The 144,179-nt window shown below is 39.4% G+C and overlaps 4 protein-coding genes across 19 annotated transcripts in view; 1 reads left to right on the top strand and 3 right to left on the bottom strand.

Annotated features, from left to right (window-relative positions):
* CAMKMT (calmodulin-lysine N-methyltransferase) overlaps positions 1-30,643 on the bottom strand; it is a 216,509-nt gene extending 185,866 nt beyond the window's left edge. Inside the window, exons 1-3 of the mRNA XM_082047746.1 lie at positions 30,511-30,643; positions 24,420-24,583; positions 12,639-12,703 (exon numbers count right to left, since the gene is read on the bottom strand). Of these exons, the coding sequence (XP_081903872.1) occupies positions 12,639-12,703; positions 24,420-24,583; positions 30,511-30,609 (328 nt within the window). The 5' untranslated portion in view covers positions 30,610-30,643. The remainder of the gene's footprint in view (positions 1-12,638; positions 12,704-24,419; positions 24,584-30,510) is intronic.
* On the top strand, positions 30,629-50,154 carry PREPL (prolyl endopeptidase like). Of its 7 annotated transcripts, none has more exons than XM_082047740.1 (15): positions 30,629-30,894; positions 31,666-31,908; positions 34,610-34,810; positions 35,337-35,403; positions 36,080-36,286; positions 38,313-38,436; positions 40,819-41,035; positions 41,593-41,778; positions 43,229-43,432; positions 44,175-44,350; positions 45,761-45,977; positions 46,160-46,309; positions 47,719-47,845; positions 48,900-48,982; positions 50,046-50,154. In XM_082047740.1, the coding sequence occupies exons 2-15, from the start codon at positions 31,690-31,692 to the stop codon at positions 50,124-50,126; spliced, it is 2,259 nt and encodes a 752-aa protein (XP_081903866.1). In that variant the 5' UTR covers positions 30,629-30,894; positions 31,666-31,689; the 3' UTR covers positions 50,127-50,154. The 7 variants fall into 7 exon arrangements, with proteins under 7 accessions (XP_081903866.1, XP_081903864.1, XP_081903869.1 ...); XM_082047738.1 differs by having other exon boundaries at positions 31,636-31,908; XM_082047743.1 differs by having other exon boundaries at positions 30,684-30,894; positions 31,800-31,908; positions 34,613-34,810.
* Positions 50,155-50,344: 190 nt separating this feature from the next.
* On the bottom strand, positions 50,345-66,760 carry SLC3A1 (solute carrier family 3 member 1). Of its 2 annotated transcripts, XM_082047744.1 has the most exons (10): positions 66,330-66,760; positions 64,866-65,045; positions 63,656-63,810; positions 62,380-62,505; positions 59,146-59,265; positions 58,025-58,149; positions 56,473-56,671; positions 55,493-55,639; positions 53,041-53,157; positions 50,345-52,234 (listed from the first exon to the last, which is right to left on the bottom strand). In XM_082047744.1, exons 1-10 carry the CDS (start codon positions 66,754-66,756, stop codon positions 51,794-51,796), a joined length of 2,037 nt encoding a protein of 678 aa, XP_081903870.1. In that variant the 5' UTR covers positions 66,757-66,760; the 3' UTR covers positions 50,345-51,793. The 2 variants fall into 2 exon arrangements, with proteins under 2 accessions (XP_081903870.1, XP_081903871.1); XM_082047745.1 differs by lacking the exon at positions 62,380-62,505.
* Positions 66,761-79,867: 13,107 nt separating this feature from the next.
* Positions 79,868-140,015, bottom strand: PPM1B (protein phosphatase, Mg2+/Mn2+ dependent 1B). 9 transcript variants are annotated; one of them, XM_082049617.1, is made up of 9 exons: positions 139,714-140,015; positions 112,741-112,885; positions 106,852-106,975; positions 106,426-106,504; positions 103,445-104,308; positions 101,720-101,837; positions 93,559-93,670; positions 89,990-90,047; positions 81,703-83,588 (listed from the first exon to the last, which is right to left on the bottom strand). In XM_082049617.1, exons 5-9 carry the CDS (start codon positions 104,288-104,290, stop codon positions 83,292-83,294), a joined length of 1,431 nt encoding a protein of 476 aa, XP_081905743.1. In that variant the 5' UTR covers positions 104,291-104,308; positions 106,426-106,504; positions 106,852-106,975; positions 112,741-112,885; positions 139,714-140,015; the 3' UTR covers positions 81,703-83,291. The 9 variants fall into 9 exon arrangements, with proteins under 9 accessions (XP_081905746.1, XP_081905743.1, XP_081905744.1 ...); XM_082049613.1 differs by lacking the exons at positions 106,426-106,504; positions 106,852-106,975 and adding exons at positions 120,383-120,732; positions 122,667-122,782 and having other exon boundaries at positions 81,704-83,588; positions 139,714-140,012; XM_082049614.1 differs by lacking the exons at positions 106,426-106,504; positions 106,852-106,975 and adding exons at positions 120,383-120,495; positions 122,667-122,782 and having other exon boundaries at positions 81,704-83,588; positions 139,714-140,012.
* Positions 140,016-144,179: the final 4,164 nt, after the last annotated feature.

Genomic DNA, 144,179 nt, shown 5'->3' with positions numbered 1-144,179 from the left:
TATTTTATTGTCCCTTTAGAAACTAGTGTAGAGATCTTTACTTTTAAATGCCAAACCTGTATGACTATTCTATCCCTGTTTATCTTTAGGCACTTTGTTGGTTCTACTGGTTTTGTGTAGCTATGCAACTTCAAAAGGCAGCTTCAAACCATTGGAGAATATTGCCTTTTGCTACCACTACCATTTAAACATAATTACTTTTAAGTCAAGACTTACAAACCTGTTTTCATTTTAATGCCCAACTTTTAGACTAAGTAAAAATTCTGCTTCTTCATGAAAGAGGTCTCAAAATTCCTAAAGTATGCCTACATACAACAAAAGAAAATTAAATTGCTGCGTGCATTTGTTCCTAAACATGCATAAGTCCTCTAACGTGGCAGCTATACCTCAGAGTTTCTTTATAAAAAACAATATAAACTGTGTTTTACCAAATCTAAATACAGATCGAGAAAGTGACAAATGTCCTACCACAAAAAAAAACAAACCAAAACACCAAGCAACCAACCAAAAACCACATTCATCACAAGCTTCAGCTCATACCTTAGACTCATGGATTTTCAACCTTTTCCAAAGATCATAATTAAACTAAAGGCTCATGCAACAGAATCAGTCCTTGTTATTAAACTCTCCCCTTTCCCCAATATTTGATATAAATAGTTGATTTTTTTATTTTGGCACTTTCTCATAGCTCTATGTTTGAAAGCAACGCTTACTAATGTCAGCTGTGAAAGAGAGAAACGTTACAGTTCATAAATACCAACAGTTCACTGCACTAGTCCAATCAAAACCAAACAACCAAAAACTACCCACATAAAAATACTTTCTGAGACAATCTGTGACTAAAGCATCTTCCTCTCTTACTTTAACCTAGGAAATAATGTTAGAAGTGACTCAGATCCACCTGTCAGTAACTAAGCCTCTCCCCACGAGAGATATTCAGCTGAACACCCCTTCCTCATAAGGAATTTATATTGGTTAGTTTTGAACAGAAAATATAATGCATGATTTTAAAGCAGATTATGGTTGTGGACAAAATTATCAAATTAATTCTTAGTAGTAATAAAAAACCTCTGTTTGGCTCGCTAAGCTCATTTTTAGCAGAGTCTTTAACCACACAAACAAAAGGAAATAATATTTTCTACTTTGGGGTTGTCCAATTAAACAATAAATACAACTACAAATTGCCTCAAATTGCCACAATTTCGAAATGAGTACCAAAATACAGCCAGCATAAGGACCCTGTATATGAGCTGCTTGGCTATATTATGTTTTATTATGAAGACATGTTATAACCTCTAGACTTGTGTCTGAAAATAAATAAATGCTACATAAAATCTGCAGCTGCCACATGAGGGGTTTTTTTAATTAAAAAAAAAAAAAAAAAGTGATTCCTTCCATGCTTTTCTGACAGACATGGTTGAAACATCTTAATAAAGGAAAGGATTTAAGACTGTGAATGCATCAGGTTAGGAACAGAATCACTGCGTCACGAATCAGAGAGTGGCTGGGGTTGGAAGGGATCTCTGGAGATCATCTTGTCCAACCCATCTGCTAAAGCAGGTTCACACGGATCAGGTTGCACAGGAATGTGTCCAGGCGGGTCTTGAATGTCTCCAGAGAAGGAGACTCCACAACTTCTCTGGGCAGATTGTTCCAGGGCTCTGGCACCCTCAAGGTAAAGAAGTTTCTCCTCATATTCAGATGGAACCTCCTGTGCTTCAGTCTGTGCCCATTGCCCCTCATCCTATCACTGGACACCACTGAATGGAGTCTGGTCCCATCCTCTTGACATCCACCCTTGAGATATTTATAAGCATTGATGAGATCCCTTCTCAGCTTTCTCTTCTCCAGGCTGAACAGACCCAGCTCTCTCAGTCTCTCCTCATAAGAAAGGTGCTGTAGGCCCTGCATCATCTTTGTAGTCCAACACTGGACTCCTTCCAGTAATTCCTTGTCCTTCTTAAACTGGGGAGCCCAGAACTGGGCACAGTACTGCAGATGTGGCCTCACCGGGGCAGAGCAGAAGGGGAGGAGAACCTCCAAAGAGAGGGAGAGTTAACAACACACAAATGTTGGAGTACCGCCTGTGGCGAATTCCAGCCCATACCACTATGTGTGTAGAAATGCCTCCTTACCTGAAGGAAAATTAAATTTTATTGTCAGGGCACCTAAAGTTCAGTTCATCGATGCCCAAGTCCTTCGCTTTAGATAACCCAAATGGGCAGCATTAAAAATGAGCAAGTACTCCTGAAAATGTAGTATGGCAGAATTTAACAAAGAGCCTACGAGGAACCTACATGTGGGAGAGGTGAGAAGTCAGGTCTGCACGTGGCCTTCAGCATGCCATCACCACTGGAAGTCGTCTTGGGTCTCCCTCCCATTTCTACCCCGTTAACAGCTCCGCAACAAATCTAGAGGCTTGTGACACTTCCTACCCATAAAATGGATCTAATATTTATTTCAGAGATGTGATATTTTAGATTAGTTAATATAAAAAAACTGCTTTGGCGAGTATAGTGCAATATGTACCTTTTTCTGAGCTGATATAAAGCACATATTCAAAACACTGACTTAAAATATTGGAATTGGCCCAAATTTAAAGGGAAACCTAAAAATTAAATTGGAAAAAAATCTAGATAGTGAAACGCACATTCAGCCAGCACTAGTGTATAAGAGGCTTAAATTTAGTTTTAACATGCTCAAATTTAAATTCTGCATATGACCTGCAGATTTCCCTTTCTCTGGTGCAAGAAGCACAAACACACTCGAGTACTTCCAAAGTACCAAAAAAGCCCCCTCCCAGTCTTCCCCCCTAAAAAAAACAAACACCCAAGCAACAAACCAAATAAGTAAACAAACCACAACAGCAAAAAAAAAATCATCTTGCATTACTTTACATTCCATCACGTTTACAGAATGTTGGGACATGGGCGGTAGAGGGTATTAGAGTGCTATTACAATCCTATTTTAATTTTTGCTAGACTACCAAACATGTTGCAAAAACAGTACACATCTCAGCCTAGCTGGAGCTCTCCTTCAGACAAAACTGTGCATAGAACCTTAGATACGATACATCTGCAGTACAAATGATTAAAACAATGGCTTTCAGGAAGTGAATGAAACTATAAGACAGAAAATCATCAGGCAACTTTCAGTGCAGAAGACAGAAAGTATTCTATAATCAAGGGTAACATTTCATTCGATTCATCCTCTCCCTCATCTTCACATAATTAAAAACTCAAGAAAGATTCGCATTTTTCATTCCTTTGTTGCATATTCCATGATAAAGTATAACAACAAAAAATAAATTACATGTCTTAATTAAAAAAAACTATTAACCAGAGCAACAATATAAGAGGCTTGTGTAGAGGGCAGAAGCAGTAGATGTCTTATATCAAAACTTTAGAAAGTCTTTTGATAATTTATTGAGAAACACAGTCTAAAAATTTGGTGAAGACAGGTACAGAGCTGACAAAGAAAACAGACTCTGGAGAACAATTCTCAATTGTTTACTGTAAAAGCAGGTGATTTTATCAGGTGGATTTTCCATAAATGCCTACAGCAGACTGTTTTCTGTTCAGTGTTTTTACTGATCATCTAGATGGAAGGAATTTGCTTATAAAATTAGCAAGATATCAATTTAGGAAGTCCAGTATGTTGAAAGTTAGACTTCAAAGGACAAAAGCAATGAACTGGGAGAAGTCTGGAAACAGAGGAAAAAGTTCAACAGGGACAAGTAGTAGGTATTGCACTTAGGTAAGAATAATCTGCTACTTAAATACACAATCAGCAATAACATCCCTTCTGAAGAGGACCAGGATCTTACGGCAAGTCAAAAGCTTAACATGAATCAGAGTCCTGCTGCTGTAAGAAAGGAAAATACAATATTTGCATTACAGGCAGTAAAATACAAAATCACCTGGTTTATTTAGCGTTATGAAGGTCTCAACTGGACTATTGTCCCCAGTTTTGACAAACACTCTTCAAGAAAGATAGAAACCAAACGTATAGAGTCTAAAGAAAAGTCAGAATCTAGCAAAAGGTATAGCTTAAGAAGAAATTATAGATTTGGCTTGCTCAACATGTGGAAAATAATATATAGGCAAGGACATGTGATGACTTCAAATACCTAAAAAGTTATTATGAAAGAAAATTTCATTTTTGCCAATGAGCAAGACAATAAAAGTTTAAGCTTTAGTAAAAAAGACTACCATTAGATATCAGGAGATATTTTCTATTTCTATATCTAAGTATGTCACTTAAGTCTTTTGCAGGTGGGCTGCGGTCTCAATTTAAAACCACAGGACTGCGCCTCCAGTAATTAGTACAAACATGCAGTTGCACACATGTTCCTCATGCATTTTCCATTTACTGAACCACTTGTATAGGAGGCTCTCTTAATCCATCAGGTTTACCAAAAATTATCTCTTTAAATTTCTGGAGTAATGCCTTGACTATTTTTTTCCATGTTATTGAAAATATTTTGAAAAATTATTAAAACACACAGGATTTTATTCAACTGTACTGAGACTCAATAAGAGTATTTAATTTGTCAAGTGAAGTACATTAATAATAGCTCTACATTGGATTTTCATCTGGTCACTGATACGTAGATTAATTTTCATCATATTTTTCAGTCAGAACTATCATCAGATAAAAAAATTTCAAATGGATATATTATTCAGCAAAGGTTTCAAATTATCACTTCCAGAAATATTTTACTCAAAATACTTTTGTTCGATGCAATTCTGTGAATTAAGTTGAAACCTTTCACCCCAACATTTTAAAAAGACAACGAGTTCACCCATTTGAACATGGTTTTTAAAATTAAATACCGTGCAACTTTTAAAAAGATCTCTAAAAAGACTTGAAACAGAACTAAAATAACTTGCAAGTTATGCCTAACATTTGTATGGAGAAAACGAAGAACAGGGACTGCCCCAGCTACCTCCACAGTACAGCCACTCATGGACCATATTACAATACAGATAAATGCCTTATCTGACATGTAAATTCGATCCCATCAGCAACTTGGCACGGTAGCAAACAGAAGTTAGTTAGCTACTCAAGGATATACTCCAAGCATGGCATTTCTTGAGCATTCTTTGCACCTCATGTCTGGGCTTTTGTGGAGAGCAATGTTGAAAGCACAGCTAGAACATGGCGAGTAAAGGGAATGGTGAAAACGAGATGAACAATTACAAAGAAACATGCAAGTTCCACCCAAACTGCAACAACCTAGTTCACATGAAGCTAAATACAACTAATTTGAAACTATTTATTCCAATTATGCTCAAATTTGAAATCTTTTAAGAGAGAACTCCACAATGCATTAAAAGACTAAGCTTAATCAATAGCATAGCACATCTTAAAGGGATGCTTACCACTGTTATCTTACTCTATCTCTATTAAAAAGGTGATTCAGAGAAGTTATCTAATGTGAAACCCATTAATTAATTAAAATAATTCAGTCTTTTCCTTCCACCAATCTAATTTAAGGTGTTACAACCTACCTTCAAAGTCTTTCAATTATTTTAAACAAAAGGTCCAACTTCTCATGATAATCCATTTAGAATACACAGAATACTTCCAAAAATGCTTCAGATTATGGAAGGTCAACACCAGTGCATAAAGTCATACTAGCACAAGTAGTCCACTTAGAAACACGCTTATACCAGCAATTTCTATAAAGGTTAAGACAGCAGATCTGATGCAAAAACCCAGCTCATCAGAGTGCCAAGGTACAAAACACTGCTCAACAACACAGAAAAGTAACTGCAGTTGCTCTAATAGATTCATATATTTTTACCAAAAGGTTTTCATTGGAATATCCTGAACAGGCAAAGCAATTATTACAAAAACTTCAAACTGACTAAGGAAGAAAAAGGGTCCAGAGAAGAGCTCAGCTGGGCTTCTTCACCTCCCACTTCCCTGAGCTGGTGCCATGTTTGAAAGTATAGGCACAGGGTCAGGTTATGTTGGAATATGTAGCAGGAAAAAAATACTTTAGAGGACACAGATCCCTGATCACAGTTATGATTATTTTTTCACATATAGGCTCTTGATGAATAGAAGATTTTAGTGAGTGGGGAAAAGCAGGAGGTTGCAGGACAGTACTTAAAACAAAGCAAACACTGACATTCCATCAGAGAAGAGTTTCATAAAAACAACTCTGGTAGCAAGAGTAATTTAAAAGGTACCTGCTTCTCCCCATATACTTATTTTCTGCTCCATTCTGTAAGCTTTATGCCAGTTATGTCAATGTGACTGCTTGGGATGATGCTGTAAACTGAATCAGTGAAGTGAATTGAATGGGGGAGGGGAGGGAGGAAACAGCTGTTTTTTCTTAACCCTCATCACGAAATGTTTCATTTAAAAGGAAGCTGCATAGTGAATAGTAAATTGTAGGTATCATAAATATGATATTTCATTCAAAACGACATGTATCGTTGCTATCCAAATGCTCTTCCAGTCAATTTATTTTTTGTTGAGGACTTTTTCAAGAGGGTGTGGGGTTCTGACACGGTAAACAATTTCAAGCTGCCACACCGGTGGAATGAGAGAAGGCTCAGAAGACGACGAGTGGCAGTTTCTTCAGGTGAGAACACCCACTGATGCACAGAGAGGCAGGATGCATATTGAAGCTGGTACACTTCTCACCGCAGAAAACAAGACATTCCCTCTAAAAAATGGGAGGAAACTTCCACAGCAGCAACCAAAAAACACAGTCTGCTCCCTTGTTGACTCCAGGTAATGTCACACGAAATACAGGAGCACCTCTGCTGCCATAAAGGATGCCATCCCATGCTTTTCCCCAGGCAGCTTGAAGGCATCTGTCCTTCCAGGCACCACTAATCAGTAGCTGCCAATAACCCTCCATAGAGGAGCTCAGGTACCTTTGAGTCATGCAGAGTGAGCTCTGAAGAAACAAGCGGCTCTCTGAACACATACGTAATCATGTACCCCTCACCTTCCAGTTATTTGAGAGGAAGAGAGAAGGAAGAAAAGGTTCTTTGGTTTAAAGCAGAATTTTTTAAAAATAAACTTTAAAAAGGAGTTACAAAGCACAATTTTCAAATTAATGCAATCTGGAAAAAAAAAAAAAGTGAAAACTAAAAGGAGAAATTTTTTTTTTTTTTTTCTTTTAGGTGGACTTGAAATTTAAGAAACATCCTTCCCTTGTTTTCATTAAAAATCTTATATGAAGGGGCAAAAATATTTTCCAGTTTAGCTTGCTCGTTTTGGGGGGGAGAATACATTAAAAAAAGAAAAGCACAAAAACCTCCTATATAAATCCTGTTGCAGAGACTTCAATTTCTAAAAGTAAAATCAGCACAAACAAAAACTGTTCTAAAGATGGTGAGTAGGTGTTTCGTAACAGTAGCTATATCAAGACACTGTTTTCAGGAAACTGTGCAACATTTTCCAGCAATAAAACATTAAAAAAAAAAAAAATCAAGAAAACTACTGAATATGTAATGCTACTTATTCTGGATTTCACATAGATTATGTGTTTTCCTCTATAAACAGAGGCAACAGAATGTAAAGCTATCATATTTACAGCTGCTCCAAACTGAAAGCTTAGATCTTTGCAGGATCTACTTGCCTACAGGAGCAAAAACTTTGGAATATGTGCCTGGGTAGGCCTGTAACTGTAGCACCCTCTGCTGCTTTTTTAGTTCCAAAACATGTAATTGTACACTCAGCCAAGTAGGAAATAAAATGAGTATGTATTGAACATCTTGTTTCTTGAAAAAGTTATATTATTAACTAATGCTACGTGCACTTTACAAGAAAATGTTTTGCTATTGCTTATAGTATATTTGCAACTTTATACTACTTGAGCACTTTAGAATATCTAGTTTCTGTGTTAACGCGAGGTAGATACTAGGTGAAAACCCCCAAACATGCTGTATTTCACTCCTTAAAACTCTCCTTTACAAACACTGTAGCTTACTTAGACCAGTGGCCATTAGCAAAGAGGCTTATATTTTGGCCCTTTATTATTTCCCTTAATTTAAATGTATATATCATTTTAAATGATTACTGCAGGGATATAATTATACAAGCATTTCGGTCATAGCTGCATTCTCCCACTAGGAAGGCAGGGGAAGGTGACACTCTGAAAAGCTCATTCTTGCAGAATTTTCCTTGCTTTTTGGACAGTCTATTGCAGAAAAGATTTTTCTTCAGCAAGGATGAGCATGGCATGTGGCTCCTGGAGCCAGGTGATGCTGTCCCACAATGGCACCACTGAACCTTCTGCCTGGGATCCGTTGGTTCTTTTAAAAGACTATCTCAGGATCAGAGATGGTCTCAGGATGCACCATCTTTTTAACAGATGGCATACTGTTGTCTAAAATGAACAGACTGATGCTTTTCTTCACTCTAGCCCTCTTTTCCCTGTCTTTTGTTTATCCACAGAATTAAAGCTGAATGAAGTGCATTGACATTGCATCCTGTCTGTGTGAAGAATTCATTCAGTGTTTCCATATGGAAACTGTTCTCTCACACAGGGTGAACAGGAGAGAGGGAAAAAAAAAAAGAAAAGACATTTTTCTGGGAAGGGGAAAACCAATTGTAACTTGCAGTGTGAATTTTCATTCACAGTAGCAATCCTACAATAAAAATGCATCTTCGGAAATCTTTCTTAAAAAGACAGAATACAAGTGTAGATATCAAGTTTGAACACGACATTGTGCAGAGGCAATTTCCAGAGTTAACTCTTGGGACTCTGCAATGCACCATTTACAGCTACTGCAGCCGGCTCCACTTTTGTCCTGAAGTCTTACTGGTATAAGGCAGCACTTTTGGAAGCAGTCACAAGTATTCCTCAAAAAGCTGCTTATTGATATTTTATATAATGCTGCCAGCTAGTGGCACATCTTGTACTGAGTTGATATCTACCGGAAGTGTAAAAACACTGCTATTAGCTAAAGTCTGCTCTACCACTCTTCTTTTGATGGCGGATGGTGATGTGGCTGTTAAACACCATAAGTGGAAAGATCAAAAAGTTAAACAAAAAGACCAGAGAAATGCCCCCTGAAAGAGCTTGTTTTAAACAAAGGTATTAAGGAACTCTGCCAGAAGAAACAAAAAACTACCCCCAAAACCACACAAACCATGTTATTTGAAGCAAATCAGTATGTTTAACAAGGATGTCATTTGCAACATATTGTAGTTTTTACAAAATCTACTCTGTTTAATGCACAACTATTGCATAATCTAATGATCTCTAGCAAAACATTAAACTTCTTGATAAATACTCAGTATGGCAGCCAAAGTGAATACACAGAACACTAAAATATTTAACTTTTTTCTGATAACTCTGCCCAAATCATTTAAGTAATGTTCAGTGCCCAGTAAATAAAATCTGACTATGCAGCGTGTCCTAAAAAGAATATTGAAGTCTATAACTACTCAATGTCTCCCTTCACTCCTTCAGAGCATGCTAGTGTAGATGCATATATTCAATATTGGCTAGTTCTATTAGTATTAGGTATTAGAAGAAATAATCTCATACTGTTAAAGACCATTTTTTAAACGTTTGAGGTTTTTTCAGGGTAGACAATCATTTGATAATATGAAGTTCTTAAAGAACACCACAGGAATTGTAAAAAATAGTCAACCTAACTGTAGTTAACTTTGGGGGCAGAAGAAGGCAGGATTACTGCAGACCACTTCCACTGTGGGTTAACACAAAGAGAGCCAAGAAATCCACAGAAAAAGGTCAAAGAGCCAATTCAAATCAAGGGATAACAGTAGTGCACAAAATCAGTCAGGTGTGACCCAAATAGCACAGCTCAATAAACACATGGTTTGGGGAACTTTGCTATGATGGTGTGACAGACGCAGCTACTCTGGCTTGGACATTGGGGACATTTACAACATAAAGGTGGTGGCAAAAATGTGTGATCATTACGCTCCAAGCCCGTACTGCATGCTGCCAGAAGACAACTATTTTACAGTTACCCTAACAGAGTGTAATCTAAAGTGCTTAGTAAAATGGGTATAAATCAGTAATATGTACATCAGTACAGACAGACACAGACATTTACAAATGCAGAAGCAGTGAATGTGGAAATGACTTATCAAACACTGTGTCTAATAGAACGGCATGAACCCTCAAAGCAATCCTAAATGCAGAAGGACAAATGTGAATCTTGGTATAAACAGAGAAACAGTAAGAAGAACTACAAATGTCTCATTACTTCTGCGTTAGCACTGGTGTTGTGCCTATTAAAGTCTTGTTCTACCATCTTCAATCAATAAGAAAGTATCTGAAATACTGAAAAAAGGTTAACAGAAGAGCTGACAGCACATCTATCAATACGAAAGCATATGAAAACTTCAGCAGAGTAAATTATTTGCGTTAACAAGGAAATTTCTGTGGATTGATCACAATCTAAGTACTCAGACAAAGAATGAAGACTAAGAAATCATGTTACCATGTTTCACAGAGTAAGGTACACTGTCTTGATCCACTATAGGAAGCACTTTTAGACCAAAAAAAAAAAAAAAAAAAAAAAAAAAAAAATCTTTGTTTTTCAAGTTGTTATCTAATGAACTAATATAACAACACTTTTTCTGGATCCAAACCCCAGTTTGGATTTTTTTTCCTTTTTTTATTCCTATTTTTTTTCCTATTCTGAGAATACACAACACCAAATCTCTCTAAATTCCTCCCATAATTTAAGCAAAGCATTTTCTGCAGATAGTAAATATCTTAAATCTAAGTGTTTTTATCATCCAGCTCATGATACCTACATCTGTAGCTGATGTCAACCATAATTACAAATGTGGATTTTCTTTCTCAGCCTTAATATTATTAATTTGGATATTCATATATCCCTTAGATATAACTTTCATTCAGAAATCAGAGAACAAATTTCCCTTTGTCAACAGCTGGAGAACATATCCTGAAGTATTTTGTGGCTGGACCATACAACTATCTTTAATGTTCAGAACCAAATGAAAGCTAGCAAATTTTGAAAAGGAGAACACACAGTTTATGATTATTTTTTCCTTTCGAAGGCAAAAGTCTATTAAATAAATTGACCTTTTTGTTAATTAAAAAACAATGTTTATTGAAACATAGCTTTATAATACTAAGACTGGAGTTTTGAGATGAAATGTATATTTCAGAACAATTTCTATATAATTGTTTTGATAAGGAGGAAGAGATATGTGCATATTTCTTGAATATCTGGCAATCTTAGAATAAAGTTGGGGGTGTCTCTAACAGTTTGCTTGCTTGAAAACAAACAAACAAACCTCAAAAAAAAGGCAGAATAATCAAACAAGAATTATATGTCTATCTCTAAAAAATATATAACAGTAATTACTCATTACATCAAAAGTATTTAAACATTTTTGCTCAGCTTCTTTTCCATGATCTACCACAATTTTATAATTCAAGTCCATTAATAGCATAGATAATTTTATTAATAAGTATACTGAAGCAGAGCCATACTGGGTCAGACATTGAAGGTCCACTCACAGCTCATTTTGTCTCTCATTAATGCAGCCAGTAACTGATGCTCAGCAAGAGTGAAAGATCAGGACAAACATATCATCCTACCGGCCCATTAATTCTCCTGACACCCAGCACTTCCTAAACTGTAAGCAATGCCACCGTGATTTTTTCTTGCACCATTTTTTCCCCATTGCTTTTTGAATTCATGTCATGTCCTAGGAATTCAAAATATTCTGTGAGGAGGAATTTCACAACTTGACTGTGCTTTCTTTGTTTTTTCTATGGTATGAGTTTGCCCTGTCCAAGCCAGAAGTATCATAGTTTGCTTCTTATGTTCTTGCACTCTTGTTCCTCAGAGAGCCTGATAGAGTTAATTTTCTTCCTGGTAGCAGGTATAGTGCTGTGTTTAGATTTAGAATGAGAATAATGTTGATGACATAATGATGTTCTAGTCATTGCTAAGCAGTCAAGGACTTTTCATCTTCTCATAGTGTCCTGCCAGTGAGAAGGCAGAGAGTGCACAAGAAGTTGGGAGTGGACACAGCCGGGGCACCTGACCCCAACTGACCAAAGGGCTATTCCATACCATATGACGTAATGCTCAGTATATAAACATGGGGGAAGCTGGCTGGGGGATCCCTGCTCTGGGATGGGAATCAGTCAGCATGTGGTGAGCAATTGCATTGTGCATCATTTGTTTTGTATATTCTATTATTATTATTATACTATTATCTCTTCCTTTTCTATCCTATTAAACTGTCTTTATCTCAACTCACTCGTGGGTGAGAATGAGCGAGCAGCTGCGTGGTGCTTGGTTGCCGGCTGGAGTTAAACCATGACAATGGGCTAACCTAATTTTTTGTTCAACCCTGTTCAGCTGCTCTAATGTTTCCACCACAGTCACAGAACCAAAAATAATTTGCACCAGGATGACTTAAGAGTGCATGCACACAAACGACTGTGCCACATAGAAGAGTGTAACACATAAAACACTGTGGTGGGTAGATCAACACTATGGTGGGTAGATCTGTATCTCTGACCACAGTAATGGTGTTTCTCAGCTAAATGAAATGGTTATTGAGGGCTCATACAGAAATATTTTATATTGATACAATCAGATTTCTATCAACATAGCACTGTATTTAAATGAGCAATGACTTACAGACATTCCCTGTGTTGTCAAAACTTGTAAGAACATCTTTAACATCTAATGGTCCATTGTTAAATCTGGAAGAAAACATACATAGTGACTTTACCAACACATAGACAATAAAATAAATCCTCAAAACATCTTCCCTCTTCAGAAAAGAGAGTCATTGCACATTTTAACTTTTCACAAATCCCTTTCACAGACAAGTAGCAAACAGGTACCACTGTAGCCACCAGTGGGAAAACAAGGTGACAATCACTAGTTTTCAAAGGTCCATCACTGAAATCTATGAACCAGGAACATGTTTCTTTGAAACTAATACTTCATCAAAATGAAAACATTTCCAAAGAGCAATCATTTTTGTTTAGTTGTAAAGGTCACATATAGAAAGGAAGAATTTTGGTAAAGTGACTTCTTTGAAGAGGAAAAACAAAAGACTATTTTTGAACAGCAGCTGTACACACATTCCTATTTTCTCCCACAAAATCAAGAACACTTCATTTAATTAATGTGAACAATGAAACTGATTACTATGTTCAGTGAACTGCATTTTCTTTGGTTTTACATTTGCATAACCCAAGTGAAATAAACATTCAAAACTGGGGATAATTAATTAATTGACTTCCACATATCAACTGCAAATTTTAGAAAATGGTGAGCAAAACAGCAACAAAAAGAATATGCACCGAAGTTGAATAAAAATTTGCCTAAGAAGCTTTCTCTAAATGTTATAGATGTCAGGCTAGCTGGATTCACACAGGCAGAAAAGTCAACTAATTTTTTAAACTATTTTTAACTATTCCCAGCTAATCCAGGCTCCAAATGAACAAGACAAAAAAACATCTTACATTTTACAACAATCAGATCACATAGCTGTTTCACAAATGTAGTTTAAAAAAAAAAAAATATCTATAAAGAATTCAGCAAGGCAGTAAAATAAAAAATACAGTCTTTTAACAACATTTCAACTGTAGCTCTTAGGGTTGTTTGGGAACATGCTAATTTGAAACACTGAAAAAATTCAAGAAATACGACAAATGTAGCACATGCAAAATTAGTTCTCATTCTCTCAACTTTGCTTTCCAGAAGGACGAGTGTTGTAAGAATGGAAAAAACAAACAAACAAAAACAAACAAACAAACAAAAACAAAAAAATCCACAACCTATTTCCAAATATGCTATTTAGAACTTCTGATAAGCATAAGCATTAAAGAAACATTTACATGTTAAAATTTAAGAAGTGCCAAACAGCAACTAGACTAATGCTTAAAAAAAACCCCAAAAAATTAAAATCAAATGGAAATCAAATTCACAAACTGAAATGAAGTCATAAAGAGGGTCAATGAAAGATGTTACAAAAGATTCAAGTGGACATTACAGCTCTTCCCCGAGCTACATAAAAACAAACCAAAAATACATTCCCTAGCTGCAGTGGAAGCCTACAAGAATTCTGATGGATCATGTGGACTTAAAATGCACTTTCTTCTTTTTTTTCAGCGAGTTTGTTCTCAATCAGATTTGACAAATGATGCAACAGAATTAGTTCACGGGAAGTGACCAGAAAGTGGGCAGGACCAGTAGTTCTGCCAACAACAGAGCTGCCCTTTAAACTGTCCCCTGCTGACTCCTTAGCATCCTACAAACTCCACAACCGTGCATATGTGTGGCACTGTTAGGGTCTCTTAGACAGCTGGGAACATCTCATCTTCTAAATGAATGTAAGATAGGAGGGGAGATGCTGAGACAGTGAAGAAATATTTTAATCTTTGTTGGCATGTAGATTAGTCCAAGGATAACATGTTTTGGTTTGTTTTTTTAATCCGTTCAATTTCTTTATGTAGATAGTCCATATATAAAGGAGATTTATCATGCGAATTTCCAAGCGAAGCAAACAAAAGGCGAGGATGAACAATTTAGCAACCTAGTATCTGTAGTTCAACAGAATGCTATGAAGAAAGCAAAACAGAATTAAGTGGAGTGTCCTGCTCTAGAGAAGAATACAATTTATGTACTTCAGGGTCAAAAGGTAGACAAGGAAAAAAAAAAAAAGAGAGAGAGAAAAACGATACTATCATAGCACTGGCCTTAACATTATCACTAAACCAAATTTCAAGCTGTTTCCAAAATATTGGTTTATACCTGGAGATGAGAGGTAGACAGCTCCAAGTACACCAGCCTGAAGAATAAGCTAAGATTCTGCAGCAGATGCATGCCACACACTTATCGGTTTTGAGGCTGTCCTGAAATTTTGGTGATGTTTTATTTAACTCAGTGAATGTTCTTCATCTACACTATTGGTTTTGGTACACTTGGTTTTCATTATGGATCAGATTATAAAAGGATCTGATTATAAAACATTCTTTCCACAATTAAAATAAACACATGCAAATTTCAAACATATTCTTACATTTATTATTCAGCAGCCAAAGGCATGTGGTGTCCGTGTACAAACAGAACACACCCCAACACTTGCCCTCGTGGCCAGCAGAGGCATTTCGCACCCTTTTCTGGTTGCCTGCAGCATTCAAAGTATCTTCCTCTGTCTCAGCAATCTCCATCTTGCTTTCACAAATATTGTTCATGGCAAGCACATAAGTGAGCCATAATTCAATTATGAGAAGCATCCAGTCTTTCTGTGAGCGACTTCCCCCTTCTCCTCAAGTCTTCCAGATGCCCACTCCATACTCATCATGAAACAGGACAACGTTTAACAGCTGCTTCCTTTAGTCTGATCAGCTTGTGAAACCTCCACTGAACATAGGCAGGGACCAAGCTCAGTGTCCTGGAATGAGAGGAGTAGCCAGTATCTCAACAGCAATCCGGACAGTGAAGCCGCTCTCATTTACCCCAAAAATCACATCTTGGGTCTTAGCTATATTACTATTATGGACTATTATAAGACTACTCCACATTAGCAACAGTGGATCTTCTAAGGTCAATTAACATGACAGAAAAATACCTGTTGTTGCTGATAAAGGCTAAAGAAGAGATACTTAAATTCCACTGGTAACCACTTAAGAGTTAGGGAAACCAAACAGAGAAGAATTGAGCAAGTTTTAAGACTGAGGAATACAACATTCCAACAGCTGATCTACTTGTCAGAGCCAGAGCTCAGGGAGAAACACTTCCAAACATCAATAGCCACGTTTCTCCATTTGGAGGACTGCATTTGTAGAGTCCGCAGACAAACTCTGCATCAGCTACTCCACAACCCTTTTCCCTCACAGGTCTGACTTGCAGACTAGAAATTACATCCAGCTGTAAATACAAGTATTCTCTAGCCCCAAATTCTGACATAAATTTAATGCTACTCAGTCCTGCACCCAAAACCCACAGCTTCTAGTTTGGGATCCACTGCTCTGCATATACCCTTAGCAGTTCTGCAACATCTGCTGCTTCACAGTCCCATCAGTTGCTCCTCCGTGACCTTGCCCAGAGAAAACTGCCAATACACATCACATCTTCCTTCTGTGAATGCCTGTCACAATCACAGCTTTGCACAGGACACCTAACAAACTGCCCATAAAGAGTCTGTACGCGTTGTGCACTTGAATTATGAAAGTCACGGGAAAGAATCATAGAAGCTTGTGGTTAAATCCCAACCACAAAATCCCCATTAATTTCCACGGGCATATCAAAATACAGAAGGACATTAATATTTGGTGCTTTATAATATGTCATAAATGTTGTACAGCTCAAAGAACTTCAAAGAAGATCAAAAGTGTGATTGCTGAGATCAACAAAGTACTTCAAACAAGCATAGGTAAGCATCATGGAGAAAGTGAATTTCAGACTACATGGTTAGTCTGATCTACAGCATTCTTAAAATAAATCTTCAAGGTAAAACATGCAAAAATTTCTATGGCTGAGGTAGTGAGCTGAGTTAAAGAAGACAAATCTACAAATGTTCCACTATTTTAACTCATGTTTTTCCTGATATGAAGCAAAGCAATATTCCTTACTCTGGACTACGAATAAATCAAATTTTGATGTATAAATAAAGTCAGAGAAAGAGAGAGATATATTTAAAATATCTTAATGTTCCTTCCTCTCCAATTCACTGAATCACAGAATGTTTCGGGTTGGAAGGAACCTCTGGAGATCATCTTGTCCAACCCATCTGCTAAAGTAGGTTCACCCAGATCAGGTTGCACAGGAATGTGTCCAGGCAGGTCTTGAATGTCTCCAGAGAAGGAGACTCCACAACCTCTCTGGGCAGCCTGTTCCGGGGCTCTGGCACCCTCAAGGTAAACAAGTTTCTCCTTATATTCAGATGGAACTGCCTGTGGTTCAGTCTGTGCCCGTTGCCTCTTATCCTGTCATTGGGCACCACTGAAAGGAATCTGGTCCCATCCTCTTGACATCCACCCTTGAGATATTTATAAGCATTGATGAGATCCCCTCTCAGCCTTCTCTTCCCCAGGCTGAACAGACCCAGATCTCTCAGTCTCTCCTCATAAGAAAGGTGCTCTAGGTCCCTAATAATCTTCATAGCCCACCGCTGGACTCCCTCCAGTAATTCCTTGTACTTCTTAAACTGGGGAGCCCAGAACTGGATGCAATAGTCCAGATTAGGTCTCACCAGGGCAGAGCAGAGTGGGGAGGAATACTCTTCTTAATGCACTCCAGGATACCATTGGCCTTCTTGGCCCCAAGAGCACATTGTTGTGGTCATGGTCAACCTGTTGTTGATCAGAACTCCAAAGTCCTTCTCTGCAGTGCTGCTTTCCAGCAGGTCTACCCCCAACCTGTACTGGTGCCTGGGGTTGTTCCTCCCCAGGTGCAGGACCCTACACTTGACCTTGTTAAACTGCATCAGGTTCTTCTCTGCCCAGTCCTCCAGCCTGTTCAGGTCTCACTGTATGGCAGCACAGCCTTCTGGTGTGTTAGCCCTTCCACCCAGTTTGGTATCATCAGCAAACTTGCTGGGGGTGCACTCAGTCTCTTCATCCAGGTCTGGACCTACCACTGACCCCTGGGAAACTCCACTAACTACAGGCCTCTAACCAGACTCTGCACCATTGATCACAACCCTCTAAGCTCTGCCATCCAGCCAGTTCATGATCCATCTCACAGTGCATTCATTCAGCCCACACTTTCTGAGCTTGCCTATGAGGAGGTTGTGAGGGATTGAGTCAAAAGCCTTGCTGAAATCAAGGTAGACAATGTTCACTGCTCTTCCCTTATCTATCCAGCCAGTCATACCATCATAGGCAGCTATCAGGTTGGTCAAATGTGATTTCCTTTTGGTGAACCCATGCTGACTACTCCTAATAACCTTCTTTTCCACCACATGCTTAGAGATGACAGCCAGAATGAGATGTTCCATCACCTTTCCAGGGTTGGACATGAGGTTGACTGGCCTGCAGTTACCTGGGTCATCCTTCTTGCCCTTTTTGAAGACTGGAGTGACACTGGCTTTCTTCAAGTACTCAGAGACCCTTTGTGTTCTCCAAGACCTTTCAAAGACGATGAAAAGTGGCTTAGCAATAACATCTGCCAACTGTCTCAGCACTCATGGGTGCATCCCATCAGGGCCCATGGATTTGTGGATGTCCAGTTTGTGTAAATGATCCCTAACCTGATCTTCCTTAACCAAGGGAGAGTCTTCCTTTTGGCAGAATTTCTCTCCTATCTCTAGGGCCTGAGACACCTGAGGGCCAGTTTTAGCAGTAAAGACGGAAGCGAAGAAGGCATTCAGTAACTCTGCCTTCTCTGTATCATCACTCACCAGGGCATCCTCCTCATTCAGCAGCAGACCTACATGTTCCCTGACCTTCCTTTTGCTGCTGATGTATATCAAGAAGCCCTTCTTGTTGTCCTTGACATCTCTGGCCAGATTTGCTTCCAAGTGGAGCTTGGCCTTCCTCACCGCATCCCTGCATACTCTAACAGCCTCCTTGTATTCCTCCCAGGTGGTCTGTCCCTTTTTCCACATTACGTAAACATCCCTCTTCCACCTGAGTTTTGACTGGAGTTCCTTACTCATCCATGCTAGCCTCTTACTCCCTTTACTTGATTTCTTCCTCATAGGGACACATCGGTCTTGAGCTTGAAGGATGTGATGTTTGAATATTAGCCATCTCTCTTGGACACCCCTACCTTCTAGAGCCCTATTTCACAGGATTCTTCCAAGCAGGACCTTGAAAAGGCCAAACTTCACCCTGCTGAAGTCCATGGTTTTAGTCCTACTTATTGTCCTGCTTCCTTCACACAAGATCCTGAACTCTACCATCTCATGGTCGCTGCAGCTCAGGCTTCCCCCAAACACGACATCTTCAACCAGTTCTTCTTGGTTGGTTAGGACAAGGTCCAGCAGCATGCCTCTCCTTGTTCACTCCTCCACCATCTGTGTCAACAAGTTGTCATCAACAATCTGTAGGAACTCCCTGGACTGTGCATGCTTAGCTGTTCAGGTAATACAAGTGGCAGACTTTTACATGTATTTATAAACAGCTGTAGACAGTAGAATAAAAATAATCTTTCAGTAGCTCCCTATTAAGGTATGCTCTTCACCAACAATAATGAAACAAAACTAAGTTCCTCCTCTTATACTATTCTTCAACTGAATGAGAAAAAAATAATACAAATAACTAAATGCATATACTAAACTTCAAAAAACTATAAAAACTAAGACAGACTATATTTCAACAGAATACTCTAAAGAAAAAAAGATAACAAAAGAAAAAGTCAACAACAAATACACATATTGGGCAATATGATGGAACAGTCTTAGTTTGATCAGTGAATAAAAGAAATATGTTGCCAAAATTCTTTTTATCTCTTTGTTCACTTCTCCTGTGGCCAAGCCTTCAGGCTGCTAAATCCACTGATTGTCTCTTAGCATGCAATAAATGGAAGAAAGCATGCTTATAATATCCACATAAATTGTCCATAAAGAGTAGTTAAATATTCCTTGAAATCTGCTTCCTTTTTTTTTTCTTATGTCTATCCCTAAAATAAAAATCAATTAAAACTTCAAAATGTTATTAACAGAAATATCCTACAGGAATAGCCAATTAAATTCACTCCTAAACCATCTTCTAACATGCTACTTGTCACAGGCAAATAACATGCCTCTCATTTCTATACCAAAGGTCTAGACTCATCTAATAAGTCCTTTCATATTTTTATCTAAAGGTTCATTCATATTCTGCATAAAGGCATGACATCTTGCAAAGAACACTTAACGCTCTTCACAAAGATTTAACCCGTCCTGTAAGCTGCTGACATTTTCTTTTAAGTTCTGCATTTTAGTATTTGAAGCATCAAATGACTGATCAATGGAAAATATTTTACCACAGAAATAACTTATTTCTTCTCTAATTGCTTAAAATGAGCCTACAATTCTAAAGTAAATCCATATCCTGAAATAGAAAATTTGAAGATATTGATTGTTCCTTTTTAAACTCTAATAAAAGAATAATTTTCCTGTCTAAAAGACAGACACCATCTTCACAGTGAGACACTGCGTCTTTATGATCTATAATAACTTCATTGCTAAAACTATTCATAACAAATTTAAATTTAAAAGCACTTTCCTGACTAAGAATAGGAGGATTTAGAAATGCAATATTAAATAAACATTTTTAAATGGCTCTACTATATATCTTCCTATCACCAAGAAAACATGTATGTAGAACATGCATAATTTTTTAACAGCTAAGTAAAATACCCCCAAAGTTAAAAATAACTTGAACAAAACTAAAAAATAAATATTAAGGTTTTATGAATAAAAACATATTTTTAATGGAGAAAATATACAGAAAGCCAGGTAATATCTGTAATGAAAGACACCTTTTTTCCACTTCAAGCTTACAAGAAATTTCACTAAAAATGAGGTTTATATTTTTCACCTACAGACTAGATAACTTCAGTTTACTGTATCCAAATTTGAATGTGAAAACTGCAGCAAGACTCCATCTTGGACTGAACATGTCCTCATCCTCCATGTTAGACTGCCATAAACATTCAACCTGATTCCCAGGTTGACTTCCTGTCACATCAGGGATTTATTTTTTGACAAACGTTAATTGCAAACAACACTAGAGAGCAATTTCGTCTACATAGCCACTCATTTCATACCATCACAGCAAGGATGTAGTGTGTAGGAGCATGAAATATGGTAAAAATCCAAATGAGATTAATCAAATGAGATTCTGAATTATAACACAAGAAATTTCATGTTGACACACCTTTCACTGCTAACAAAAATCACACTCAGACACTCACCCCAGAAATACTGTGAAGCAACTCAGTGCCTACACAAACACCAAGAGACCACTTTCCACCATGGATTGTGAATCTACATTTCATTAAACACACTAGAGATTACTATTTAACCAGAAGAGTTATGGAGATCTTTTAATATGAGTCAATGGTGTTGTCACTTCATGGATCTAGTCAAAATGACAGATAAATTCAGCTTAATTTTTTTAGGCAAAATTGCCTTACATTGGTGCTTCTGGCTTCCTACTTCAGAAGATTTGTTATTAAGAATGATTCTAAAAATAAACTAGTGACAGAAAAACATTTCCAAATGTCAATGCAACCTGAATTTGGCCAGAAAAAACAGCAGCTTATTAAAACAAGAAGTAGTTCAGAAAAGCATGCACATGACTGGTAGTTCCTACCAAAGCTTCTATTTGCCTAACAAACTGTCCCCCACATCCCTCTGGAGCAGTAATTCCAGCTAGGTCATAGCATATCTGAATATACAATTTGATCAGTTTTGATAGCCCTTGAACTGATACAGCTTGACCTTTATACTCTTTGCCAAAAGCCAGTAACAACCTTATGAACTTTCTTAAGCATTTAGTCTTGTCAAGATATTAGCTGACAATCCTTTTAACATCCAACATATGCAATGAGCTTTCTCAAGAAGATGTTAATGCATAAGGAAAATATATGTAGATGAAAATTCAAATGCACTTTTGTCAAGATTTTAGAGGGGCCATAGCAACAATATTTTCCTGACAAAAAGATATATAAAAAGGCTCTCCTACTCAAGCACACTGTTCTGGGTTTACTTGATTGATGTTATTGTTAATAATATGGTAATAATATGCTCTTGTTATCTTGTTAAAATTGCTTCTATTGATGAAAATTATTATAATTAATATTTTGGCAATGGGAGGAGAAAAATGAAGGGAAGACTGTCAGACATACAGAGTATCTTCAAGTTTCTAACACATGATCAATTCTCAAAGATCCAGGAATGCTTACTCCACGATCTCTTATAGATACACAAGTTTCAGCGAGAAGAACTGTTGCTCTGTTATGTATGTTAAACTGTTATGTTTACCCTCTTACATTACTGCTTCTGCAAAAACGGGGAAGAAACTTTATTTAATACAGACTTAAGGTAAAGCGGATTTTGTTGCAGGTATTTATACTCTGCCCCTGGCAGAATACACAGGTAGTTTTTTCTCCTTGCATTCTTCACCATCCTGTAATATTCTGAAATAATAAGCATATGCCATCTATTGCCACCGCTTCAATACAGAGAGAAAACATTTCAATATAGACATGTAAGTAAATTCTGATCATTATTCCTAAAACAATCACAGTATCACACAGTATCACAGTATGTTTGGGATTGGAAGGGACCTCAAAAGATCATCTAGTCCAATCCCCCTGCTGGAGCAGGAACGCTTAGGTGAGGTTGCACAGGAACATGTCCAGGCGGGTTTTGAATGTCTCCAGAGAAGGAGTGCTTACCATTTTTATAGATCACTTAATATCTTCTAGAAAGGAACAAAATACAAGAGGAAATCTTCCTACTCTCCTCAAACACAGTTTTTGAAACTCAATGTGAGCCTGCTCTAATACAGAAACTGTAATTTCTATTGGGTAAATTCAGAGAAACATAAAAGGTATAAACAAAATCTCCATACTTAGAATACTATATAACAATCGCCAATAACAAAATAATGCATGAACAAACATACTGGTTCACGGTTTACAGTTTGAGCTGTGTCCTATTACTAATGAAGATACTATTAGCTAAAAAAAAAAAAAAAAAAAAAAAAATTATGACATGGGAAGTGATGGAAACAGAAGTGTGCAAATACCAAATGTCAGAGCAAGATCAGGCTGACATTCCCTTGGCTTTTGTGATGCTGGCACAGGTGAACCCCAGCTCACCTCCTTCTTTAAAATTCCCACAACTAGTAAATCCAGTAAGTGACACCGTGTGTTGCAGACCATGGTAGTGAACTGAGGAGACTGAATGAAGAAGTTCAGGAGTGCAGTGTGAAGGACTGCAGACTTGCTCCGCCTAAATTCTACCTAAACAACCCACATTTCCCATTACCAGTGTGCTTCTGAAGAAATAAAACCAGGGAACAGAGACACTGCACAGGAGATGAGGTAAACTCTGAGGATCTGGATCAATCTGTAGCATTCTCTAGGAGTTCACAGGAAAAGTCCATAAAGAGAAGAAAAACTGTGCCTACTGCTATTACAAATTGGAAAAGTTTTCTTTTGAAGTCTTCCAGCATCACTAAGTATAAACTTGGAAAATGGAAAATGAAGGCTTTATAAAGCTCTAAACAATTTTGTATTTTACTTTTCACCCATCTGCAAATTTAAGGCAATCTGCATGAAGTGTTGTAGGGTTGGGTTTTTTGTTTGGTTGGTTTTGTTTTGTTGGTTTTCGCTGCTGTTTTCTTGTTGTTTTGTTTTATAACCTTTCAAAAATGTCACTTAATGATGGTCACTTCTTTGTGTTAGATCTCAGTTTCCAAGACTGACTTTAATTTAAAGGTCCTAGTTAAATAAAAATGAACTTTACAGTTTCAATGACTCAGGTTCTCCAGCATAGAGTCTACTGTGCACAGAATACAAAATCCTACACCCTCAGCAGGGCTAATTAGGGGCTGCAAAACAAGTATTGATTCAGAAATGCTTAAGTTACTGTTGCAATGATACCCGTTGAGGAAAAATCAAGTTATAGACATGTACAAAACTGAACAAGGAAAAGATAACCAAAGCAGGAAAAAAGGGGAGAAAGAGAAAAAAGAACAGTCAACCAACCAACTCAGAACAACACATAGCAATGAATGGGAGCTATAAACTTTTCTGTTTTGCTAAGGCTACTGAGAATTCATTAACACTCTTTCAAAGGGTTTGTGGGGGTTAGTTTTTGGCAGGTTTTGGTGTTGGTTTGAGTGTGGTTTTTTTGAGGTGGGGTGTTCTTCGGTTTTTGTTCTTTTTTTTTTCCTAATGCAGATATCTTCATGTGTTTTCACCTGTTCTAATACAAAACAGATTTCTTAATCAGACATAAACCATTTCTATAGGAAGTGGAATTTTCTTACTCTTTTGTTTTGGAAATTGGCTTCCAAATTATCATTTTTACAAGAACTATTAAGAAAAATGACTAATGATCACTACCAAAAAGCTTTTAAAACTTTATGAATAAAATAATGTCATTAATTTTTTTTAAGATTACCAGTGTTCACTTTTTTTTTTTTACATCCTATTTATGTCAGAAGAATGTCAAAACAGAAAGTTATTAAAAATATAAAATAAATGCTCCTATTTGCATGGTATTTTGATTCAAGCTCTGCCCCTTCAGTGAAATGCATTTAAAAAAAAACCAAAACCAAAACACAACACAAACACAACAGACAAGCTGCTTACTGTAACAAACAACTAAAAATAACACCTAACGGTTTATTTGTAAACTATGCCCTAGTTATACAAAACACTAGAAGAATTACTAATGAGTTTTATATTTGAGGCCTGTACAAGATCTTAGGAAGTACTTAAAACTTAAATGATAGTTACCTTAAGGACACACTATACTCAGGATAAAAGAGGCTTCTATACTGAACCCAGGTCCCAGTTTCTTCTGTATTATGGTCTTCTGTTGAAAAGAGATTGAACGATGTGAACCTTCTTACAGACACTTGTTGGAGATGCACATCTTTCAAGTGCTTTTTCTTCAGGACCTTTGAAATGAAGAACAAATTAAACATTACGACTTAAACAAACACAGGCTTATTTAACTGAAGAGGCAAGTCTGAAATCAACCACAATAGCTATGCTGTTAGCTAATACCTATGAATAACTAGACCAAGTATGTCAAGCCTGAGAAAAATAACAGTAATGTTGATGGTAGGGGTCAAGAGAGTGGGTTATGAAGTTATTATGTCTCATATATATTATACCTCAAGAACTGTAAAGCAAATGTACTGTGCTTATAAGTACACAAAGTTGCTTTAACTCCAGCTCCAGTGAACTCACACATGAATTAGAGAGGCAGACTGGGTTCTTCCCTATCTCCCATCAAAACATTCTGTGCTACTCACTGTCCCTATAGATTACAAAAATCTGAGTGATACGTGTTTGCCAGGTAGATGACATCCTAGCTCGTCAGCTGCTGCACACTTGCAGAACTGCTGCCAAACTTGCTGCCTGTTCCAGGCCCCAGACTTTCAGATGCCACAACTACATGGTCCCTCGCCAGGGTGCCCTGGAGGGACTGGTGCATTAGCCACCCTCTGCACCATCCCCAAAATACACTCGCAGCACCAAGCTCAACACTGAGAGACCGAAGGATTCATGGCAATGGCCATTTGCACATTGTGCAATAGCTACGTGATTAAAACATTTGTTTGGGAAAGCGAAAACATGGGCTCTCTGTCCTGCACAGTCCCCTGCACCCAACCGTGTCTTTGGGGAGTGAGGTACCAACTCCTCCGTGCAGGAGAACCTGGCACCTGGCCCATTTGAGCGGTATCGATGCACAGAGGACAAGCAGCATCTCCCTGCCAGACAAAAAGGTTTATTCTTTAGGTCAGTGATGTGGAAGGAGAGACGTCCTGGGTTTAGCTTCTTTCTGCGAACATTGAACAGAATACATAAATAATTGCCATTACACTTTTAAAATGAAGGTGTATAAGCAGTCCACAGTGATAAAAAAGGAGCAGAAAAACTCAGCCCTATAAACAGGCAGAGCTACAAGGTATAGTTCTACTTGAGTATGAGAGCAGCACAATTTAGATTTTTGCCAACCAGAGCTAAATGAGAAGCAGCTCTCCAGAATTATGAAACTTGGAATGGAAGCTTTGCATATGGGATGGGTACAACAAAATAAAGGGTCAGTCATTTTTTTGCTACACTCAACCTCTGTCAACTGCACTTTAACTAGAAATGCATCCAACAGCCTCACAATTTGGTGACATGACCTGTTATTTTGCAGAATAGTTAGAAATGCTACATATGTGAGCAGAATAATTGTATTTGCTAGGCTGTTAGATTGTAACAGCAGGTCTGATGCATCAGGCTTACTGCTTTTGGATCTGTTTTCATTGCCAGGTCTCAGCATACGAAAGGCACAAGTATTTTCATCAAAGTATTAAAAACAGCTGTGTCATGTCCACACTATTTCTTCTTCTTCGGTAACACATGGGAAAAATACATATATGAAGCAAATGACAAAAATAGTAAAACAGGAGAACCAAATACAAAACTAGCAGAATTAAAACCTTCATATAATAGTGGCATGCCTGGAAACAAAAGAGACCAGCTTGACAACTAAAGAAAACAATCCAGATGTAATTTTCAGAAAAACATGTTGTTTGGGGGCTTTTTTTTAAAGCAAAGGCAAGCCATTACTAAGAGGAAAAAAAAATCCAGCAGTGACAACACTTTTCTGTTTTCAGGTTTTTGTTCTACAGAGACACTTTCTAACCACTCTGTAAAATGCATTCTCTGGGTTAGCAGAAAATCTCATGAGCATTTCAGTATTCAATAAAACATTTCTCCCAAAGACTCCAACTAAAATAAAGCGGTCTAAAATGCAAAAATTACAACAGCAGGTCAAATATTTTAAAAACCTAAATATAACAGAGAAAACAGAGCACAAAGGAAGAATGTTACATTATTTATATCTAACTCTGTATTTTACCTAAGGATCAAAATATTTCTTCCCTTAAGTCAACTCCTAAAAGCATCACAATCGTGTTACAAGCTACAAAGACATGCTGCTGCTGCTGCCGCTATAGGATAACCCACTGACAAAAAACAGAAGGTGACAGACTTATTTAAACTCATAATAATGTTTTGAATATGTTGAAAGACAGTCTTCTCTATTTTCATGATGCCTTTCCAATGAAGGTGAAGCTCCCCAACTTCCTGCACACTGCCGTAATAAATGAACAAGTCCCAGGGACATATAAAACCAGTAGCTAATATCAAAGCAAGCTAAAGGCTTCTCAGCAGAATAGACAATTCTTGGTTTTAGTGATGGTAAAGGGAAAGAATGCTGGTGGGGAACAAATCACCAGACACCACTGTCCTTTGGCTGGGGCTGGTGGCCACTTTATTACTTCCTTCAGTAACTTTAAGCTAACTTTTTCTGCATATTTTTATTTTATACATTTCCAGAAGCTTTGTTTCACTCTCTTCCAGATCCTCTTTCGGTACTGAAAGGTCTTCTGCACAAGATCTTTACAGGTGTACGCAAGTGTTGGGCTTGTACAGTGATCATGCATACAAATATTACCTAAATAAATAATATATTAGGGTCTGTAATGAAAGATTCTATTCCAAAAATTACGTTCCTTAAAAGAAAAAAATTCTAAGAATGACAAAAAAACCCAAAACAAACACAAAAAACAATGCAAGTTCACACATTTACCTTGCAGTTTTCCCTCTCTCAAACTTGCATTTTCTTTTCTCTCTAACTTCACCTAGAAATATAGAATTCTAAGGCAATTCTTTCTTCATTAACACACAAGACTTTTAAATAAATAAATACATAAATAAATAAAAGCATAACCAAACTGTCTCCTGTTTTAGAAAGATTCTAGTAAAATATTACCACAGATCTGAATTGCAGGCCATTAGTATTTAATGACAATATTAGGACCACATTTAGGACTTCCCATAAAATCTAAAAGTGTTTGATCTCTCTTAAAACAAACAAACAAACACTCCCACAAACAAAAAAACCACCACCAACAACAAAAAACACACACACACACGGAGAAAGGGAGTAACCTGAAATTCCCTGTATTTCTTTGTTATATCTCATTGTGCATGGCTTAGTTGTCCTAAAAGCCAAATTCTGTAACAGATGATGGTCTACAAACCTCCACTAAGTTCTATGGCACTGATGGGAACACGATTATTTTGTACATGCAAGAAAGTTTCTACATGATCAGCTGCAGCATAATTTACAATTTCACCATCTCTAAATATCATCACTAGGGCTGTGCATTGTTTATTTTTACAAGTAGTTTATTTACTAAACTCTCTTTAATTCAACTGTAAACAATTTACAAACTCAAGGCTAAGAAAAACATGGAAAAAGATCTTCACCCTTCACACAGAGAAGCAAGAACAGAAGAAAAACTGGTTTTGAAGTTTTATGCTCAGAAAAATAAATAAATGGGTAAGTGTGTAGATGGATAAATAAATAAAAAGAAGCCACTGCCCGTTCCTCACTTCGGCTTTTATTTTTTCAGTTTTGGAAGCTGAAGCACATTTGCAGGTGAAAAGAAGAAACAGAGGATGGCAACAAGCAGGATAAATATATAAAGCTTACAGATGTCAGTAAAGCGTTCATTAAACTTTGTATAGGGAGCAAGTGTAGGTACAGGTAGTGACTTCGTTTATGCCTATTCCTTTAACTTCCCTGCTATAAGAATTACAGACTGGATAATGTCATCAATTGCATAGACTGGTAGAGCTCAAAACAGAGCTTTATAGTTAGCCTTAGCCTAACTTCAGTCAGGTATAAATGCACATGATGTATGACTTACCTGAGCATTTTGTTTTAAGCAAAAAAATATTTTCCTTGAATCTGACAAGCTAAGTTTAGAAATATTGCCAAACTTTAAACTCAGTACATACATAAAACACTCTATTGATAAAGAACACATAGCTAATTAAACAAACCCCTGGCTTTTTATGCTAGCTTCATAGGATACCTGATAAAAGGGCTTTTTTCTTAATTAAATCAGCAAGCACGCTCTCAAGCATCCTTTCCATAGCAAATCAATTTGTGTATGCATTGAATGAAAGCAAATTCAATATATAAACACACCAGAGAACTGATTTCCAGTAAGGCGTTATTATAAGCAGTATGAAAAACGTTTTTAAAAGCACTGTAAGAAACACTTGGACGTTGCTTCTTTAAAGATGGATATAAAGGAAGGTTGACACCTCTTCCCAATCCATAGATAGATCTGAGCATGACTGTAGTAAAAAGTGCAGAACTGATTTTTACGTCAGATGTACCAGTAAGATTAAATCGATCCTTGCTCATCGCACCATATAAAAATCAACAGAAGAGCTAAAAACATGGAAAAACCCAGGGAATCTGCAGAGGAAAAGGTCACAGGCACGTGTAGTTTTAGGAAGAAATGGAAGCCCTCTTCCCAAATACCTACATGCACTCCCACAAACCCCAATTTGATTGTTATGAAAAGTTATTTGTTATTTTAAGGGACAGGGATATGCCAGAGACAGTAAGTTGAAAACAAATAAAAGCTTGTATAGCCATAGAGCACAGCCTACATAGTCTGCTGGAATGGAAAACTACAGACAAACCTGCTATTCTTACCAATAACTTTGACATTTCCTGCTTTAGAATACAATGAAACAGAAGTTTGTCCTGTTGAACAGGACTGGGTAATTTACAAATCAAAAAACACACACAAAGAAAAGGTCAACATTAATCTCCCCACACCTCCTACTCTGTTACCCAAGCACAGCCCAGTGCCCCTGCCAGCCCCGCTGCCTTCTCACGGAGCATTCGCCATACCATCCATCTGCACAAAACTAAACATTTAAATTAAATATCACCTCCAACAACAACTAACGAAACTGATTCATGTTTTTAAGCCTTTACGCCTATGCTCATTTGCAGAGGAATCATTTCCACCCTTGCACCGCTCCTAAAGGGTCCAAAAAAGCATGGAAGGCGGGAGCTGGCAGGTGCTGCTCACCTGGAGCGCAGGTGTAGCCGCTCACTGCTGCTTCCTCCTCCTCATCCTCCCTCAGGCACAGCCCCCCCCCCCCCCATTCACCAGACCACCCCCCGTTGCGGGTGAAGCTCAGTTTCTGCTGCCCAGTAGGGGGTCTCCCCCCAGCTCCCCATGAAAGCCAGTTGGGGAGGGTATTGGGTAGCAGCTACGACAATCAACTCCAGCAGCACCGAGGAAAGGTGTCAAAGCACAGCCTGGCAATACCGAGCTGGTGCCCCCAGGCTGCGGGGTGCCGGGGGATGCCGGCCCTCCTCCTGTTAGCGCTACTTATCATAGAATGTTAGGGATTGGAAGGGACCTCGAAAGATTATCTAGCCCAATCCCCCTGCCAAAGCAGGAACACCCAGGTGAGGTTACACAGGAGTGTGCCCAGGCGGGTTTTGAATGTCTCCAGAGAAGGAGACTCCACAACCCCCCTGGGCAGCCTGTTCCAGGCTGTGAGACCACAGGCTGCTCTTGGCATCTACTGAAGGCGCACTTTTTTAAAGAGCCGTGTGTGTATATATGTGTATCTGTGTATTTATTATTACTATGTTTATGGAAGAGGACTGCAAAATCCCTTTACGAACCCCAGCGTACTGCTCCTCGCAGTGCCAGGGGTGCGGCCAGCTCTCTGCAGTTCGCCTTCCCTCAACGCCACGATTCCCCGGCACCTCCACCCAGGGCAGAGCCCGGCCCCGCAGGCGCTGCAGGTCACCGGCCACACGGACCTGCGACCGCCCGGGGCTGCGGGAGCCCAGCGTTGAGGGACAGGAAGAGGCATCAACGACCCCCTCCCCCCCGCAAAATGCGCCGCCGCGTCAGGAGCCGGGAGCGCCGTTCCGCAAAGACGCGCAGCCGGCCCGCCCCGGCAGCCCCTCCCGCCCGCGGGCTCCCCCTACCTGTCCGAGCAGCCGCCAGCGGGCTCTCGCCGCTCCCTCACCGCTCGCCTCGCACCTGCCCGCGGCGGGGCGGCGCGGAGAGCCGGCAGCCTCGGCCATGCGGCGGCGGGCAGCGCCTGGAGCTGCAGCGGCAGGAGCGTTGCCCTGGGCGGCCGGGACTCGCCGCCGAGCCTCCAGCGGCTGCTGAGCCGGCCGGCTAGGGCGTGAGGGGGAGGAAGTGGGTGGCCATCTTTGTTAAGGGCAGCAGCGTGTTCCACAGCTGCCCAAGGCAGCGCTGAGGGGACAAGCTGCCGGCGGGTACTCCCGGCTGTTCAGGCACACCGCAGGGGCGGGAGCGTGCCTCAAAACGGGCCGCCTGTGACTTCCGCGTCCCGGGACGAAACTGTACGTGAAACGGGAGCGACTTAAGGAAGCCGCGCCGGGACCGTGCCCCCGCGCTGACATCAGCCGTGCTCGCCCGCCGCGGCTGGCTAGAGCGCCCTGCCGCCATCTTGGCTACGGGCAGTCCCGCTGGGGAGCCGGAGCCGCTGCTGCCCGCCTGACATCTTCTCCCGGGCAGTCCCGCCGGAGGGAGCGCGACTCCGTGCCCTCCTGCCGCGGAGAGTCCTCGGGCAGGCGGCGGTGAGGGGCAGGGCTGGTGGGAGCGGGGCCGGGCCGGCTGCTCTGGCCCTCGCCCGGGCGGGACGGGGGAGCGAGACCGCGGGCGGTGAAACACGCGGGGCTTTCCACCCCTGCGCGGCTGCAAACCTGTCCGTTCTCCTGCGAGGGGGGTTCAGCTCTTGCTGTCGCGTTACCCTCCCGAGATCGACTGATTTTATTGTTATATGATACTTGCAAAGAGGGGAAAAACTTCCCAGAACTTTCCCGGTTTTTGGTTCTTCAACATTTAAACACGGACAGTTGCACCTTCCTTTCTCTTCACTGACAGTTTCAATAGAGTTAAGCTGTAAACTGCCAGGAGCCACGTTTTGTGGTAACAGAGCAGGTTAATATGCACGCTAAGCTGTGTGTAACAGTTACTCAGTTTTGCTGTTCCTTCCCATCTGGTTTTCCTAATGAATCAGTCTCATTTCTTTGAAAGGAAGTTTTACCTTCAGTTTATGCTCTCATCTATTTTGCACACAGTGTAAATGATCAGCAGTTTGGGATTTTCAGAAATACCAGGTCGACTGTTGAGAAATGAAGGTTAGGATGTCACGTGCTGGACTGCGAAATCTTATCCAAGGGCTGAGCTTCAGTGACAAATACTGCTCGAAGCATAACCGTCTTCAAACAATATGTCTTTATAGTAAAATAAACCCCCCGAAATGCCACATCCTGGACTGTTCATGGAGTACATGCGCACACAGGACTGTGTCACCTGGAAGCATCCTGCCATGGAGATTCTTTACCTGCAAGGTATGCTGTTTAAGTACAGACTTAATGTCAACACCCACCTTGGCACATCTGTTGGGGAAGCTGGCCGTATTTTTCCAAATGTCAAGGAAACACGTTTTTCCTAGAGGGTTTATAGGAGGGAGATAAATACTAGGATTTCAGTTACGTTCAAAGGTGTACACCATTGTTCAACTTTTCTGTACTGTGTTGATGTAAAGCTGCATTTTGGTTGATTTTCCTGCTGTAGCAATTTCTTTAAAAAATCTGTATCTTCCAGAGAGATTTGGGTAAAGTGTCAGGAGACAACTGCAGGGAGAGATCAGCTAGTGTAGAGGCAAAGTGTCCAAGCTGATGACTCCAGACTTGGCCACTATGTGCTGGCTTTTCCTGTGCTGACCAGTAAGGCGTGGTTTGCACCATATTAAATATTAAAATATTCTGTTGACTTCTCATAATTTTATTGACATGATGAACTATACTTCAGAAGGTACTTGGATTTATTACTGTAAATAAATATTGTGTAAATGGGTGGCGATGTATCATGCACAGAGTCAGAAAATAGCTTGAAATAATTTCAGGTCTTCTGTTCCTGTGTTTCTGATAGAGAGTTTCCTAAAACTATTATAAAAGCTTACTTCAGTATGACAGCCAGTAAACCGATGTATATGCGTAATGCATAAGTACTGTTTTAAAAGGTTGGTGTTTTGGTTTATTTTATATTAAACATGTTTTCAGATGGACGTATGTTTGTTCTAAAAATGTTTTAAGTTTACAGTGTTTCTTCAAACATGACCCAAAGATCATCTTTTTGTAATGCACTTATTTCTAACCATAATGTAAACAGTTCCTTAGTCTATGTGTGAAATATAAACAAATGTTTCAAGGAGAACATACGAAGTCTAGATGGATGAGAACGTGTGGTTCTCTTTATTCATTGGCAGTTCACTAACACAGGTGCAAATGCTTGTCCATGACACTGGTCCCAGGATACCAACAGGTGGTTTTCACCTGAAAGGAAACTGTGCCTGTTTGCTTTGGAGCAAATGTTTGCAAATTGGTTGTCATGAGGTCCTTTGCTAGTCTCAGAATCTTTCTAGATGCTCTTTTAGGTGACTGGTTTTTCCCCAATCAGGGAGGTATACAGTAACTGTAATATATACCTCCACTCTGGCCACCAGCTCTATATAATATTTCTGAATACACACGATGGGAACTGTTGGAAAAAAAAAGGAGGGGAATCATCTTATAGTGTGGAACTCACCAAAATGAGTCATGGATGCTAAAATTTCACGTAGGTACAAGGAGAGATGATACATGTACATAAAGAGACTTTTTAAATATTCAGAAACCACATTCGGCTAGGGAAATTCCTGAGCTAAACTCATTGAAGGCAAGTGGAACACTTGTTGGGGAGGATCATCTGTGCTTGTCCCATTCTTGTGCTTCCCTAAGTATGCATTTGTGGCCACTGCAGGATTTTTGTTTGCTTCTAATTTGGGAAATCATGTTTTCTTAGAGCAGTTTTTCCAGTGACTGGGGAGAGAGTGGTACAACTAACACATCCTGCAATTTCTCTACATTGACCATTGACAGAGTTGCTCCAGAGCTTCTGTAAGGGCTTTCGTGTTTGTTTGGTTAGGGTTTTTTTTTGACTTGTGCTTCTGATTTGATACTAGGCTAGAGGGACCATTGGTCTGAACCAGTAATGAGCACTCATATGCTCTCATGAATTATGTGGTTTACAGTCATAGGGAATTCGGTAACTGGAGCAGATGTCTACTCAGAACATTCACATTTTAGATCTCTTCCATTTCTGAAGACAAACCAGGAACAAACCAACAGTTCTTGATGCAAAGTGAAGATGGGGTAAAAAGTGTATGCTGGTTTTTAAGTTTAGACACATCCGCATAATACACTGAATGTGATAAAATGCTACTTTCTGTGATCTGTGTAGTGTTATGCACTGTAATATATGTTGTTAAGCTTATTATTCAATCAAATGAGATTTTATAGCAGGCAAAAAGAAGTAGCATTGTGCTAGCAATTTTAGCACATTTTCAACATTTTTGCAAGAACAGACAATTTGTTGGCAAGCAGGTAGCAGTAGTTTGCTCATGGATCATGGAAAACCAGATCCTTAAGCTTATTCCTGATAAAATTGCTGCAGAACCCATATCAGTTCACCACTTCATTCTGCACCTTGTGAACATTTATACCTACACTTTCGAGGAGCTGGAGCAAGAACCGGAGCAGACTGCTAGGACTCCTCAGTACGGGGACAGAGGTGTGAGCGGCAGTGTTGTTTGGGAAAGGAAATGGGAAATTATACTCTTCAGACAGGAAAATTACGAGAAAACGCCTCTGAAGAAGGAAAGATAACAGAACTCCATAAAAAAATAACTGAAAGCTACTTCTAGAACAAGAACAAACGTATTTACAAATAATCGATTAAGAACATATATTAATAGTACCATAAATTTTCAAGAGAAGACCTCAATAAATGCGTCAAGTAAAGCACATTTGACAATAACTCCCTAAAAGATCAGGAAGAATTGAAAGAAAAACTTATTCCAATGGTGGGTTTTCTTTTTAGTGGCACTAACTATTGTAATAATGCGAAGATGGTTTGGGATCTGTAGCTTGGGAAATACTATTGCCTCAATATATTCGTACTGGAATATAGAATGTGGGCTAGAAGCCTTTGCTGTCTTTCCTTGCTTAGCAGAAAGGAACAAAAATCCCATCCAAAAGGAAGCAAAACACATCCATAACAACATCAGAGCTGCTGTACAAGAATCTTCTGAAATCAGAGCAGGAAAACTGGAATGACACTTCAGCAAGATACAACGCTATGACAAAAAGAATCAAGGAAAAAATAGAAGAATTGCACAACAAGTATACATTCAGTTTGGAAAGCCCAAGGGTAAGTGGCAAAGAATACAGACATTTCTCATCACTGAGTACAAACAAAAGGCAGTGAAGCTATTCTTGTCATAAACTGCTGTGTTACTGGCTATTTTATGGTTGTAGTTTTGAGTTTTGAATATTTTAATAATTGTGGATAGTAACAGCACGTATTTAGGACAGCTTGTACCTGTTACAATAGTGTATTTACCTTAATTTCACCATAAGCAAAAGCAAGTAAAGACACAATAATCATCTGACTTGTGGAAAAAGAATACAAGACGCTGTAAGTTCTAGGAGTAAGTGCAGGTGATCTGAGCCTTTTGTTAAATTTAGAGCAGATGTAGGTAGCTGAAGTACCCTAACTTTGAAAGAACCTTTCTGGTGCATGCGATTCCTTCTTTAGCCTCAAATATATGTGCTGTATTCTGTTATTTGTGTATGTTACAATTGTGTTCTGCAGAACAATGATTGAATATAGGGATTCTAAGGCAACTGTCTAACTATATGTTGAACGTGAAACATGTTTGTTTTGTATTGAACAGATCAGGTTTGGAGAGAATGTGTACTTTGAAGAGAACGGCTGCATATTTCTTTCAAAAGCAGATGATGGTAAGGGATTTCTTTTCATAACGTGGTACAATTGTTAAAAATATTGTACATGTATCACTTAATGTACCTTTCTTATATTAAAAGCTTAACTGCTCTGTTTCTTAAAATAGCTGAACCAAAGATACTGTTACAAAATTCTTTAATGATTGTTTAGTTCTAGAATCCTGAATCTGAAAAGTTGAGCTGAATAGAGTTAGGGAATAGTATATACTGATACTAAGGCAAGTTTCTGGAGAGGAAAGAGAGAAGTCACTTTTTTCAGAGCCCTAACTTAACATTTTGAAAAAGGAAAAGCACATTCATGCCTCTTGATTTCTGAGGGGATAGAAGAAAAAAATTAACTAGTTGTATTCAGTAAGAACAACTGTGCTTTAGGTATATGAGCTTTAAAATTTAATACATGTACTGGAAGCCAATTCTTTTAACATATTTTTAATAATAAGTACATTACTTTTTTTTTTTTTTCCTGGAACTATCATTTTTTTTGTTTATTTATACAAAGTGCATTTGCAAATATCTTGCAAGACAAATATTTGGTGTTAATAAATTCTTCTATAATATTATGCTTGTGAATATTGCAGTCAGACTTGTAAAATACAGGCATTGACAACCACTGTTCATTTTGACAGTGCCTTAATTACAGGATTTTTTTGTTATCTCTTTTTTTTTTATGCAGCAGATGAAGAAAATGTTGACATTTTATTCAGTACTGAAGATCTGGGCTTGTCTGATGCCTTTATTCGACAGATCAGAATTTCACCAGATCAGAGATACATGGCAATCAGCTTAAAAAGTGAAAATTCTGAAGAGACAACCTGCGTTATTATGAAACTGGGTCAGTTTCCTGTCGTGGAAAAAGTAATTCCTAACGTATTTAGTTTTGGTAAGTTATTTACAAATATCCTGTGGATCACACCAGCTTTCAATACAATGTTTTTATTAGTTTACAAATAATATTAAAATACTAAAAAAAATAATAAAAATTAAAAAACAACATTTTTAGATTTAATCCTTATAGCTGTTGAGTTGTTTCGTATTTAAGATTTCTTCCACACTGCATGGTTACAAGTTATCTGATGTGGGTGAAAGCATCTGCTTTCATCATAGGAGTTTTTCTTCATTGTACAAGCAAGCATTTATGCGTGTTTGAACAGTCATGGATATCATCATTTTCATTTAGTTCAATATGCTGCTTTAAAAATTTACTGTAATAACTGCAATATAAAGATTTTACTGAGAAATGTTCTATTTATGAAACCCCTTCAGCCACACCTGAAATCACTGGTAGCTGTAGGCATTTCACCTTGCTGAATAGTGCGCAAGTGCTACCTGCTATTAAGTATTGGCTGGAATTTCAACTGGACTCAGTGTGGGTGACAATCCAAAGCCCAAAACAGTCAGCCAGGCCTTCAGTCAGTTCTTTCGGAATAGATCACAGAGCTTTACATTGCTGTTAAAATAAGCAGAGGTAAGCTGAAGTGAACAGGATATATTTTTTTTTTTTTATAGTATGTTAAAGAATATAGCAACAAGAGTGTAGTAGTGTGTATGCAATGTTCCGCATCTTGTATTTTGGATTATGTTGTTACATGTCATCAAGTATTTGTAGCGCAGTAAGCAGTTTGCGTGGGCAGGCCAAAAATACCATAGGTAAAACATCCTAGTTACACAAATGAAGAGTAGCAAGTATTTAATGTTGTAAGCATTGGCACAACTGAAGTTTATAATGCCCATTGAAAACTAGGCCTGCAGATTTGCCGGTAACACTATACTTGATTTGAGCATCTACCTAGGTTTGTCTAGAAGAACCAGTACATTTAAGAAACGAGCTCCCTGTTGCCTACATAGGTGTGACAGATTATGGCAGATAGTAACAGTATAAAAAATGACTATCAGAATGGTAGAGATTACATCCATTTTGTAAACTTACTCAGGTGTGAGATACAGAGGTGAACAAGAGAATCGGGTCTTATGGCAACTTGCAAAGCGTATGTTTGTGTTGCATGATATGCAGTAGCAGGCAGACTAATAGAAGTTCTTGAAAATTTCCATCTGTGCTTTTTTAAACACCAGGCTATGGTAGAACTTAGGTTTCCCTTCAGAAGGCTTGTCTTCAGAGTGAACCCCCAGCTACCTGCGCACCATGAAGCCACGTTGCTATTCAGATAGCAAATTGTTGGCATTACTTCAGTGTGGTAATTCCTCAGGTTTTGTACTGAAAATCAGTATTTATGCGTAAGACAGCACACAATGGCTTTTTAAAGCATATGTATTAAACATAATTCTGGTGGCTGTAGGAGCAGCAGAGATAGCAGTAATTTGACTGGATCAGTCAGATTACGAAACTTCAGAATAGGGAGGTTCCTGTATACCTTTCTACTGTTGGTGAACACATACACAAGCATAGAAAATGGAGAATTTTTATCCCGGTGGTACCCATGGAGCACATGCATCATCTTTTTTCTCTAAATGGTTTGCAGGCAGTCACATGCAGCGGTGCAGAGCTCATACGTTCTTTATTATCTCACTGACTCCATGTAAACCTCTGTTTCTCTGCTCAGTTTTAAATAGTCACAGATCTATTTTCCTGTTACCTCCAAAACTCCCACAGGGTCAAGAGCTTCCTCTTGCTGGACCCTGGAACACTGTCCTCTGCCTTTTATTTTTTTTTTTTTTTCTTTTTTTAGTATATTACGATGTTCTTGTTCTGTGGGATTCAGAGAAAACATGGAAAAACATCTTTTTGTGGCTTACCCCAGCCTCTAGGATGTAGAAGTGCCGTCCTCGGTTCCATATCAACTGCAAACCCACCTTTTTCAGCATTGAGTCCATTGTTCTTGGAGCTCCATTTTCTCTCTGTAATAGTATATACCATTCTAAATTTGATGTGCATTTGTCTTTTTTTCCAGAATGGGCTACAAATGATGTTCTGTATTACACAAGTCAGAAGAACCTTAAATGTCAGGATGTGTTAATGACCACTTTCACTAATCAGAAACATACCAAGTTAGTTTATACAGAACAAGATGCAAGGTAATACTTATCTAAAATATAACAAGTCCTTTATATATTCTAGAGTATTTTATATGAAAATATGACCAGTTTGAAAAACAAATTAATCTGTATTGTATTCCAAATGGTAAAAGCCATTTTTAAGTTGTGTTTGCTGTCAGGAGTGCCTTATGCAGTCTGGGAATGTGCTCTCTTCTCCTCTTGATATGTGATCAACAGAGATTTAACTTTCTTACCTCACGAGTTCAGCTGAGTTTATAAATGTCAAGGTCAGTTGCAGGTCAGGGTGTCCTTTAATGAATGTGTGACAGTTCCATACAGGGTAAATCAGACTGTGGATTTCATTTTGTTTTCTCTGCTATTGATGTCTGATACATCTTTTAAAAAACATAGAAGTTCAGGCTAATCTTTGCTCTGGGTAATGGATGAGCAAAATCATTACAGCATTCCCAGAGACAGAACTATTGTTGACTGAATACCCTCTCAATAACCTTTCTTCAAGCAGTGGTTTAGGAAGACAAGAAAGCTCTTGCTAAATTGACTGCAGAACTAGTTTTTTTAGCCATGTAGCATGTAGTAGATTTATACAGCATTCCATAAATGTTTGCAGTTATTCTTAAATCAAGTTACATATACAGTAAAGAAATTTCAATTATACTTTCATTAAAAAAAATCTGCAGTTGAGATGCAGTAAATAAGATCCTTTTGTTCCAGCTGCATTTGATGCAGACTTTTGGAAAATCAAGTTGCACTGACCTGACACTTCCCCACAGGGAAACTGTTGGCATAATTCTGAAGGTCATAGTCATTACAGTAAATATACTAGAAACTTACTCTAAAGGTTCATGTGCTATGGTAGCTCATAACTGAACTTACTTGTTCATCAGAGACAGCAAGACATTCTTTTGTATTGCTATTGAGCAGTTCCATTCTACATCTCACCAGCTCTTTTAGGTGGAATCAGATTTTTTTTTTTCTAGAAGCTGAAAATTTCTTTACTTCCTTCAAAAAATAAATAATTTTAAAACCTACAAAGGCAAAAAAAAAAATCTAATATCAAGGTATCAAGGTCAAAGTCCTTGGGGAGAAGTGTAACCTGCATTTCAGCTTGACTCTCAGAGGTAAGGTCAGCAGAGCTGAACTGTTGGAATCTCTACTGAATGCGGTGCCACAGTGTTGCCAAATTTGTGTGTGTTAGAGGGGCAGGAGACCGATTTGTTGCAGACTTTGGATCCCCCGCTGTGCCTGTGGAGAGAGTGCAATTAGAAAAAACAATAGTACCCCAAAAATTGGAGTTCCTCCACCTGAAAATGATTAAAGACACTGCAATGCTATCTAAAGCATCCTTTCTTTCACCAATCAAATATTTTGAAGTCTAGAGGGGTCATTATTTCAGTTGTGCATCTGATCTGTATAGTCTGTATCCATATAATCTGATCTGTATAATGCCGATTACGGTACTCAACCCTCGATCAAATCTTCTGGATCTTTGTGTTGGACAGTTTTCCTGGTTTACATTCTTAAAGATTCAAAATGCGAAAGAAACTGCTATGTCCCAAGCTGTGACATCCCCATTAATTCGGATGACTCATAGAAATTTGAATCTGAATTTCAGCCTGAACTTGTCTAATATTAGTACCAGCCATTGGTTGTTGTTCTGTTTTCTGTTTCTATAGTTTAGAAGCATTTAAAACTGATAGATAGTTCCAAAACCAGTTCCTAGTTTCCAGCTTTATCACTGCAACACTGTCCATCTTGTCCCATATAGGCTTCTGTACTTTTTTTTTCTTTTTTGCTTCAAAGTTAGGTCAGTAACACTTAGGCTTTTTATTAATTTATCTTTATAATAACTCCTACTTTTCTTTTGTTATTGCTCTTCCCACACAATGTCCTTTATTAATTTTAACTTAATTATCTTGGTTTTTTTGGTGGAGGTTTTTATTTGTTTGGGGTTTTTTTGGTGTGGGTTTTGGTTTGGTTGTTTGCATTCTTTTTTGTGGGGTTTATTTGTTTGGTTAGGGTTTTTTTGTTTTGGTTTTGTTTTTAAATAGGGTTAAGAACTCCATAAAAAGTTCTACGTTTTGCTTGAATTTTAGACTGGAAGCTCATTGATGTATATAGGCTCTATCTCAGTGATGCAAAAACCTAGATTCAGTTGGGTAACAACTGACCTGCTTTCCTGCAGGTTTCAGGTTCTACACATAAGATTGTGGGTTTGTGAATCCCAGAGAAAATGCAGCAGCAGTGGGTTTGGGAACCAAGTAATCTGGAATTTTTCCAGCCTCCTTACAGGCATACTGTTTCTTAACTTGCCGATGGAAGCCCAGGATTCTGAAACAACCAAGGTATTTTAAAAATAGTCCTCAACTTAAAGTTTGTGTGTTTGTTAAATATTCCTTACAGATTCTTTGTGGACATACATTGCACAAAAGATAGGCGTTTTCTCACTATCAACAGCAACAGCAAGACAACATCGGAAGTTTGGCTGGTTGACTGTAGAAATCCTTTAAAGTTACCTGCTCTTGTACAAGCACGAACAAAAGGGGTCATTTACCACATTGAGCACAGAAATGATGAGTTATATATTCTTACTACATACGGAGAACCTGCAGAATATAAGGTAATTTTAACTGATAATAAGATTCATAGGATTCATATTCATTCAGATACCTGTTGCAGATCACAGAGAAATAGTGAGGCTGACTTTTAATTCTGTGCTTCACAGCTTACTGAAATAATTTAAGAGAATTACACAAAGAGCTCCATGGATTGAAAGACTGATAGCAGTGCATGGCGTCTCACCTGTAGCATGCCAATGTGATTCTAACTCCTTTGCCAACATCAGGGAATGAGGATGCTTTAACAGTCATTTCCTCCATATTAAAATTTAAGTTGGCGATCTCAAGTCCATATAACCAAACCACCTAACAGTTCTGCTGGGCACACTGGAAGCTCTTACTGCATGAAAATCTTCCACAGATTAATCTATAAGAATTGAAGTTAATTTACCAAATGTTACTGAATTGTTCTTCTATTTTGCCAAAGTAAAGGGAGCTTAAAAAGCTTAAGTTTTATTCAGGCAAAACCCCTCAGTACAAACTAATGAACAAGTCTCTAAATTTCATTTGTGACTCTTACTATGTCTTACTAATGCAAAGTTATTTTTTGTATTTATAGTTGATGAAGGCACCAGTAGCTTCCAGTGGCATGGAGAACTGGCAGTTAGTTTATGCACTGGAAGACAAAACCAAGCTGGTAGACTTGGAGATGTTCAGTGACCACTGCATTATGTTCCTGAAGAATGCTGGTCAGCTTTACTTAAATGTGATTTCTTTTGTCTCACATTCAGTCCAGTCAATAAAGGTATGTTTTACCTCAGCTTAAGCAGCATAATATTTTTCCAGCACTGTTTAATTTTTAGCATAACATTATAATGAAAGCAAAGATAAATTCCAAGAAAAGAAGTGGTTTGCAGACTATAATGCTGCCAAGTTTGTCATTCCGACTAATTGTATTACCTATGGCTGTTTTTCAGGATTTCATGGGGTGGTTTATTGCAGCACTTAGAAAGTTAGAGAGCAGTTATCTGATGAGCCTATTCCTTATTCAACTTATTATAGTCAGGCTCTTTACAATACAGCTGATTTCTAATGTAAAATAGGACTTGATTCCCTAAACACTCAGTTTTACTGGGCCTGGTTTTGGTTACACTCATCAGTGGAAGCAAGGAAGTAAGCCTGGCTCTCCCACAGAAGAAGTATTAGAAGATGGACAAACATGGACACTGCCCCATATTAAATGGGAACAATTGATACTGCAGTACAATTTGTATGAAGTATTTAGTGCCTTGCCTAGTTGTTGCTAAATACTTGTGGATTAAAAACAAAATGATTCAATTGAAGCCATCATTTCTGGAGACCATTCAGACAGAAAAATTAATTGATCTGTTTGCCTCAAAAATAGAATCTGAACTACTGACAAGTTTATTGCAACAAGCTACCAATGCTGCATTCTGTAAAACTGCTACAGAGTAAGGTTTTCAACAAAGTACACTGTGTGGTCTCTGAAACCTTCATTTTTGAAAATGGTTGTAGTTTATTTATTCAGAAAGGATCTGCAGTTACTCTGGAGAACTTGGACTTTTGCTGCCATTTCAGAAGGCTCTAGTAACCTAACTCAACTAAGTAGTGGCCTGGCAGAGGGTTTGACTATGTCCCTGCTGCTCTCAAAGAATGAATCGTGATTTCTTTTATTCTTAGCAGAGTTAAAAATCTTAAATATAATAGCAGTAAGTGTCTGAGGGTGAATGTGCCAGGAAAAGGTTTTGTTCTTCACAATGGCTGGCACCAGGAACAAAGTTGAGAGGCAGGGGTTTTTAGTGGCTTAGCATTACTGAGCTAACTCACAGCAAATGCCTAACAACTGACATGGACTTGGCTGTGTAACATGTTGAAGCAGGACTGGAAATCAGAGGGGAAATAGGATCTAAAAAATAAAAAGTAATGCAGAAGCATTTCAAAGAATGTTTTAATTAAAAAAGACCCTGCAACTAATGCCCATTTTAAACTGAATTTGGATTTTTCTTTTTTATTACATTGTTGAACTTTGTTCCAGTGGCCTTAGGGGAGAAGTTCGCCAAAGTCTTCTACTTTTTGACTGTTTCATTACTGAATTTGAAAGAAATACATATTGTGGTGCATACAAACTGGAGATAATTAGCTTGAACTTCAAAATCTTCTCCTCTGAACAACACATTAGGCAAAATTTACAGAAGCAGTGGAAGGGTCTCACTTGAAATGCCGTGTTTTCCCAGCTACCTACATGGGCCTGTGAATTTGAATTGGAATCTCATCCTGAACATACGACCAGCACTTGCTATTTTCAGCTCACCTCTCCAGTACACCCCCCTAAGCGTTTTGCATATTCATTTAAACAAAATAATCTCATTGAACAAGCTGTGCAAGAGGTACCAATTATTACGAATTGTCACACTACACGTTTACTAGCTAAAAGCAAGGTAAGGTTTTTTTCAGTCCTTTTCCCATTCTCTTTATTCTTCCCTTCCTCCCACCCGTTTTAAAAATGCATTTGGCAGGGAATAGAGATCAAAAAATGTAAAGAGCAGTTGGTGCAGTAGTTACTAAACAGTGGGTGTTTTCTTCAGTGCTATAGAGAAGAACAAGAAAGAGTCGTGATAAGACTTTTTTTCCATTAACTTCGGGGGTGCTAGAGGAGATAACGGTACATGGTGAGTCAAGAATCTTAGTATAGTATAACTTAGAATTGTCAGTTGATGTATGGTATCATATTCCATCATAAATGAAAAAGATGCCAGCTGTTGAAAAGAACACCCTGCAACCAGCTGCACAGTATAGATCAGGAAAGGAAAGTTTTAACAGCCCGACTTTAAAAAATTGGAGATGTTAATAAAGAGTTTGTGCTGCAGCAAGTGGTAAACTATTTTGTTAATAATAGGTATTCTTGGTGTTAAAGGGGGAAGGAAGACTTGGGTGCTTTGGTAGCTTAAAAACTCCTCAGGTGTTGCACTTAAATGAATTTTATACTCTGCATCTGTAAGCCTACACAGCAGAGGTTCAGTATCTCGCTTTATTTTTCAAGAGTGCTTTGTACATTCTAAGTGAAAAAAATTACTGTAATCAAAAAAACACATTTTAAAATAAATAATTGACGTTTTCATTGCCATGTGTCATTGAGATTTCTGAAATGTTCTTTATTGTAAAATACTCCTTCATTTCCAGGATGAAACTTTAGTGCCAATTACAGTTTTTCATAATATGAATTCTAAAGAGCTACACAGGAAACCACTTCTAGTTCACGTATATGGAGCTTATGGCATAGATTTGAACATGAGCTTTAAAGAAGAGAAGCTGATGTTAATTGAAGAGGGCTGGATATTAGCATATTGCCATGTTAGGTAAGTAAAATAAAAAACGGAATTAAGGTTTTGATCTGTGGGATATACAGATGTTTATTGATATGCAACTGAAAAGGTATAGAAATAATTTTTTCATGTAGCTATACCTAATTCTTCATGCTTTTCACTTCCATCTCTTTATAGATTTTTTTTGAAAGTAGTTTTTAACAAAAAAAAATTTACCTCAGGAAAAAAAAACTATGCTTTCAATACCACATACTGCATTTAGGTTTTTTAAACCAACAAGATGGTTGTGTGTAACATGTAATCCTTTGGAGTCTCATTACTTCTTGTCTCATCTTTGCTCAAGAAAAATGACGATAACACGTCCTAATTGCAATGGCACGCTACCTCCCTCTCTTTCTGAGGATATTGTGTACAAATGTTCAGTCTGTGTCTTCTGAAAGCCATTTGCCTTCTACAGCAACAACTAAGCATTTAACCTGCACCCCATGTTCTTTCATTGGCTAAATCATCTTGTCTCCAGTTTAGCTACAAATCTACTAGTTTTATAAAACCACTACATACAATGGGCTTCACATTTTCATTGAGATAATAATTCCGGAGGTAAAGAAGATAACAAAAGAACCACTTTGAGGAGGGGAAGGGGGAGAATGAGCAATTGTTTGAAATACCAGTTCCAAAACAAATTCAGCATACAAATGTATTCAGTCTGCTGTATTCAGTGGCAAGTATTGTGCTCTTCTTCCTCCCACCCCTCTAAGGATGTTAAGATGCAAGTCAGTCCTAGATGAAGATGGATTCTTTATCCAAAGATGAAGCATTTTGGCAGACCTCTCAGCTAATTAATTTTAAACTTGAAACCTGAATAAGGAAACTTGAGGCGGCTTAGAACCAAAACTGTGGTTGTGTAGAAAGCAATATAAATAATTTCTTAAATTCTGTATTAAAAATAGTATTTGAAATTCACAAACTAGAAAAATTTAAAAAACCCAAAACATTCTCAGAATTTAAGCAATGCAGGGGACAAATCTCAGTTTGGAGCAGAAAAAGACTATTTTACTGTTTTTAATAAATGCTCAGTGTTAGTGATGTAAGTATTGACAATGGTTTAGATATTTTAATAGTTTCCTGTATAAAAAGATAACATTAGTGTCTGATTTTGTATTGCCTCCAATATTGCCTCGGTTTCCTAAGGTGGTGCTTATCCTGTGAGTTCCAGGACAGGAGCACACAAGGGCACAGAGTTGGGATTTTCACCAGTCATCATGCATGGATTTTTTTTGTTTGCATGTTGTCTATTTTAGCCGTAAAGAATAGAGAAGAGTTAATTGGGAAGGCAAACTATGTTTTTCCAGCTCTGTGGCTGCTGCTCTCCTTTTATTTTCTGAAGCTTCACTGTGTAAAGTTTTCCAAAGAGACTCCAGCTTGAATTGCTTTAAATTTCAGGGGTGGAGGAGAGCTTGGCCTTCGCTGGCACAGAGATGGATGTCAGCATAATAAACTCAACAGTCTCCATGACCTGAGGGCTTGCATCAGGCTGCTGCACCAACGAGGACTTTCTCAGCCAAAATACACAGCACTAGCAGCTGCCAGTGCTGGAGGAGTTCTTGCAGGAGCCCTGTGCAACACTGATCCAGAACTTATCAGAGCTATGGTTTTACAGGTGAGGTGCTGTAGACCTTTTATGGAATATGTTAAACTGTATTTTCTGTTTCATTCTACCAGTTTCAGAACTGGAAACATTCAATTTCAGAATTCACTTTCCTCATTTGTTTGAGAAAACTTTGACCAAGGCATTTGAGGTCCTGTGTCCTATTTGCTAACTTTTTTTTAATAACTTCTAAGGCTCCTTTTGTGGATGTTCTAAATACAATGAGGAAAACTCATCTCCCACTGACAATTGAAGAACAAGAAGAATGGGGAAATCCATTAGCAGATGAAAAATGTATGAAGTTTATCAAAAGCTATTGTCCATACCAGAATATTAAACCACAGGTAAAACTATGCTTTCTGTGTGGAAAACTACAGTAATAAAGTATAGCAATTTATAAGAAAACAGCAGATAACCTGAATTTAAAAGAAAAAAGTATATTTTATCTTTTCAGTCCTTTAAACCCCAGTATTTTAGAATTGTCATAGCTGCTGCTTTGTGTTAAAATGAATAATCAATACAAATAGAAACAATTTCCTAAGTAATCTTAGCAATATTTGGAGTTGTGAGTACTGAAATTAACCAAAAACACCTTCTACTAAATAATGAATAGATTTCAAAATCTCTTTTTGTTATGGGACTGCCAGGAAGTAATAGATTATTCTATCATATAACAAACATCAACATGTAAAATGCTTTCTCATTTTGCAGGGGTTTCTGTTGTTCTACTGGGTTTTGCAGAGTTTGTTGCAGGAGGAAGGAGGTGTTTCCACTGATGAAACATCTTTTCAGAGGCAAACAATGAAATGGAAAAGGATCTATAGCTTTGACAGTGTCATCTAGGAGGAAAACTTTATTTGAAATAATATGCGTTAGCTGTGTTGCATACTATGTAAAAATAAATACTTCTTATGCATAGAAAGATTGGAAAACTCAACTACTGTTCTAGGGTGAACCATTCTGTGATTATTACTCCTTTTTTTTTGTAACCATCAGCAAGCAGACATCACAGAATCACAGAATGTTAGGAACTGGAAGGGACCTCGAAAGATCATCTAGTCCAATCCCCCTGCCAGAGCAGGAACACCCAGATGAGGTTACACAGGAGTATGACCATCCCCCTTCTAATACACCCCAGGTACCATTGGCCTTCCTGGCCACAAGGGCACAGTGCTGGCTCAGGGTCATCCTGCTGTCCACCAGGACCCCCAGGTCCCTTTCCCCTACACTGCTCCGTAACAGGTCATTCCCCAACTTATACTGAAACCTGGGGTTGTGCCTACCCAGATGCAAGGCTCCACACTTGCCCTTGTTATATTTCATTACATTTTTCCCTGCCCAACTCTCCAGCCTGTCCATGTCTCTGGGTGGCAGCACAGCCTTCTGGCGTGTCAGTCACTCCTCCCAGCTTGGTGTCATCAGCAAACTTGCTGACACTGCATTCTAGTCCCTCATCCAAGTCGCTGATGTGTATATTGAATAGTACTGGTAGAGCTCTACTAGTGGGGAGAGGATGTATTTTATTACTTTTTGCAAGTATATGATACCTAATATGAAGTAATGTTCCAGACCAAAATACTTTTGCAGTTAGAGTGATAAAATTACTTTTTTTAAGAGCAGATAATTATGTAATAGATGTGTTTTTTGATAAACCATAACAAGTAGTACAGTAAGGTAAACAGAGAAGAATTTGTTACTTTATGATAAAAATCAGATGTCAAGTATTTTAACTGGTTTTGGTTTTTAATCTCAGCCTTATCCTTCAGTTTTTATCACGGCTTATGAAAATGATCAGCGGATACCGCTAACAGGAGTTTTGCGATATGTTCAGAAACTGAGGAAGGCTGCACTAGATTATGCCAGCAGAACAAGTCGGAAAGGTAAGAGTAAGAATATTATAGTCATGTAACTAAAAATCACAGAGGTTGACTCCTCCCTAAATGTATTCATTTGTACAATATGATCCAGCATCTAAAGCTCTGAAGTAATTTCCATTATCTGCAAAGATGAGACGAGCGGTCATACTGGCAGACAGATAAACCTCAGCTTCTCAGATGTACTCTCCAGAGCCTTAGGAAGGACCAGATGTCTCTGTGTTGTATACCTGCCTGAAAACAGTTAAACCCACATGTGTTGAATATTAATAGTGACAAACCACAATAGGCTCAGGAAGCCCTCTGAGATTAAAAACAATGAAGACTGGGGTAACACAAGTTGGGTGCAGCCTTTCCTAGGCCTCAACATACAGCAACAGTTGGACAGGGTCAGGTGAACCCACACTGTCTAGTCCAGCTACTGACACAGTCAGACTGCAGCTTTCAAAAACCCATGGATAAAAATCTTATTTTTGCTGCTCTATAGATACCTACTCTTCCCAGTTTGCTAAAACTGCAAGTGTTAGTCCAAATCACAATGACAACAGTGCCCAGGCACAGAAACTTTTATACCTGAAACTTAACACTAACTTTGGGACTGCTTCCAGCAAAAGGTACATTCAAGCCTTATTATTTTCTAGTACCATCTAATCTGGGGAGAAGCATTTACTGTCAATACCAAAATAGATTTTGAATTAGCTTTTCTAAATTTCATTATGCCCCTTCTCTGCTAGCAGCATAAGTGCAATGGTTGAGAAAGGATAGCAGATGCAGCAATTGCTGCTGCAGTCTTTGCTCAGGAAGAAGAAAGCATGTCTTTTGAAAAAGCCTTAGAGAGAGAACAAACATGCTAAATATATAAACATTTTTCAAATACGTAGTTAATAGAATTACAAATAGTTCATCCAGCAAGCCCCTATATTATTCTTTTCATTTTTATTAAGGAACAACAGAAATTATGTCAGGACAGAAGGCAGAATTATCTATCCCTTAATAACTCACATCCCCACTTTTTCCTCATTCATTCAACATCAAGTGATCGCTAGCTTCATTTTTCCAGGAAATCGGATCCCTAATATCATCTTAGACATCCAGGCAAGCGGCAGTCACTGTGATTTGTCTTGGGAGGATTCACTGAATGAGGTATGTTCCCTTTATTGCACACATCCATAACAGCTTGGAGTCTGAAGTATTAAAACAAAAAAAGAACCAACCAACCAAAGAAAAAAAACCACCACCAAAAAAAACAATCAAACAAAATCCAAACAAAACAAAAAAGAATAATAACTGATGGAATCAAGGTTGCTCTTGCAACCTTTTACACACATTGCAAGAGCATCTGATGGTTTTAGATATATATATATATATATAAAACCAGCCATTTTCTATCATAGAACAGTTTAGGTCGGAAGGCACCTTCAAAGGTCGTCTAGTCCAACTCCCCTGCCATGAGCAGGGACATCTTCAACTAGATCAGGTTGCTCCAGCCTGGCCTTCAGTGTCTTCAGGGATAGGGCACCTACCATGGCTCCGGGCAACCAGTGTTTTACAACCCTCTTTGTAAAAAATTTCTTCCTCATGCCTACCCTGAATCTCCGCTACTTTAGATTAAAACTGTTACCCCTTGTCCTATCACCTACCTTTATATATTTACACAGGTAAGAATGCCAGTGACAGAGCCAGATCATTGAACCTTGTTGTACCATGAGCCTCAAAATAGTATTAAACTCCCACTGTAATGTGCCAAGAGCCTTGAATGAAAGGTTCTAAGTTGTGCAAAACATTGTTGCAGCAAGAAGAGTCCTGTACTGGAGAGTATTAAGTGCTCGAAATTGTCATACTTGCTATTTACTTCCATCTTCCTCATGAGTAAAACATACATGATGGGTTTGATCTTTACATTTAGAAATGTATTAGCTGTTCTATCAAAGGATGCTACTAGAATTCAGTTTCAACATTTTGCGCTGTGTACAAGTATGCATGCTAAAAGCAACATACTGCCAAGACCTGCCATCTTGTTATTGATGTCTCAGACTGTCACAAATACTAATTTTATTCCTGGTAATTTGAACAAATTCTAGCAACATGTGGCAGTTATTCCCAAAGTGAATTATTTCAGGAAGAAGATTAGAATAGCTGTGCAAGAACCCAAAGGCTTATAGTGCAAAGAATTTTATTTTGTAATAAAAAATTTTCATGATTTCAGGTTGCAAGACACCTTGCTTTTCTGAACAAAGAACTTGAGGAAGTATGCCATCTCCAACATCATGGGAAATCCTGCAAGTAGCTAATAAACACATTGACCACCTGAAGAACTTTGGGTCAGATTTTTATTTATATGAAAAGCGAACACCTTCACCAGAGGATCTCTCCTCTTGGATCCCTGCTTTATGGGCACAAGGAGACAAGAAATTCAAAGTTTTATGTTTATAAGGTAATGCCACATGCAACTTAAGAGCCGGATTTCTGCCCTGCCAGACAGTATAGAAGTAGCTGCCTGCATTAGTCAATTTGTTCAGTATAGTTCTGCTCACATAATCAAGCAGTGCAGCACTGTGCGAGTGAAGCTGAAGCACAGTGGTTGGTGCTTAAAGCCTAAAAACACATGAAGTTCAAAGATATTGTACAAACAGCCTTTCCAGTCTAGGCCCTCTCTTCTAAGACCAAATTTTACACAAAGCAGTAAAACTTAAAAGAGTTTAAATTGAATTGAATTTAAAGGTGATGATGGCTGTTGCCCTTCCTATACAGCAGCCATAGTATACTGATCATATGGTGGGATCGAACAAACTGCCAAGAAGAAATGGAGTCTCAAGAACAGGAATTTTAGCAGAACTCTTTCATTTGTGTAGATTCAAAATCTTGCAGTTACCTTAACTAGCATGGTAATCTTAAAAAGGAGGCACCGGAGTCCCTGTGGAAGACAAGACGAATGCTCCAGAAGGAGATGCCAGAGTCTCTTCAGAGGATAAAACAAAAAAAAATGCCCCCACTAAAGCAACCTGATTCATGGCTTAGCTGACCTCTGAGCAAGGCATGAAACAGCCACACATTGCCTGTTAAGGTAGATGCATGGCACACACCTAGGAACTGGTACAAGCAGTTGGTGGAAAATACCCTGTGTGGCTATAAGGTCCTCAAACCAAAACAGAGACACCCCAGATCACCCCTGTGTCCAAAACAGGCTGCACCAAGTCAAATGCTTGTCTCCTCCTTTTCTGTCACATAAGCCACTGTAGGTGCACCAAATGGAAATCAAAGCATGTGAACAAGTGTGACATTGAGTAGAATTGTTCCAGTTGCTTACTCTGAACTAACACATGCACACTTCACCTCAGTCTAGGGTAGAAAAAGAAATGAGAGAATGCAAATGTGTTCTAACTCATTGCGGGGAGGGAGAATCAATTGGAAATACAGTCCTGAGTGCAGAATTTGATACACTAGCTATACTTTGTTCTCTTTCTTACTGACTTTGAGGATAATCAGAGCTATTAAAGTTGAGACCAGAGATAAGCCATCACGACTTTATGTATTAGTCTTGTTTGCTTTTACCTGTTTTAACAAATATAGGGCCACCCCTTTAGAATAAGCTTTACCAATCTACAGGCTTCTAAGAGTTACTATGAAATGCCACAGGCTTTGGATCCCGCAGCAGCTCTTAATGACTAGCAACTGTAAGGGAAAGCAACTGTTTTGTTTCCTCACAAAAATACACACATGTAAACAGGACAGGTTTTTAGAACAGGTTTAATTTTCTTCTCCACAGACCCTAAGGGAGGGTTTACTCCATACTTTCCAGCACTAATACAGATGCAAGACAGTTAGGTATCTATTTTTCAGGATGTTTATTTTGTATAGGTTTAAAAGCCAAAGAAAACTTAAGATTTTTAGCATTTCCCTAAACCAAACATTTTCTGAATTAACATGAAAGCCTTGGTTATTCTACTCCTGCACTTAGCAGTTCATGTAGAGTAAATTGAAGGCACTGGAATAACAAGCTTTTTCTGCCACAAAACACTTTCCTTGAAAACCTTGCATGGTATGAACAGGCTTCATTGTTTTATATTCAAGGACCAGGCCTTCTCCCACTTCAGTTTTAATTAGTTTGGTATTGACAGCTTTACCAGCATTGCTAAAATTAGTACTTAGTCTTATTATAGCTTCAGATGGAAGGCTAGGAACTATAGCTTGCAGGTCTATTGTCGATTCCTGCCCAAAATTGAGAACCATCATAAAGACTCTGTCTAAGCCGTCCAGTTCCCGCACATACACAAAGATGTCATTGTCGTTCCAGATGTAGCACATCCACCCCCGATGGATGGGCAGCTCATTGTTGCGAAGGGAAGTCAGCTCTCTGTACAAATTCAGGGTCGAGTTGGACCAGGCCATCTGGATCTGCAAGAGTTACCATTAACAGGGTCATTGCTTTGCACTGAATGTAGGAAATAGCACTTGCCTCTCACACTCACACAGTCTGCTGAGAACACACCTGACAGAATTCTGTTTTGACATTTATCTCTGTTCAAATTTGTTTGCAAATTGCACTGAAAAACTGCTTTTTCTCATGTGTCTCCTTGGCACTTGTGGAGTGGCAGAGACAGAGGTATTAGGAAGGACAGAATTTCCCCAGCACTGACGCTATTTCTTCCTCCCACAGCATCCTTACAGTACCATTTATTCAGGAGGAAGCCACAGCCATTCAAAGCTTGATACGGAACTTTTTTCATTGGGTCTAATCTACTGAAGTCACAGGGCTTGTTCTGTGTTTTATTTTTCCTGTCTTCAATTATTTTTTTTTTCTTCAATTCTGGTCAGCATTGTAGATTTACTTATGTTAGAGATGGTCTATGTTAGGTTCTTGTTACAAGGCCAGTGCTTTCTATATTATAATAATAGAAGTGAAAGACCAGATTTCAATTTAGTATTGACATCCTTTTAATAATTTTAAAGAGCTAAAGTGCCACATCTCCATTATAATTGCAGTTTCCCTGCTTGAGTGAATACAGTGGACTCCTTGCTCTTGCAAGGATTTCCTTTTCTAATAAAATTTGTTAAGATTCAATGCCTTTTTATTTTCTTCCCTTGAGTTTGTTCTTACTAGCTACACTGCCAATTCCCACTAAGTAAAAGAAGTCAGAGCAAAATAGACACATTAAAATATTCTTAAATGAGTAGAGTTAGTCCCACGTATAGATACCTACTTCAACATTTACACTTTGATAGTCAGAGTTAACAGGTAACCAGCTACTGTTGCCTTCAGTAAAACCAGCGTTAACTTTGCCATCCCACTGCATGGGGGATTTCTCTGGAAAGGTCACCTAGAAAAACAAAGTGGTGTCAGAGCCATCACCAACAAGTTACCTGTTTTATTAGTATATTAAAAAGTTATCCCTTGAACAGCGTGTTCTCACATCTTGCAAATGATCATGTCGGTATTGCTTTCTTTGGTTTAAGTTGAAGTTTAATAAGGAGGACGTAATTTCGCTCCAAATTGAATTAGGAAATAAGAATCAAGACAGTTCCTGAACTGGAGGAGAATGGATGGTCTTGTGCGTACAGCATTCTCAAATGGCTCTAGGACAGTTGTCTCTCCTTGAAGCAGATGGCTGGATAAAAGTTTACCAATGACAGCCAAGATATTCTTATAAATATCTAGACATGCAGTGAGTGAATGTATGAGGTAACAATTAGTCTTAAGAAAAGATGCTGTTAAAATGAGAGTAAACAACTAGTGAACGCTAATCAGTGTCTGTTCTTTTGTAACCATCCTGCTTTTCACCTTAGGACTCTTCAAGCTTGCATTTGCAAGGGCTACAATTTGGACAGGATTGTTTGTGTTAGAAAGATAAATTATTTCCAAGTGCAAAAACTTTATTGAAAACCAGCTTTTAGCTGATTAAATAAAGTGTCAATGTAAAAAGTCTGAAGTTCTCATTTCAGAATTTTTCTGAATTCTAAAAAAGCTTCCTCATTGTTATTGAAGAGCTTGCCAAGAGATCTGACACTTGAATTTAATGACATAAGAGGGCATAAAATATTTTGCACATACTTTGAGTGTTTGTTTTCCATGAAAACTGTTTTTCATATAAAGGGCACTTTTCAATACAATCTGTCAGAACAGCAGCTCAACAAAAGAAATTGTCACTTTGCTTTGTGACATTATAAATAACGGGTTTCTCCTTTTAGCATATTCTGAAAAGCAGGGGAAAAGAAAAAAAATCCTAAGTTTTCAACACTGGTAACACTCCCTTTCATCTTTACTTCTTTCAGCTTCTCCTGAAGTGTTTCAAATACTGGGGCTATAAACTGTACCCCCAGCAAATACTCTCCATCTGTCCAAGACACCCATTAATCAAGGATTCTTCCTCTCCAGACTGAAAGAAGAGTGGTTTTACATGGTTACAAAGCCACGAGCCACAGGGTGGCCACTAAAAGAGAGTGAACCCCGAGGAGCCAAGGGCAAGCCACTTCTCTGAAGAGTATCATTCTGTCAGCGGTAATCAGCAGCAGGAAGAAAATGCAGGAGGTATTTTGACCTTGGTGTTTCTCAGAAGAAATGAGATTTCCTTTTAAATCAGAGAATCATTTCCTCACATCTGAAGCAGACAAACCTGGCGATGACCCTGTGCATCTTCAAGTATCTCTCTTCCTTTGGGACAAAGATAGCCAGCCCCGCTGGTAGCAGTATCAGAGCCTGTCTCCTCTCCCTAAGAGGCTTTCCACAGTGAAAACAGCATCCGCTATAGGACCACAGTACTCAAAACTGTTCGTAAGAGGCAGAGCTGAGCTGTTCCCTCCTGACCATTACCTTTTCCAGTCATGCCCATACATCTTGGGCAATGAGACACAACAGAAGTCAGGTATGATCATAGAAGAGACAAGGCATTACAGGGGCTGAATGTGAAAACTTTTAAGTGACATAGGTCAGCACAGCATGAAAGGAACAGATGCTTTGTTTTAATCCCTTGACCTTGAATAAACTTCTGGAAATTTCAGTAGTCTAAAAAACCACAAACTTCCTGTCACGTGTTACTTGTAGGTATGACCAAGTGAGCTGGGCACTCAGTTCCCAGCCTCAGGTGCCTAAATCCTTAATGGAAAAGGATCTAAAAGACAAGTCAAAAACCCTGCATGACAAGCAAAAGCTGCTTTTGCTGGCCACCAGGCAATGCTAAGCACAAACTCTGATTTCCTTTACATGGTAGCCAGGAAATAATGGACTCTGACATAGCAATTAGGGTACTTGTGCGGGAGGAAGGAGATGGCGACTCGGTTCCTCTTGCCTTGGATGACGGCAGCACGCTCTCCTAACCACCAGCCCAGGCCCAGTGTTGGCACTTGCTGCCCCTTCTGCTGAAGCGAAGCACAGCGACACTGCTGCAAACTACGCCAGACCAATCTGGCAGAGGACAGAAACCAGGGACCAAAATCACAGCCTAGCAGTTCAGACACGTGTCAAGGACCTTGGTTCTGGTCTCTGGCCTCGCCATTTCCACATGCTGTCCAATGGTTTTGCTCTGGGGAACACTGAAAGCCATCTGAACAGTGAGAAAGACTGGGTTTGGTTAACTAACAAAAGTTCTTGTATTTTTCAAGTTCTGTTACTCGGAACTGAACAAGAACAGGATCAGAGTTTATGTGCTCTTCACTTACATTTTCTGATGCAATGTTCTCCATGCCTATTTCTTCACCATAGTAAGTCACAGGAGTACCAGGGAGGGTTAAAAGCAGCATGTTTATAACATTGATGTACTCCTTCCCAATCCGAGACGAAATCCGAGCAGCATTAGGGCTTCCAACCTGAAGAAAACATAATTCTGTTAAACACAAATTATAAAATTCCATGCATATGTGAAACTGATTAACTAATTTAACAAAGTAGTAGGTTTGGGGTTTGTTTTGTTTTGTTTGTTTGTTATTTTTATTTTCCTTTTTTTCTTTCCCCCTCCAGGCCTGGAAAGGCAATTATATTTTTTATCTTGGTGCCAGTACAAACTTCTGACCCAGATCATTTAGCACACAGCAGCCCTGCCAGCAGCACATGAGGCAGAAGTGAGAAGAGATGACAAAGAACATCTCCCAACGATTACAGGTCCCTCAGATTTCTGGCATTTTCTCTGCTGTGTGAAGGTGATGCCTCTTGCACATACTAAACATGCTTCCTAGCAAAGACCAGCGAGGTTCCAAGGTAACTGCCCTCAGCTGCCTGCTCTGTTCTTCTCTGGCCCTGGGAGGTTTCCAGAACACATTGCACTGGGTCAGTTAACGGCCAATGATAACTGTCCCAGTCCCATCCTCATTGGTGGCTGAAGCCAATGCCACACACTGCACTGGAGACACCAAGGGAGAGGCATGATCATAAATTCCTTTCTCTCACCCTTGCACGGGCAGTGTAACTTATCAAAGGGCAGGACAGCTGGCTGGTTGGCCAATGCCAATGGCTACTGCAGCTGAGAGTTCCATCTGGGTATCTACTACAGCTCAGCCACGGGCTCAGGCTGCTGCTGGTTCCACTGAAATCAGTGTGTATGTGCAGAGGAGGTTTCTATCTCCGTAAGAGGAACTGTCACCTATAGGTTTCTATCACCTACAGAAACAAGCCCTTCTTATTAGAGTTGGTCTAGAACTCTTACCGCCCAGTTAGGCCATTTTCCTGTAGGCATGTTTTTCATCCATGAGTCGACAGCTTCAAAAACACTGTTGCCTGATAGATTTTTCATGTTAATTAGGTTGAAATTGAAGGGAAAATCTGCTTCTTGGATAAAACTTGTTCCATAATACATCATTGTTGCTTCAATGTCTTCGTTCTCATCACCATCAGAACCCATAAACCTACAAAGATGTACACAAGTACCTTTCTTGGCTCATTCTTGGTTCGCACAGAGTGGAAGGAAGCTAGGAATGGTGTTGGACATACTCAGAAAATAACACATCAAGAATTCTGTTTGCTTCTCCCCATCAAAAAAAGATTAATACAGAGAAAATGTTTTTGTAAAACAGACAAGTAGAAATATTTCGTGGAAATTTCCGGGCAAAAAGATCTACAAGAGTCAACAAAAGGCTGTAAGTATCTGACTGAACTCCTATTTTTCTGAATCCACATCCACAGTCTCCATTCCAGCAATTTCCCTTCACAGAAAAGGACTCGGCGGTCCCCCAGGTTGAACATGAGCCAGCAACGTGCCCTTGCAGCAAAGGTGGCTAAAAGTGTCCTGGGCTACATGAGGAGGAGTGTTGTCTGCAGGTCAAGGGAGGTGATCCTTCTTGACTCTGCACTGGTGAGGCCACACCTGGAGTGTGGTGTCCAGTTCTGAGCTCCTCAGTAGGAGAGAGACATGGACTTTCTTGGAGAGAGTCCAGCCAGAAGCCACTAAGGCCATTAAGGAACTCTCCTATGAGGAGAGGCTGAGAGAGCTGGGACTGGAGAAGTCTCGGGGAGGGAATCTTATCAATATGTACAAATATCTGAAGAGAGGGTGCAAAGATGACTGAGCCAAGTTCTTTTCAGTGGTGCCCAGTGCCAGGAGCAGAGTCAACAGGCTCAAACTGAAACACAGGAGATTCCCTCTAAACATTAGGAAACACTTTTTCACACTGGCACAGGTTGCCCAAGGGAGGTTGTGGAGTCTCCATCCTTGGAGATGTTCCAAACCCATCAACACAATCCTGAGCAACCAGCTCTAGGTGACCCTCATGAGCAGGCAAGTTGGGCCAGGTAACAACCTCCAGAGGTCCCTTCCAAACTCAACCATTCTGTGATTTTAACAATCTCTAACCATGTGTCTGACATGAACTGTACTATTAATATTATACAACAAATCAGCCACAGGGCTGATTAATTACAGTGCCTCTATGGTCCAAAAGGTCACCCATTCTGCTTACTTTTGTACAGTCCATAGATATAGCACAACTACCAGGGCAAATTCATTCCCTTTCCCTCACACACTGGAGAAGAGGCAAAACAGCCTATGAACCACTATTTGCATTTGAAGAATAAAATATTTTTAGTAACATAATATGCCATTAAAACAATTCAACAAATAATAACAAAAAAGAAAAAATACAAAAACAATTAAAAAAACCCAACACCAACACACAAAAAGCCAAAACCAAACCAAACCATTTTATTGCTAGCAAGAGGGTGACAAGTATTACAGAAAATTCACTAGCTGTAATAATGATTACCTGTACCGTCCAGGTTCCCTGCTGAACTGATCCATAGTTTGACGGAAGCTACGGATGATATCATGCATACCAACTTGCGTGGTTGTGTAGTCATGGTAGAGCTGGGAATAGGCTGTGATAGTGTCCTTGAAGAAGAATGCAACATTTCCCATTAGCTCACCAACACTTTAGATTGTGGAACTCTCCAAATTCTGCCCATCCTTTCCTGAGACAATGCACCAGTCCAGATAAATGTTAACTGAAATGAGTTTAGCATACCAATACTAACAGTGCAGATCTGAGCTGTACTTGGGGAACTCTGGAGATAGGACAGCAGAGGAATGGTTATTTTGGATCCCATCTTGCAAGACGGAGAGTCCACCTGCAAGACCACCCAACCGAGCCCATCTGGAGCAGTAAGCACAGCAAGTGCTGGGGCCACACCAGGCTGGAAAGACAGTCAGTGTTTCTGTCATAACTTACTAAGGCAACAATACTTGCTTCATGCAATCCCCAGCTCTTTGGTTGATCAATGTGTTAGCACTTGCACTACCTGATAATGTCCCTGAGTTCAGTGTCTCAGCAAAAGCAAACAGCATAAACAACAGGGCATGTGCTTCTGAATGTGTCCAGCCACCTCTCACTGTGGCGTGCTTGCCTGTATAGGGGGGTTTGGTTTTACTCCAATTTGTACCAGCAGTGCAGAAAAAATACATGCTAGTGACCACCAGGGGATCCCAAGCAAGCAAGCCCCCTGTAGTGGGCTCCCCAAAGATAACCAATCCACTCTTAAAATCACTAGACTGGTCTTTTTAGAATATAAACAGAAAATCAAATTATTTTAAACCAAAGATTCAAAGCTACTGTGTCAGAACAGAAATATAAAGGGTCTGTGGATCATTCTCCTCCCACCCACAGAGCTCCGGCTTGCAGGTGTCTCACACTGACCTACACACTCAGCCCAGGGGCTTCTTCAATGTTGTTCTTCTGCAGAGAGCACAGGAGCCACCTCCCTTCCAAAGGACATGACTAACTCAGTCCTCCTAAAGCCACAATTAAGACCCAAAAAAGTAGAAACATACACTCTCTTGCCCCAGTGGGAAATCCAGGAAAGAAAGCAAAAACAGAGACATAGACCTTACCGAATTCTGGGACTTGTTCACCTGAGGCTCATCCCGTAGATGCGTTGCTTCTAAAAGAAATTTAACAGCGCTGAAACTAAATCCATCAACTCCTTTGTTGAGCCAAAATTTCATAATATCCTAGACAAAGGTAAAAGTTGAGGATTCCAAGTGAGCTCATCCTATTCAAAGCAGTGCATACTTAGAAAACTAAACCTGTTAGTAGATATTAATATGTAACAATTTCTTTTTTAATTTGTACTTCAGATTTTACTAGAAGTTAAACTGAATCACGTTGATCCAAGGTCAAACCAATGTCTAAATAAAGCATGTCTTATTATTTCTTCCAGTATAAATAAGAAAAAGACTGCTTTGTAACTTCTCCCATAATTGATGTGACCAAAGCCAGGGCTTGCCTCACTAAAAGCTGTTTTAAATCTCATCCATCAAAACGACTGGGCTCATGCTAAGCACTGTTGTTGGTGAACACCCGTCACGGCTGCACACAATTAGAACACATTGATTCAAATATGCAAGAATGTTGTTCTGCACAGACCTTGTGGCACCAATTTTCTTTTTACACAATAGAGCTCTGAAAATGGTTTTTCTCATGTATTTGACTGATGTGAATTTTTTTAGTTTTATTTTCAGTCTTATTTGCAAGAACATGAAAAGTTATTATCCAGGTTAGCTTCTATCGATTTGTAATTTCACTATCAAATTCAGAGTTTAGTCACTATTAGTAACATTATATCCTACTTCAGTAGCTATTATATTACTGTAGTTTTAATTGCTCTAGTTTTAACAAACAACTCTAAAGTTCAGTCCCTCTTGAGTGGTTTCTGCAACTGTTCTTTTAGACCAGATACTTCTCTTTCTCTGAGAACAAAACTTTTTCTTTTAAAGACAGCTATTGAAGTGCCTATTTAAAAACAAACAAACAAACAAGCATGAAGTACACTTGCCTGAATAGGCTGGAGTAGAACCAGTCCACACTCAAGTTTTACAGAATTTTGTCCAGTAAATAAAGACTCCACCTTATTGAGCTGTACTTACTCATAGAGCCATTGTGAAAGCATGTGTCTGGTGCCTGTCCAGTACTGATTCCACCAAAAATTAATCCATGCTTATGCACGTACTCATCACAAAAGCAACACCAGGTATCAGCAGTGAAAATATAAAGCACTGACTTGGTACTCACTGAGGCCAATCTACTTTTATTTATGCTACTCAGTTTCATTTCTCCCATGTACCCTTTGGCTAAACCAAAGATGTGAGCTTCTCTGCAAGGGTAAGTTTGCTTCCTGCTCAGTCCCTAACCTCCTGAAACAGGATTTTGAATTAAAATACCAGACAAAGATTATTCCTTAACATGTGGGAGCAATTCATGTTCATAAGAATTTGACCAAAGGTTGGTGTTATCGGGTCCAGCTTACTCGCTTTCATTTCATTTCTTTGCATAGGAAATAGCACTTTGCAACATCTATGTGCTACTGGAGCTTGAGTAATGTATCAGGTGCCATAAAAAAAATAGCCAGAACTATTGAAAAGTATGTGCAAGCTAGGAAAAAAAACAGTGGAAAGACGTGGAGTCAAGGCACATATCAAGACACAGAGAGGTCACTAGTGGAGTTCTTCAAGAATCAGTCTGGAGATCAAGTCTTATTTCATGCTTTAGGTAACAAGTATGGCCAGGAGCATTTTGTTTCTTCACGCACATACAGTACCCGCAGTGGGGAGGAGAGAGGCCCCAGAGACAGCAAGAATATCACACTCCAACTGGGCAGCTGTGGAGACTATTGCCAAAGAAAAGCAGCAAAATTCAACACTACAAAGTTGAAGCAAACACTGAAGGATCAAAACACTTGAGGTAGCTGTACTACCTGACAGGGTATAACTTAAAGAAAAAAAAAAACAAAAAACAAAAAGCAGCAGTTGTCAGGTTCTCCACATTCAGGGCCAGTTCCCCTTGTTTTACTGAGTTCTGCATTGTCTGCTGGGGGACACGATGCAGACAGGCATGATGTTTGAGCAGAGCACCACCTCGCCCTGGTGAAGGCACTCTGGCCTTGATGGCTGTGCATGTGTCTCTCTGCCCATAAAGTCAGCAGGGATGTAGACAGATCGAAACTCACTATCTCCCCCTTATCCACAAGCCCAGGCATTCCGTGAAATTCCGATCAGCATTGCCTCACTTCCCTGACAATGCAAACATCTCTCTGCTAAAACAAGGTGTCATCCCCACCTTTGCCTGGCTAATTAACAGCTCCTTGTACCAACAGAGATAAAAACTTCTCTCCACTTGGGTGATTCAGCTCTGTTTCAGCACAGGCTTCAGTGCAAGGGATTATTTGCCTACTAGCACCAACTTCAAGGCAAGTAACAGCAATCTCGGGACACAGAGGGAGAATTACAATACCTATGTCACTCTACAATATTCTGCCCAGGCATATTTTCTATTAAATTCATCTTATTCTGACCATCCACATTTGAGAAAAAACTTCAGTCTGGAAGCACTGCGAGGAATGAACAGCAGCATCTCACTTCTTGGGAAGGCTGCACAAGCCCACCCCATTTAATCTAGTTTAATGGGAAGCTGAAGGGGGATGTTGTCAGAGCTGAAAAACAGATAAGCGTAAACAAGGGCGGGAAAAGCTATTTCAGCTGAAGGACAGGTTTGGTTCATAGAGAACAAAGTACGAACAGTTTGTGGATAATGTTAGGCTGAAGAGTAGATGGTCCTGAAGCATCAAAGAAATTTTAAGATAGCCATTCGTGGGAAGAGAAAGTGAAAGGGAGGTTCTTTAAAACTGCAATAACCTATTCCAAAAACTCATCACTACCTTCCCAGGCCCCTGTGTGAGCAGTGGACTTAAGCCAATGAAAAAAGCAATAGTTGTACTTTTTTAAAATCCAGAGGATTGCAACACCACCTCCTGCCAGTGCTCCCACTAAAGGGCAATTTTATTTGGATTTGTTTGTTTGTTTGTTTTTGTTTGGTTGCTTGTTTGCTTTTAAATTAAAAAGACTTGAACAAAGTAGTTCTGATACTGGAAGCATCACAAGCTAAAGCTTGAATTTTGCTTATTAACATGTTTGTCTAGACACCTTTTTGTTTCAACAGTTTACATAAGATGCAGTCCTTGAGTTCCTTCCAACTAGATTGGAAATTATGTAGCACAAATAATAAGAGAAATTAAGTGTAGAAATAGCTGCTTTGCTGCTGGTGCAGCAGCAAGCGGGATATATACTTACAGAGATTTCTTGTTGGACAGCAAGGTTGCGAAAATTTAAGTCTGGCTGTTCCTTCCCAAACTGATGAAAGTAACACTGCTTTCTCACGTCATCAAACTGCCAGCTGGAATTCCCAAAGACACTCACCTGTTCATAAAAGCGGGGATAATCAGAACTCTTAATTTAGCAAACATTTACTCCTGTGCATACTTGTGCATTACAAGCATAAGATAAAGCAAAAAAAAGCCCAATCAAATGATTAATTTTTTTAGTATATTTTGGTACTCAGGTTTTACATTTCCTTCTCCCATTAATTGTTCTCCCTTTAGTCGTGCTTCACTATGTGCATTTCTTGTTCAATGTTCTGTTTCATTGTTTTATGTTTCTTTTGCCTTTCAAGTAGACTTTCACTGGGAATTATTCAGAATAGGGTGGAAAACATGGGTAGGAAAATTTTGTTTGGAATTGTTTTCCCTAAAGATTATTAAAACTAAGTTTCCTTAACTCAGTGCCTTCTGCAATCTGGTATTATCCCTTTGAAGTGCCAACAATAGTCAGCATGTTAAAACATTAACTTTATCATCTCTGTAACAAGAGATTCCAAAAGCTAAGATAGCTCTTAAGACTCTAAAGTGGTTTTTTTATGTGTTTGTTGGTTGGTTGGGTTTTTTTGTTGTTGTTTATGTGGTGGGTTTGTTTTGTTTTTAATTACACTGTAGCTGGTACAAAACATTAATTCTTGAGTTTTTAGAGTATACAAGCTGCTAATCATGCACCTCTCAGTTCAAATTTCAAATAAATATATTTGAAATAGGTCACTCACTTTCTGGCCTGATCACCTTCAAGAAAAAGGGAAAAACAACCAACCAACCACCCACAGCTGCCAAGAACACACTGTTTTGTTTCCCTCCCCACCAACTATGATTTCAGAGAAGCTGAGATGAAGTTTCTAGAGTTGAGTATCCAGACACAGAAGGGGGCACATGTAAACAACTTGTGTACAATTTGTGCACAACTATCCCTTTTTGTTTGTTTGTTTGTCTAATGAGTTAACGCTGAGGGAAAGAAATAAAAGCCATTTCAAAAGTTCTTTTGAAAGTAGGAACCCCTCCACCCTCTAGCTGGTTTAAATCTTAATCTACACTAACTCATTTAATAACAGCAATAACACCAGTCCGTACCACTCAACAGTCACTTACAACCCAGTGTACACTGGGACAGCTCTGTCACAGCTGCTTTTGCTCGGTGGCAACCTGCACCGTGCCTGCGATTTGCAGGGGTCCCTGCCCGCGCTTACCCAGTTGTTTGGAGGAGTGATGGAACCAGCAGCCTCCCCGCAGTCCTGCCAGATGTAGTAGTCCGTGTACTTCCCCGTCCGATTGCGACTCAGCTGAAACCACTGGTGTTTGTCACTTGTGTGGTTTGGTATTAAATCCATTATCACCTTTAAGCCTTAAATCATTAAACAAACAAACAAAACAAAACAAACAACAAAAAACCCACATTAATTTCAGCCTTTTATGATGAAGGTCACTTTTTTTCTTCATGCGGCATCAGAAGCAGTTGGGCTTCTTCCTTCCCAAAGGTCTGGCAAAGAGAAAGGCTCCCGCTGGAAGGGCTTAAGGCTCGAGGGACTGGTGGGCACATTACATTTTGAGCCGGCACAGCCCCCTTGTCTGCTGATATGGGAATGCACAAGCACAAACAAAAAGCATAAGGCTGCTGATGCAGTTAGTCCAAGGAGAAGCTGCAAGGAGCTGCAACACATCTTGCTGGCATTGTTTCCCCCTGCCCATTGCTGGGGAGGGAAAGGAGGAGGAAGGAAAAAAATCAGAAGAGATTTCTGCTGTTATGAACCACTCACACTGACTGAGTTCCACATCTGTCTCCCACCTCCCAGGTGGGAAAGGCACTTCACCAGTCTAGCATCAGTGAACACTTATTCTTCCTCATCCTTCTTAGATGCTTTTTGAAATTCCGAATGTTTTTAGGACTGGCAAACCATTTTCCATCCAGCCTAACAGCTATAAGGTGAAACACCTGAGCAAACATTTGGTCTAAGGCATAAACACACCAGTTCAGGACACAATCATAGGAAGAAAGCCCATATTCCCTCCCAGCCTCATAGTTTTCTTCAGAAAGCAGCCATCAGTTATAAAATTCAACCAGAAATAACTGCATGTCAGCCTTGATCCCATATCCATATGTAACAGAGAGCATGGACAGTATGTCAGATCCCCCCATCCATGAACACCCTGCGAGGGGACCGTTCCTCACAGAGCCCGACACTGCTGCTGGAGCTCCCTACACCCCCAGTGCAGTGCTGGGGGGTTCACCCACACTCTTCACCGTCACCTCCATCTACTCCTGCTCAGCACCACCACGGGGGAACTGCCAGACGCACCAACTGAAACCTCAACTCACAACCCAGTGCTGCAAGGTACACCTGTATAATGTGAGTTCACATCTTTTTAATAAGAGTTATTTTGCTCGGAATTGTGGCTTACCTCTGTCATGTGCGGCTGCAAGCAGATTCTCAAAATCGCTCATTGATCCAAACATGGGATCAATATCATAGAAGTCTTCAGCTCCATATCCAAGGTCTTTTAAGGGAGACTTATAGAAAGAGGTGATCCAGATAGTTTTTATATTCAAATACGTGATGTGGTCCAGTTTTTCTTGGACACCTGTTTAAAAGAAAAGGGCATCATCTGTTTAAAAAATACAAAATATTTCCCTTGAAATATGTTTGCCATGGGCTCTCAGTCAAACACGGTACACAGGTCCCTTTGACACATAACCATCCTCTGTTTTCACTGACCTCAGCTGGCAGGGCAATCTTGATGTTTGTTCACGGATAACATGAGATCACAGAAACTATTCAAAGCCATTTTTGTATGGAAGATAAAACAGGAATTAAAAAAAAAATCAAAGCAAATTTCTATTCTGTACTATAAAAACATTTACAATTTCATTTAATAAATTTAACACATGCTTCTGAATACAAACTCCCATATTTTCTTAAAATGCAGCAACAGCATTGCTTCCACATTTCAAAGTACATCTATTAATCCTCAGACCACCCAGAGGGAATTGCAATTTTGATGCAAAGATCCCATGTTTTCCTTGCCATTAGGAAAAGTCTCTTAGATTTTCTTTTCTTTTTATTTTGTTTTAGGACACCTTAGATGTTTTGGTTTGCTGTGGGGGTCTTGTTTGTTGTTTGGTCGGTTGTTATGGGGTTTTGTTTGTTTGTTTACTTTTTTGTTGTTGTTTTTGGTTTGGTTGGTTTGGTTTTGGTTTTACCTCTTCTACCTTCCCAACATGTTACTACTGGCATACAATGATAGAAACAGTTTCTTCTCTTGCTGTTGTATTACACCAAGTGTTTCCTGTCCATTATGGTGTTGAACCTTCCTGTTCTGGAACTCAGTCTCAGCTAAGCTACTGGAAAGTGGCATTGCCTCTTAGTACCAGGTACCCCTTCTCAGCACGCTCACAAGAGCCCAAAACCACCCAAACCATGAACAAAAAGTAACACATTGTTCTCTGCTCTTTCTCCATTTTATTTTTCTCATTTTTCCTTATTGAGAGGCAGGTGACCAAATATGACAGAGTGCTCAGCACCACTTTTCCTCCAGGTTGAGTTCAGACATTCCATTCTAATGGCAGTTGTGCTCTAATTCTAATGGCTCACTCTGAGCCCCACCTCTGAACATCTGTTTAACTCCAGGCTTTGATTTAACAACTTGAGCAAGAAGCTCCTAGATCTATTAATGACAACGCAAATTGCCATTAACGATCAGTCAGACAACTTTTATTCCTCTCTCCAGTAGGGTGGCTTTCTCTACCGGGAGATTTCTCCATCTATATTTTTTTAAGTATATATACAAGTGTATATACACATTTACATACACACAGAGGCTACTTCCACACAGCTTTGCACATAGCAAGAATGGAAATGTGCTCACCTTTCAGATCCCCATTCCCATCCATGTCACTGTCCTTGAAGGATCGAGGATAGATCTGGTAAATAGGACTGGCCTGCCACCAATCAAGACACTTTGGCGAGAGCGCAATAATTGTGATCGTAGCACACACCAGCACGACGGCAGCAACAATTATGAGCCAGAAGAGAATCTCCCTGGTGACTCTGTACCGGGCTTGGCTGGAGAACTTGAGCAAGACTTCCTTTGGCATGCCCGCGTAGGGCTTCAACGCCAGCTCCTCCGCAGTCGCTGTGTCTACATCAACACTGCACGTTTTTGGCGTTTCTTCTTGGCTACCGGTTTCGGTCTCCTTGTCATCAAAAGCCTCGTTTTGAACAAATCCGTTGTTCTCCACGCCTCGTTTCTCGCTCAGCTCCATAGGTAAGCTCTTCGCTCCCTCCTCCACCATTTTACTTTGTGGATCTTGTCCTGGAGACTCTGGCCACAGCAAAGCAGCGTGCCAACAGAGCTTTGTTCAGTGAAATGAGAAGCAGTGTAATTAGCACCTGGGTTTATAATCAATCCTGACCAAGTGGTCAAAGTTCAAAAAGAGACAGAAAGGGCAAAGTGCTCCCACTTTTCAGCATAATAGGCATCTTCAGCAAGATAACAAAACACTACAAGGAAGCACAGTCTTCCAGGGAGACAAGCCTATTGCTCCTGCCAGCCGAGCATGGTTATGTTTACTGCTGCTCCCTCCGCTACACCAAACTTCTCTCCATTTGACAGCAGGGAAAAATTGAGGTTTCTTTTTGTTTTTACCAGAAAAAGGTTTAGTAAATATGCAGCTTTCCAGATTGGTCATTGTCCCCCCTGTCTAAAGCAGTCTGAGCGTTAATGAGTAATTTAAACATGGACAGCAGGAACCAAGGAGGTGTTGACAAAAGCAACAATGCAAACTAAGAAGTGAAGATACAACATCCCATTGCTCTTTGTTTCCCACAGCTTAGAAAAAACCAAAACCCCCCAAACTAACCCGACCCAGCCCAGCCATAACTCCGAAGCAGTAACCACCAAAGGGCACATACCAATCCTGTGATTCACTGCATGTGACAGGTTGCTACACCCAGAGCTGTCTCCAGGTCAGGACAGGACAGCTCTGCACAGGCACAAGCAAGACTCAGGAGAGATAAACCCACTGCCCGCTATTAAAATATATATATAGATTTTTAAAAGAAGAAATAAATAGTTTAAAGGAAAGCGACCTTTCCCTTTTCTCTCTGCCCCCTTTCTACTACTCTAGCCAGGTAAAAGCATTGCCCAAAGTCTGCACAAGTGTGCAGAGATCTGCACATCTATGTGCTCAAAGCCCCACCTGCCCTGCAGCCAGCAAGCCCGCATCCCTAAGAGCCCCTCCAGCCCCTGCCCTCCACCCAGGCATCCCAAAGCAAACACAAAGCAATTTGCATTTGCCAAGGAGCTGCCTTATCACACAGAAAACCTTATCACACATATATCACACCTGCCCACAACCACTGGGTGTGGGTTCCATGGAAACTCCCACAGACAACTGCCATGAAGAAAAGGTTGGTTTTGGCCTCAAAGAAGTATTTATGATGTTTGCCTCAAGCCATGAAAGAAGTTTATAAACTAATGACTAAAAAAATGCAGCATGCAATATTCAAATTATTAAAAAAATGTGCTGTTACTTCAGCAGCTGAGCAAAGAGGCAGCCGTTTTCCTGACGGATTTAAGCCTTTTCTTCCCCTTCCCCAAAGCAGTGCCAGGCACCAGCCTCAGCCCGTGCAAAGTCAGGTAGTTGCCAGAGCATTTTATATAGTGGCAGCAGTTTCAGTGCCTGTAATTCAGCATTGCCAGGAAGCTATTTGAAAGTCTCCCTTCTAATGACTTTGCAATCTTAATATCGTGGTATCTGTAAAAGTTTCCAGGCAGGCACAGTAACAGTATGGGAATATGCTTTGTATTTGGTACCTGGTTTGAATCTGTCGGTCTGTTCCCTGCATACGTCATTCATCTTTTCCATAACACCAACCACTCCACTTCGCCCACGTTAAATCACTTCATTTCAATGACTTCATTCCCGATTAACATAGCAAAGGTGTAAATACAGAAAATTTTTAGACTGCATCATGTACTCCTCAAGTCCTTAGTACTACCCACCCTGCTTTTCATCCAAACTCAGTTTTAAACATGCTCATGGCTTCCTTCCCAAAAGCTCCTTCAAGCCCCCAAGCACAGCAGGAAGCAAAGCAAGTCAGAAGCAAGAGCAAAGGACAACCAAAATGTAGCTGCCCACTACAGACGTGTGGGTTGGCCGAGCCAAGGGGCTTGGGATGGTTGTGTGCACAGAGAGGATCAGGGAAGGCCAGGAACAGACTTATAGCACCCTCAGTTGTAGGTTGCAGGATTTTGTTTGTTTGTTTGTTTTTTTCTTGTTTGTTTTGCTTTGGATTTTCTTTCTCCCTCCAGACCATAACCATGTTTCTAAATTGTGTGGCTGCCACAGTACACAGTGGGAGTTGAGAATATGGATCTATATATGAACAGATATTAAAAACATAGGTACAGAATATCTATGTACATGCATGCCCAGCGACGCCTGTGACCCTCCAAAATCCTGTCACTCACCACAAGAACAAAGCCAAGTCTTGCAAATCACCACACTGTGCAAAACCAATGCCTATAAGATGAGGCTTGGCTCCTGCTGCAAAGTTTAGCAAGAGTGAAGTATGTTTAAAAAAAAAAAAAAAAAGTTCTAAGTCTTTCCTACCACGCTAATGGAGACAACCTCCCTGCATTTGTAGATGATACAAAGGATGTATTCATGCTAGAAGAGAACTGCACAAGAAAACAGCAAAGCATTAACAGTGACGTTTAATCAGATATTGACACTTTTTTTTCCCTTTCTCTATTTATCTCTAACACCACACCTGACACACGAGCCCACAGAGCCAAGACCAGCTGTGCTGTCAGCCTTTTCTCTAAGCCAGTAAACTTAATGGTGACCATTGCCTGCATGGACATGTGTGCCTGATCTAAACATACAGGGAGGTTACCCTTCACAGAATCACAGAAGGGTTGGGGTTAGAAGGGACCTCTGAAGATCATCTCGTTCAACCCACCTGCTAAAGCAGGTTCACCCAGATCAGGTTGCACAGGAATGTGTCCAGGCAAGTCCTGAATGTTTCCAGAGAAGGAGACTCCACAACCTCTCTGGGCAGCCTGTTCCAGGGCTCTGGCACCCTCAGGGTGAAGAAGTTTTTCCTCATATTCAGATGGAACCTCCTGTGCTTCAGTCTGTGCCCACTGCCCCTCATCCTATCACTGGGCACCACTGAAAGGAGTCTGGTCCCATCCTCTTGACACCCACCCTTGAGATATTTATAAACATTGATGAGAACACCTCTCAGCTTCTCTTCTCCAGGCTGAACAGGCCCAGCTCTCTGTCTCTCTTAATAAGAAAGGTGATCCAGACCCCTAATCATCTTCATAGCCCAACACTGGAATCCCTCCAGTAATTCCTTGTCCTTCTTAAACTGAGGAGCCCAGTACACACACTTCCAACAACTGATAAGGCCCATGGAATATTTCAGTAGTCAGCAGCTGCCGCTGCTGCTCTCTGTGCACGTGACTGGGAAGCCACAACTTTCCCCTTATTCAAACATCTCGCTGGGGTGCAAGGCCCAAGGCCTGCTCTTCAAACCTGCCTTCCAAAGAGCCCCTTATGTCCTAACATAATCCCTAAGTAACATTAACAGCTTATTTATACCTTAAGTAAGACAGATTGTGTCCTAATTGCTAAGGGTCTGGCTGAAAAGCAGGGGGTTACGCTGCTGGGCAGATAAACGCAGTGTGTGGGAAATGGGGGCCAGGTTTGGATGAATCTGCACATGCCACCTCAACCTTCCTCCGATGGCTACAAGGAATACAAAGATACAGGAACACACTCAATTATTTTAAGGTTAAAACAGAACATAAACCATCCTGGAAACAACCAGTTCACTGTCTGGGTGAACATATGGCTTTTACATCCAGACTGGCTGTGCTTACAGTCAGATTTCGGTCATATTTCAGATCAACTCTGTGTTGCTGTGTCAGAAGAGCTGCAGGACACGCAGGTACCAGTGGAGCACAGCTACGCTTTGGCTGGGCATCTGGACCTTGAATACTAAACGTTCTTCTGGAGGAAAATGTACAGCCAAGGAGCTTAAAATAGGTCTGGACAATCAACTACCACAGACCGTGAAGAACAAGGCCAGGAGTCTAGTACCCCTTCCTATATGTTTTTCCTCATAGACTAAAAATGAAATCACATAGGAATTTCCGTTTTATTTTTTGTTCTCCTCATCTTGAGGAGTTGCTCACCTTAAAATTAATTGATAAAGGGAAACCGTAAACTTCCTCTTAAGAGAGGCAGATCACCAACGATTCCCACTGAGCTTTAACTTTTCCCTTTTCAAATACATTTTATGCATGCAGGCATTACGCTTCTCGTTTGCTCTCAAGCAGTTCTGAAACGGTTTCCTCCTGAGCAATTTCATAGTTTAGCAGGAGCAACTAGCCAATGCAACTGTTAGCAGAATCCACTGAAAAGCACTAAATAGTAAAGAAAACACTTCATATTCTGTGCCAGTTGCTCTGTTTACCTCAGGGTTAGATAGGGAAACAAAGCCAGTCGGTATGTGGGCAGTAATAGCTGCTATCTCCACGCAGATTGCCATGGTTATTTCTGTAAGATGGAGGGGTTAATTTCCACAAGTATTTCTTATATATAATTATTTAGATGCACAGGCTGACTAAGTAGTCTGCTGTTTGATGCTATACAAATGCCAAGCAGCTTGCCAGTTATTCGATACCATACATATTACACCAAAAACCACACACAGGGGTGATTAAGCACCCTAATGCGCCAAGTGTAGGAAGATGTTTACAGTTTAAAAGTTCTCTTGCTTAATGCTTTTTCATTAAATGGTTTGTTACCACTGGAACTGGTCTGACATAATGCACTTTACCTCTAAATATAACCTCATTATTTACAGAATCAGGGCCAGCTTCACACCCATGTAAACAGGCAAACACCGCGGCTGTCAGTTTTCCCTCAGTGGCTCTTCCCACAAGACTGATGGATAATCTGACCTTTAAAGCTACATTTCCTTCAGCACTAAGGAGGTCCTCCCTGATGTGGAGGGCAGCTGTCAAGAGAGAGATGCCCTGGAGGAACAAGTTTTTGACATGATACCTTTTTACCCGGAGCATCCCTGAGCGTGAGGTTTCTGCCATCAGCCTCAAGTCCTGGGGGAGGGTGGCAAAATGTAATTGCGTGGGACACCGTGACAGGGCTTGGTGTGGTTTTTTGGTTGTTTTTTTAATGCTTAGTCTGCTAATGGACTATGCGATTAAAGGTTAATGGCATTATAAACACTGTAATTAGCTACTGCTTGGCTCACGTGATGTTTCAGGGGTAGCTTTTGGGGGAAGGAGACACCTAGCCCCTGCTCACCATAAGTGATCAGCATGGCTGGCTTCTCCCACTATTTTTAATGAAAAGAATGGTCCTCTAATTCTTGCTGTTAGCACAGCTGCAAGGACAGCAGCATGCAGGGTTGGCTCCTTCTGGATGTCCTCCCCTACAGATGGTCAAACACTACACTGCCAAATGTCCACAGAAAAACTTCTAAATTACTTTACTTTAAAAACTCCAGGTTTGTTGCCTCTGCAGGAGGAAGCTCACTCACACAACCGCACCCTTCTTCATCTACACTGTTACCACTCTTCCCTTTACAGCATTTGTCCATCACATTTCTGTTCTGGAGAATAAAAGAATTTTCTTTTCCAGCCTAGTCCTTAAAACCTTTGCTGGTGAGAGACCCAGACCTGAATTTACCCTTGTATGAGCTGGGGATGTTCAGCACAGTATTAAAGTATCAAAGAAAGACTATTGCTGAAGTTTTGATGGCTATAAATTCAAGAGTGACTTGGTGTTGCTGAAGTATCTCCAAAATGGGGAATGGATAATACAGACAGCACAGCTAGGCAGCACAACAGGAGGCCAAACAGAAGCTCAAAGATAAATATGACATTGCACTGCATCACTACCACATCCATCCTTTGCGTAACTAAGGCACAGCAACCACAGCAAGCAACATCTATCCATACCACAACTTACCTCTCACAGCAATTTGCTTTCACTCAACAGTAACTGAAAAGCAAGTTTTGGTCTGTTGAGCACTAAGCGCTTCCTCATGTGGAAGCATTTCAGGGAGGAGCTGTCAAACAAGCAATACTGTGTTCTGCCCTGACACTGCGTGACCACCACTCTTGTCATACTTCACAAGCTGTGCTGCTTTTCACAGTGCCTCAGTTTCCCCACCTGCAGGAATTGCACACATAGTATCACACAGTTATACACAGCACTCCACTGAGCCTCATCAGAGCTTAGAATAACGAGTTTACTCCTTCCTTGTCTCTATCAGTGCATCTAGACAGGTCTACTTGCAACTAATTTCTTTTTTTTCCACACAGATCACATTGATGATACCTACCCAGGCTGTGTTCCCCTGAAATGATTTCCTGCTGAGAGAGCTCAGTTTAGATCAAAAACCTCCAGTCTCTGTACAGTTTCACTCTGTACTACTGAACTGTGTCCCAAGGCTGTGACCAACAGGTAACTGGTTCCACATCAGGCTGTAACAATCCAGCAACAGGAACATGTGTAAAAACATTTTGGTAAAACAAACACCACCTCATTTCTCCAGCGGAGCTGGACTGACCCAGCATGCTACATGGCAAGGTTCTGTATTCCAGGAAGGAGCTCTCTGGCCAGCACAAACTAGACACCAAAGAAACATTTCACAATTATAAGAAGCCATTTCGAGACATAGTAAGAACTTAATCTTAAATTTCATATTAGCTTGAAATTGCAAAGAGTAAAATCAAACACAAATCATGCTTTCCAGAAGTTAGCAGAGCCGCTAACCTCTAACCACTGCCCTACAAATCTCCCTCAGAGGCATTACTCCAGGTTCTGTGCTACCCCACAGCTGCTCTCCCCGGCCTTCCACACGTGTATGGAACACCTCCCAATCGCACACCTGTGGCTGCAAAGCCCAAGAGCCAAGGGAATACTAGAAGCACGTTGCCACCACTAGGGACATGCTTGCAGTATGTAAGCAAGTACTGTTCACAGAGTAAGCACGTCGACAGACGGCTGTTTGAAAAGCACTAGACAGCAGCACACAAAAAACCTTCCAAGAGGCATCTCCTATGCAATCCATATATTCTAGGGTTTTATCGCTATTAAAAATTGGTTTTAGTTAATTGAAAACAAAATTCTTGTAGCGTTGCAAGTCACTATCCCCACTTAATTTTCTGTATTGTCTTTAGTTTTATATGTGGATTTTTTTTATTTGGTTGGTTTTGGGTTTTTCGGGTATTTTTCCTAACTATGCTGTTTCTATGCATGTACTAAAAATATAGAATGAACTATGCTCAGTGTGGGAGGGTTGTTTTCTTCATACACCAGAAATGGCACAATCAGGCACAGAACTCGGGGCAGATTCCCATTTCCACACAGATCAATACTGCAGTTTTTCCAAGATCTGTCTCCCTTTACAAACAGTACACTTCCCATTAAACAACACAGTCCATGTCAGATGCCACAGGCACCCTACCACTATATAAAGGTACCTATAGTGTGAGACAAACCACCGTATGTGACTCCATTTCAGCAAGGCCAAACCAAACCTGCAATGTTGTAATCCTCTACAGCTTTCCAATGCTATCATAGATACTACTGCCACAGGAAGGAAAAGAACATCCCAATACTGGACATTTTTAGTTTTAAGGTATTTCTCCTCTCACTGCTTTTGGAAAGGAGGAGTGTGACACCACTCTCCATCAACAGATGGGGACCAGGAGCCAGAACAACTCATGAAAACATTCCCAAGTTCCAATCTGAAAAAGTACTATGCTTTCCCTGGACAATTGTATTTACTCAGCCCAACACCTACCTCTTTCTTTGGAACTCCCTCAAAAAAACATTCAAACGACACCTCCTATAGCAAAGCACCTATGAGTTGAGTCTGCTTCTTCCTATGCTGGCTTAAAGGGATTTTGTCCTAAAATAGTCAAAGTAAGTTTTTTAAAGGGTGGGGTTTAGTTTTTAGATTTTGTGTGGTGGGTTTTCAATTAATTTATTTCAGTTAGGTCTTCACCATGATATATACTACTCAGGATTATGAGCTATACTGGGGGTACTAATTGACAGGAAGCTCAACATGAGCCATCAGTGTGCCCAGGTGGCCAAGAGGGCCAACGGTATCCTGTCCTGTATCAAAAATAGCGTGGTCAGCAGGACAAGGGAAGTGATCCTTCCCCTGTACTCTGCATTGGTGAGGCCACACCTGGAGTATTGTGTTCAGTTCTGGGCCCCTCAGTTCAGGAAAGACATTGAAGTGCTGGAGCGAGTCCAGAGAAGAGCAACACGACTGGTGAAGGGACTTGAGCACAAGACCTATGGGGAGAGGCTGAGGGAGCTGGGGTTGTTTAGTCTGGAGAAGAGGAGGCTTAGAGGTGACCTCATCACTCTCTATAACTACCTGAAGGGAAGTTATAGCCAGGTGGGGATTGGTCTCTTCTCCCAGGCAGTTAGCAATAGGACAAGGGGGCACGGGCTTAAACTCTGCCAGGGGAAATTTAGGCTGGATATTAGAAAGAAATTCTTTACAGAGAGGGTGGTCAGGCATTGGAATGGCTGCCCAGGGAGGTGGTGGACTCACTGTCCCTGAAGGTTTTTAAACTGAGATTGGACATGGCACTTAGTGCCATGATCTAGTAAATGGTCTGAAGTTGGACCAAGGGTCGGACTTGATGATCTCTGAGGTCTTTTCCAACCCAGTCGATTCTGTGATTCTATACTATAATCCTCTGCCTTGATGGGAAATCTTGAAGTGAAACCAAGAAGCTTTTCTCTGGCAACAGAGCTGTCATGTTGCATACCATTTGAATGCACAAGCACAAACAGTCTGAAGTTTAGTTTCAGAAGTGCCTGGCATTCAAGGATCCCTTTATCAGGGTGAAAGTGCTGTTTGGTGAAAGGTGAAGGAAGCATCGCCTGCAGCGAGTACGAGGCTTCCCATTTTGAACTTAATGAATCCACCAAACCGCGTGGGCTTTTCAGGTGCTGTATGTCACATTATGTGCCTGCATAAAACAGTTTCAGGCACCTAGCTCGCCTGTACGGGTGAAGCAGAGAAAAACGCAATCCCACATTCAGCAAGTATTACAGAATCACAGAATCGACTGGGTTGGAAAAGACCTCAGAGATCATCGAGTCCAACCCTTGGTGCAACTCTAGTCCATTTACTAGATCATGGCACTAAGTGCCATGTCCAATCTCAGTTTAAAAACCTCCAGGGACGGCGAGTCCACCACCTCCCTGGGCAGGCCATTCCAATGCCTGACCACTCTCTCTGTAAAGAATTTCTTTCTAATATCCAGCCTAAATTTCCCCTGGCAGAGTTTAAGCTGTTCTCCCCCACCCCAAGGATAATCAAAGCAAATGTCTGTCTGTCCTTGCATGGTGCGGTGTCTCACCCTTCTCATGCTCCTAGCTCTGCTGGCCTGTCGAGGAGTCTGTAGCACCAAGTACCGGGGGCTCTAATCCACTCAGAACAAAACCAGCCTGAATTTCAACGACAGATCTTTCACATATTTCAGTACCGAAGGCTGAACGGAAATACACACGAACATCTTTACATCAGTGACAATACCCATTTTGTATTTTTTTTCCCCTCCTTTTCTTTAATCCAAACCCTTTTATTTAACGCAATTCAAAGCATAAGGGCTACTAAGGCCATATTATAAGTTCTATCTGCAAGATATAATTTCTATTTTCTTTTCACCCAGTATACAGAATCAGCACTTGAAACACAGGAACTGCATTTAGAAAATAGTTGCTGCAATTACTCACACACTTGGATCTCTGCAATTTTTCCCCTCTAATAAGTTCAGTGGGAAGTTAAATGCAATAATTGTAATATCTGAAGCGAACGTGTGGAACTTGCTAAATGTTTGTAAGGTAAGGATGAACAGAAATGAGGAGATGAATGTAAAATATATTTCACAATTTTAAAACTTCTCACCCAGTGCAATGAAAAAAGGTGTCCATGACTAAAAGTAGAGACTGAAAAGTTGTTGTAAAGCACCACACTTCTCATCAACTTACATACTGTTTGCATTAGCAAAGTACTTCCTACAACTATATCTTTTCAAATAAAGATTAAGGAGAGATGGAAAAAGTATTTTGGTTTAATTTCACACATTATCTGCTCCCCAAACAGAAACATTATTATGTTAAACACACTAGAAAAACACACATCTGCTTTACACACCCAGGCCAAAATCCTTATTGTGCCATTAAACTTAGATATGTTTATGAACTGAAGATGAGCATTGGAAAAAGGATCAAAAAATCCCACTAAAACCTCAGAGCGCATTCTCCAGTTTCTCCTAGAAAGAGCAAATTAAATACTGTAGATTATTTGCGCAAGATGAAGCAGAGATCCCCATTTTTTTGCATGTGAGTAACCTGCCAAAACAACATTCACAGAATTAATTTAATGGAGATAGTGTTAAGAAGTTTCCTTAAAAAAATAATGGGAAATACCTTTCCATTAATGCAACCAGACTTTAACATGTAGGCATTTACTTCAAGGTTTCCAACTAACTTCTAAATGTAGCATATTTACTCAACTACATGTCTATCCCCTCAAAATTAGCTAAAATCCATCAGCGTAGATGTGTGTTTTCACCATAGTTTCTCTTCAGCACCTATTTTAAAAAGACGAATCAGATTTTTCAAGGAGAAATTAATACTCTTGCAATGAATATAACATACCCAAACATTTTTGGGTACGCTTTCTAACTTCTGGATACTAACTCCTGAAAGCAGTACTTTATGTCACCAGAGAATTTCCATTCTATGAATTTCTGTCCAATTTCTTTCACTTAAGCTTTGCGGCTCTTTCAAAGTGACAAACGCAAAGCCCATTTAGTCATTTTCTGATGTAACATTGCATAATTCCCTGAAAATTACTTGTTTGAAAACATCCCATAACCAGCCAACAGAATCCAGAAGCTGCCTGAAAAGGGCCAGAAAATTAATTATTTCTATATTTACAGACTAGATGAACTTCCATTATCATGACAGACTTGCAAATTGAATTGTTTCCAACCTTTTAAAGGTGAAAGGCAAAGTCCTTACAACACCAAACACTATTACAACACGGCCTCAAGTTTCCCACAACTCACCTTAGATTCCACAAGTCTGAGAAAGCAGAAAACCAGGGCAACAGTAATTTCCAAAACAGACTCAACAGGTAGGAAAATTATTTCTAACATCACCGTTCCAGTGAGCTGCCACGAGTCTTCAGAATGTGTCTTCCTACTATAGTGTTTTTCTTCCTTTATTAGCAAAGGCAACTGCTTTCGCAGACAGATAATCAAACTGATGGAGAATGGCAGTGGTGTGTTGGTTTTTGGGTTTTGTTTGTACCCCCCACCCGTCATGACTTGAATCCTTATCAGTCTGTGGTAAGTTTTAAAAGTGTGGTGATGCAATCATTAGTTGATGTCAATCCACAGTCACTAACCGCAGTGACAACACAGCAAAGCTGCTTCTGTTGGAAATTCCTGGCCAAGCTGCATATAGACAAATAAGGCCAGCCAAGGACTGAAGCTGAAAGCACTCATCAATGGAGAAGGAAGTTCTCAATAATCCAAATCAGTGTTTAAATCCAGGGATCACGGCAAAGGAGAGCTTTAAGAAGGTTTTTGAAGAAGGAAAAATGAAGGTGTCTGGGGGAACGTGACCCTTCAGATGTAAAAAGCGTAAAGCACAGCAGCACTGATTAAGCATGTAACAAAGACAGTCATGGAAACAAGAGATGACCTCAAGCAGTGAGCTAAACACAAACCCGAGGCGCGGTCATGCCAAAATGCAAAAGCCGCCTGTCTTTTGATCAACAGCAGATCAGCTAGTTGGGAATATCACAAGGCACGAGCAAAGCACAGCTAAATCAGGCCTGTACAGCATCGGGCCAAACAAACATGAGCAGGACAAGACTGACACGCAAGAGAAAGGGGTTACACAGACACAGGAGACCCCAAGGGGAGTTGCAACTGCAAGAACTGCACACTTACCTGGACTTTCCTGCAGAAGTGCACTGACTCGGTACTTTGTTGTGGTTTTGTCCAATTGCCTTCATCCCTGGTACCATCCCATGCAGCTGCTCACCTGGACCAGTGCAGCTCCCTCCCTCTGACTTAATTTTAGAGCTAAAAAACAGCTATAAAGACCTAAAAGCGACATGCTTTCAGTAGACAACCTTAAATCTGAAATTTGGTTCTTTAGCCCAACAAAACCCAGATTATTTGACAGATTAAAAACTGCTTGGCACTGTGGCTTTTTTTGCCAGAATACACCTGGTACCTAATGTTAGGCAGCGTTGCTTTTTGCTTCATCTTCCAGAAGTAAAAATTGCCCACTAAAGCTTAGTTCAATGTTGCCACTAATCTTCAGAGTTCCTATTGATTTTGACCAAACTAAAAACATGATTAGAATTCTGAAAACCATTGGTTCTATGAATGGAAAGCAGTGCTAATTTAGAGGGGAAAAAAAAGGTCTTGATTCACCTTTTTTGTAGCTGTGCAAGCTACGGTCCTTCTCTTAGAAAAACCTATATGCGCTTCTAGGCAATAAAAGCACAAACCCTTTATGTCAGGGAGAATATCCACATGGTAGTAAAAAAACTACACATGAAAGTGTTCATAGGACTGAAGCCTATGGATTACAAGAACTCTTAGAGGGGAACAAGGTATTAAAATTGCGGTTCATGAGGAAAGCATGCAGGGGTTATGCTGTACAGGCAGATCCAGCAATGAAGTTCAAAGAACTAATAGACTTAAAGAGCTTATAGACTCAAAAATCTAGAGGTTGCTCACAAATGCACCCATCCCACAGTAGCACTAGGTATTCAGACAAGTTACTACCATGCAGTATCAATAACAGAGGAATTTGTTCTCCTTTCCCACCCAGCAAAACAACTTCATTAGTAAGTTAAAAGAAACCAGTAGATGTTTTAACATGAGGGTTAACATTAGAGAAATTTCTATCCAAAACACTGTAGAAAAGTCAAACTTTATAGGTCTAACCTCAGATCTTGAAGAAACTTCAAGAAATTAGTTGACTAAAAAGTCAAGTTTAATCTGAATTTTTAGACTTCAAAAGAACGCTTTCCCGTAGCTGGAATAAGACTCATTCCAGCTCAACCTGGGATGGATTTGCTCCAGGAGCTCTACATGTTGTTTGTTCTCTTGTCTCCCACAGAGCAGCCCATTTGTGGACTTTGAGTTTATTGTGACAAGGAGTCACATTCCCTATAGAACAAACACAAATCCGTCACCAAGAGACATCTCATAAATCCTATCTGATTGCCTTTTTACATAGAACACTTGCATCTCCTTGATAAATCCTCCTCAAGAAAATATAAAGCATATCACACTGTTTTAGCAATCCTTTATTGAAGATAACAAGTTGGTTATGTTCACTGTATTGTATGAAACATCACAATATCATACTGGGAAGGTACTATCAGTACAGGGTTGGACCAGAGCGGACAGTCTGAACAATAAACCATTTTGCATTCTTCATTCCCTATCTTTTAACAACCCCCAAAAAAACAGTAAAGGGACAAATACCTGTTAACATCATCATTTAGAACACTTTAACTTACAAGGCTAAAATCTAATGAATAAATAAAATATACTGTGGCAATAATCCTCTCTAGACCAAAGGAAAGAAAAAAAATCAGATACACAGTGAATCAAAATGATTGGGAAAGCTGGCCTTCGGCACCGCTATGAGAGAGCGTGTGGGTTTTACAGACTCACCATGGGGATAAAGTTACAGAAAAGTACTATGAATTCCATTTCACACAAAACCAGTTGATGACTGTCATTAGCTTAAAACTACACACAAGGGCAATTACATCCTCGCTGAAACACAGTTTAAACAAATAGGAAAATGTTTACAAGGCATCCACAGCATGTAAATCATGTACAGATGGATACATTCATTGTTTCCCCTCCCCAATAGCTTTTATTTTAGATAAATACTTTACTCTTCCCCATTTTCAGCATTTACTGGACTCATTACATGCACAACTCAAAGAAGTCAGAAAAAAGTCAAGGTTATTGCAAAAATAGAATTAAACTAAGAATCTTCAAGTACCTTACATGACAGCCACTCTGTACCATGCCCATTGCTTATAAAATGAAAGGTCATTGAACCCATGAAAATATCTCTAATATTTTCTTAATTTAAAATAGATAATTTTAAGTGTATTTATAGTAATCTCAAAGTGATAATTTGAACTTTGAAAATAATGCAAACAATTAAAAATTATACCCATATTACACAAGACTTCTGTCTGTATCTTAAGCTGAAAAAAAAATAAAATCAAAAAACTATAGAAAACCACATATAGAACAAAAAAATAATCACAATTTACATTATAATAAAGGCAAATTTTCAGCATTTTTTAAAAAACCTGCAGCTGTGAGATGTCAAAGCAAGTCACTACTAACTAAATTCATCAGTTTGGTTTTAAAAGATTTCCTCTAGCAAGAGTTTAAGGGTGTGTTGTACACATGCGTAAAATTCTTACTGTTTTTAGATGCCTAGAATCTTCATATATTATTGCCAAATACACTTATCTTTAAGCAAGCAGTAGGCAACATATCACAATTTGGACACCGCAGGGAAACCTAACTGGTCTGGTAATACAGGTAAAACTGGAAAAAATAAAAACAAAATACACATCTGAGAGCATACTGCCCAACTGAAATTACTTCCAAGCCACAGAGCTGCAAAGCCTTCCAACTTGGTAAAGTGAAATAAGTAACGCATCAAACAATCACTTGTACTCTCTCACGCTTGTGTGTCGCACTTTTCATTTAGCCATAGAGTATCTTCCGAGTACACCTACAATCCCATGCACCTCAGGTACATGCACCGATCTGCTGAGAGCATCCTTCCTTCCTTCTTAGGGCCAAAGTTCATTACAGATGGAATCAGAATGCCTGAGGCTGGTAAAAATACTGTAGTACAGGCAATGCTAAGAGTGGCAATATCAGAAAACACAAAAAATGAACAATGATGGAAAATTCTAATATCTTTCTGCCCATTTCACAAAATGTTGGAAATCCACCAGAATTTTTCCCTTGTATTGAAGAAAACAGATTTAAAAGTTTTTTCCCCCTTTCAGAATCAAAAGCATTTTAGTAGATTTGTAAGGCTACCACGGATCTTCTAGATCTCCAGCACCCTACAGGAAAAGAAGAGGAGAAATATTACTACTCACTAATACAAATGAAAACATTTTGTTGCACCTTGGATTTAAGTGGCATAATTAAGTAGAACACTAATGTACGACAGATGACATTTTCCTTTTTGTCATACCTGCCCACTTCCACGCACAAACATTCTCTGTTCCTCAACTTCATGAGGAAATTTACTTCTATAAAACATGAACCCAGTAAAGCTATTTTAGCATAAAGACGTAGAAACAAGTACTATCTAAAATTGTACTAAAACATAGCTACTGATAGATACTACATCTATGGACTACAAAAAAGGAAATTCTATAAAATACTAAGGAACTCAGCTCTTCAGGTATTCTTGGTCCGCAAGAAATTCCCGCAGGCTCTTTCTCATTAAGGCAGTGAAATTTGTACCTATTTTGAACAATGATATTTTTGTGCAAGTGTTATATTATGAACTGACCTCTGACACAAGAATTCCAGATTTAACTTACGAGCACTCATTTACAAGCTTAATACAAGCTACCATCACTGTAAATTCCCAGTATTACCACTGATCTACCCAAATGCAACTACATACATGTGTTGTGCACCAAAAGACACAGAAAAGATTGAGTAGAAGGTAAACTTAAGCAGAATAGCCAGTTTATTCATTTATATGCTTGATGTTTAACTGGAACCTGAGAAATGCTGCCCAAATAGAGGACTATGATGAATGTACCAAACCCCAAAATTACTCAAATATCTGTATCAACTAACGAACATCACGAGCTAATTTCAGAAGCTATATAAAGTTTCAAGTCATGTCAGAGTGACAGAATTTCAAAAGAAGTTCACTACTTGCTTAAAAGAGTCAATATGCATACAGATATTATTCCACAGCATATTCTTTATTTTCACTTAAACACAAATTTTTAGAACTTGACACTAGGTACTACGTCTAAATACATTTTCATTTCTGGATATGTTACGCTACAACCTGGAAAGTAATAATACAGTCTTCTAGAAAATAGGTATTTATGATGAACAGCAGATACAATCTAAATTGGAACCAAATCAAACACATTTCATGAAGAATAAGTGACAACCTGAAACGTAGTAACTTTTGTGATTTAGTTATAACATAAACTATACACAATTCAAATACAAACATGCAGTATATGATGCTGAAGTAAATAAAGAGACTGAAGAATTTCTATAATTCAATTAATTTGCATAAAAGATACAATTAAGATATGAATAACTTTACAATGAGCAAACATATACCATCAAAATTATTATTTAAGAATGTACTCAAAAGTTTTAGAACTTAATTTTGCATTAGCATGTTAGATTTCTATTGTTGGTTTCACAGGATTAAAAAAAAATAAATCAAACCCCTTAAATAGGAAGTAACTGCTTGCTACATAAAATAAGATGCAATTACTGTAATATACCACAGTAGTTGAACTTCTAAGGAAAAATGAGCTTTGTATAAACAATCTGTACAAATAACGAAAGTAAAAACAAACAGACTTCTAGGATAGGTGTGACAAACGTTGAGATATAAACAAAGGAAAATACGCCAAGTGAAGCAAAGCGTTAAATCCGCTACATAAAACATTATGTCTGTTTATCGCTCATCCCTGAATCTTCATTTGAGCTCTGGATTTCAGCAAGGTGATGCCCAGATTCTGTGGGGGTGTCTGGTACGGGGTCACTGGGTCCAGCACGAGTATCTGAGGTAGATGCTGCGGCTGATCCAGAAGTGGACTCTTCTCCCTGCATCTTAGCTAGCCTGTAACTACTCAGCATCTCTTCCAGGAGGTGGCGGTAGTTCCCCCTATGATTAATTCTCATTTGCCTGAGCGCTTCCACCAATTTTCCCTGTGTTCCACTGTCCTCGGCTTCGCCAGGGTCCTTTTTTTAAGATTCAAGACCCCAAAAGAAATCAGTAGTTAAACTAGGATATTGTCTAACGACATTTAAAAAAAAAAAAAAAACAAAACAACAACCAAACAAACGAACAAAACAAAAAAAAACCAAAACCAAACAATTTTTCTGACTAAGAAAACATCAGCTTTGCTCTATTTGAATCTAAACCACCTTATTAGCAACATACATCTTAGAACAATATCATCCATGTTTCTCTATTTGAAACAATAATCTAAGAAATGATAACTATTAAAACAGCATTTTTAAGCTTTTCAATATTTTGAGCCAGAGAGTATCAACATGGTACATCTTCGTAATTAACTCCATCTTGTTTTAGTGTGTTTCGATAAATAGAGCTGATACTCCCCACAACTGTGGTCAGTTGTCAGTGAAAAAAAGAAGAAAATTTAAGCTTCTTTAGCCATCAGGTCACTATTTTTAACTGTGAATTTCTGCACAGCCAATAGCAACAGTCCTGTGAAAAACTTAAAGACAATAACTAACCCTAGTGCTAGTAGTTTAGTTGAAGCACTGCATCAAAATAAATACCCAAAGTGTTTCAGAAGACAAATCCTCTAATGCACAGCTACCTATCAGCACCAGGAATGGTGGTGTTTGAACAACGTAAGACACTATTTTCAGCACATGTGCATATTGGCTGGAAAAATTAACATACAGAACAGTTATTAAAAGTAAAATCTAAAAACCTACAGCACAAAACCTGAATAATAAGCACTGATTAAGGAATGGAGGTCTCCTTTGGAAAACAGGTTTTTGGCTACAAGCCTTCAGTTGAAAAAAAATAGGGTTTTTTTTGCAATTGACTTACACATCTATCACAGTGCTGAGACTTGATTCTAGATATTTTAAGTGCTAAAGCATTATTGTTGCTTTAAGGGAACAGTACATTTTAAATCATTAATATCTAGCAAGTTAGCAAGCTAGACAAATGGAACTGTATCTCTGGAAAGTGGCAGATTTTGCAATACATTAGAGGCAAAATCCAGACGGCCTTTTTCTCATGCTGACCTCATTTCATTGTAATCTAGTCCAAAAGCTTCATAAACTACAAGTATTGCAGTCACTCATTTACAAGCTTAATAGAAGCATTAAGACAGTATCTTGGATTCAACAGGATTTCAGATGCTGTAATGTTCCTGGAATAGAAGTCCCAAGACTGATCAGCACAGGCAAGTTAAAAAGGAGATAATTTTACCACAAAAATGCACATTACTGCATATAATGCCAACCCTCTATTTCGTTGCATAAATAGATACATGCTTCCACTGTGGTTTGCTGGTCTTAAGTTTGGGATGTTTTGACACCCACGAACTAGCATTTTCACATTCAAATAGCTCTTCAAGAGCTCAGTGAGAAGAAGCAAGTTAAAGGAGGTAGTTTTGATGTATGAAGTGGGACTCATAAGCACAAAGTCAGCGAAAACTTCGGCCATCAAGATGAGGTTTTGGATGTATCTTACTTCTTAGGTTTTGACAAAAAAAATACTATTTAGGTATTTATCTAGCTAATATTAAACAAGACACCACAACCGAATAATTCCAGTCTTTCAAAGTTTAGAGAACATCTAAATTCCTTAGTTCCTCCAGCCCATCAGTTTTGCTCTAAGGTTGATGTTAGCAAACACACACCCTGAATCTCCACATTTCGCAATATTCAGATCTTTAAAAATTCTTTTAGCAGACTGAAGTGAATACTTTTGCTCCCATGCAACACTGCAGAGTAAAAGCAACAAGCAACATAATAGCAGCTCTGAGACTCCTGAACAATTCAAACACTAGTAGGAGTTGAAGGAAGTTGTTAGTGTTTGATATTCCAACTCGCACCTTGCTCTGCACCCTCTTTGATGGTGGGCTATTTTGTGCTTCCCTTATCAGTGCTGGCAGACAAGAAACCCAACAAACAGTACGACAGGAACTGCCTCTATATGCTGTATACACACTATAATGCAGATTTCTCTCTAATGATGGGTGGCTAGATCAGGTCCCTGAAAGCTATGATTACTGTGTTAAGTTAGCAGTTGTCTTTCTTCTTGTTCTAATTCAACTCAGTGCTACTAACCATAAAAACAAGAACAAATTTTTGCTAGCTATATTTAACATGGCATTCACACTTTTTGCACAAGTTCTGCTCTGTTAAATTATGTACATAAAAAAGGCTACTACGCAGTAGGTACAGGATTTACAGTGTTTAAGGGTGTAGGAATTTAGTCCATTTACATTTTTTAAATTATCTATAGCAGCCCTTAATGACGTATGACTTATCAAATTGTCAGAGTATAGTATTAGTAAGAGAGGAAGATGATTGGTTTCCAACAAGATACTCATACACAGTTTTGAACAAATGCCACTGAAACTATTAACATAGCCCCTGTAATTTTAACACTGTTCCTTGTGTTTACAGATACCTATACACCTGAGTCGCCTAACTGGATAGTAGCCTCCTAGTCTTAAGAACACATTAAAAAAATGGTTGAAGCAGTAGAGCCATTAGACAAAGAGTAATACTTCAACATGTTAACCGGAACACTGACTTGGTGGTATCATAACATTACAGTGGTAACAATTACTTAACTATAATTTCTTTTAAATTCCCTTTTAAAATCCGAACGTACCAAATCCAAACACATAACACATTTCTTTGATTTCACTTTCTCTTCTAAAGGCACAAGCCACCACATTTCTGGCGAAAGTCCCTCTGCTGAAACACTGGTGACATTGCTCTTTGAGAACCCACTGCAGGGCTCTCTCCAGCCCTGGATTTACTAAGTACTTGTACTCTGCTGAGATGTCTAAAAGAAAAACAAAGAATAACCAAAATCTATGACTACTATAGCCTGAAGCTACACTAGTGATCTCTGAATAATGCTGTAGTAAGGATTCTTTCACTCAGTCTCTCACCCTGCCACGTCTCTTTATTTAGGCTATACATTAAGGATTCTCAGAAAATACAGGTGAAGCATTGGACAAAATTAGTCTACAATCACTAGCTTGAATAACAAAAAAATTCTAAGCACAATACTAACTGAAATGTTTGCAGTGTTGAGTAAAAACAAAGCTAATCTAGAAAAAGATATCACCTTGGTTTTGATTTATATACTTTCTAAGAACTTATTTACAAAGCTATTCTGATCCAGTTCACAGTAACTCAGGGTAACTAGTTTAAATTTTTCAATGCTAAAAAGTTCTCTTTAGAAGGAAGTCATATTCTTAATTGCAAAAGTTAATCTGTTTGCTTTGGGTGGTTGTTTTTGTGGGGGGTTCCTTTTGTGGTTTTTAGGTTTTTATTATTTATTTTTAGTTTTTACTCATGTGCATTAATATTTTGGCAATTAATGACATTATTTTCTTAAGGTTAAAAAAATAAAATTGTTTTAGCCTTATATAAAATCATCAGATGTAGATGGCTTCCATAGGCAGACTTTCCAGTAAGTATAGCAGTATTCTGCTCTGCGCTCTACACAGACACGTGTACACTGTTAACTACAGATGGGGAAAGATTCTCCAGTGCAACTCAGCGCACCTTCATGCTCTGCAGACACAGCATCTGTGTACGAAGAATTAGGAGATACAGACATAGACCTGCTCTTCCTTCATACTAGTTTAAACAGGGGCATTATTATATTTCAGTCTCACTCAGAAATGTCATCGTCAGGATGTACCGTATGTTTCCTTCCTACCTTTGCTTCCTGTTTAAATGCAAGATGTGTAGCAACATTATCAGAGCATGTAGACATTGTGAAGCATCCGATGTTGAGTAACAGAACAGCTTCCTTCCCTTTTACCCTCTCCATGCACTAGAGTACTGAGTTCAAAGGACTAGGATCACCACATATATACCTGGAGTTTATAAGTAAGACTAGCAAAGGAAGTAATGTTTTTATCACCTCAGGGATGAGGCCCACTAAATTCATCCACTTCAAGGACACTAAGATAACAATTCCTACTTGGGGGAAGTACAAACAGGAATTGCATCCTTCACCCAGTGGCACACCCTCCTCTCAAACTGCTCCGGGTCAGAATCACTTAGGATAAAAAGAAGAAAAGGTACTGACTGGCAAGTGATCACTTACCCCAAGATCAAACTAAAATGTAATCTTGTTTATTTAAAGCATCATCTAAACCATTATTGAGATTTGCACTAAATACCAACAGAAGGTAAACTTCACAAAGTAGTCTGGAGTGTACTGCTCACACTTCATATTAAAGAAGCCAAATTAAAAGGACCCAAGACAACTATCCAGGGATTCTAAAGCAATAAAGGTCAAAGCTATTAATGGTAATATGTGTTAAAGCTCTATTATTTTATGATTCACTTGCATATTTGGTTGAGTTACCTCATTTTATTAAATCATAGTGGATGATGTTCAAAATTTTCCCGGAAGGAGCCATTACAAAAGGAAGCTATACTGTATGTAGGACTTCCAGCAAGCTTGCATGGCTATTGAAAAGTACATCTGGACTCAGAGGTGCATCATAAATGCAACTATGGCATGTGATATTTCTAGAAAGTTGCCATTAGACAAACTTTTTTTTCTTAAAAACCAGCCAACTTATAAAACTGATGCCATAATCTTCAAATAAGCCACTTTCACCAAAAACTTTAACCTCAAAGCAGGAACAAAATTAAGGCTAAATATGAAAAGCAGTAGCAGGCTGACAAAAGTGCAGAGTTACCTGAAGGACTAAAGAAGCTGAAAAGAGGAAAATTTTTTTCTAGCTTATTTTAGGGTACTGCTGCACATTTATTGAAAGTAAAATGAAAAATGGATACTCTATCACTTCCGAACTAAAAAAAGGAACAAATCCACAAATATAAAAAAGTTTTAAGATTTCTTCCCTATTTGTACTCTAACAGAATAGTGTCTGCTTCCATCTACACAAGCTTCCTACCTTAAGAGAATAAACCAAATATAGGCAGCCAAGAGAAGACAGTGAGAAAACCACAATAATAATTGTGGTGAGACTGCATATTCACAATCTCAAGGCATACAATTGATCATTTCAAAGTATTTAAAAGAAAAGTTGAGATCACCCCAACACCATTCATTGTAGTGACTACCTGAGGACCTTGTAGCCATCTCAGAAGACAAAACATATGACAAAATATTTACTAGAAAATGAATGTTACCTTCACAGATTAGTTCACATAAACTGTACAGAAAATTACAACATTTATACAAACCAGTGATGTTTTTATCAATTCTTCAGTTTTCCAGAGACTTTTTTAAAAATAAATTTAACCACAACTGATATGAACAGCAGTTATTACTCTTTATAATACGGACCACCTAATAATCAGGCCATTTTAGAAACTGGAACTGAAGTAACTAAAATCCCCTCAAGCTCTCCTTAGGACATGAGGATATTAAAAGATAGTGTAAGCTTGAAAAGAGTAGTCAATATTACTTTCGTTATCTTTTATGTTCAGTGTCCCAAGGTCTTCTAAACTTACAGAAGACAACAGGCAGTGTGTTTGCCCACTCTTCTACTAGATTTCTGGACAGCACACATAATACCTAGTTAAGTAATGAATAAGCCGACCATAATTTTTGACAACACTACACTATAATTAAGAAAAACCCTCTGCATTGTTGCCTGTCCTGGTTTTGGCCAGAATAGAGTTAATTTTCTTCCTAGTAGCTGGCACAGCGCTATGGTTTGGGTTTAGTATGAGAAGAATGTTGATAATACACTGATGTTTTAGTTTTTGTTAAGCAATCAAGGACTTTTCAGCTTCTCATGTCACGTCAGGTGCACAAGAAGCTGCGAAGGGGCACAGCCAGAACAGGTCACCCAAACTGGCCAAAGGAATATTCCATACCATAAGACATCCCACTCAGAATGTATTTTGGGGGAAGCTGGCCAGGGGACCTACTACTTGGGAACTGGCTGGGGATTGGCTGACAGCGAGCAAGTCCATTATGCATCACTTGTTTTATATATCCTTTTACATTGTTATTATCATTATTCTTTTCCCTTTCAACCCTATTAAACCGCCTTTACCTCAACCCAGGAGGTTTACCTTTCTTCTGATTCTGTCCCCCATCCCACTGTCCCCCACCACAGCTGTGTGTGGTGTTTAGCTGCTTGCCAGGTTAAACCACAACATTGCCTCACAGGTTTGACTGCAAAAGCAGCCATCAATTGAAAAGTATTTCAGAATTGGGTGTCAGTTTGATGTCTTTTTGAGGATGAAGTTCTATATCAGTTCCATCCAAAACAAGGTCAAAATGAACTGTATGCTACAATACATATTTTGTGTTTATAATCCTTTATTGGCAGGGATATACACTTTTGCTTAATATATGACACTAATTTTGACACTGACATTAACAAAGAGGTATAGCAATCAAAATGGGAACTTACCGCCTCATTTTCTCTGTGTGGATTCAGCCTACTATACACAGCTTCAATAATATTACGCCTGAAAAAAGAAGTGTTAAAAGAATTAAGCACCATGGATTTCAAAACACTGAGAGCTTAAAAAGTTTGATCAGAGTAATAATATAAAAGTGTTTAAGGTGTTTTTCTTTTAACCTACCTCTTAAAATCATGAAGCCCAATCTCAGTGTCTTTACTCACTTTCAATATAATGCTTGGGGATTTAGCAGTAAGTCAGGATTTGTAAAGACTAAGCAAGGCAAAGCGTTTTCTTACCTCACCCTCCCCACAGTCGACCCCCTTTACATCTTTAGAAGTTCCAGCTTCATAGTAAGATTTTGCCAAGAGTAACATTTAAATCTATATTTTGTTTATTGCAACAAAATTCTTCAAGTTTGCTGTTTTTCTCATCTTATTTCTGCATGTAGAACTTTAAGACAGTTTGGTTTTTTTCCCCATTTTTATTACATATACACAGATTACTACTTGCCTATAAACTTTTGAAGCGTGGTGCCCAGAGTATGCAACCCCTGAAATGTGTTGTGCAGTGTCTATTCACACTGTAGAAATTAAAACCCAAATGCCACTAGCTAGACATTTTACTGGCAGTGCCATAAGGCCACGCCATCTTGGGCAGGCAAAACAAGCACAAAAAGCTACTCAAAAAATAAAACCCAAAGTATAAACAGACTTCCGAGAGGAAAAAGGTTATGTCCCTGTATCTTCAAATCATAGTAAGAACTGAGAAATGTTCAGACAAGTATAATACATATGATCAAAATTATTGACAGCTTCAACAAAAAAACTGCTACATAAACTAAGACTCAAGTCTGGAAGTGGCCAAGATCTACAAAAATGATGTCTTACAGAATGCAGATAAGCATTGACTGTTGACTTTTCCAAATACAGAGCACAAGGGCATCAAAGAAAGACATCAGCAAATGTCTCGAAAATACACAGTGATGACTCTTGGTGCAACAGAACTTTCTGGCCCAGAATACTGAGGATGCTAAAAGTTAGATGAGGCTCCTTCTGAAAATATCTAACTTAATGGAAGATAAATTCTAAGTCACTAAGTACATAAAGAACTTCAAGATCAGGAAGCACCTCAGCTGTAAGAAGCTGAAAACCAAAATAATAAGGACAAGGGAAGTATTTTACATATTTTCCTCATTTTATATTCTTCCCTAGGCACCTACTTCCAGCTCTCCTGAGGACAGGACATAGAGCTAGAACGACCCCTGATCTGATCTAGTATGACACGGTTCTTATGTTCACACCAGGGGAACAAAAGCACATTCAAAACAGAAGAGTTTGGTTTTTAGAGAAATGTTGCAAGTGTGTCAACTTCTGAGACAAAATAATAAATCAGGCAATCTCAGTACCTAGTGTCCAGCATCACAACATCTTTTTTCCAGTCATGATCCAGCATTTAAAACAGTACCTACTAAAATACTCAGAACTCTGGGAGGTGGTTTGCAGGCCAGTGTATGCAAGGGACAGTGCATCAAATCTCAGGATGACCACTAACCTAAAACACTGGAAAGACACTGTCTTATCACATGTTCAAAGGCAATACACGTTGATGATGAAATCAGAATTTATCTAGACACACCACACCAAGACAAGTAGAAGGTAGGCACAACTGATATACATGACAACTTGAAGCCTCAAGACAATGTGGTATATGCAATTTGTGCCTGTTCACACACAAAGGTTCTTGGCTGTGTCTCAATGAGCTCCAGGAAAGAAGTTCATAATTAAACTTGCAAAAATTTTGCACTTGCAAAAATTATGGTATAAAAAGCCTACCAAAGAACACAACTGCTCCAAAGGCAAATCAAGTTAGAGTCAAAGCTTTAAGGATTCTGCAAAGGTTGCGTGGCTGAGCTGTCGCACGAGATCCATCAGCATGGAAAGAAGATTTTCCTAGAGAAAAGTAACCGAATCTTTATGCTGATGATACAGGAGTGGAGCTACTTCAGAGGTTCCTCAGGTTTGCAAACATAGTCTAGTCAAGGTAACATCACATTGCATTTCTCCAGTTCATACATACTAAAAACTATGAGCAACTATAACTGCTGCTAAAAATCACAGATGTCAGCCACCAAGGAGCTCTTTCTGCAACCTGTTTAAGCCAGGTCTTGGAGTTCAAACAGAGGACAGAGTGTGCATTCTTCATGTCCTGGTAACTTCACAGGATAAAGGATCCCAAGACCAAGAACACTCTCTCGCTATGAAAAAAAATTAAGTCACGCAGTATGTGGGTTTGGGTTGTGTAGTCACACTTTTCCAAAACTTCCATTCAGGAGCTCAATCCTGCAAGTAAACTAAATACATCACTGCCTGACTTTCTATAAGTTTGAAGGACAAGAAAAAGTCACTCAATGCTGTGTGATATCCTCTTAAAAGAAGCGGCAGTTAAACCTCCTGACGTCAGTTATCTGCAACACAGGACTTTAAAAAGTAAAATGGAGAGAAAGGCATAAAAAGACAAATTCTGAACCTAAGCCTATTAAAAAGTAACACAGGTCACAACAAATTAAAATAGAATTTATATGCAAAGGTTCCAAAATAATGATGCAGTGCACTACGCAGTTATTAATAAGCAAAACAATGAAACACACCAACTCATTCAGCAGTTGGGAGGCACTAAGAAGAGGCACACCACAACTCTGAATACCGGGAATGTACACAAGTGGAGAAAAAGGCCAGGAATGTACAGGTAATTTCAAGGCTAGAAAAAAAAAATAATGGCAAACAGTGCCCATCAGTAAGTACACACAATGAAAATGGATGTATAAACAAATGCTCAGAAGACAGACTTCATATTTTGAAAAAATGCAATGAAGCAACATGACATATGCCAGGGAACAGCAATGGGTCCCAGTGTTTGGGGAATTCTAGATTAACAATTGTCTACACAATCCTAAATTCTGTTAATTAAAATCCTTAAAATATAGGTTGTTAGAGTGTCACCATTAGTTTCCCCAGAAAAGCAACGTAATTTCTGAATGTTTATGAATGTTTATTCCAACCAAGTTTTAAAATGCATATCCTAGTTCAATATTCTTACTTATCTAACATTCAGTTTAAGACTAAACAAAGAAAAACAATTTTCTTATGAGAATGTTTGCTGAGCAAACACATGTGGACCCAAACTTATAATGGACACTAGGTGGTGGAAGGAACATGACAACAGGAAGTTGAGCTGGTATTTTGATACTCTGGCTGGTTACATTATTGATAGTTCTTAGCGAATATAAAGCAGCAAAAAGCCAAGAACAAATATTTTTTATTTCTTAAAATGGCCATATGGAAATAGGAAACTAGTATGTTATGTACCAGAATATGATCTATCTATTTCCTTTTACCATTCCAGAATGGGAACAGTAACAGAGATGTTTATGTAGTGCAAAAGTAAACTAGCTTATAATATAAACCCCAACTTTATCTAAGTATAGCCATAACAATAAGAAATGTTTAAAACATTTAAAGAGAAGTATTTGTTTCAGTGAACTAGACAGTTTAAGAAATTCCAGTACTGTACTCACTTGCCAGCTAAGCCACCTCCTGGTGGTAAATTAGGGATATTCTCCGCAGTTAAAATACGAATAACGTGAGCGAGATCAGGCATTCCTTCTTCACCCGATTTTTCCATAATTTCTAATTTAAAAACAGAAGAAGTCCTTAGATTACTGAATTAATACCACCCATTCCTTAAGACATGAAAACATAAGATACTACCACTTTTTAAAAGAGACATTATGAAAGAGTTACATGTAAACAGGAAAACATTCTTTACATTTTAGGTGAACAGTCTTTGCATGGTGGAAGAGAGCTGCTGAAATCCATAGTCTGCCTTTCCAGTGTGCTTCTAGCAATTGTCTCTCAGAGAAACTCAGATGTAGACTGTGAACTGGATGAAATATCCTGGAGACAGCAGCCTGTTGCCCTCCAGACAAATGACAGCTCAAAGTCTGTTTCAGTTACCTTCCCATTGTGTTTGAAAACATAGTCAGAAGTTACAAAACATATGCCAGTACTTCCCAGGAATTCAGTCATTCTTCACTGTGAGTAAAGCCTTGCATTCTCAAAGTCCTGAATCTCCGGTCCATAAACACTAAGACCATCATGCAATAAAGAGACATACATAATGGCCCATTATCACTCAAGTGGCCAAAACACAATATAGAACTGGCAACAAATAGTTAGTAATACAGTATTCCATTTTCAAAGCAGAAGTATCACAAAACAAGTCCAGTGCTAGTAAGTTCTTCCACCTTGGAAAAGAATTGCCTAAACTGAAGTCAATCTTCATAAATTCTTATTCATCAAAGCTGCTGTAAGGCAAATGTGCAGCAGGTGCTGCACATTCAGGCATAACACTACCAGTTTCCAGTCACCAGCCTCTAATCATTCAACTACTATCATGACAGAAGAAGATTCACTAAGTTATTTACAAATTGTAACTGTTTGCATGTGTCACATATTTTTAAGAAATAATCTTTTTCCTGAAAAATTAGCTAAATTAAGGAATGGAGTGCCATTTCCTTTAGACATTGTTCTGTTAATAGATGAAAGCTCTTTGTCTGAGCTACAAAACAGAATAATTAAGAAGAATGAATCCTCTCAAAATATCATCCTAAAAACACTTCAGTCAGTCTGTATCTCAGCTACTATCCAAAGACAAACAAATCACTTAAATATCTCACAATCAATTGATTGTATTCTGAATGCCTAATTTGGAGCCTGCAATTAAAGCCAGAAGCAGCTACAATTTGAGTTTCTGGAGGTAGTAGAAAAGCATCTACCTATTTTAAACACTGCATCCCAAGCTTCCTGGTATTTAACCCTCTCTTGAGGCTTCTCAGGACTATTAAAAACAAGAAAGTGCTTGCGAGGCACTCGCTTCCTCTGTATCAGGGACAGCTGCAGGAAAGCCCTCCAACAGCAATTCTATTTTTACAGGATTTTTACTACCCTGTAGCAAATAAGGCACTATGCTTCTAAGCCCCCATTTTAAATGAGCACAATACAATCTCTGCAATGAATAAGCTACGAATACTACCACTAGAAGTCATTGAACATTCTTCCATGAAACTTCATATGTATTATCATCCATCCATCAAGAACAAATCATTGCTAGCAAAGGGAATGACAGCTCAATATGTATGCTTGAATCTTAGGATTTTGATCACTTCTTCCACACACATTCTCACACAAATCAGCCACAAGTTCTCTTGCACATTGTGTCCTTTCATGCAGTTCTACCTAGCTAGAGGCAGATTGTATAACTATAATTTTGCTGAGCCACATCTGATAAGAAAGGTGTCTTATGCATATGCTGCTTTTGGTACCAAGAGCATATCTGGTTCTGTTTATACTAAAGGTAGACAGCAAGAATAAGAAAAGCTACAAAGCTACAAAGTAAGCAATCATTAAATATTAATGCAAGCAAAAGGTTTTTATATCTTCTTAAAAGGGAATTAAAGCAATCACAACTAATGACTGCTGTCATTTCTTGGTACTGGAAACTTTGACTTTATACCATATAAACGCTTCCCAGGGAACACTGAACTCAGCCACAAGCGCCTTCTCTCCATATCTAGAAGGTGCTAAATCAGGGATGGTAGAACTAACCATCTCCTTTCACTTTTCCTGATATTAGGGTGAATAATCTCATCCAGAACATGTCCCCTCTCCTAAAAAATAAAAAAAAAAGCTTTCTAACAGAAAATCCGAGAATAAAGCAAATGACCAAGCATGACCTTTTTTCATTACACATCAGTTAGCAGATACACACTGTGGATTTGTTTGACAAAGGCCACTAGAGAAAGAAACCAAATGTTTTCAGAAACAGATTTACAGGCATTTATGAGGTTTTCACCTTCATCTCTATGATATTAAGAATAACCCCACAACTAAATATTTTTCTTTGAATGTGCATAACATGATAGCAGAAACTTCTACATCTGTATTGCTAATATAATTTACTTAAAAGAATAATTTCCTGATATTACATTAAATGTATTATATGTAAATCCATGAAAGTCCACTATGAAGTCTACTATTCTACTGCTTTACTCCTAAAATACTTTTCTCTTAAAAGCTTAACATTTAACTCAGATATAAGCATTTTGAAAATTCAGACAAAATTTGATTTCAATTTTATATAATGCAAGGCCCCAACCAGACCGCATTACAAGTTTTCTATGTTCCAGCATCGCCTTTGATTTCCAGCTATAAGATTATGGCAATTCAGTTTTATATACAGTAAATACTCCATATATGTAAAATGCACCATCTAACTGTATTGAGTATCTACTTTTAAGACTATTTAATACGTGCCCCTGTTTATGACTTGGGGGGTTAGCATGGGTTGGTTTGGTTGTTGTTGGTTCACCCCCACACACACCTCCGATACACCCTTAATCTGAAACATATCAGAAAAATGAATTTACTTCCATACCCAGCTCTCTCTTGCTGCGACCCAGCTTATTCTCTCTTAAAAAAAAAAAAAACAACAAACAACAACAGAGAACAGAAAGTAGCATTTGAAAGTGGCAGTAAGAAAAGACTGATCTAGGGTAATTTAACTACTGCCCAACACATCTGCATTACTTTGGAAATGAACCAATTAAGTGACTCAAGCACAGCTGTGCTCACCATACTAACTGACTCAATCCCAAGCCATTCACTACAACCTTGTAAGTATTTCAGAACACTCTTGAATTGGCAGCTTTGGAATGCAGTTAAACAGATTCTGTCAACCTCAAGACCCAAACTAGCAAAAGAGTTTTGGGATACAGTTCTTCCACTAGAGATCTCTGTAAACTATCACTTGCTGAGTTTTTTAACAACTCTTTTAAAAAGCCCTCTGTTTTGGTATTCAAACAATAACTGTCTTAATAACTCTGGAAAGATATTAAAGAACTACTAACTCAACTCATTGTACAAACACACAGGATCTCAGCATTCTACTTTGGAATGTACAATGACAGTCTACAAATATTACGCATCTAAGTATCAAACTGCTTTTCAATACAGATTTTTTGGTATTATTTTTAGTTTTTAAAACAAACAAAAGCATGCAAACAACACCCTTCTCTCCATGCCAAAGCTTAAAATGCACAAGCATAGCAGTGAAAAAAACGTGTTGTCTAAAATGTTTGATGGGTTAGTCTACTCAGCTTTAAATTTCAGGTCCACAAGAGAACAGGAAATCCTTTATTGAACAGTGTACATTCATTGAAAACCATCGATCAAACTCAAATTGCTTCAGGAAGCCCAAAAGCATTTTTCATTAAGTGTCAAAGTTGCCCTGATTTAAATTAGTCACTGAAAGATGAGAGTACCTAAGAGAACTCATAGCTGGTATTTTTAATGACATCTACGTCTTTGCAAATCAGTAGTTCTAAGACAAGCTGATTTTTTTCAGAATGTTTTTAATACATGTATAAATAAAATTATTGGCTAACAACCAACTACACGCAACTTGTGAGCTGTTAATTCTTTAACAGAGAAAGAAACATTGTTGCACACAATACTTGAACTTGAACTAAGTCCATTATTTGTCTTTCAAAAGGAACAGTCATCATCTAGTCTGGTATTTTAAACATTAGTAAACCTACTACAGATTCTTACCATGTACAATTACTTGCTGTAACTGAACACAGACACTTGCCAAGTCAAGAGCCTCAGAACACAAAAATGACAAGTAAATTGTAATAGGCTTCCCCAAAGACTATCCTAAAGTGTAAACTATATTTAGAATACATCTAAAGAAATACAACTTCTGTCCTTTGAAAATAACTGGAAGAGATGATAAAATCTGTATCGTCAACATCACAACTCATCTACCGGGCTTTACGTTTCTAGAATTAAAGGTAGTTTAACTTTTCAGGCACAACTCTTATGCACTGTTTCCCAGACCAGACTTAGTCTAAAGATGAACACAAAACTAATTGTGGCAGTTCTCTTTTCCTGACAAAAGAGATGTTTCCACCATACAAAACTTTTCTTTACTACTGCAAGACTTAAGATCATGCTTTTTTGTGTTTTTTTTTTTTCTAATGCAAAGTATTTCTGCTCCCTACTTAATCTTTTAAACAGACCACCTTTAAAAATAATTCAACATCTTTCTATACAATATTCTCTATGCTGCTTAGTCGTTTGAAACAATTTGTTCATGCTTCTCTATAATTTCTAAACTAATAACACCCAAGGCACACAGGTAAGGTAAAAATCTGCAGTCCAACAACTTTTTTTTTTAAGGATACTGTCAAAATGACAGAATTTGTTACGAACACAGAAATTTGTTAGAAGATAGGTAAATATTTTAAGTTCTCCTAAAGTCTGTTTCCTTTATTTTTTCCACTTCTAGACAGAATTTACTCAAGTATGCTAACTTTCATTCCTTGCTAAATACTTGACATTTAAAGGCCTTGCACTCCATCCAATTAGCAGAACACAGAATGACACAGGGAAGTCATGCAGAAAAGAAAAATACATTAAAAGAAATCAAGAAGAGCTGAACCAACAGAAGTCTAGGCTTTGAAGCAACTCACTTCTCTGGTGCACTTAACAACCTTTGTGTTACATTCGGAATGGATCTGCATCAGTTCAGACTACAAACTCTCCGCTTGTTTTGGTGCGTGTCGTATTTGTTAAACACGACAAAGTAGCTAAAATACATTTCTGCTAAGAAGTTAATTTGATACCTTAAAGTAGAAACTCAGTTATGCTACAACATTGCACTGGTACTAGCAACTAGTGCTTCCTACGTCATTCTCAGTTAATCCAGTCACTCTGATCAGAAGTGATTTGGCAGCTTTTCTATTAATCTTCTTAACCCTCACTTATGAAAGCAATAAAATCCACTGCAGTTCCATCAATTTTTTTCCATATTTGCTAACTGAGAGAGGAGGCACCATAAGCTGGGAATACTGACAGGTGAGCACTGAGTGCACACCTGACTGCTGGCAGGGAAGGTAACTCCTGGCTCTCTCCCAGAGCCTATTAACAGCTTGTGTACTCAGACATAGGAAGATAATAGGTATTTATCTTAACTAGTGTCATCTAGGAAGCCTGGGATGGAAGCCAAGTTCTGAGAACCATGCCTGGAGTTCACATTTGAAGTGACCATTAGCTCTCCCTGATCTCAACAGAAACTACAAAAACAAAAGCTGTTTCAACTCAGAACACATTTAAACAAGAGGGAAAGACACCACACACAACACCAGTACATTCAGAGATAACTTGGATTGTGGCCTGAAGGCATTCTTACGTGTATCTAAAAATTAAGCTTTGTTACATCAACTATCTTAGATTACTGAGACACTGACGCAAACACAAAAAACACTTAAGTTTATGTCATTTTTCTAAGAGTGAAATAAAAAAAGGTATCCACATAAAGAACGATTTTCACTGTTGTTTCACACCGATGAAAAAGTGGTAAAATACACAGCGTCATTTGTCGCATTAAAATAAGTTTGAGAATTTTTGATACTAAAATGGTAAAAGAAACAGGTGTCCACAGCAAGTTACAGTGGCAGCATGTACATTTCCATGTCGCTGTTGCATTTTACATTGAACCATTGTTAACAAAAGTTGTGAAGGGTTAGCTGTGGAATTTTTGCTGTTGTATGCTCTCAGAAGGCTCCTGATCTCAGATCTACAGATTAATTCTCAGTTATACCTAATGGTACTTATTTGGATATGAACTACTTTCTCGTAGAAGTATATCCAATCAGTTTTTTCAGTACCCATTACAGCATGTTAAAAAGCCAGTGGGTGTCTCAGATATTCAAATAAACCAAAACCAACAGGAAAAACAGAAGTGGCATGTATCTCCTATGTGATAGTGCTTGAGTGCTGCATTAGTAATTCTCATCATGCTTAGGCACCTGGGAAGTTTCCGGATCCATGTTAAGAAAATTTGGTCAGTCACACCTTCTTTCATAAAAAAATGCTCAAGCTCAGGCAGTCAGTGGCCAGGGCTGTGATTTATGTCACTGAGACCTTGTTACAGTCTGAAGATGGCAGCTTCATGTAGATTCTGACCTGCAAAGTCCCAAGCATCTTGACACCCAGATTTAAATTACTTTCACAGAACTCTGCTGAACAGTCCTTTAGACTGCCAATATCACATTTTTTCAATATGAACAGAGACATACCATCAGGACAGCAATACTAGAGTATAAAGTGAAACCACTGGTCTCAGCACCTGGAACAAATACATCTAAGGAGGCTACACAACTCATTATCATCTACAAAGGGATCACCTCTTCATGAAGAACAGTTCAACTTGGATCTAGTGAATATTCTAGTCCAGGGCTGAAACAAGCCAAAAAAGGGTACAAGTTATCTCAACTAGCTTTCTCTTCAGTAAACCCCTTCCTTTCCTTGAATACTGTTGCTGTAACTGGTAGCTCCAACAAATGAGTTAATAAACTGCATCACCGTAAGTGGGTGACAGTGGGTGACTCTTCTGATAAGATTACTGAAGTTTAAAGAATCCCAACAACAAAGCTTTCAAAACCTCTGATTGCTTCTCTCCTAACGATGCTACTTCACAGCATTATCCTAGCAACATTATTAACAGCAAGACAAACTGTTCCAAAAACTCAGTTATGTTCATGCCTAGGTTGCTTCTACAAAAACCTTGTGCCAACATTAAGAACAATATTACAAAAACCACAAGCTTTCAGCATCAGCCCTGAACTTCAGTCAGTCCTACCAAAACTGAGCTGTACCTCGATCACTAGCATAATTAAGAAGACTGAAGAGACTGGCAGGCCACTACATATAGCGGTTATCAGACTTCAGAACAGCCCTAACCGGTGATAAAAGATTTTAAATTAGAAGCAACAGTTTGAAAGCCTGCTTGGGATGTCAGTTTTTCTGACATTAAGAACACTGCAGAAAAGGAATAAATACACAAGGGCAAGCCTTTCATTCTGAGTCAAGCTAACTTTCCTGTAACTGCTTCTGCTTAAGGGAAGAAGATGCATTCAAACTCTTGGATAAGTGTTATCAAATCAGTGACTAAATGAAACTAGTTAGAAATTAAGTTTAGTCCTCCATGAAAGTTCTAGATGATTATATTGTTTTTATTCACACATACACACACACCAGTGAGGATTCAGAATCCAAAGGGCTCTTGCATTCGTAAGTATTTTGATCATTTATATTCTGTTAAGTTTTTGCAAAAGCTGGCTTAACAAAAAAATGTTCTCAGTGTGATAAATAACTAACAGCTATGTTAAAAAAAAAAAAGCAGTTAAAAAAGCCTGGACAATTAGATGAGTAACTTGTCCCTTCATAAAAACTCAATACAGCTTTTTCTATTTGTCAAAGCTGTTACAAAAAGGTGACCAAATACCACAAGCATCTCTTAATATTTTATAAGCAAGACATTAACAATATCACAATTCACTTCACTGATATAATGCTCTGCAAGGTCAGTGGTTGCATTTTGACCTGTGAAGACAGAATCAAAAATCTAAAGCTTATATTTAGAAAAAGCTTGCAGAATACCAGGATAAACTAACCACATGTCTTAAAACGTTTTTCCTCACACATAAAAATTGAAAGTTGTAATCAGGCCTGAATCTGACCCAACACATAATGGCATGATGGCTTTCATGGCTTTTGTTTTCAAGCTCAAGAAGGCCATGACAGCATTTCTACTGAACAAAATGGATTTCTTACCTTCAACCCGTGATTCCAAGTACTTATCCAACTCAGCATCTTTTTTCACTGCCTCATCTGAGACCTTAGGAGCATTTGAAAAACACACTAGTACGATACTCATGTTATCACGACTCCCCTACATGACAAAGAAAAAAGAAGAGTTAGGGTCTTTAGTCTTATTTTTAATTTTTCTATTCTAGTCATATTTTTACTTGTTCCAAATATGGTACTACAGATAGACCTGGAAAAAAAAAAAGAAACCTTGCAATAAAACTGTTTTTTTATGAATAAGAACCTCTAAGTTTCCCAACTAAACTACTTGCCAAAATTTTGCTGATTTATATTGTTTTATTCTTAGTGTTAAAGTTTAATGGACTTATTTACGTGTCAACAGTTTAAAAATAATATCAAGAAAATAGGTCAGAAATTAAACAGTCATATAATGTTACCTTAAGCCAAGTTAAAAAACAACTCATGTTGCAAAGTGGCATGCAGAATACTTATCCTAGATTACTAGAATAGCTAGCTCCAGCTACTACTTTATTTCAGTTCAAAAGCATTCACATAAGACATTGGCTTCATCGCAAGTCTGTTTATCAGAATGCACCTGCATCATATGTAGCATGTTGAAGTACAAAATGCTAATTCATTTAGTATGGCCAAGCTGACATTACAGACTGTCATGTGCTCAGCAACCTGAGCCAACAGCTTTTTCAGATATGAATTTTAATGACAGTTTTTCACCAGTAAGTTCCGATACCACTTTCCTGCTCATATTTAATTTTAAACAATTACAATCCAAAGACAAATTTAAAAACACAGTGTCTAAGGAGATCCAGCAGAACCATAATTTAAACTCCTGTTTGAAATTAAGACCTTATTGCAGACACCAGGATCTGACTTTATAAAATAAATATGAGGTCAGGGCTCAGTTTTACTGAAGGTATATTAGAGTGAGTATCCTTTAACAAGGCTGATCAAGTGCTTGGTCAGAAAAGCCATGGCATTTAAACCAATCACACATCGTATGGCATATGCTGGAATACAACTCTATTTCTGAAAAAAATAACTAATCCTTTAGTGTTAGAACACTGAATTTTAATGTTTTCCTCAAAATGGTAAGTTTGGTATGTGGCCTAATGAAGGAACCATATTTGCACCAACAGGAATTGCACTTTTCAGGAAATTCTGATAACAGTATACCTACGAAACACTTCTAGACTGACCTGTAGTTGCTCCAAACAAATTCTAAATTTGAGGAGTACAAGCAAGCTCAGGTGCAAAAGAAGTGCTTCTCCATCTAAGCTACAACAATGAGCTGAGGACACTGCTTCAGATGATAGACAAACCATACCTTGATGAGGAAATGGTACAATGACTTTTATGCAAAGGATATGAACACCGCCCAACTTGAATGACCAAAAAATAATCACCCCAAAATATCTCACACAGAATTTACTAGTTTTAAAAATTTTGTATTTGGAAATATAGTTTAGAGCTGAACCTACATAGAAGTGTTATTTGAGAAAAGAAATCTTTGGTTTTGAAATTGCTATCCCCTCTCCAGGCACAAAGGATGAGGCTGCATATTCTTCAGCAAGGATATACAGTTGAATGGATACAGAGGTTTGAGGGAAGGAAGAGAGAGAAGAGGAAGAATAGGCCAGGAACTGCTGATAACATCATACTCATCTAAAGAGAAGATCATTTTAGAACAGCTGCTTGGAGAAAAAAGTTACATACCTTATGTAAACAAGTGTCCACTACCCAATTGCACACTTTTTCCAGGTCATCTGATACTTCAAGTCTAGACTTAACAAATTCACAGAGCTCTTCATTGCTCATTACATCCCAGATTCCATCACAAGCCAAGATGATAAATTCATCTTCATCTGCCCTTAAAATCTCACAAACCTCAGGCTCTGGAGAAACAAGTTGTTCTGTAGGGCCTTTACCGTCAACACATTTGTAGTCATAGTCCCCCAGAGCTCGAGAAACTGCCAATGAACCATTAACACGCTGAATCATTACACTGCCTCCTGCATTCTGGATTCGCTCCTTCTCCCTTGGGTTGCAAGGTTTGTGATCCTGTGTTGAAAAACAGACTTGTCCATTCCTATAGAGAACAGCCCGTGAATCACCACAATTGATAAAGTACACATGCTCAGGTGAAATCAAAACTCCCACTGCTGTTGAGCCACTTCTGTCCATTCCATTTCTGAGGTCTGAGAAATTGCGCATATACTCATCAATTTTCAAAAAGCCAGTTCTGATTCCACTCTTGACATTTTCCACTGAAGGTTCAAGAGCAGATCCAGGTTTTTCTGTCGCCCTAAAGTCTTCATTGTTAGTGATGTGTTCTAACAAGTGCGTGGAGCAATAATTTGCCACACGAGATCCTGCGTGACCATCATAGACAGCAAAAAAGGACCAGTCCTCTAAGCCGTGGGGAATACCTACAACAGCTGTGTGAGCATCTTCCATTTCCACTCTCCATCCCTGCATACTGCTGAGGCCATAACGCAAGCCATTTCCTGCACCATGAGCATTATGCTTTTCAGTTTTTGGTTTATCCAAAAATGCACCCATGTTTATGCAATACTGAATCTGAAAAACAGAGAAGAAAAATCTTATTTATAAAACCACCACTCCATATACGCTTTGTTCTCCCTTTCCTGTGTTTCTTCTTTATAAACAAGTGATAAAGCATGCACGTGTGCAGAAGTCAAAAACTGTAATGGGGGAAAAGTAATTAATTACACAAAGTGTGAGATTACAGACCCATGTTTTTACTGTTTTGTGTGTGGTTTATTTTGTTTTGTTTGGTTTGTTGTTGGGCTTTTGTTTGTTTTCTGGTAAGGCATTCTGTGTTTTGAAGAGCTGCTTCATCAAAATTAAAGGCTCTCCATATGAAGGTAGAGTAGTCCACATACCTTTGCGGCGCTGCAAACTTTGTCTTTCTCTGCAGAAAATAATTCATGCTGGAAAAACAACCACGTCACTCCTATTATTTTTCCAGCTTTACTGTGTCATGAAGAAAAGCTAATACTTCATAAATAAGGACTGGTCTCACTAGCTTTGCATGCACTGTGCTACTTCAGTATTCTTGTATAGCAAGGCCAAAGTGACAACAGGGGAATGTAGACCATCTGCCAAAGGAAACAAGAAGGCAAATCCTACTTCAACCCAAGAAAACTTCTACCAGGATTCTCTTAATAAATTATACTTAGCCCTTTGTAAAACAACATTTCCATTTTTACCATCCCTAAAAGATGTTTGTGTCCTTACATGTGGTTTTAAGTTCAAAGATGCACTGATCTTGACTTTTAAATGTATCCAGTTACAAGAGATATGAGCTATCTAAGAGAAGAAAATAATCCAGAGGAAGTAAGGAGTTCTTCAATATTTGAAGATCTACCTCAAAATATATGAGAAAGAACCACCTCCAGAGAGCAAGCTTGCAGGTAAAATGTGCATAATCTGTGTTGAAGCTTTAGAAGACTGCTGACTTCCTCTCCTGTACTAGACTGAGTTGTCTTAAGCAGACCTGAAAAACTACCTTGCACTTTACAGAGTCAGCAGAGAACAGATTATTTAATTCACAGATCCCATAGTACCTTTCTGAGAACCTCATAAACTCAGACACCACAACCTCTGATCATGCTAAAAATGACTGCCCCATGAAACCCTTAGTGACTGGATGTGGAAATTATAGCAACCTTAATCCAAAAAGAATTCGAGAGAATCCTGCCAGGACTGATCCTGGCAGCCAGTCATTAAGTCTCTGACACACTAGTACCCAGCAAGCCTGCAGAGTCATGATAATCTAGTTGTTGTTTAAGGGTTCGTTACCAGGTCAGAAAAAGAGGTTGGAGAAATCCTTACTTCTGCCATTCTCCTAATCTAAACACATTTTCAGCATTTATAGCTTACTCTGACAGAAGAGATAAAAAGAAATAGTACAATGCAATGAGGAAGAGATTACAGTCAGATTCCACACCCCATCTCCCTTTTTAGGTCAAAACTTCAGGGCTTTCTTCCCGATAATTCAAACTTTACGCTACCTCTCCGCTACAGTGACCTCTGTGAAGTGACAAGGATCTACACTATTACACAGACCCCACCTGCCTGCTCACCAGTTATGCCTCTTTTGAACTATGTCTCCTTACTTAAATATAAATTTTGACAAACTTCCCCCAAATACTGCAGCAACTCCATATCTGGTTTACTTTTAGTCTAGTTTTACCGCCAGTTTTAATTCAGGTTTAACAGCCATTGATTCAGACGCTACTAACATTATGCAAAAGAACAATGCGGTTGTAAGAAACTGAACATCACATAACTTGATGTACTTTTTCCTTAAAAAAAAAAAGTAGGGAGAAAGCACCTAAGTCAAATCAGCTGAGAAATGCTAGAATTCAAACAGTTCTTATGTTCAAGTACTACGCTATGTTCTAATTACAAGTCTTCAAATTATCTGTTCTGACACAGAATAAAACACTAATGAGACTCCACGTTTAGAAAGATTTGCTAGAGAAGATGATTTCTTAAACAATCGGCTAGAAATTAAAGCTTTATACGGACAATATAAGCGCTAACGCTGTGCAATTACTCCCTCTAGTTCAACTATGAGATTTTTGACCCTTTCTCAGTTATAACACAAATCTTGCACTTAATAAATTGTCTTAAGTAGTCATTAAAAAAAAAAAGGAATTGTGTAGCACCAAAGAAAGTGTCCTGAGCCTTTTATGCTCTCCAAAAAGGGCATTCCATGTACAAGGTACACATCCTCAGCTGCAGAACCTATAGTAAAAACAAATTATTAAGAGAACATGCTCAAAGGTTGTTGCCAATTTGCTTTTACTCCATATAAACGTAAAAATAATCCTCAATCTGGATTTTATAAAGCAAAACCAGAAGTACCAATTTCACAGATAACGGTATACCTAATGCAAAAGAGCAAATTACAGACTGACTTCAAAGCTGCATCTAATATTCTCAAAATACTTTCCATACTTTTAAAAACTTGAAAAGTCATTAAGCCCTTTCAAACACAAACTATCCATCCTAAACTTCACCCACCTTCCCAATCAGTTGAATTTTATGATATTATCTAAAGAATCTCATGCACGAGAAATCACAAATATTACCTTTATTCTTTATCTCTGTAGTCACCATCCACTGGCTGCTAATTATATTAGCTGGGACAGCAAAGATGATAAAATGACTACACAACCTTATGTTACACATTGTAAGCTTCACACTGTATGTCATCTGCAAGTGAAAGTAGTAAGTTACATTCTGTCTACAATTAGTTGCATAATTATTTTTCTTCTTTTTATCTGAAGAGTATTTGCAACACTATGAACCAGTGGAAGCTACCTCATTTCTGTTGCTGTGTGTTTTCATTTCTTAGTGAGATACACAGCCAAAATAGTTTTCATAGCCCTTTCTCTTGAAAGATCTGATTTTACTTTGAAAAAACAAAAATGAATCAGTGTCAAATGGTGTTATAAAAGCAAAGCAAGGCTACAAACAATTCTCTTAGTGCTCTCAGCAACTGAATGTTCTAAGTGAAGAGCAGAACAAGTTTCACACAGCTAACACTAACATCAGTAAATGAGATTCGTGAAAGGATTTAAATGGCTGATTACCACTCATTCACAAGTTACACACAATATTATAACTTCATTTCTGAAACTGAAAAGATGATACTATCCAAGATCATATTCTTGATATTCTAAATAATCCTATTTAATATTACAAATCTTTAATAAAGGATGCAGATATTGACTTGCAATCAGTAAGAAAACAGTAAGTTTCTGAATCAGCTTATCACTTGTCTTATAAAGGGCACCAAACACATAGAAGAAATCTTTCTATCACTGTGTATATTATGTAGACTATAAAAGGCAGTAACTGGTTTGAAGACAATCTGAAAAAAAATCAAGCCATTTCAGTGAGCATGGAAGAGAAACAGATTTCACTGACCCAATGAAACCTCAGGTTTTCCAGCAAAATTCTCAGAGAGGCACAAAGAAAGCTTAAAACGGATGAATGTCTGTTCTGTTAAAATCTTCATTTTTAACAGTAACAACTTTCAGCATTTTAAAAATACTAAGAAGTTATAGAAAACAACAAGCAAGTGACATGGCATACAGGTGAGTATAATATATTCCTATCAAGTGTTATGCAGAAATGTAATTTGAATTTCACATCTACAGTGCAAACAAACACAACTATCTCTAGCAGTAAATTCAACTATGTATTTACCTATGTACAAATTAGTTAAGCAAATCAGAGTTATTTTAATGAAATTTGTGGCATCATACCAAACTTTACTTTTTTAGCAAAGCAGCTTTAAAAAACACAACAAAAAAACACAGGAAAAAACCACAAACAAAACAGAATGCAACAAATGAAATGCAACTTGTTTTCTCAAAAACAAAAGGTTACAAAGAGAAAAAATTCCACTGAAAAAACAGTACCCTGGTACTCACATCTAGTTTTGTCCCTCTCTTAACATCTCAGTCTAGATTAGTAAACAGACTTGAACACCTAAATATGGGACTCAGTCAAACTGACCTGCAAAGATCCTACAGAATGCCCATCATAGGTCTAACCTGATTATTCTATCTCTTATTTTAAGCACACCAGGCTATGTAGAAGTCAATCTTCACACAAGCACCTAGACGACATTTAAGTCAGGTCAGAATTCACAAGTTACAGAATCACAGAGTAGTTCCTGTCAGAGGAGATCTCTAGAGCTTATCCAGTCCAAACCCCTATTCAAAGTTCAATCAAGATGATATGCAACACCAATGATGGCTCAGGCTGTTCAAATCCTTGTCAGATTTTGAACGTTTCCAAGGATGGAGATTTCACAGCATCTGAGCAACCAGTTCATGCCCGTCCACAGTGATAATGAAAACAAAACTCCCATCAGTGCAACTTGAGTCCTTTGCCTCTTAGTCTTTTATTACACATCTCTAGGAAAAGTCTACCTTCTCTGTACCCTGCCATTACACAGTTAGAAGACAGCAACTGGATCCACTCCTTGGTCTGAGAAAATTCAATTCCCTTCTTATGAAAATATTTACCTCACTTAAGATTATTAGCTGAAACTTTCAAAATCTGCAAGACCACACCTACTGCAATTCCCAAAACTTCCCAGGAAATGGCGAAGGCCTTAGTTCTCATCCATGCTCCACCACACACTGTTCTCTAAAACTGTACCTGTTCTTCAGATCAAGAACAGAAACCCAGAATTCCCCTCTTCCAGTAGTCGCTCCATCTTTTGGGGAGGAAAAAAAAAAAAAAAAAAAATAAAAAAAAAAATCAATCACTCGGTAAGTGCCAATGATCACTAAGGCTCAAATGCCTTTAGAGGAAGAAAATCTTGGCCTTTCCCCCTCCCTGGCAATGGAAGAAACTGAAACTGAGCAATATACTGCTACAGCAGTGGCTCTAGCTACCACTCTTCACTCCCAGTTTTAAATCAACAACTAAGCCTTTTCCAAGAGAGTTCAGGGCCATGAGTCTCTAACGAAAGCTGACAACACTTCCCCAGAGCAAAAATGTAGCCCAAACCTTACTTCTCTGAAGTCCTAACATATATTCTTCTCTGATGTTTCCTACCTCATACAAATCCTACATGAGGTCCTTATCTCATATACAGGGAACATAAGCACTAATTCAGGCTCAGGAAACCAAAGACATCTACACTTTTGAGGTATGGAAGACAAAAGCCATGTCCTGTGACACAGAATCAGTAATAGGTATCCTTTTCCCTACAGCTACATAGTGAAGACTTTATTTGGTATTGGACCAGCCATATAGTAAAGGTTGCTAAATCAGATCTGTGTTCAAGTTTGAATTTCTCTACTTAAAAGAAAAACAGCCTCAACCACTGATTTTCTACTAACAAGACAGCAAATGGTTCTTGCTCAGTTACAGATATGCACAATTTTCTACTACAGCGTAAGCTACTTTAAATTAAAAGCATGCTCCTTTGCATATAGATTTATATTTAACAGGCCAGAAATATTTACTTGGTGGTTGTCATGAAGGCAGTCAAAATGTAATTAAATGATAAAAGTTAAAAGCCATAATCAAAGTTTTTGTAGTTATTATAAAATAATTTTCAGATCACATCAGTTTCAAAGAGAACACCAGAACTAGACAAACATCTTGATGGCCAACAGTCCCAAAGGCAAAAGCTTATCTTTCCGTATAATGAGAATAGGTCAACATGAATCTTTTGGGTTTAGGTCATAAAACTGTACCATAAAATGTCTCTTCCTCAGAAGGACTCACTCAATGGACCAGTCACGTTTAATAAGTCAGCACTGTGGAAAAAAAAACCAAACAGTGCTACAGTTTCCTGTTACAAAACACATGTGCTCCTGGTATAAAAAAAAAAAAAGAATTATGCAAGTGACAAATAAATAAGCAAAATATCTGTGACAAACAATTTCAAAGCTTATTGAAAATGCAGAAGGAAATACGTTTTCTGATGTAAGTAAAAAATTCAAACTGGGTAGAGAGGTCCTCTGTCTCCATCTTATACTCTCTCTAGTGTGTTAGTATGTGCATGCACACACTTTACACATTCTATGTGTCTACACACACCTTAGATGGTTGCAAACTGGCTTAGGGAGAGAAGCCAGAGAGTGGTAGTCAATGGTGCGGAGTCTAGTTGGAGGCCAGTATCTAGTGGAGTGCCCCAAGGGTCAGTGCTGGGGCCAATATTATTCAATATATTCATTAACGACTTGGACGAGGGAATTGAGTGTACTATCAGCAAGTTTGCTGATGACACCAAGCTAGGAGGAGTGGCTGACACGCCGGAGGGCTGTGCTGCCATCCAGCGGGACCTGGACAGGCTGGAGAGCTGGGCAGGGAATAACCTGATGAAATTTAACAAGGACAAGTGTAGAGTCCTGCATCTGGGCAGGAACAACCCCAGGTTCCAGTATAGGTTGGGAGATTACATATTAGAGAGCAGTGTAGGGGAAAGGGACCTGGGGGTCCTGGTGGACAACAGGATGACCATGAGCCAGCACTGTGCCCTTGTGGCCAGGAAGGCCAATGGCATCCTGGGGTGTATTAGAAGGGGGGTGGTTAGTAGATCAAGAGAGGTCCTCCTTCCCCTCTACTCTGCCCTGGTGAGACCACATCTGGAATATTGTGTCCAGTTCTGGGCCCCTCAGTTCAAGAAGGACAGGGAACTGCTGGAGAGGGTCCAGCGTAGGGCAACGAAGATGATTAAGGGAGTGGAGCACCTCCCTTATGAAGAAAGGCTGAGGGAGCTGGGTCTCTTTAGTTTGGAGAAGAGGAGACTAAGGGGGGACCTTATTAATGTTTATAAATATATAAAGGGTGAGTGCCATGAGGATGGAGCCAGACTCTTCTCAGTGGCAAACAATGATAGGACAAGGGGTAATGGGATCAAGCTGGAACACAAGAGGTTCCACTTAAATTTGAGAAGAAACTTCTTCTCAGTGAGGGTGACAGAGCACTGGAACAGGCTGCCCAGGGAAGTTGTGGAGTCTCCTTCTCTGGAGACATTCAAAACCCGCCTGGACATGTTCCTGTGCGACCTCACCTAGGTGTTCCTGCTCCAGCAGGGGGATTGGACTAGATGATCTTTTGAGGTCCCTTCCAATCCCAAACATACTGTGATACTGTGATACATAATTGAGGGGTGACTTGCTGATTCATACAGAAATCTGAGGAAGTCAGACACGGGCTGGGCTACATGAGTGGTAAAAGTCCATGTCAATATAAATTAGTCTACAACTTGGACAGTCTAATAAGAGTTGTGTCTTTTTTCAATCTGTTACATCACTGCAAATTAAGTACAAACATTCAATCTAGATGAGAGTTATAACAACAAACCCACCACCAAAACCAAACCAAACACTAAACTGAAACCTTCTTTCATTGTAGCAGAAGAACAATCAATGCAACCTCCTTGGCACAAACCTGTCACTGACCTATGCATCACCCACAGTAAGACATATTAGACTGCTTGATACCAACAGTCCAAACTCCTATCCTGCCACTATTGACAAGTGCAGCCTAAGGCAAGCAACTCTTTCTGTCAAAGATACCAGAACAGAAATCAAGACCGAAATGCCTTAACTTTATAATAATTCTGCAAATTCAGCATATGCAATAAATCTGTTTCATGGGTAGTCTTCAAAACACATACCACCTGTTTAAAAACAGAAATAAATTATTCAGAAACATACAAAACAAAATATGCAATCTCTATGACAGGTATTTGTAGTATTTAATTTATCTTAAAAAAAAAAAAGAAGCCAGAGTAAAAGAACTTTGACTTTTAGTTCCCTACACAAGTTTAGAAGGTAGCGACTGAGTAGTGAGACAAGAGTTCTCTCCATCATTGTCAGATAAAGTTATGATGCAGAATCAGCAGCCAAAACACTTTCACTGATCTGGAATCAGACACTAACCTTTACCCTTGGAAAAGGCAATTCAAGAGTTAAAGCTACAGTGAACTTGTAACAACAATTTAGATATTTGCTGTAACTGATTAGAAAAGGTAAGTTAAGCAGTACTGCTGCTACTAGTGCATTTGAGGTAATACAGATCTTGAGGGGAAAAAAGTCACACACAGATGATAAGTTGATCTCACCACAGTGGCATAACACTTCATGACTTCTACTGACTGACACCATACAGCCTTTTGTGTGAGAAAGTACCTTCCTCAAAATCTAGGTCAGCACACATTTAGGTGTTGAAAAATTAGTGGTTTTTTTTTCCCCACTTATTAACAGTGCTTTGTACTATAGCAGAGAGAAGCTATACTTGAAGTTATATTTGCTCCTTACTAAAAAGAACATTGAGCAAAAGCCAAATGCATTTAAAGAAGAAAAAACACATCTTTTTATCCAATCTTTTCTGAAATTCCTGATAAACTCCTGGTTAATTACAAACTGCAAATTAAAACAGTCAAAGTAAAAGCAATTAAACCTTCCCATAAATTTACAAGTGGCAGAATTTGTTCTTACCTGTAATTGCAACCTTGTCAAGGTTTAAGTCCAGTGCTGAAAGAATTAGTTTACATTCCTGCTGCCAAGAAGGACATAACAGAATGACTTGCAAAACCTTGAGATAACAGTACAGGACCAAACATCTGCTTTATTTTGGTATTTCCTAGAAAGAAACAAAGAAAGTAGTTAGCTAAACCAGATGGTTTACAACAGATTTGTACATTAATTTTTTCATGAATACAACATTTTCCTAAATAGAAGTGTGTGAACTAAAGCTATGGCTGGATGTCAGACCCTTCAGTACATTCTCTCAACACCATATTGAAGATTAATGCTAACAAAGAATCATATTTTTTTTCCTATTTCCTTCAGCAGCACAGACTAGCACTTAAAAAGTCATCTAGCTTGTTACCTGGCATTCAAGTTCCTAAATTCAGTAACAGAGGGAATACCCTTTGCATGCCTGCTATTTAATTTTATTCACCTGCTCAAATGACAGAGTACACTGTTTGAGTGTTTGACAAGACTTAAACCCACAAAGTACATGTATAATTTGTAAGCTACTTATTCTGCTTGCTCAGATGTAAAAATGCGTAAGAGTTTAAAACAAAAGCAATAAGCTTCAGTTGCAAAAGTATTTCAGCTCCTCTGAAATAAGAATCATGTTTCTTTAGAAGTCTTTTCTATAAAATTCACCATAAATTCAGCTTAAAATGTAAAAGTAGCAGATAACTAACAATTCAGATGTGTCTATCTACAAAAGCATCTACCCTTTGTTTTGAACAGGATGCAAATGCCCAAATCCCTTCATGGATCAGGGACTACATATTTAATCTTATAAACCACTGCATCTTACAAAAGTTGCCATGACAGTACACTGGTAGAAGGAACTATCACAGGAAGAATTTTGGACAACAGCCAGCTTTGTCTGTGACATGAGGGAAATACAAGCCTTATTGTAATACTGATGATTTTAAACCGATTACAGCACTCTGATGAGCTGAATGAGCGATAAAGGGGACATACTGTAGACCTTTTAGCCCACTGGTTGAAAAACAGAACCATGACAACATTTCATTGTGGCTTGCCTCTTCCAAACACTAAATAGTGATTTTCAACTACCATGAAGCGTCGTAAGCAAGAAATTACTGAAAAGAAGGAATACTTTACTATTGTTTGAAGAATTGTAGGGGTCCAGTAAGTTTTATGCCTGTAACTTTACACTGCTGCAAGCCTTGTGTTTTCCCCAACATTCTCTCTCTCTTCTTAGGAACCACAACAGGACAGATAGTTTCAAGAATCAAACTAAGCCAGAAAGAGTCAATGGTTTTCTGCCACTTGAGTCTTTGCACCAGCTTTGAAAATGCAGGATCAGACAAGTGTCAACACCAGAAAAGCAGAACCAGCAGCTGCTGCCGATTCATATTTGCTCTGAGTATTGTGAAACTACACCTTAAGCAGCATCCACTAAATTACTAATTAACTCTGAAAAAGTATTTTGAAAGAACTAGACAGCAAGTATCCTAAATCATTGTATTGGATGACAAGGCAAGAGTTCTCCCCAAAAAAGTTAAACAGTTTATCAGTAAAAAAGCTGTTTCCACAGCCAAGAAATTAAGGAGGAAAAAAAAAAAAACCCTAAAACCCACACACCACCACAAGCAGCAGAGATTCACAAGGTTGCACAAAATAGCTTAATTCCCTCTTTTTAAACACACCAGTGACTAGAGCATGAGCAGTGAATGTGTGAGCAGAATGCAACTCCCTTCAAGCACTGTCTCCCATCTTCCGAATAACTCCTTAACTATGAGGATACAGGGTGCTTGTATGATGATGAGGATACAGGGTGCTTGTATGATGATGAGGATACAGGGTGCTTGTATGATGATGAGGATACAGGGTGCTTGTATGATGATGAGGATACAGGGTGCTTGTATGATGATGAGGATACAGGGTGCTTGTATGATGATGAGGATACAGGGTGCTTGTATGATGAAGCACTCAGGAACCTCAGTTCTCTTGATGCTACTCCAGTAGCCTTCAGAAGCAGCTGACTCACAAAAGCTGACCAGAAGACAAGAATTAAGCTTTCCAGAAGCAAGAGCCTTGACCCTTGCGAATTCTTCTACTCCACGGAGAATGTGAGAGCTCAGAGACAGGTTGCCGACAGTAAACTCAAAGGCAGATATTTTGGGCTAAGAGCAGTATACATTCCTATTCACCCAAATTCTATCTACACTAATTCTCAGAAGTACAAAATACTTAGTATTTAGTGTCTTAAACCACGAAAATACCTGAAGATATGCACTCCACCACTGAACACTGCACAAAGAAGAGACATCACTTGTACATACTTCTGCACTATAGTGACTGTTACTTGTTCAATTAAGCTGCACGACTTTTTTTCCACAGGAAAAGACACTTAGATTCATGATACATCTCTGGCATAACAAGCTATTAGATCCAGCCCCCAATAATTTGCATGTACAAAATGCTCACATACACAGATGAAATGCCTTTGTCCAGATTGCTAATCATACATTACATGACAAGAATAAAGCTGAATGCTTCCTATTAAAAGCTTAACAAAATTACAAGATGTATTAAACATTTTATTTGGGCTCAAATCTTCGGGGTATGTAAACACACAATATCTGAGTAAGACTAAGTTAGTTCAGTAAACTTTTATAATTTTTGCTATCAAAACACCAGTACACTACAGTAAAATTGAGCAAAACTTAAATACTCCTTTGATAACAAAGAATTTGAATTTCACCATGTTTACAGTATTTTCTTCAGAAGAGAAAGACTATGCTGCCAAAGCCATCACTACAAGTACATCACTAGTAAAGAACGTAAACCAATATTTAATAGTAAGCACATGAGAACAAGCTATTCAGTTATGCAGAGAAATTTGAAGAACCCTACCATGTTATTTTACAGAAGGGTAGACATGAAATGCTGGTCTTCCTGAGGATTAAAAACACAATAATCATGTTTAAAAGAAACAAAACCCACCACAACATCCAGTCCTTTGCAAGTTTCCAGACTCTGGTTGAAGGAGTACCAGAAAAACACTGGTTTTATTCTGCTCCACAACCAGCTACAACTCTGACCTTTAACAGATCACCAAATCTTTGCTGCTTTTAAACAAGTAAACAAACCAACTATCCCCATTTCTGAACATCAACATAAAGAGTTATAATCTATACATCATAATTGACCTTATGACATCACAATACTACCACTGTCAACATCATTCCCCAGAATTGTAAACTGTTTCACACAGATGATAGTAAAGGATTTTGCAGAAGCAAAAGGTAGTAGGACAGAGAAGGAAAAGAGCAACAGTGTAAGCTCACCATAGGCTAGCTAGTGTATTGCGACCTCCTAACCACATGTTCCCTACATATGGTTAGCATAAGACAACATCCCTCTCCTGAAAGAAGCATCCAACTGGTTACCTGTTTTTTTTCAGGAATATGAGGACATACCAAGGGAATGCGCTAGTTGTGCTGTGAGTTCACACAATAGTTCTTCCTTGCTCTACATATATGACAAAGCCCAAACTAAAACAGGAATTAATTTCTGTGTAATTACTTGAAACAACATACCACTTTCACCCAGAAGAGAAAGTTGTTCATCCTTTGTAATAAACAGATAATAAATTCTCACTGCATTTGCCAAGTGGTTCTGGGTTCTATACAAAAACATTTTGAATTAACCAAGACTGGGCAAAGCCTTGATTTGTGTTTTTGTGGGTGTGAGGCATTTGTTTGTGTTACAACAGTTAAGTGAAGGAGAACGAAAAAAAGTTTGAAATTAAAACCTCTATGAAGTACTTTAAGTGTTTTATCCTTTTTGAAGGAGTTGATCTAGTATTATGGTTTTGTAAAAAGTGCAACAGTTATCTTTGCACTGCATTTTAGAAATAACATGCAGGGTTTCTTAAAAAAGTAAATACCTTGAAATAAATTTACTCGGGGTTCTGGTGAAAATTTAGTTCAGCAGTTTGAAGTTTGCAGTTCAATGTTTCATTGCAAGTTAGTTATTTGAACTATTCAAGGCCGAATTTCAAACAAAAACACGCTATTAGTCTAGTATTTTACACTAGTCTAAATGCTTGATAACGCTATGAGCTTAGCATTCTACTTAGATCCATACTTTTAAATATCATTTCACCAATGGTGGATTTAAGTTATAGCATCAGAAAGCTGCTTTTTGATACATCAAGAAAGCAATTACAAACCAAATCCGAACATTTTTCCTGCAGACCTACCTTTAATACCTATTTGTAAGGCAAATCTTTAATTGCTAAATTATCTGTAATTTGTTTGTAGGTAAGCTTTAGATCAGGAACTTCACATTATGGCTATGTAGACGTCTTGGCAGCAGTGGCAGCTTAAGCAGTATTTGTTCTCAGAAGCTTGTTCCTGCTTCTATGCTGATGTCTGTTGCTCAGCCACATACAGAGCTGTGCTGGTAAAGCGAACGCATGAAGCACAAACTGCTTATCTAGCTGATGAGTAACTAACTCTGTTGAATTATACAAGCAGAAGATGCAGGAACACCAAATGCCAGCCTTACTAGAATTCAGAATGCACATATGCAATCTACATTTCCCTACTGGGAGATCGCTGGCAAGCACTTACTCCTCTGCTCCCCTTTAAGAGATCAGAGTTATACTGAGCATAACCCAAGCACAGAAACCTAGAATCATCTCTCAATCAGTTATGCTGGACAGATTTTCAATCACCCAGTTTCAGGAACGCTGAAGAGAAAGCGCATCTAGCATGGTTCAGTAAAAATATCCAAGTACAAAACTTTTTCATTTTCAGTTACCTGATCTTTAATTGAACTAAGGAGAAGAGAGTATCTTCAAGAGCAAAAATGTGCTGCTTTTCTGTGTTTGTGTTCTTTCACCAAAAAAATACCCTCAAAACTGCAAAGAAGGACTGTAAAAAGAGGCCACCTACTTGGAGCGAAAATGTTTATTGGGGCTGCTGGGACTTGAGAGAGAAGAGCTTGCAAAGTCTCTACCTAGCTTTTATCATATCTTACATTATGGCTATAGTGCAAGTAAAGTTCTAGATGTGCCTTCCACAGCATTCCAGGAATTGCAGATTGAGGAAGATGTGCTCATATTCTGTGTGGGTTTGTATTTCTTCTTTCTTAATGCAAAGGCCAGAGTCTGGAAACATCCATCTTCCTGATAGGGATTCAAAATTACAGCTCAGAAACACCAGAATGATTTGCGTGGGCAACATAAGATCAAATTTACTGTTACTTAAGTGCCTACATCTTTTTAGCAAACTCCTATTGTGTTTCCCCGTGAGCTAAATTTATTGTCATCTTAATAGCTAGAACACCTAGGTAGCAATAGCTATTGAATCAGTTTGCAAACATCTGTCCATTTGTTGCCTCTGTGAACATCTGGTCTTCAAATCAATGTTTAGAAAAATACAGCCACTCCAGGTGGATTACTTAGATTTTGTAAATATACATCTACTCAAAACAAGCAGAAATCACAGCCCAAGCACTGGTTAAATATTCTGAGAAATAATCTGCCACACCTGTCATCTGATAACATTACAGGGCACATCTACGCAGAAGTCCTCTGGGCCAAAAAGGCACGTCCCCAAACCACACCCCACTTGACACAGAAGTGAACTGTCTCGTCCACTCCAGCTACTATAGAAGCATTAAAGAGCATCCAGAGTTTGTCATTCCTTTCCCCAGAAGAAGTGCAAGACCATAAAGAACTCTTACAGAAGCAGTTGTCAGGAAAATCAGAGAAAGCATCAGATTTCAGACTGTTTAATTCTGTAGCAAGTATGTGCAATTTGGACAATGAAGAAACTTGTTGCAGACTTCAAAACACTGTATGATAGACATGAGAAACCTGACATAATTGTCTACTTTTACTGTTAAGAGAGCAGAGGTGACTGAGCTCCAAAACTTCAAGATGCTCTGGCTGTAGGATACAGTCAGTTTGATAGTTCTCAAAGGATTGTTATCATTGTGAGCCTACTGTAGTAAATGTTCACAAAGGGGAAGAACAGTTTGTCTGCAGAAGGCTACCTTGACTAATCCTTCTCTAAACAGCTTTCAGACATTTTTAAGCCCACTAACAGCTCAAGTTCCCAAAAGTTAATTTTCATCTGGGTGAAGAATCTCACCCTAAAATCTAGTGGCTAACAATGCATTTAGATCAAGTCAGCTTTTGAATAAAGTCTGGCTACCACCACTGAAGCCAATACCAAGTGTATCTTCAATACCACATCTTATATTTCTGATGCTCCTGACCAAAAAAAAAAAAAAAACAACAACCTAAACTCTGTTTCTTCAACATGTCTTTCTGTACAGATACTGTATTTAGAGCAAATATACCACAAAGGATTCTCAAAGGCACAACAGCAGATCAAAATTCCAGTATTTCAGCTGGCACCAGGTACAGAAAATACAGCAAGAATTCTCTAATATTGCTATATTTGATAATGACAGAAATCAAGTTGTATCAAACTTATGTGGGTGGATTTTATTTATCTATGATACTGATGATTAGGGGAAGGACTTCCCCTCTCTCCAAGAATGCAAGTAAGGTTCCTCTTCTTCCCTTATCTTCTAAAGGTAAGTCTTGAGATACAAATGAATTAAACCTGAGCTATCAGAGCAGGTTAACAAAAAAAGCGTGGACCTTGCTGATGATCCTGTGCAGACAGTTACAGAAAGCATAAATTCTCTGTCACACTGCTTAACCACTTGGATCTATTTGTGACTTTAAGCCACACGCTTGGTTTATACACAAAAAGAGTAAAATTAAATGCAAAAAAGGTCATTCGACACCATAATAAAGTCACCGGCACATTCAAATCAGTAACATAAGAACACCAGTACTACAGCCTGTCAAATATTAACAGTTACTATGCTATAGGCATTTTAATGTTTACTGAAAAGCACAAAACTTGGAGATAATTCAAGCATCTGTTATGTCAACTAACAGCCTACACACACACAATCTTCCAAAAGAACTAATTTAAATAATACAGGAACTGAAGCCTCCAAATAGAGGTTGGTAAAACACAGTCATTTTTACACCTCAAATACAGTTTTAGAATATTTTTTCTTAGTCTCTTCCATGTTCAGAAGTTTTTTCCACCTATTAGCAAAGTTACCTCAGTAACAGTACTGCATTAGTATGAAGAGAATCAGCACTTAGAAATGTAAAGACATTTTCAATGGGGTCTATTTACTTAGAAATTTACTCCCTTATTGCTAACACAGATTTATCATCTTCCTAATTCAATCCAGTTGAACTGATTTAGTTCATTTCAAATAAGGTACATATCAAAGTGTATAGGTAATATAGATATAAACAAATGCTTAAGAGAAGCAGCTGATCCTACATATGTAATGATATACTGCCATAGTGTAACAGGATTACTATACCTGTAATCACATGACATATACTATTCAATCCACAGTATGTTATAGAAAGTTAGTTTTCAGATCACAGATGGCTTATCAGACTACTCCAAAGAACACAGTACTCCCCCGTGCACTTTCAGAGCATGTTCTACTTTTCCATCATGCTAGAGAAACTTTCTTAAAAAGTCTGAAGGACTTCTAGGAACTGCAGAGTGAAACAAATTTCCATTACCTTTTTTTCTGGCAGCAGTCTCCAGTATCGTTGCCTGGACACATGGAATCTTTTTCAGGTGTCTGCATTGAGGCTATCTGAATTGCTTCACTTGTCATCTAAACAGAGGAGCACTTGGCAAGAAGCAGCCATTTAGCAACTTGCAAGCTTAAATACTCAAAGTTTTGTCCAAATTAGTACTGCAACTTCAGTTTCAGAATAAATCAGTCTGACTCACTTTTAATCAATATAGTTTAAACTCTCTCGATTTGCAACATGTATTTCAATGCTGAAGTTTCAAATTATCTATTGAGTAAAAATTGTTTTAATTTTGCCACTGTGCAAGTATCACTATACATGTCGAACTATACCTGCAAAAATTCAAAGGGCAGTTTTATCAATAAGAATATTAAAACTAACATGCAAGAAGACCATGCCAGTTTTCAATAAATCAATAACAGAGAGAGTGCTTAAAGGCATTATAGGCAGTCAATGCAGTAATGATAGGTCTACATGGACTTGACAGCAAAAAGCATTCCAGGAAGCAAGCATGTTAATAATTCAACATTCATTTTATGCAATTCTTCAGGTCAGACATCAGCTGCAGGCAAGTTTGGGTAACACAGATTAAGACAGCATCTCCAACTCCACCAAAGGTTACTGCTCCCGTATATTACTGGCTGCAAGACATGCCCTTGCTGGACTGAACAGGGATCTTAAACATCTTAGCACAAAGATGCATAAAAGAAGACATTAATTGTAGCAAGGGGGCAGACACCCTACTCTGTCATCCCATTTATAGAGGCAACACATCAAGATATTTTAAAAACATTTCTGTCTTTCAAAGCTTGCATCTCAGTCTTACTACTTTACTACACGTTAAGCTCAACCTGCATGTATTCTACACCAGGTTTAACAAACTGCATGGATTAAACTAGGTAGCCATAAATTAAAAAAAAAAAATAAATCTGCTCACAAAGGAATACTCTAGTATTCAGGCTTTTGCAGAATTACAACTGAAAGAATTTGATGAATTTAGCAGTTTAAAAAGAAAAGTAGACATTCAGCTTGGGGATTACACAGATAATTCAGTAAAACCTACTACATAAAAAGCAGAACCACACAGTCACAACAAATTAGAAATAGGTACATGAATAGAAGACTGCTGACCTGAGCCTTCAAATAGGTGCTGAAATGAGCACAATGAGTGCCAATTTCAGCAGGTCTCCACCTCCCCAAAATTGAAGAGCTAGCATTAGGCAGCTGGTTGCCTAAATGCTACCCATACCTTTCAGTCCCCAAAGCATTTACATCCTTTTGAGTGACTCCATGTGAATGTCTCCACTATCTGTCCTGTGGCTGGATACTTTGGCCTTGTATTTCCCTTCCTACACAAAGTACCATCTCCACGATGGACTGCTATATGCCTCTCCATTCATCAGCCACACTTTTTCAGTGGCTCCCTTTGAGTGCCATGAACATGATCCTAGCCCAGCCAACACGATGGTCCGTCAAGACCGGTCCCACCGGAGGGAATTCCACTTTGTCTGCTACTGACTTTACCTCCTAGTCTTCGTTATATGCTCTGCTCTTCCCTGGGGATGGTGTGGGAACGACGTAACAAACGTAATTAAACATTTTGTTAAATTGTGCATGGAAACTGAAGGCAATAGTATCATTCTGCTGAATGATGTCAAAGGCTCCTACCACTTGATCAGTGCTTTGCCTTGCAGACAGATGACGACTGCTTGAAGCCATGGCTTTATTAAAAGCAGTGCATCCACCCTTCCTTCCAAAATGCAGCAAACCCGCCCTCTGACTGCCAATTATTTCCTGGTATTTTGAAATTGACTGGAATTGTCACTCAAGAGCTGTAACATTGCATTCACAGAGAAAATACAACAAGCTCAGCACAGGACATTAAAGTAAACCAAAACCAGTTAATAAGATGCTGCCAATTTAGTAAGACATTCCATTTTATATCATGCAACTTAGCGTATCAGTTTTACAAGTGGGAACACCTATACTACCCAAAAGACAGCTTTGCATACCATTAATACACACTAGTTACACACAGCAACCTACTTAACTATTTTAGTTAAGGAACACAGCCACAGCTAGCTTATATGCCTCTAATCATTAGTGTCTTTCCACAGAATTATGCAGATACTTAATAAATATCCATAATATCTTCTGTAGGAAGAGTATAATATGCAAGAAGCCAGGAACTCAGTACCATTTTGCAAGCCTCAGTATTCATTCATGCTTTTTGCCATCTGATTATGGACAATTTTGAAAGCCTTACCTTGAAAGCAGTACAAAAGTCAGATTTCTTCCAGAACTTTGTCCTTCTGATAAAGATTCACTTTAAAACCTCTTCCTTGTATATTAGAGGTGAATAAAACAGAAGAGCCTGTGAGTCTGAAAGCAGTAAGATGGAAGAATTGACCAATTTCTCTCCTAGTTAAATACAATATTCAATAAAATCTACAGCTCAAGAACTGCTTAAAAGCAGCTTCTAGAGTGGAACTAATAAAATACATGAACCACTGGAAGTGACAAAGTTAGTCAGGAAGTTCCTACTTATCTAAGGTAATGCAGCAAAAGATCATGTGAATGCCTTTCACTTGTTAAGAGATGAAAGTATGAAGTGATCTAAGCTACACCATTCAATGGCCACTATTGGCTGAAAAACCCCCAACTACCAATATGTACCACCTTCACAGAGGTGTGAACAAATCCACTTCCAAACCACAAATACGTACAGCCACCTGACAGAGGGAGCCTGCACACACTTCTGTGTACGCATGCATGTTTAAGTGGAGAGGGTGGGAAAGTCTGGCATACTAATGCAGTTGTTTACAAGAATATATCCAGATCCTGGACTCAAAGGAAGACTAAAAGTAGAGATTCAAACTTACTCTAAAGCACAGAAACCATGACAGAGAAGCCTGTTAATAGCCTCTACAGGTTCATTTAAAAGCAAAAGCAGAAACACACCTGACTATTCACCAAAATTACCTTGGTTAAGAGAAAGAAATAAAGTTGCTTTTCACACAAACATCTGAGAAGGGCTATCACAGGTAAACCCACCATGCCTAGATTGTACCAGTATATAATATCTGTAGCATGACTATCTGATTAAAGACTTCTGTTTTGGATTTTGGAGATGTGTACATATTCTATAGCATCCAGGATGACAGCTTCTTTTCATAGGCCTGGGCAAACAGGGAAGTGAACCAATCTCAGAGAAACCAACATTTAGTTTCCATTTCCAGCATCTTTCCTCCTAGTAACTTCAAACAACAACTGCTCTACAATTTGCTTTGTTTTACTATAAGGTTCAGAATAACAGGTGAGAGTGAGAGACAAGATATACTGATCATTGTAAAGTTCTCAAACTTCTTTTTCAACACCAGCAAATAATTATTTTTTCCTTCATTTCTTAGATGAAACGAGCTTATTCAATGAACGTACCTTGCTTATTCAATGCTTACTCAATAACCAGATTTCAAATAACTAATGCCTAATATAAAAAATAGCCAACAACAGCAACTGATTATGTTCAAGCTATTTTATTTAGCAGCACTAGAATGAAATGTTATTTATACAAGGAACCAAGTTTCCAAATAAAACTTAATGTATTTATTATTTTGGCTACTTATGTTCCTGCTGTGAGTGATTCTTCTAAGAACACTTCAGAGTGTAGGGGACCCAGGGGGTCACCCAGTTCACTTTCCTTCTCAAAGTCCAGTCAATTTTGAACTCAGTCACTCTTGCTTAGGGCTTTATCCATTCAGATCTTGAAAACCTTCACAGAGCCTTACAGGTTCCTTCCTATAACCTCTTAACAATCACCCTTACAGTAAAAATTTTTCAACATATAGCCACTCATTTCAATTTATGACCACTGTCTTTTGTTTTCCCACTGTGCATCTCAATAAAGAGACTGGCCTCATCATGGTGTCCGTTCCTGTATATACCAGATGGTTTCTACTGGGTCCCTCCCAAGTGTCTCTTTCCCAGGGTAAACAAGGCCACAAAAGGCTCTCAGCATGCCCTCATAGGTCACATACTCCAGCCCTCCTGACCATCTTGGTTGACTTGCCCTAAGCTTATCAACATTGTTCTTATTGGTGGGTAGGGAAAACAAGAGCAAAACTGGACACACTGTTACAGATGCAGTCTGGGAACATCTGGAACAAACACCAACTAAAGGAGAATAAAACTGTTTTCATTACTACCAGGGTAAACTGCTAACTTGTATTTAGCCTACTGTTCACCAGAATCAGATCCTTCTCAGTAGAGTTACAATCCCACCAGTCTGTAGCCCTACAGGAAGGTTACTGATCCTGGAAGCAGAACTTAGCATGTGTCCTTGTTGAATTTCCTAAGAGATGCCTACAGGCCCACTCCTCTAGCCTTTCTGAGTACTTTGGGACGGCTGCCCTGCCTTTGAGCCACTCAGTTCTGTGTCTGGAAGAAGACATGCATTCCTCCTCCAGGTCATTAATAAAGACACACACACACACACACACACACACACAAAAAAAAAAAAAAAAAAAGGAGCAGATACTTGAGGAGCTCCAGTTGTAACTGCTGTCCAAGCAGAGTATGAACCACTGTCACCCTTTGAGATTACTCTTCAACCAGTTTTCAGTTTTCTAGTCATTCTCCCAGTCATACTGTAAATAAGACTACTCTGCAGGATAATGTAAAAAGCCCTCCTAAGATCAAAGTGAAAAAAAAAAAAAACCAACACCGCTCTCCCTTTCACTGAAGGCCCAAGCATTTGACAGAAGGCAGTCAGGCTGGTGAAGCATGACAGATCCATGGTAAAGCCATCCTATTTCCAGTCACCTTCTTTTTCAAGGGCGCAGAAATACTCTGTTACAGAGATTGATATAAACTCCTTATTGATAGTGCTATCCAAGTAAAGCAGCATAAAATGCTTTTATCAAGTTAAATAGAAAGTTTTCTTTATTATGTAACATAAGCAAGGATGTCTGAAACAGTAAAGAGGAACCATCTCTAGGCTTCAGTAATTTGCAGAATTCAAATGCTCCAAAGCCTAAATATAAGAACTCTGTGCATAAAAATAAGCTGGTCTCAACAAGTGAACACAGCCAAACAATTGGAGTTTCTGGCTAATTTTAAAGGTAACTGGCAACAAGACAATAATAGCAGAGGCTATAAAAGGAAAAAAATGGTGTTTATAACTCTACCTAAAATTTATTATAGAAACTGGAGGCAAAGAAAGGGATGAGAAAGGAGTGGAAAAGAATAGCAAATGGCCAAGAAAACTTAACCATGTTTCATTAGGCACATTAGAAAGAATTTCTGAAATTCAGATTGCTTATATCTTTTCAGATGGTTTGAATTTCTCCCAGATTGTATTGAAAGAAAATCCACTTTACTGAGACCTTTGAACTTGAACAAATTTAGGAACTCCTGGATACAAAACCAGTCACTGCCTGACAAACAAATACAAACTCTAGTCTCTACAAGTGATGAAATTACTGATGTTTCATCCAAAATACTTCAGTCCCTTTGCAGTTCCTCAAAACTTATACTTGAAGCAGGGAATAGATAAGATACTCTAGCTCCAAATTAAGCAGTAAACAATGCAAACAGCCCAGCAAATGAGCAGAGGCAGTCCTCTTACCCCCTAAGGAAATTTGAAAACGTGACAAAAAGCAGAGAAAAACAGCTTGACTCACTCAGGAACTTTCTGACAAACTCCCTACCATGACCTCTGCTATGTAAAGTTTTGGTTTCTGCTGTATCTCATGTGCCTACAGAATAAAGATATTCTTGTCAGCAAGTGCTGGTATTTATTTAAATAAACCTGAATAACTGCCGTGAAGGCAGTCATATCAACATCTGTAGCAAGCAATGCACTTGGGGAAAATCCAAAAGAAGATATGAACATTTTAAATTTAGTTATAATATTGGTTTTAATATAATTTAATTGCATGTTCTTTTGCTTTAGAATTGCAACATGGCTGGTGACACTACAAACACAGTAACAGTTACAGGACTTCCAGTATGGTCTCCTCTTCATCAGCAGTAACCTTCCCAGTAAATTTAGGACTTCCACTCTCAAGATAGGTCATCAAGTATCCAAACCATTCATTTTCAAAACTGATGTTAGTAACCACACCTTAAAAGACCCTTCTTTGAAACATCTCAGGGTACAGACTTATAAGTTAGGCAAAGCTAAACTCATACCTGCTATAAGCCCACCTCCTGCCACATGTACTTTCTACTCCAACTTTTGTATCAGTAGTTGCTTTCATACCCTCATGTAGCAAGCTGATTCAAGAAGCTAAACTAAAAGAAAATTAACCTCAGCAATACATAAACAACATACACATATTGTTTAACTCACACTCACCATGAGATAAGACACAGCCAAGTATCAGCATGAGGAGGAAGAGGAGCACATGGTCAGAGGCAGAAGACTGCAGAAATACAGCAGCCCTAACATACTTGGGTAATTATACTGGAACCTTTTCCTTAATGAAACCGTCAGGATTATGAGTGAGTTCCAGAAGCCAGTGCGTGAGTGCACGCAGAGGCCTAACAGGAACTCTTTGCTGTACTGTATCAACATTGAAAATTGGTGAAAAAACAAATTATTCTAAGGACCTTTAACTAAAGAGAGGAATAACAGAAGCTCACCAACTCGGCAGCATGTAGCAGAAAGCTGTTTGAATAGAGGGAATGAATTCCCCATAACTAAGAGAAAAAACAAAGCTATATTGTGTACATGAAGTGAGCCAGCTTCCAAGATGTTAGGTCCACTGTTTTTAAAAAGCTGCAAAGAAATAACAACAGTGCCTGCCTGACAAAGAAAGCAGATGTATCTAGTGCCCAGCACTCTCACTGAGGTAGCGTAAGATCTAATGACTAGAAACCAACATGGAAGAAATTCAGAAATACAAGTCAGCTTCAAATGAATTACATGCTACCTACTCCTTTAACTGTGCTGGGTTTACCTTTGTCCTGTCTCTAGGGTTTTGAAGGCACTACCCTCTGGCAGCCAAACCAAACAAGCTTTATTGCTTACCCCCCCACACACTTCTTAAAGGAAAAATTATTCTGGGTCACATCAACCCACTCTGATTTTCCTTCTATGAACACTGCAGTTTAGTCCAAGTACATCCTTTCAGCCACCCAAAGACCTTCTAGGAACTTTTGCTTCCTCAGCAACACTGATACAAGTCTACCAGTTCCACGCAACCTTAAATTCATCATAAGAATAGATCATGCCATGCATTAAGTCTTCCTCTGTCAGCAGGTTTGGTTTTTTACAGTTCAGAATTAAAGAAAAAAACACCTGTTACACAGTTCAGGAAAAAGCACTATAGACTAAAGCTTCTTCTATTCACCCCCATCCCTTCTCAAGAAGGGATATGACAAGAGAGAATGAGTTTAAAGAAACCACACGTCAACAAAAATGAGAAGAAAGAATGAAGAACAATATAAAGAAGCTTCTCCCCATCCCACCTAGCAATACAGATGTCAGTGGTCAACTTACACTTGTTAGTTTTTACCCATGCCTGTCACGATACCTCTGAAAGGCAAATAATTCCAGTAGGCTAATGGCAGACAGCAGAACTTGGTAATAAAAGGCTGCATATTTGCTGATAAAAAGCTTTCACACAATGAACAGATGAATGCACAAAAAACAGATCCCTGTGATAAGAGAATAAGGAAGAATACTGCTTGACGGATCGTGTGCTCTGCCTACTGAAGTATTTTCTGGATTATCTTAAATTCTCAGTGAATTTATGAATTCAGTTCTTTAGAAAGCATTGTAGGTTTTTTTCCTAAGAACACTACTTTTCATTTCCTCTGCTGCCTCATTTCAGTTTCCCTCCTGCAGTAACAGTATCAGACTTTGACCCAAGGAGAGGATAAACACTAAGTGGAAAGAATCAACAGTTCTGAAATTGGAACAAAATAAACTGTGCAGAAGAAGGTAGTCCGGGTTCACCAAATCTTTTTGTGCTAGTGATAGCTTAAGACAATTACTAAAAAGAAGATACTAATAAATAGCAGAAAAGGAAGGTGGAGATTCCAACACAGTGTTCTAGGACCATCACTTACTTCAGAAAGGCTTCAAGCACAAATCTGAGTGTTCAGGACAGATCTAAGCTGTCCTGATTGCTTTGTATGCAAGACCTTCTGTTTTAATCAGTGCTTCAATAAACAAACAAGATCTACGGAAGAAGGGACAATATGGAGAGACACATTAAGAAGTTTTCCACATTAACTTTGTATTCTTTGTGAAACTGATGACATAACGAGGTTCCAAGCCTGGACAAACGTTAAGACATCCTTCAAAAAAAATTAGTTCTTACGGAATTACTACCCCTATGTTTTTGTTTATACAAAACACATTTGAATCTGGTAACCCTGAACAAAACAAAAGATTGAAAAAAAAAAAAATCACTTCAAGTAGTAACTGGCTAGTACTTTTCCTCCATGGGCCTCTACTTTCCCTCTGTACAGATTCAGAAATACAGAAAACTTTAGATTGAAAATAGCATGGTCATGAAATATATCTGAGAATATACAGTACTTCTCAGGGAAAATATTTTCCACATATAAATTAATAAAGGGTTTAAATAACACAATTTCAGAGTATGTTCTCTAGTGACAATCTTCTGACCATGTTAAATTCTATTCCTTGCCATTGGCAAGAGCAGCACACAAGCTCATTTCAAGAAACTTGAACTATAACGGAAATTCATTTATTTCCCTCTGACTCTGTAACAGTCAAGCCCCATTTCACTTCATGGTTAAAAAAGGCACAAACAAACAACAAAAACAAATAAACAAAAAACACAAGGGGGGGGCTGACACACAACGAATTGTTTCGGCAGTAACTTTGTCCCCTTCCCTCCGAAACTGAGACATTCTAAGTTGACAGCATTCCTTTTTTTCCTTTGAATTAAAACAATACTGCAACAGTAGTCAAAACCACACAGTAAGCTGTTATGGTTAACAACAGCTACTATTTTGAGTTCACTGAATATTTTAGAGAAGTTCTTCTCTGGCCTAGAATTGTTTATGTTTAGTGCATTCCAGTTAAGAAAATGAAAGTCATCCTATTAGATTTAGTGTGTTACAAGCCAGATATTGATCTTCAACAGCTCTTAAACTTCAGCAATCTTATATTCAAATATAGTAATAAAACATATAGAAGCACAGACATGGTTCAGCATAAGTCAAACTAACAGGGAAAGAGAAGTGAGATAAATTATACCGTTTACTATGATATAAAAGTAAGATACAAAACACCAGTGTCACCATGGAAGAGTCCGAACAATGCTTTTCTTCCCCATCAAACACAAGCCTAGTTATTATTTCATTTTTAAAACACAGGAAAATAGTAAACTATAGCTTTTACCATTTAGAAAAAAAAAACCAGCAAAACAGATGAGCTCTCAAGGACTGCCTACAGAAGAGACTGCAGAGCTATTTGACTCCAGCAAACATGGTGAAACATTCTCTTTCTGATGCGATTGTCTGCAAAGGAGGTACGCTCGTCTTTTCCATGATCCCACAAATGACTGCTAAGAGAGTCACCTGAATCTGCTTCCAGTTTCTTTATATTGCAAGAGATGCATATAATCTAAAGGAGTGTTGGTTGGATAACCTCCTGCAAAACAAGTAATTGCTATTATAAAATCATCTTTTAAAAGATTGAATGCTATGAACTTCTGGGTTATCTTTTAAACAGCAGTTCAATTGTGGTATACTTACGGAGGATTTACAGAACAAGTTTCACACACCCCTTCTCCAGTATTAGCTCTAGCTATTGTTTTCACAAGTTCGTTTTCATTTTGTTTAAGTATAAAACCTCTACTATCTGTAGTTTTATGCACAACCTCCTACTAGTTTTGAAAAAGTGCTTTGGATGGTTCCAATAAATTTGTCCACCAGCCTAATCAATCAGTAAGGGAAAGAGCAGGAAATAATAAATCCAGATCAAGCATTAGATATTTTATTATTATCATTAGTAGTCCAACAGTATTTTTCACATTTACACCCCATAAAAGAACATTCAAAAAACACCATCTCAGAGAAAAGGAAAAGTGAAACAAAAAAAATCCCTTACTGTAATACATCTCCCAGAAAAGTAGTAAAGACAGAAAACATGACAAGCCAGTAAATGGATAAACATCACACCTGAGGAGTCAGTTTGATACACATATAGGTAGTAGTCCCACAATTACTGGATAACACTCACTAAAGATGCCTGTAAATCCCACCCGTAATTAGACATCGTTAATAATCTCATTAGAGGCATCACTTTGGTTCTTACTGATGACACCCAAAGTGAGGCATTTGTGAGTCTTAGCAGACTGTACTGTGCACTGGGGCTGTATTGAGACAGACAGAGCTTCTTTGCAGCCTAAGATGTAGGACTGATCGCTACCTAGGTCAACCTCGGGTCTGGATTCAAGTTTTACAACAGCTGAAATAAGAACAGCACTTCATGTTTGTCTTGAATACGCACACCAAAGAAGAGCGCCCTTTTCTTGAAAAAAACAGCTATAAGCAATTTCTGTCAAATGTCCCACAGAGAATCAAACTCAATGTTAGACAGTAGAAACCAGTGCCTGCAACTAGTACTATATCTGAAATGAGGTCTTGGGCACAAGCTGGTATGCAGAGCACCTTTTGAACAGAATGAGATTTTGCTGTTCAGAACAAAAACAAATAAAACAAGTATTTTATACTATGCTAGGGAAATGAAGAGTAGGAGTAGAAAGGACACAGAAAGAAACCAAGTAACATCTGTGCTAGGTTCACTTTTTGTACCTTTACAGCAGCTCTCTGAAGTCAGTGCTTTGAGTACAGACCCACTTAAAATAGAAGTAAAAGGAAAATTTATTTAGCTTTATACACTGAAAACTGAACTCTTAGAACTCAGCTTGCATTACCACATAGCTTCAGTACACTATTTCTCACCGGAAAAGTTTCAAAGCACATTACAGTTTCAGCAGCTTTTCAAGGTCACAAGGGTGACTACAAACACAAGTCCCTGCCCCCTCCAATTCCTAATCCACCACCCTCAAAATCCAATCTAGCTGTACTCCACAGGCTTCAATATATCATTCACTTGTCTAAGAATCATGGTCTGAAACAACCGGATGTGGTACCAATGCATATTATAGCATGTATTGGAGAAGGCTACAATATAAATCAGAGGCAACGTCAGACTTGTCTGTATTTATTTGAAGGTGGATTAAAAAGCAACTTGGATACTCTCAAGAATTTCATCTATCCTATGGATAAGATATTTTTAGCATCCTTTTAAAAGTTGCTGTTAGAAATATAATCTCCTGCCTGAAATGTTGAGGGGGGAAATGCTTTTAATTCTTCTGGAAGAAATTTAAAATACTGGTAAACTGTGCTGGTTTAACTGAAAACAAGTTAATTTTCTTCATGCGGCTAGAAACCTTTCTTTTCCAGAGCTAGCACGGTCATTATTTGGACTTCGTCTGAGAACAAGAGAGAACATCCCAGCACAGAGTTAATGTTTTTAATTGCTCTGGTATGAGAGCCAAGGATATTCTGAGCACTCTGCCCACAGGTGTGAGGCATTGAGGAAGGGTGGCATGGATGGGGCAGAGTTTGACTGACATCCAGACTGACCAATAAGAGTACTCCATCCCATTAGGATCGTGCTTCAGATTTAAGGAGAGTCGGGATCTTCCAGTCTCTCTCAGACATATGATCTCTCTCTCTCCCATGCGTTCTTTGCTCTTTTTGTCAGAGCCAGGGGAGTTCAGTTCAGGACGTTTAGTTCAGCCTTCTACCATTCTGCAGAGGCCTTTGGGCCTTTCGGCCCTTTTTCTGTTTTTTCTTCCCTTTGGAGTCAGCTATTTGGGACCAGGTACTTCTTCCTGGGACTAGCTGCTTGGTGTGGTCAGAGTTCACAAGGATTTGCATTGAGTATCTTTTATTTTATATTCTATTTCTATTTTGTATATATATTTACTAGTAGTTTAATACAATGAAAAATACTAATGCACTGTGTTTATTTCAATCCAAGTTTCTCCCTTTCAATTCTCTCCCCTTTTGGGGGGAGGTGGGGGGGGCACAGGGAAGGAGGATGAGTGAGCAGCTATCGTGGTTTTATTGCTAGCTCGGGTTAAACTACGACGTAAATATAAAAAGACAACAAAACAAGAGATAGCATTAGTGGAAAATAAATAAAATACAACCTTGGGAAGCCAAGCTACAGCATGTGATTCCCCCCAGCCTCAAGTTTTATTGAAACTGGCCACTATTCAGAAGTTAACACAGGGACAAATACTTCAGGGATAATCAGGCCCTACGAGTTTTGTGGAAATAAACAGGCAGATCAAGGAGAGACATCCAAACTAGTGCCCCTTGAGGACAAGTGCAGCAGGAGCTCAGCTATGCTACCAGAACCAACTTCACAGAAGGAGCAGGACAGACAGAGCCCTGAACACATGAGAATACTTTCAGAGCTCACAATACAGTACACCCAGAAAACCCCACCACAAGACACAAAGCCACAGGAACTCAGGCTTCATAACCTGTTGCTCACACAGCTAGTTTCATTCTTGATTAACTGAAGTAAAACCATGAAAGAACTATTTTCCAGAATTTATTGTAGTTTTAACACCAGTCTTTTTCAAACACAATTTCAAAACTAGGGACAACAATTTGGGAAGAGATTCAGTTACTAGTTGAGATAAACAATCCTTACTTTGCGAGCAGTAGGACAATTTCTGCAGTCCAGACAACATCACTTAGGAGGCAAGAGAAGGCAGAATCCAGTCCCTCACATAGCTCAACACCCTTTGCAATGCTCTATGGTGCCTTTTAGAGACCCAGTCAGTGCATCTATATTAGCACTTCAGTTTGGATTAGGAGTGCACTAAATTTCTGTCACCCCACTTACTGTGCTTTGGTTCACATCTCAGAGAAGTTTCTGAATGGATGATCTCGACCTCTCTCAGATAAACCTAAGCCAAACCTCTGGGAAAACACCTAATAACCCAGTAATGTTTGGAGTCTACTCAGTCCACAGAACAAGACTACAACTAGTTTAAAATAAAGCCCCATGAAGCACACACATTGTCAATACTGGGTCTGCCTAACTTATTGCTTCACTCTACAGTCTTCAATTGCAGCATACTGCTTCCTAATGTAAATAAAATCCATGAGGCAGATACTGCACATTCATTTAAGAAAGTCTCAAGCAGCAGTAACTAAACCCACAGACTTAAGCTGCCAACACACACCTCACCAGAGCTAAAAAGGAGGGCTGCACTATGAATTTGAGTGTTCCTTTTCCTGGAGTAACTATAGCAGTCATGTCTTTTGCTTCCACCCCTTCACAGTCAGGAGTATCAAAAGCTAGTGGGATGTATCTAGGAAAGTTCCCAGAATAAAGTTTTGGGCAACAACAACAACCACCACCACAACACAGCAACAACAAAAAACCAAACATACCACATACCAGCAACAAAACCCAAGATCTACACACTTCATACATCACCAACATCTACTGTTTTATACAGCTTTTTAAATAACACTGAAAACACAACTCAATAACCCACATGAAAGGCTCCACTGTAGCTGGTGATAGCAAAGGAAGGGCAGCATGTGCTCGATAATGCTTTATATTACTTGCACATCAGCTTAACCAACAAAGCTACCCAGATAAGAGGTTTTTTTGTTTTTGAATAAGCTGACCAACATAATATTCATTGTTTCAGCTTTCTACTTGAATCAAAATATCAGTTCTTTACAAATAGTTCCATCATTTGAGATTTTTCTCTCCAGTCACTAATTTTTATTTTGCTATACAAAATTTAAATACAAGGTAATGAGTTTTGAACAAATAATACCTGGCTTCAGCAGGACAGACCAAAGTGATATTGCATCAATGAATTACAATAAAGTGTTACCTCCTCTACTCAACAAACCATCATCAACTCACTTCATTACCTCCTTGATAAAAACAATTAATTCATATACTAACAATGCAGAGCCATGTTTGGTTTACATTCAGTAAAGGTCAACTCCCTACACGGGGGTGCAGACACAGAAGTAGGATTCTTGAAGACAACATTTTCTGTTAACATGCTAACCCCTTGAAAACTGCAAAGAAAGACCAACGCTTTCCTCTGTGATTTAACTGGAAGTTTGTGGCCGTTGACTTGTCATTACCATACACACTGAAGAGCCATCTTAGGCTCTCTCCACTAGCCTAGTTTGAAACATCCTTAAGAGATGTTTTTCTGACCTGAATTCCTGTTCACTCTTGTGAAAACAGACTTAGAGCATCTAGACATCTTAGAGCATCTACTGAGTAGACTCTATTTATTCAAAAGACAACTCAATGAAAAGGTTATTTCCCATCAAAGATGCAGAGAACCTATGCCATGAGATAGCAATGTACTAGCATCATAAAATGACGCACTGAGGCAATATTAAGAAGAAACTAATGGTGCATGAACAAAAACAGTTGTGGGTAACTTATTTTTCATAACAGAACAATGCCTGGGCCTGAATAATTTCCTCTTACATTACAAGAAAGACTGTTGTTTGCTGAGATACAGGGTTTTCCCTTTCATCATTTTCTACATTAAAAGGCACATCATTGTGCCTTCTCTCCCAATATAAGTTTTTTTAAGAGCCAAAAGATTATATTAACCTACACCCATTGGCAATCCTCAGGTTTCATCATGCCAATAATTTCTCAAGAAGCTGAGATGAGATGAACCTCTCATCTCAAGAAACTGAGTTGAGCTACACCAGCTCAGTTACTTCTTACCATCTCATGCAAAGCTTTTCAGACCAGTTTTCAAGTGACACTCACTAATTCTTCAGAATGTTACTTGGCTTTAGTCCATGATACAGATATAAATGTGTAAGATATATTTACCAAATTTTAAGCGGTTTGACCAAAGTTTCCCATGCCAGATATCTACCAAGGACTGAAAGACACCAGCCAGACAGCTGAGGAGTTTGCACCATCTATTAAAGAAAAAGTTTTTACTATCTTTTTGGAAACTCAGCATCCATGTCCTTGCATTAGGGAGACATCTTTCACTGTGTGTGCAAACAATTAAATCCTTTCTGGGCTTTTATAGTCTGATATTATTTGAATTTGGATGGTTTTAAAAAAAATAATAATAATGAAAAAATTAAGAACCTGAAATGACTTGACCAGATTTTGAAATTAAATTCCCTGAAGATTACATGCATACCAGTTATGCTGAAAACCAGGACTAAACAGACCCCTCTTGAAGTTTCATAAAACATTTATCTTGCATTCACACTGCTAATAGACAGTGAGAAGGAAGAAGCCACAGTTCATACCCTCTACACCTATAAGCCAAATATTGAAAATAATCAGACATAAACTGAAGCACACTAACAAACAGGCAAGGTACAAAGATTAAATTTTTTTTTACTTTAACAGTTTGCCAAAGAAATCACCACTGCTCTCCTCCAGCTCAATGAGAAGATCAATATTCAGATCAAATCATTTGGGTTGCTAAAAGGCTCGAGGATCTGAAGAACACTTCATTTTCAGACAGAAACACTAGTGCAGCACTGAATTCAGAGAGAAGGGAAAAAGGTGCTACACAAGGTGACAAGAATTAAAAAATACAGCATACTTGATACAATTAAGGCAGTGAGGTGGTAGGCAGAAAGAATTGATATTAGGGGGAAAAAAAAAAAAGACACAACTATGGACACAAAGATGTACATGACTTGTAACAGTAATCGCTCTCTACAATCCACATGTAGATTCTAGAACTCCAATTCATTTGCCAAGGCCTTCCCATTCACTTGGAAGAGACCGTGCTTGCAAAAACCTGAAGTTAGCTAGCTATCTTCTGGTGCTGCCTGTAAAAGAGCAGCTATTTACCTCTTAATAAGCTACAGCAGTAAGGCTTACATCTCCTACTGGACTGATGACCCAAGACAGTACTGAATGGTCATTTCAATTCTCAGTGTTTTTTCGAAAAAACAAAACAAACAAAAAAACTAGTGAACCAAACCCAACAAAAACCACATCAACAAAATACCCTCCACACCTCCCTAGGAACATTATGGTAGCATTTAGCCACCATTTGGCATTTAGCTAAGTACGCTGCAGTTTGCTTCATTCAAGATGGACAGTACCCTCTGAACAACACTGTTCTATGTACAACCCCATCCCTTGCTGCAGTCTTAAGAACAACCCTGCTCCAAAGAGCAATATTCATTATTATAATACAAGTACTTCACAGACACAGATTTTTATATCCAATATTAAGAGCGGATTTTACCGCCTTTCCTTTTTTGGAGGCAACACATCCATGTAAGAAATATTCACTACTCTCAGTCGCCCACTGAGAGCAGTGGTTCTTCACACTAAGCACATTTCAATTGTGATGGGTTTACCTTTCTGCAAGACAGAGTCTCAAGTTTAGTAAGTCAGAAGCATACATTAGTGATCACCAATGAAAAAGTATAAGTCAACAATGGTAATTCCACTCCAGAGAAAAGGAAGGAACTGGCTTATCCAGGATAACTACTATGAGACTGCTGTTTTCTTTAGTTCCATAACTCACTAAATAACTCCCTCACAGCTACTGCAAGAAAAGAAAAATGGGGTTTATGCACTCTCTCTACAGCCCTCTCCATACTACATTAATTTTGTTTCCCTCATCTTGATGTTATGTGCCTTAATTAAATCAACATATCCTTTATAACAACCTCCTCTAAATCAGTGCCAAACAAGAGACAAGGGGCTATGTAATACTATCACGAACCTGCACAACATGGGATACAGGTGTGCAATTTTTCATTTCCACCTGAGCCAAACAGCCTTCCATTCTAAATGCACCACCTTTTAACAGATCTCTGGCCCTCAGATGTTTATGCACCAACCCTCTTTCAAATATAAGCATATATCCAGAACAAAACACTTCATATCTTCTGGACAGGTGCATTCAGGTAAATTGTTAAGGTATATATAACACGTATAATAAACATATATAATAGACACATTCAAGCCCCTGAGCCCACACATACATGAGGCTCATCTACACCACATCAAGTGCTTTTAGTTAGCTGCTGACCTGTGAATGCCAATGTGAATGCTAGTTTCAGCAAAGGTTTACCCTTAAAGTTAACAGTGGAAGGAACAAAACAAAAACAAAGTGTCTTTAACAGAAACCTGTTGAATATTCTGTAGCCACCTTTAATTAGATAATATTCATAACAGTCACAAATTGCCTCAACTTCATGCAGTTTATTAGTTTCCACTGGCTGTCACAACTATAAAATACTTCATACAGAGAAGAGCAAAGAATCCCCACAGCCTCTGGCCTGCTCAGGACACACCTGAAGCCCCAGACCCAGTTCATCATCCCACTCCCACGTCATTTCAACTTTTCATAGCCCCAGCCAAAAATGCTGCCTCCTCTCTCCGTACACAGGCTAGAGTTCCCACTAACTCAGCAATACGAAAACTCCAGTTTCCCTTTTGCACAAATACCATTCCCCTGATACACACATGTATACATAGCCTAAAATAATCTTCACTCTGGATGTGCATAATCCCCACAAACTCATCCTACCCCCCTGCTCAAATGTACACAAACCTTTTAAGACTCCACCATTCATTCCCACTTCTAAACATCCACCCAAGCTCTCTCACTTTCCTATAATCCATGTCAATCCCTGGAAATTTACCCCCAGGATGAGTGCAATGATGCCCTTATAGACAGAAATTTACACTGCTTGACACCTGTTGCAAATATAGATACCTACAGCTCCTCAGGACATACACCGACTTTTCTCCAAACAGTGCTATCATGACCCCAACACTTGGCAATTGCTACGCTTTTCCATTTGTATCCCATGGCTCAAACAATAAATATCCAGCCTTTCAATTTCATCACAGCTCCTCACACTAACTACTTTGCCCACTGCCTTAGCCCATCTCAACACACAAGCGACAGGGCTTGCTCAGTTGGTGACAGCCAATTCTCTCAATGTGAGCACCAGACAAACCAACTTACACGCAATAAGAACATGCATGCCTTTCTGTCCACATACCATCTCATATTACACACGAAGGTCTCACACATTAAGTCTAACCACACTGGCCATCAAACAAAACAAGTTCAGAACCTTGTAGCAACCTGTTACCACTGTGCCTTTAAGTTGTACATAGGCTTACCACCCAAAGCCTCCCTCCTCCACATCATTTAGAAGCCAACCAACTTATCGCTGTACTTCTCACAACACACACAAGATTGTTTACCTAGCGCTCCTAAATTCATATGCCCTCATGTACCACTATCCCTAAATACACGTGGTTTCACCCACCACCTGCATCACCACTGTATAAACACACCCCTCAACCTACTACAGCACACAAAACAACACACATACAGATTTTTCCAGCTGCATCCAGTCCATCAAAATGACTGTCTCCCTTCGACTAGCTACAAACCACAGTAAAAACATACCCACTGGGGTGGTAGGGACAGCAAGCTCCAACCTACAAGGCAGAGCTGCCTTCAACTTCTTTCCCCTTCCCCACTGAAGACGCCCAGGCAAGGCCCATCTGCCAGTGACTTCATCCCCTCCGCACACCACCAGCTCGTCACAGGCACTCAGGCCTAACGACAGCTCCTGCCTCCAGCACCAGGGCCTTACCCGCAGCTCGCCACCTCCCACCACCGCACCCCGTCGGTAAACACCGGGCCCCGCCGAAGCACGTGCACAGCCGCGGCCCGCCGCCCGCCCCGAACGCGGCCACCGGCCCGCCGGCACCTCCGGCTCGCGCGCGGCACTGCCCACACGGGGCCCTGCCCGCCGGCTCTCCCACCCCACACGCAGCGGCCGCCGGCTCCCCTGCCCCCGGCCCGCCCCGCCGTGGCACACACAGGGCGGGCCCGGCGGCCCCCATCCCCGGCTACACCGTGGGGCTCGGCTTCCCCGCCACTTCCTCGCCGTCCCTCCCCCGGGCGCCTGCCCTGGTTCCCCCGCCGGGAGCCCGTGTCAGAGCGGCCCCCGGCTCTGTTTTCTCTTCTGCCGGGAAGAGGCCGAGGCCGGGCGCTCCCCGCGGACAGACAGGCAGCAGGCCCTGCCCGTCACCCCTCCGGCCCCGCGGAGCAGGCCGGCGCTGCCAGCCCCCGCTTCCCACGGCAAGCGCGCAGGCCCTGCCGCTCGGTAACACGCGCGCCCAGGCCCGGTCCAGCCCCTCGGCCCCTTCCCCTTCTCGGACCGGCGCAGACACGACCCTCTCGCCCGTGCCCCACGGACGGCCCTGATCCCTCTACCTGTCGGCAGACGAGCGCCGGCGTCCCCCGGCGTTCGGGCCCCAGGCGGCCCGGCAGGGCCCGGCCCGGGTGTGAGGGGGCCTGGCTCAGCCTCAGGCGCGAGCCGCCCCGCGCTGACCGCCGCCGGCCACAGTCGCTGCCTGCTCGCGCACTCCGAGCGCCGCCAGCAGCGCGGACATGTTGGGAGCCCCTGTCCCAAAGGCCGCCGCTAGGCCCGCCCTCCCCGCCGCCCACGTCAGAGCGCTCCGGGAGGGGCGGGCGGGGCACGGCCAACGGCCCCGCCCGCACCGGCCCGCCGCCGTTCCCGCACGGGCCTCCGCACGTCTTTCTCAGCTTACTGGCTGGTGCTGCCGTCGCTCATCTCGTCCCGCCCCCTCCCTGTGGCCATTGGCCTTCTGCCGTGCCGATTCTATCATTCCCCAGTGTCATTGGTCTATCCATTCGCTGCTCACCCGCCAGCCCCACCCAGAAGCCTTTTTCTGATTGGGCATTTCCTCTCTGCTTGGCAACTATTGGCTGTAGCTCTTGTCAGCCAAGACGCTGGCGCACAGAATCTTTCTCCGCACTTTTTTTTACCCGGCCTCGTAGCCTAGCCTGTCACTGAGCGCCCTTGCCCCTCCCAGCCCCTCTACATCCGCCGCATCCTTTCCCTCCGGCGCGGTTTGCCTGCAGGCCATTGGCTCCCAGCGCCCTCACTCCCGCAGCCTCTCCCGCCCCGGCTGCCGCTCGCGAAATGGGCGTGAATCGCCCCGTGGGTGTCTTCTCCTGATTGGCCGTCGCTCCTGCCAATAAAGCGGGCGCAGGGGAAGGGCCGCCGCGTGCGCAGAGCGCGTCCCACTCCGCGCTGCGCTCGACACGGCGATTGGCCGCGGGGAGGGGGGAAAGGTGCGCGACCTCCCCCTTGTCCCACGGGGGGCGGCAAGGGGTACCCGTATGTTCGCGCGATTACATCACCGCCAGCCAATCGGGGAATGCGGGGTCCGTTGCGGGCGGGGTCTGGCGCCCGCCTCCCGTTGCGCCTCACGCGCCCGTGGGGTGAGGCGGGGGGTTGGGTTGCCGCCGGCTCCCGCCTCGGTGGGCGGGGCCGCCATTTTTATCACAGTATAGGATGAGGCTGCGGTTGTTTCCCTCATCTGCGTTGCCTGTGCGCCGGCAGGGCTCGGGCGCCGTGATCCGCCTCAGGGGACGGACGCCTTCCACGGGGGTGCCCGGGGGCGTCTCTTCGGACCGGCCCTTTTCGCCGGCGGGCCCGGGCGGGTGTGCGGGCTCGGAGGGAGGCAGCCGACAACCGCACCGGTGCTGCTGTCAGCCCGCCGCCTGAAAAGTGGTAGCAGTTATGAGAGGGCGAAAACGGCGACTGCCCTCAGCCGTCGGCCCCTCCGGCTCCAGCGAGAGCCTTCCCCTGGAAGGCCATAATTAACCCCCTGCTTGGGCTTGCTTACCCTTTAGCTTCGTTCTCGACCCCAAGCAAAAATGTTGGTTCTGGAAGGCACGTGAAAATCTGCCTGATGCCTCATAATCCCTTGCTAGTCCTTCTTTCAACAGGCTGAAAACAGCTGGGGTTCCAGCAGTGTGCCCAGGTGGCCAAGAAGGCCAGCAGCATCCTGGCTTGTATCAGGAATAGTGTGGCCAGCAGGACCAGAGAAGTGATTTTGCTGCTGTGTTCGGCACTGGTGAGGCTGCACCTTGAATACTGTGTTCAGTTTTGGGCCTCTCGCTATAGGGAAGACATTGAGGTGCTGGAGAGAGTGCAGAGGAGGCGACAAAGCTGGTGAGGGGCAAGTCTGATGAGGAGCGGTCGAGGGAATTGGGGCTGTTCAGCCTGGAGAAAGGGAGGCTGGGGAGACCTTATCGCTGTCTACAACTACCAGAAAGGAGATTGTAGCGTGGAGGGTGTTGGTCTCCCAAGTAGCAAGTGATAGGACAAGAGAAAATGGCCTCAAGTTGTGCCAGGGGAGGTTTAGATTGGTTAGTAGGAAAAAAAATCTTCACAGAAAGGGTTGTCAGGCATTAGAACAGGCTGCCCAGGGAAGTGGTGGGATCACCATCCCTGGAGGTGTTAAAAGGTGTTTAGACAAGGTTCTTAGGGACATGGTTTAGTGTTAAATTATATGGTTGAACTCAATGATCCTGAGGGTCTCTTTCAACTGAAATGATTCTATGATTCTCCCTCTCCAGAGAGGGACCCAGCCCCTGCCTTGCCCTGCAGCCCTGTGTGGCACTTGTGCTGGCTGTGGTTCGATGCTGAAGTCTTTCCTCACAAGCTAAATGGCACAGAAGTGATGTCCTTGCCTTACACTCCCAACTTCCCGAACTTTAACGTGCCCTCTGTACAAATGGCTTACAAATTTCCACACTCTTGGTAGCCTGCCCTTGTGCCCTTGTCACACCTGACACTGAGGTGTTTCCTCCCCGCATGCTGTATGCACCAGTGGGAATGAACACTTGCACGCAGAACTTGAGATCATAGGTCAAAGCACAGTTTATGTTGAATTTTTATTTATCTGCCTGTCTATTATGGATTGTTTGCAAAGGTGTTGTCCCTGAAAACATGGAAACTTTCCCTTCTGGAGCTAGCGTTTTCTCCCGGTTTTCAACAAAGTCATGCTATGGGGTTCCTTCTCCAGGCTCTCTGGAGTTATTTCCACAGTACAGATAATACTGTGCAGCTTTTAGCTCTAAGGTCATCAGCAACACCACTCACAATAGAAAATCCTTGCACAGGGCTCTGGAGGCACTTTGAGCTCAGGTAACTTATGCGACTGCCACTCTAAGAGCTGAAGCTTTGCTTTCTGTGGGTTCGTGTGTGACTTCTCTGCAACAAGAAGATGGGAAAGGTCACTCCAGCCTGACAGTGCTGTTTCCCACAGCTCTCCACCAGTTGACAGAGTTGATTGAGAATGAAACCCAGATTGCCTCCGCACAGGCACTTGTGAGCAGCTTCAGAAACTGCCAGAAGCCTGAGACTGTGGTTAGCCTTCTGTCATAGAAAACTTGCTCATAGACAAGCTAATTTGAGTGCTCAGACCCAGCTGCCAATCAACCTAGTTAACTTTGCAGTGTCCACATGATCTGGGACTCAAGATACTTTGATATATCTAGCTATGGTTTTTTTTTCCACCCCCTCAGACTTGTATCTTGTAGTCATTTAACCTCAGTTCATGTATTATTAGGGCAATGACAAATCTGGCTAAAAAATGCTATGTAAAATTCATTCAGCCTGCATAATTCTCGGACTTTTGAAATAGCTTTTATTTCAAGTGATTCACGAGGAATTTTTGGAGAGCCTGTCACTTTTTAAACTCAGGGTAAATCTTGCACAGATTTCAGCAGGTACAGACCTGGGCTGTAATTTCATCAGGTCTCTGTTTACGCCCTCTACTTTGTTTCTTGGTTACCAGCCAGAGAGATACCATAGGTAGCATCAGATAATTTTGCTCAGTATGACCAAGGTATACTCAGCTGCTACTGACTCCTCCACCAGCCATTCCTCCCACAGTGACTCTTAAAACAAAAATGTACGTAAATATTGAAGGAAATAACCAGTTAGTCTTTCAGTTGTCTTTCAAACTTTCTGATCCTGCCTTTCTCCTTGCTTCTAGATTGGACACTTGTTCTTATCCTCCTCATTCCACCTTCAGCTCTAACTGCATGTATCATAACAAATTTAGGAAAATATAAAATTCTTCCTTAACACATCACCTAATTACCAGGACAACCTTTACATAATTGTCTTCCCAAAATAAGAAATACTACGCTACATTATCTCTAATGTGATAAATCATATCCCCTCTGGCTTCCCAAACATGACCTGCTTAAATGTTAGAGATGATTAACTAAAAATCTACACCCTGCACACGAGTCTTTAACCCAGCATAAACAGCACATTCCTAATCACTAGGAAATGTGCATATCTGACTGGTTTATGTGGGCTAAAATGAAACGCTGGCATTGCTCAAGAGGTGTGTGTGGCAAGAGGAAAGTGGCAAGTAGCACAGTGACAGGCAGCAGGGGCGGCGGGTGAAGTAATAAGTAGGTGAAATAATGGTTGCATGTGGCAATGTGGAGTTAATGGCTGATCTAGGGATTTTGTGCCTTTTCGTGGCTGGCCCCAGCTAAGCTTTGTGTGAGATTACTAAAGCAGGATATTTGTTCATGAGAATACGTGTGTGTTGGATTGACAGTAAATGTGTGCATGCCTGATAGCATGTGCATTTCTTAATGTATGCAATGTCCATCTGACTTTTAGTGATGATGAAAATAACTATGAAATATAGAAATGTTAACTAATAAATGGGAAATAGATTGTACAGGATAAAGGTAATTTGCAAACAGCTTTGTTTGGTGCTGCATTTAAGAGGAATGAATGTGAGTTCCTACCATACAGAGGTTTTAAAATTTCCACTTTTTTACATTCTTTTATTATTGGTGAACAGATTTGTCCTTTTAGGAGTAGCTGGTGGTGA

This window comes from Streptopelia decaocto (genome assembly GCF_964273445.1).
Source record: "Streptopelia decaocto genome assembly, chromosome: 3".
In the NCBI taxonomy this organism is placed as follows: domain Eukaryota; kingdom Metazoa; phylum Chordata; class Aves; order Columbiformes; family Columbidae; genus Streptopelia; species Streptopelia decaocto.
The sequence above is the reverse complement of the archived record's forward strand: the minus strand, read 5'-3'. Positions and strand labels throughout refer to the sequence as shown.

Excerpts from the sequence above, each read along its gene's own strand:
- PPM1B (XM_082049617.1), bottom strand. The coding sequence starts at position 104,290 with ATGGGTGCATTTTTGGATAAACCAAAAACTGAAAAGCATAATGCTCAT. Across the intron at positions 93,671-101,719 it reads CTTGGAATCACGGGTTGAAG|AAATTATGGAAAAATCGGGT; the intron begins GTAAGAAATCCA and ends TTTTTAAATTAG. Across the intron at positions 83,589-89,989 it reads CACACAGAGAAAATGAGGCG|GACCCTGGCGAAGCCGAGGA; the intron begins GTAAGTTCCCAT and ends TCTTAAAAAAAG.
- PREPL (XM_082047740.1), top strand. The coding sequence starts at position 31,690 with ATGAAGGTTAGGATGTCACGTGCTGGACTGCGAAATCTTATCCAAGGG. Across the intron at positions 44,351-45,760 it reads TTAGCATATTGCCATGTTAG|GGGTGGAGGAGAGCTTGGCC; the intron begins GTAAGTAAAATA and ends TTTAAATTTCAG. Across the intron at positions 47,846-48,899 it reads CAGCAGAACAAGTCGGAAAG|GAAATCGGATCCCTAATATC; the intron begins GTAAGAGTAAGA and ends TCATTTTTCCAG.
- SLC3A1 (XM_082047744.1), bottom strand. The coding sequence starts at position 66,756 with ATGGTGGAGGAGGGAGCGAAGAGCTTACCTATGGAGCTGAGCGAGAAA. Across the intron at positions 62,506-63,655 it reads TCACTCCTCCAAACAACTGG|GTGAGTGTCTTTGGGAATTC; the intron begins GTAAGCGCGGGC and ends TTTTATGAACAG. Across the intron at positions 58,150-59,145 it reads TGAACAAGTCCCAGAATTCG|GACACTATCACAGCCTATTC; the intron begins GTAAGGTCTATG and ends TTCTTCTTCAAG.